This window comes from Diplotaxodon limnothrissa, linkage group LG9 (genome assembly GCF_057381915.1).
Source record: "Diplotaxodon limnothrissa isolate DT_005_m linkage group LG9, D_limnothrissa_male_GT1.1, whole genome shotgun sequence".
Lineage (NCBI taxonomy): Eukaryota > Metazoa > Chordata > Actinopteri > Cichliformes > Cichlidae > Diplotaxodon > Diplotaxodon limnothrissa.
The window spans coordinates 7,377,001-7,503,838 of NC_140604.1; the positions used below are offsets into that span (position 1 = coordinate 7,377,001).

Sequence of the window (126,838 nt, forward strand, 5' to 3'; positions counted from 1 at the left end):
ATAGCGTAGCCGAGTCTAAGACACAAGTTAACTATTGTGAAAAAGAAAGTAAGAAACTCAGCAATTTCTTTGCTTCCAGTTTTGACTCCTTCTCCTCCTGTACCAGTGCTGGTGTGGAGGTTCTGTCTGAGTGGGGACACCCATCATTCAGGAGAATATTGCAGGGGCTATCCAAGGCCTAGACACTGGCAGAAATGGTCCGGAGCAAAAATGACCAATGTGGGGTCCTAACCAGAGTCCCAATCACTGTAGTATGGAATTCTGACTCATGAGCATTATGTGTGATGTGGTACATGTTTCATGCTGGATGCCCTTCATCAAGCAATCCTCCTTGTTTTAATTTTTTAAATTTATTTTTTGGAGGGGGGGCTTGGGGCCAGCACTAGGAAAGAGGAAAGATAGCTCCTCATATTTTGTGACTTACACCAAAATCTAGATTAAGAAGTCACTAAATGTGCATAGTATCTCTTAGGCAATGCACCAAACTGAAAATGGAAGTAAGCAAGTGAAACTTTACCAGTCACCTCCAAAGCACTGCTCATACCAGTGCAGTTTGTTTTATTTTAACACACGATGAAAGTGGTCTGGTTAATAATGCTAACAGTCTTTCAGCACCAGAAAACCACTGCTGCTGAACAGATGTGATGGGAAAAACTACATCATGTGTTTTCCCCTAGACATTCTCTACATTTGGGGTTGATAGTCAGGGGTTTTTCCACCTCTTGTATGTGTAAAACTAAGTAAGGCATTTACTGTGAGTCATTTTGGCCTTTTTGCCTTTCCTATCACGGTAAATATTGTTGTAGAGCAACATGAAGCCAAATGAGGCCCCTAGAAAGCAAAATACATGTTTAAAATTATGTCCAGAGAGAGTGAAGACATAAGATGATGACACTTAAACATATTAGCATTATCCCATCCAGTGAAATCATCCAAAATAAAGAAAATAACAACTTTTAAAATGACCAAATATGTTTATTCAACAATAATATTAAAACAAACCCAATACAAATACTGCTTTATTTACTGAATAGAGCAGTTGATAAAACTTCAAAACAGAAGAGCTTTGTTTCCATAAAAAGCTGTGTTAAATTTCTGTTTGTGCTATTGTGTCTACCTTGGGTATATGTAAGGAGAAAATGCAGCTGGGCACAGTCAGTACAGTTACTTGGTTATGGCATCAGTGGATATCAGATGTCAGAAATGTGTAGAGAGAGACATTGCGTGAGTATCATGTTCCGCCTGTCTCTGAATTAGGAGTCCTATTATAACCTCCTTAACCGTCAAAGGAGCTTGCAAAGAAAAGCGTCTGGACTTCTTTAAGTTGCTTGAAGACGTTTCACCTCTCATCCAAGAAGCTTCTTCAGTTCTAAGGTCAAATGGTGGGGTGAGCTCATTGTGAGCAGTCCATCTGCATCTAAAGGATAAAGGTCACTCTTTCGAGGATGCCAATGTTCACATTTTGGACAGAGAGGACAGATGGTTTGAAAGAGGAGTGAAAGAAGCCATCTACCGGTATGTCCACTGTGAGCGACCATCTTTGAACAGAGGCGGTGGTTTAAGACACCAACTCTCTGCCATCTATAATCCAGTTTTGAGATCCCTCCCCAGACGCCTTAACGGCCACTCACATCCTGGGCCATCTGACCTCAGGAAATCGCATGATAAAGTGGGGCCAGGTTTCACAATGAGCTCACCCGAAACCCTGGCTGATTGGGACCCACACCCGTTTTCACACCTTGGCTCGGGCAATTAGAAGATCATCAGGGGGTCCTTTTGTCCCTCTTTGGGGGGATATTCCCACTGGGTTTAAATCTGGGACTCTCCGCCATTTGACCTTAGAACTGAAGAAGCTTCTCGGATGAGAGGTGAAACGTCTTCAAGCAACTTAAAGAAGTCCAGACGCTTTTCTTTGCAAGCTCCTTTGACTACGATGACCTGGATGACTGAGAACCCTCACAGACAACCTCCTTAACCCCACCCCAGCCTAAATGACTACAGTCCTGTAAAACTCCAGGGATGAGACTGATGCAGTGCAAGCTTCAATCCTTCCAAACTCTCTCATGACATGGGCTGAGCTGTCTGCTGAAAAAAGGAACTGAGATAGCAAAAAACTTGAGTCAACTTCTGTTTTTGCTGATCTTACTCATTGCCCCAAGACAGGTTTTTTTTCTTTCTTCTTTTTTTTTTGGTTATGTTTTCTGTTCTTATTATGTTATGTTGGGGTGGCTGTAGCTCAGGTGGCAGAGCAGGTCAGCTACTAACCAGAAGATTGGTGGTTTGGCTGCTCCAGTCTGCATGCAAAATATCCTTGGGCAAGATACTAACCCCATATTGCTCTCCGATGCACCCATCGAAGTGTGAATGTGTATGAATTTTAGATAGAGCGCTTAGAATAAGTGCTTGTGTGAATGGGTGTGATTGGTTGAATTAGATATATAAAGTACTTTAAGTGCTCAGACAGAGTAGAAAAGCGCTATATAAAAACCTGTCCATGTTGTTTGAATTTTTGTCAGACTCACAAATGCAGACACATACAATCTGATTATTAACACACTTGTATGGAGATGCTTTTGTTGTAAACATGTAAAGTACAGAATTGGATAAAATTAAGCAAAATTTCTCAAAATAAAAACAGTTTTCAGATCACACAGTTACAAAGTCCTTCACAGTTTGAAACGATACATACACATACAATACATAACCAGGGCTGCACATAAGCACATAAGCATTCGCTGTCAAAATAAAAGACGCGCACGGGATAAGAAGTTGGAACACGCGTTTGCGTACATAAGATGTTCCCGGAAATTCTGAGAATACGCACTTCTTTTGCGCGTAATTGCTTACGAAGCTTGCTTCTTGCTTCTTCGACATCTTTAAGAGTTTTGAACAAATGTCTGTACTCCTCCAGAACACTTATGTGCAGCCCTGAATATAATAGTATCCCTTGAGTTAATAAGTTCATTCAAAACTTTTACAAGTGTACAGGGAGTGCAGAATTATTAGGCAAGTTGTATTTTTGAGGAATAATTTTATTATTGAACAACAACCATGTTCTCAATGAACCCAAAAAACTCATTAATATCAAAGCTGAATGTTTTTGGAAGTAGTTTTTAGTTTGTTTTTAGTTTTAGCTATATATCTGTGTGTGCAGGTGACTATTACTGTGCATAATTATTAGGCAACTTAACAAAAAACAATATATACCCATTTCAATTATTTATTTTTACCAGTGAAACCAATATAACATCTCCACATTCACAAATATACATTTCTGACATTCAAAAACAAAACAAAAACAAATCAGTGACCAATATAGCCACCTTTCTTTGCAAGGACACTCAAAAGCCTGCCATCCATGGATTCTGTCAGTGTTTTGATCTGTTCACCATCAACATTGCGTGCAGCAGCAACCACAGCCTCCCAGACACTGTTCAGAGAGGTGTACTGTTTTCCCTCCTTGTAAATCTCACATTTGATGATGGACCACAGGTTCTCAATGGGGTTCAGATCAGGTGAACAAGGTGGCCATGTCATTAGTTTTTCTTCTTTTATACCCTTTCTTGCCAGCCACGCTGTGGAGTACTTGGACGCGTGTGATGGAGCATTGTCCTGCATGAAAATCATGTTTTTCTTGAAGGATGCAGACTTCTTCCTGTACCACTGCTTGAAGAAGGTGTCTTCCAGAAACTGGCAGTAGGACTGGGAGTTGAGCTTGACTCCATCCTCAACCCGAAAAGGCCCCACAAGCTCATCTTTGATGATACCAGCCCAAACCAGTACTCCACCTCCACCTTGCTGGCGTCTGAGTCGGACTGGCGCTCTCTGCCCTTTACCAATCCAGCCACGGGCCCATCCATCTGGCCCATCAAGACTCACTCTCATTTCATCAGTCCATAAAACCTTAGAAAAACCAGTCTTGAGATATTTCTTGGCCCAGTCTTGACGTTTCAACTTGTGTGTCTTGTTCAGTGGTGGTCGTCTTTCAGCCTTTCTTACCTTGGCCATGTCTCTGAGTATTGCACACCTTGTGCTTTTGGGCACTCCAGTGATGTTGCAGCTCTGAAATATGGCCAAACTGGTGGCAAGTGGCATCTTGGCAGCTGCACGCTTGACTTTTCTCAGTTCATGGGCAGTTATTTTGCGCCTTGGTTTTTCCACACGCTTCTTGCGACCCTGTTGACTATTTTGAATGAAAGGCTTGATTGTTCGATGATCACGCTTCAGAAGCTTTGCAATTTTGAGACTGCTGCATCCCTCTGCAAGATATCTCACTATTTCTGACTTTTCTGAGCCTGTCAAGTCCTTCTTTTGACCCATTTTGCCAAAGGAAAGGACGCTGCCTAATAATTATGCACACCTGATATAGGGTGTTGATGTCATTAGACCACACCCCTTCTCATTACAGAGATGCACATCACCTAATATGCTTAATTGGTAGTAGGCTTTCGAGCCTATACAGCTTGGAGTAAGACAACATGCATGAAGAGGATGATGTGGACAAAATACTCATTTGCCTAATAATTCTGCACTCCCTGTAAATTGTTTGCTATTCTGTCCCTTGAAATAAGATTTAAACACTTTTAGTCTGGAGCTGCTGGGAAAAACAGCTTTTTTCCCCTGCACCTGTTGGAGTGAGGTTAGGCTTTTTATTAAAAGGCTGCACTACAGTGTGTTTATGAGAAAGTGTGGATCATTATATATCTGGGATGTCTTGATTGAGTATTCATTTTGAGGTCATGACACCATTTCAGTTGCAGTCCTGTCCAGCGTTAGTGTTGACGATCATTCCCCAAAGCAGTCAAATGAGTGGACTGTTATTGAATTGGGTGAAGGCCAGATACTAACTGCTGCACTGTCATTCTCCTAGCTGCAGTTTTAAATTCAGTGTTTTCTCAACTATTGTAAGGCATTCCTATCCTGAAGTAGCAAAGCAGCCCCGAACCACGATGCTCCCTCCACTGTGCTTCACAATTGGGATGAGATTTTGACTCTTTCAAGTGTAATGTACATTTAGATATTCACTGACTGCAATTTTCTTGTGCAATATTTGGCCCATACAAGCACATACAAACAAATATCAACTGTTTTTTAAAAATGCTAAATATTAGTTTAATAATTAAAATAAATTATTAATTTCCCCCAAATTTGAAGTACATTTCAGGATTTATTTGCAATTTCTTTTTCAATTCAAGTGTTCATTGTGTTATAATATCACCAGATAACAGGATCTTAATCATTTTCATTTTTTTTTTATTTTTACCCGTTTCCATAATCTTCCTTGTAACTGCTTTGATCATTTTTGCTGTTCCAAATCTCATACTGATGATGCTGACTTATGGTTACTATTAGCTTTAGCCATGTTCTTTTTGTTAGCTTCTTTCAAATCTCATATGTTCAGCTGGATGAAGATGAACATTAGCTTTGTTGCGTGGTGGTCCCTCCATGCTTTATTTTGGGGAACTTTGTGTCTTCAATAACAGTGAGAAATTTCACACTAATGACATGTTTGCATGTGGCTATGAGTGTGCGAGTCAGTATTTGCCTGCATCTCTGTGCGTATGTTGTGTGCACATGAAACAGACCGGCCTGTAATCAGATATTTGGGAGAATGACCAGTCACTGGTCCTGGCTGAAAACACTGGAAATTGGCTGTTCTGTTCCCTGGTTACTGGATCAGTTCATGTCTACTAGTAGAGATGTGGAGGACACTGTCATTTAGAGGAAAGGTCTGATTCCCAACACATGCTTTAGTGTCATTTAAGTGGAACTCTTGACCCCAAGTAACTTTTGGAGAGGCCTACAGGTTCACATCCTGTACAGCCTGGACTTTGAGTGATTGCTCAAGGTTCAATAAAGACAGTAAAACAAAACGACTGATTGTGTGTTCTCAGTTCATTCAGATTGTGTTTGTCTGTAATTGTAACTTGAATTAAAATGTTGTTGATATTTAATGCAGAAATTTACTCCTGCAACTGTAAGATTATAGCATTTTTGTACTATTGTTTACAAATGAATTGTATTCAATGTTATATAATTAATTAATGGATTTTTTTTCTCGTAACGATTTAGATAGCGATTTTAATAGTACTCTCTGGACGCACATAACAAAATCCACCTACCAGCACTCCTAAAGATCACTGATTTTCACAGTTTTTCAGAACATTTCCTGGGCTTGGAAGTTTGCCCTTTGGCCAAAATAAATACTTAAAAACTGGAAAGACTAGAATTGGTACCATAACCTTCAACAGTTTATGATGAAGTTAAATAATGCAAAGTGGTCTTTTATTTTTCCTGTAAGGCAGATATTTTGTGTCTTTAACTTCTTGTATTATCATTTTATGCAAGTAGACTGAAGTGAAGTAGATTTTTCAGTATTGTTTCCTTGCCACAGATGTAAGTTCACATACAGTACCAGACAAATGTCACTAAAATGTTTCAGAAGGGAACCCAAGTGGTACACTCGCACTTTCATAATTACATTTAGGAACGTAAGACTTTGTATGTTTGGAATTCTCACATTTCTTTTCTCCACTTGCCAGTGTGGACCTGATTGTGCAACTAATACTGCTTCTTGGGTTTTTGGACATGAACACATATTCTTTTCCTTTTTTGTGTCTGTTGGAGGCGATGTTTTCATCAGTAATCATCTGGGGAAACTAGTGAAAATGAACTAGTGAAAACAGAAGGAACTAAAAAACTGGTTTTCCGCTTAACTGGAGGATAAAAAGTAAATTCCATTTGGCTCTCTGCCATTTTGTTAGGATTTTGTTTTATTAGTATGAATTTACGTACATTAGCAGGTTTTGTCTGTAACCTCTGGACTCTGTAGGTCAAAAGTGATGCACGTTTGAGAGAAGGAAGTAATGGAAAGGGAGATGATGTGTGAAAAAGCATGTGATCTGAACTCACATGATATGATAAAGAGATTCCATCTGAGCCTGCAAGACACCACAGTTTCCTTTATTGACTTTATTGAATATCCCTGTATCCGTACACTACAAAGTTTTTGCATCTCTGTGTATGGAGAGAAGCTGTTGAACAGATTAAGTGAAGAACTGCAGCAATATCTATGCATCACTTGGTTTAAAAAGAGGTACAAAAATATGTACAGGGAGGAGGTAGGGCTTTGACCGGGTCTTGTCACACACTATTTTCACACCAGGGATGTGTATATGTGTTTGGGTGCACAAGTTTGTTTATGTTTATATATCTGTAAATTTGTATGTCTTTTGACGTGTTACAGTACTAGGGTTATTAAAGCAAATACATGTAACAAATTTCTGAAGTGATAGGGCATAAACAGGAAGAAAAAGTGTTGACTGTTAGTTACCAAATAGTGTAAGAGGTGGGATTATGTATATAGCTTATGCTTCTTCCTACTCTTTTTTTCAACATGTAAGTTAATTATGATTTTTATTATTGTTTTGTTTTCCTGTTGTTTTGATTTGTTTGTTCGTGTCTCTTTATTCTCGGTTGTTGTTCTTATACTATACACTTATACATGTTCAAAATAAAGATACAATACACAAATACACAGTTTTACACTGAGTTCACTTTTCTCCTTTGCCCACCAGAGGGCAGTGTAATATATTGGTTGGGCAGACAGGCTATGTGGTAAACGTGAGATAATGTGAGGTGTGTTAGTGTTATTTTTCATTGTAGTTGAAATAATAACATTTATTCATTTCAAAATACTCTATTTGAATTTAATCGCAGTAAAATTAAATGCAATTTTAATGAAATCGCAGAACCTGAGCTTAACCAAGTTTTAGCAAAGTAAATAATAGTTCGGATTTGTTCTTTGTTGCTTTTGTATCAAATCTATTAAATACATTTCTCGGTATTTTCCTTTATATAATGATTTTACAACTTCAGGCTACCAAACATCTCTAGATTCTTATATAAAACAGAGGCTTAAAACTTGACAAAGAAAGAGTGAACTGTTAGATATGATAGCCATGAAAAAGATAAAAACCAGGGAGTCTCAAGGCTGCACAACAGCAGGAATGATCTACACTGCTGAGAAGTATGTCCTTGTGTCATTGGCCTGCACTTGGTGTATGTGTTGCAAATCCAGCGTTTTCCCATCTTCCCCTGCAGGTTCAATCAATACATCTATTTTGGGAGTGGAAATGCGAGCCGCCAGAGAGAGTTCTGAACTCAGTTTAAGTGCTGTTGTTCTTGGGGCAGAAAAATTCCCCACTGTCTGCAAAACCAGGAGCCTAGGCTCATGTAAAATGTGGATTACCACACTTTTCAATGTAACAGTAAATCGTAAATGGTTTCTCCTGTCATGTTTGGGTTTTGTTTTGGGGTTTTTTGTTTGTTTTTTGTTTTTTGGGTCAGGTGGTTCAGGGGGCCTCACCACTGTACCCTCTGAGCCACAGAAGCAATAAAATCTGACATCACACAGACTTTGTACTGGGGTGCTGACAGGGTAGAGACCAGTTAGTGTACCATCTGACTGCATTTGTGTTGTCAGGGACACCTTTACTAGGCGATGTTTAAAGTTCAGGGCTTGTACAAAAACAGCTGGAGAAGTGACTGAATAGGCAAACCCACATGTTGGCCTGGGAAGGCCACACCCAATTAAAAAGTTAATAATCAAGATATAACACGTGGAATTTAATACGTTGATCGTTTAAATAATGCCACTGGGATTAGGGGTGTTTATTTCTCAAACGTCTGTGTAACTGTTTAGCCACTAGCCTCCTCCTCAGAAACTTACATACTCAAACCAGTCATGTGTGACAGGTATCTGACTTTGCACACACCCACAACCTCGTCTTGTTTTAAAACACGTTGTGAAGTTGGTCTGTATTTCCACTAAAAATCAAACCTTTCAAAAAAACATGTTCAAAACATTAAAATCAACCCGATTTTACACACACACACAACCCTTGGTTTCGAGTATTTTGTGCAGTTGAGTATAAAAGGCACTTAAAAAAGGAGTTAATGCATATAAATGGGTAGATTAAATCCAGTTATTTTGTACACACTGAAGTGACTATCCTCATACTACTTTATTAGTATATTGTGGAGGTCAAATTTAGGTTCAGACTCCCAGTTTCTTATCAACACATTCCAGTAAGGTGATAGATATTCGTGCCTTTGTATGTGTTAATTGAGGGAATGAATCATGAGTTTGTGGCACTCACTGTATACCTATGCGGGAATTACAGTAAAACAAATTCAGTAATAATTCCTGTAAGTGTAAGACAAATAAGTACTGGAAAGTTGTGAGGACCAGTAAACAGCTAATGTCTGCTCTTGTTTTGTTTTTTTACCACAATTGATCATTTCCCTCCTATGGGAATTTTTTTAGCCCTTTTGCTGGAGAAGTTATGTAAGGCATTTCCTCCTTCATATTGTGTGTCAAATCAACCGTGAGACAGCCTGAGAACTGCTTATGTCACAGCATTTTAGCCTACTTTCCAACCTCCCTTATTTATTGGTGTAAATGCTCTCACAAAAAGGGACATTGTCCCCCAGGCCTGGATGCATGGACTGTCCCTGAGAAAGCAGTCTGAGTGTCTGGCCACTTAATCAGCAGATGCCGGTTACATCATTGCTCATCCACTGAGCAGCAAGTAAGAGCTGCCTTTGTTACCTTAGAAGCACTGTAATACTTACTGCGCATTTAGGAATATTGATCCAAGCTTTCCTTTCTTGATGCAGGGAAACAGTAGTAGGAATGCTGGCTGCTTTAGTTTAGGCTGTAGCTGCAGCTCGGAGTGATTTGCATGTAGCATGGGTCCAGCATCATATTTGCAACCACACCCCCTGACAGGAGTTATTTAATTGAAAGAGGTCTAGTTTTTTTATGTGACTAACAAATATTTCACTGAAGATGTTTGAGGAGTGAAGGTTTCCCAAGCTTTAAGAATGCTGTAGAAAGTCCTAGATGGTGCTACGTCCTTCCTCTGGTTCAGTATTGAGAAATGAGCTGTGAGCGAGTCGCATTGCTAACTGGGCATCTCTCTTTCTCTTTGATTCTCTCGCACCGTGCACGCTCTGCCTCCCCCTTCCTGCTTTTGCACACCACACCCTTCCCTTGACTCTATTGATCTCATGTGTCGGCACACTGGGGAAGTTACCGGAGGGGGCGGGATCTCATTCTGGTTTCCATGTGTTCACAGTCACACTCAGCTAGTGTTATAAAAACTCTGGCCATCTGCACTCAATTCTGTGGACTTCACTGTTTCTATCACATTTCCAATCACATAAGGTGTTTGAGACCTGATAGCTAGTGTCATTTTCAGTGTAGTATATATTCAGAGGAAATGAATCATTAGAATTAAGGTCAAATGGATTTGAACATGAGGCACCTAAAGCCATTTTCTCCTCCCTTTTACTATTTTTCAGAAACGCTACGATACTTTATTAGTCTTAGAGTACCAGTCGAAAGTTTTAGATCCTATCCATCTTTTATATTCTCGTCAACCCAATAGCACAAATGGAACAGATTAGGGGAAGAATTAAGAGAACAATGGTATTTTAAATGGGTAGCACCACTGAACGACACAGGAAATCATTCCTGCCTGTGGCCATCTCCCTGTACAACGCATCCACTTAACACACTGTTTGCTGCTACAACTACACATGTTTCTTTTCCAAATATTTATTTATAAGTGACTTATGTATGTATGTATGTATATATATGTATATATTGTACTATTCTTAGTTAGCGTATTGTCTGTCTTGTCTTAATGTTGGTTTAAAATGGAGCACTGTAACAAAAAATAATTTCCCCCAGGGATCAATAAAGTATTCTGATTCTGATTCTGATTCTGATTATTAGCGCTGGTGCTTGACAGCAAGATGTCTGTTGCTTCACACCTGCTGGTTTAACAGGTTCGACAGTTTTTTGTACCTCCAAAAATCTTTGATTGCCACAATCACATCTACAATTACTGTCTGTAATTGTGATGTGAGCATGTCTTTCCTGCCCCTTGACTTGTGTTAGCTTGGATAGAGTCTAGCTGCTGTGACTCAATACAAATGAAGCAATGTGCAGAAACTTTAACTCTCCAATCCTGTACAAGTGCACACAAATGCACTGCTTTGTTTTTCCATTCACTCGTCTGACCACTTGATCCCAAACCAGCTGGATGGGGTTTTACATATAGAGACTTCTGTGCTGATTCTTTTCTTAAAAAAGGCCTGTAGTATGAACCTATGACCAAGATGACGGTCTGTGTAAAGATAGTTTTAAAGTACTCAGCAAAAGTTGGACAGGTTAGGATTAACTGTGGAGACTGCACAAAGGCTCGATGTTCTCCTGTTTCTTAATCCCTGAAAGAAGTTTCTCTATTATGTCTCAATGACCATTCAGTTTTGGTTAAACCTTGGATGATGTACAGCTCACTCTATACAGATATGAGCATCTTTCAGAAATCTGTGTGTTTCCACACATAAGCATATGTGCTAACGCTCTTTAGGGTTATATGTTCACACAGTCTATATACATCTTCAGAACAGCATTGCTGCACACTTGCTGCACATGGGGTTTAAATTATTGCATAGCAAGTGAGGAAATACATGTGTGTCCGTGTGTGTGTGTGTGTGGCAGCTTTGCACTTCCTCTTTGAACAAAGGTGATTGTTTCTGGTGGTTGTTGTGCCTGTGTGTGAGAAAAAGGCTGCATTCCTGGTCAGGGGATCTGCCCTCAGGCATAGAAAGAGCTGCTATATGTGCTCTCACTCACAGATGAGCACTAATGCATGTAGTTTTTCAACCTCAGTGTGTGTGTGTGTGTGTGTTCATGTGCACTGCCCCCCATTGGGCGGGGCAGCAGCGCTCTTCCTTATTTGGGTAGTTGGTGCGGTGGGGGTCGGGGTCACATGGGTGGACAGCAGAATCCTAGCGATAGGAACAAAAACTCAGAAGCAAGACACAGCGTCCTGCCCATGAGGGTAAAGTACACCGGGGAAGTTGGTCTGAACAACAGAAAGCAAACAACGGAGAACAGTAGGAAGAAAGAGAAGAAGAGTGACAGTTGCTGGACAGAGAAAGGAAAAGATTCAGCAGAACAGAGGGGGCGGAGGAGGGCTGCGGGAGATAAGAGTGTGACAAACAGGAGACACTGAGAGGAAGCACAGGGTATAAAAATGCCCACCAACTTCACCGTGGTGCCGGTGAAGGACGGCACCAGAAAGGCAGAAGAGGGGAACGACCAAAATGATGTGCTGAAAGAGGAGGAGGAGGACGCCGCCACAGGTGAGATCACATGTTTTATTTCTCTGTGCCAGGTGGGCAACTGGTGCAAATGAGATCAAATTTACGAGCGAGGCTCAGGCGTCGGAATACATCTTTATCCTTCTGTCGAGACGGTACAGAGGAAGCAGCTCTGGAAAATTCCAGACTTTGTTTACAGTGTCCAGTGGAAGCTGATAATTTTGCTTTATTGCAAGGTTTTTTTTCTGAAAACCTGTTTACAGCTGTGTGTGGGCAGATAATGTGAAGGGATGATTGGGTTTGGGCAAAGGCTTGCTTGTAGCTGTGTGAGATGCCAACTTGCCTCACACGATACTGCCACTCATGGGAGTTTGACATGAATGTGGTTTTTCCTTCTGTCAAAGTCCCTCCTTTTTTCTTTGTTTTTTCATTTTGTTTCACTCCTCAGCTGATGGCTTTTAAGCAGAAGCCCTAAACACAATGAGTTAAATGTTCTTTGATTTAGTTTAACTTTAATTTTTCTGCGTTATGCCATGTAATCCTAGTGTTGGTAACAAATGCAGGGATAGCAGAGCTTCAGTGACTTCAGCATCTGCTGACTTCTCTGTTGGTTACCATTGATGTGCAAACTCCTGCATGAGTCATGACTGAAGACCTCACAGTGAATTCCTTGGTGTTAGAAACAACAGGATAAAAGAACTTTTACACAATGTCCTGACGCCCAGGCATGACACACATTTCCTTGTGGGGCCTGCAGGACCAAGACAGAATAGTCATGAACTTAAATAACACTTTATAATAAATATTTAGTGAAAGCCAACAAATATGTGCCATTTACAGTTGCACATAAACAAAACAGGAACATACTGTAATATTATAGATCTGGTGTCAGAACAACACAACCTGCCTGTGTGTAACACCTCAGAACAATATGTAGAGGTCATGAAGTGCATATTTAACAAACTCCTCTCTGACACTCCATGGTTTTGTTTTTGGGAGTTTTTTTTTTCCAGGCTCTCATTGCCAGTTAAGTTGTTGCTTTTACAGCGCTTCACATGGTGCTGAGCAAATCTGTTCCCGGTGTTTAATTTCTGTTGTGGAGCTACAATTACGGCTGCATGCCGGGTGAGATTTTACAGACTGTGGGAGAGAGAATGGTGTTTCATTGTGATGCTTATACAGGCTCTTGTATCACTTTAGTTTCTCCTGTGCTGGTCTATGTGTATGCAGATCAGCTGTTACTGACAATGGCTGCAGAGTGACAGAGTCGCTCGGTGAGCAGGGCATAGCATGTCAGAGAGATCTCACGCTTGATCTAAAACCACAAAATTATAACTTGACTCGTGGAAGCATCGAGGCCACGCATGTTCCTTTGTTTGCATTGTTTTGAAGTCCAGCCTGCTCAAAGCCACAGGTCCTTTTAAAATAGGCTGAATCATTCCATGAGTCGAACTTTAGACACATTCTTAGCTGTGAGATTTGTTGAGAACATGATGGTGACGGTATGGTTAAATAACAGCAGCAGGCTCCAGACTTTAAAAGCGAGACATATTGGGGGTGTTTCCTTTCCGTGATTTGTTAGGGATGGGTCTCAATAGTGTAGCTCATGTCAGCTCATAAACATATAGTGTGTAAGGAGGACAGAGTGAAATAGCAGTCACTGTTATTGATTATGTTGCTGGCCCGCTTTCCGTTGACTTAGTCAGGGGAGATGAGACCCCACCCCCATGCTGCAATGTCCTGGGCTCAAGTTTTTCTCATTCACTCTGAATTCTCTCTTTGTTCTACTCTCCCTCTCTGTTTCTTGATGTTCGAATCTCCTGTTCCCTCCTGGAATTAAAGCTTTACTCATAAACAAGGTGTGCTTCTTATACACGCACTGGGCACTGAAAACGTAAAGGAAATATGTGTCAAAAATGTGTCAAGAGTGAAATGGAAACGTTTCATTCCTCCCAGGTAAAGCTAACTAGTGTAGCCAAAGTGAACCAGCTCAGCCCCTTAGGCCTTAGTAAGGTGGTACATCCTTTCCATCTTGTATTTGCAATTAAGCTTTCCTTAGAAGACACAAGATTTATTTATTTTTAAAATCGCTTTAGTAGGTCTGGTGTTGATGTGGAGTAAAACTGTCTTGTTGTCTTTTTTTTCCAGAACAATGTTATTTAAAAAAAGTAATGACACGACTTGACGTAGCTGTACTACAATAATATTCTGACCTATTCCGTATTAACCGAGTCTCTCATGTGCTTCCACGTGTTGAAGCACAATTGTTATAAGGGCAATTGAGTCTTGCCCTTATAACATTCTTCCGTTCATTTAATTGTTTTTGCGCAGGAGATGTCAGCATGTGTGATTGGGTTTAACTAAAGTCTGTGTTTGGCCCAAGCACCAACCCCTGGACCTGAATAATGAAGCCACTGTGGAGGTGCCAAAAAGTGCATTCACCCTTGTGGCCAGTTAGCCTCCCCAGATTCCCGTATTAAAATGTCTGTGGGGGAAAGTTTGCCCCTCGACAACAGCTGTATGGGGGATGAACTTTTTTTGTAAGTTGTGCTTTTGGATACAGGTAATGATTAAAGTTGAGGGCTTGGCTGCTTCAGCTCCAGAATCAAACCATGAAATTCTCCTTGCTGCTGCCCTCTCACGAGAGTATGATAAACCTGAAGTCCATCAGATAAACCTAAGGTCTGTTTGAAGACGATTTTTCGCAAAAATGTAGCATGTTCGGTGTGTATATACAAGTTAAATGACTGAATTTTCCAATTGTTTTTTGTTTGGTGTGTAAATACCTTTACAGGGAGTGCAGAATTATTAGGCAAGTTGTATTTTTGAGGAATAATTTTATTATTGAACAACAACCATGTTCTCAATGAACCCAAAAAACTCATTAATATCAAAGCTGAATGTTTTTGGAAGTAGTTTTTAGTTTGTTTTTAGTTTTAGCTATTTTAGGGGGATATCTGTGTGTGCAGGTGACTATTACTGTGCATAATTATTAGGCAACTTAACAAAAGACAAATATATACCCATTTCAATTATTTATTTTTACCAGTGAAACCAATATAACATCTCCACATTCACAAATATACATTTCTGACATTCAAAAACAAAACAAAAACAAATCAGCGACCAATATAGCCACCTTTCTTTGCAAGGACACTCAAAAGCCTGCCATCCATGGATTCTGTCAGTGTTTTGATCTGTTCACCATCAACATTGCGTGCAGCAGCAACCACAGCCTCCCAGACACTGTTCAGAGAGGTGTACTGTTTTCCCTCCTTGTAAATCTCACATTTGATGATGGACCACAGGTTCTCAATGGGGTCCAGATCAGGTGAACAAGGTGGCCATGTCATTAGTTTTTCTTCTTTTATACCCTTTCTTGCCAGCCACGCTGTGGAGTACTTGGACGCGTGTGATGGAGCATTGTCCTGCATGAAAATCATGTTTTTCTTGAAGGATGCAGACTTCTTCCTGTACCACTGCTTGAAGAAGGTGTCTTCCAGAAACTGGCAGTAGGACTGGGAGTTGAGCTTGACTCCATCCTCAACCTGAAAAGGCCCCACAAGCTCATCTTTGATGATACCAGCCCAAACCAGTACTCCACCTCCACCTTGCTGGCGTCTGAGTCGGACTGGAGCTCTCTGCCCTTTACCAATCCAGCCATGGGCCCATCCATCTGGCCCATCAAGACTCACTCTCATTTCATCAGTCCATAAAACCTTAGAAAAACCAGTCTTGAGATATTTCTTGGCCCAGTCTTGACGTTTCAGCTTGTGTGTCTTGTTCAGTGGTGGTCGGCTTTCAGCCTTTCTTACCTTGGCCATGTCTCTGAGTATTGCACACCTTGTGCTTTTGGGCACTCCAGTGATGTTGCAGCTCTGAAATATGGCCAAACTGGTGGCAAGTGGCATCTTGGCAGCTGCCCGCTTGACTTTTCTCAGTTCATGGGCAGTTATTTTGCGCCTTGGTTTTTCCACACGCTTCTTGCGACCCTGTTGACTATTTTGAATGAAACGCTTGATTGTTCGATGATCACGCTTCAGAAGCTTTGCAATTTTGAGACTGCTGCATCCCTCTGCAAGATATCTCACTATTTTTGAATTTTCTGAGCCTGTCAAGTCCTTCTTTTGACCCATTTTGCCAAAGGAAAGGACGTTGCCTAATAATTATGCACACCTGATATAGGGTGTTGATGTCATTAGACCACACCCCTTCTCATTACAGAGATGCACATCACCTAATATGCTTAATTGGTAGTAGGCTTTCGAGCCTATACAGCTTGGAGTAAGACAACATGCATGAAGAGGATGATGTGGACAAAATACTCATTTGCCTAATAATTCTGCACTCCCTGTATTCAGATCGCAGACTCCAAAAATAATTGGTGATGTGATTGTGGCTATATACTGAGTCCTGTAGCCAGTTTGTCATAGTTTTCGAAAACATCTGTCTTACTGTAGACTTTATTTTTCAGTGACGATATTTTTTTTAAATTAAAATGTCATCTGGAACAAGCAAATTAGGTAGATTTTAGGATCTGTTATGAGCTTCAGGTTACCTTGTATCATGCTGAAAAGGTCTTAACTTAGATGAATAAATCACAGGTACATGTATGTAACTTTCCCTGCTGAACAGGTTATACAGTATTGAACAGAACACAGCATTCCAGAAGGGAATGAGCTCAGGCTCTGTGGGAGTGGGTGGAGTGGGACTCTGAGTGAGCGTATGTAGTCAAGTATTCTGTGGGAGTTGAGCGGTGTGGCTTTGTAGTGAAATGCAAACCTCAGTTTTCGTTATGCTAAGTTGGGTTATCAGATTTGGGACAAAGCCCCACCTTGTAATTAAGTAACAGGGTGGATGTGGGATGTAGCTCATGGCTCCAGTAGTAATAGTAGTAGAAGTGCAAGTGGTGGGTGTTTGGACCCAGTCTTAAATCACTTGCTTTCAAAGCTGCTATGGTAAAATCCAGCCTTACTTCTGTTTTGTTCAAGCTAAACAGGTGATTATACCAAATGCCTGGGGTTACTGCCTCTGTCCGTTGGTCTGCTTGCCCATCTGTCCCAGACATGTGTTTCCTGTTTATTTCCAAGCAGGTCTGGTTCTTTTTAAAGCTGTACGTGGCAGTCTGTATTTTTGTCTCTAATTATATTGTTAACTCTTTAATTTGCCATACTTGCATACTACCTGCTAGCCGCACTGGAAGCAGCACATATAATATGCTTTAAAGAGACTCTCAAACAAGTACATTGTAATGACTGAGTGATGCGGTTGGAATAGTTGTATCTTAAGCTGCTAAGACATGCACCATAGCTGTAAAATCTTTTAGATATTATGTGTCATGGTCCTGGGCCATGTGGGCCCAGTATTCTTAGTTCCTTGTATTTTTGTATTTCGTTCCTTATTTAGGCCATGTTTTCTGAGTTGCCCTGTTGTGTTGTTCCCTAAGTGTTTTCCCTTCATGGCTTTTACCCCCTGTGTGCCCCTCTGTGTATCTGTGAGCCCTCGTCTCTCCTTATGTTTTATTCCATGTTTCCCCTGCCCTTTATGTCTAAGTTCTCCCCGTGCTCTCTCTCCCCCCTGTGTGCCCTCTATGTATTTATGAGCCCTCGTCTCCCTTTGTGGTTGTTTCATGTTTCCCCAGCCCGTTATGTCTGTGTTTTCCCCGTGCTCTCTCTCCTCCTGTCTGAACCTCTGTGCCTGTACATGTCATGTTCAGTTCACCCCGCCCTGTCTCGTTATGATTATCAGTATCACCTGTGTTCCCCGTGTGTGCCCACTTTCCTCGTTTACCCTCTGTGTATTTCTGTCTGAGTCTCCCTCTGTTCGGCGTCGCGTTCTCCCTCATGTTGTGTGTTATTCTCCCCGTGGTTCGGTTCCTTGTACATCTCATGCTTTAGTTTTCCCAGTTTTAGTTTATTTTGTATTGCTTCTCGTGGCCAGCAATAAAGCTGTGTTTTTGAGTTTATCCCCGTGTCTGTGAATCTGCATCTTGGGTCCTTCTCCTGCCTGCCACACAACGTATCATGACATTATGTGACACAATATATGAGGACAAAATGTCCAGTGCATGTAATGTCCATTTGCAGTGATTTTGGCACAGCACAAGCAAAATAGTCAGATTTTACTAACAGTCTAATCTGTTGATGTGTTCTGAATTTTTCATCACAGCCTGTTAAATGCAGAGTTGATCTCTGAATATTACAGGGCTGTAGTAAAATCTGCTTCTTGTCAAGTTGTTCTAGATTTATACAAGTTTGATAAATCAAGAATATGATTGAGGTATGTTTAAAGATGTCTGTTGTCGTATTGCCAGCCTTTAGAGTTTTCATAAATTAATTTGAGAATAATTGAGATAAATGATTGAGAATGGGAATTTTATTTTGGTCATAGAAATCCTAAATAATGAATTGGATAAGCGGTGCACGTACTGTATAAAGATGGTAAGATTTTTTCATTTTATTGGCTATGGGGCAAGTTAGCGTGATGCTGCAATCACAGTGTGATAAGTGCTCTAATTTATACAGCAGGATGCAACCAGTTCATTTCAACAATAATCTGCATTCTACCAGGAGCAGCACAGATTAGCGGCTCAAAACCAGCAAACACGATAAAGGAGCACTAAACAAAATATTACAGAGTAAGCACATGTCTTAAGTATGTTTAAGGCCTAGATTGTACTCTAATGGATGGGGAAATCTATGTTACTTGGACCTGAGCAAACTCTAGCAGACTTGCGAATGCGTAAAGTATAATCCCGATTTAGAAGTAAGGCAGTTCTGGTTAAACTCGACTTCCATTGAGGCTGAAGGACAATCAGGGGAACTTTTGTTTTAATCATTGCTAGAGGCAATTTGAGATCTACAGGACTGGGACTCCGAATTATTTCACACCTGTAGTTTTTAGTCCGTTTAAGTCAAACTTCTTCCTGCGTGGTGTGGTTCATTTGTGCAGATGTGAACACAGTAATTGGACTCTGGTACACACCAAAACATCCACACTGAGATGCTTTGGAAGAGGCGGTCTTGGTGTGGTTCCAAATTCAATTCAGTTTTATTTATATAGCGCGAAATCACAACAACAGTCGCCTCAAGGTGCTTTATATAGATCCTACAATAATGGTTCCAAATGAATTCCACTGCGATTCGCTTGTAGTGTCATGTGATCTGACCTCGATCCGAACCAACTACCATGTGTATGTTGTAAGTTTGAGCTAAAAAACTTCCCTGTAGCCTTGTATGCTTTGTATTCTGGGATGCTGCAAGGTACTATGGATGTATGAAGGTCTAAATGGGCTAACAGCTAGCCATTAAATGAACATAAATTCTCCCGTGTTCTCCAATCCAATGATCGGACTCAGTGTTCTCACGTGGTTTGTGGTAACATGTTTTGGGTTTGTTGGAGCTGGAATTGTTCTCTTTGTGAAAACAAACCAAACAACAGGGGAAAGTTAAAAGTTTACAAACTCATCAACTGATTTGAACCAGAGTAAATGAACTATAGGCTATACTGCTGCAAATACCTGACTCCATCGTGGCCTATTGCTGCTCATCCACACGCCTGGTTCTCTTGGATGTTTTTTCCTAATAAAAGGGACTTTTGTCTTCCCACTTTTGCCACATGCTTGCTGATTGTTGGGGTTTTTTTTCTGTTATTGTAGGGTCTTTACTAGAGGTGGGAATCACCATACACCCCACGATACGATATTATCACAATACTTAACTCACGATACGATATTATTGCGATTTTTTTTATATATTTTTGCAATATTCTGGGTATTGCAATACGATATTTTGTGATTTATCACATATTTTTTCTACTGCAGATTTTGTCCATAAAGGTAAACTTTATCAATATTCATTGTATCTAATAATAAAGTCTCACACTCAGTCTTTCTCTCATGTCAGTCAGTTTTATTGCTGACAAAGTGAACGGTTTGTATAACAGTCTAGTAACCAACTTAACTGAACGTAACTATCTGGTACAATTATAGCTTAAAACAAAATATAATTTTACATTAAATAAAAAAGTTTTAAATTTAAATAAAATAAAACATTTCTTAAATTAAAATAAGTAAACTGTCCTGTTTGTTGCTGCCCTAAAAAGTTAAACACATTTGGACAGTGAAGCAATGTCAGCATTCTTGCTCAGAAAAAGGAGCTGATCAACATGCTCTGAAGTGAGAGTGCTCCGTTTTGCTGTGACGATGTCTCCAGCGGTTGAGAAGACTCTTTCAGCCGAGACACTAGTACCTGGGATACAAAGGTATCTCTTTGCCAGCGTGGCCAGGATTTCCACCAGCTTAGTGGGTCTTCTGTGAGTGCCAGTGATGTGACCTCCTGGTATCTTTTCACCTCCTCCTCAGCTGTGGCAGATAATGATTTTGGTGGGGCTCCAACATCACCATAAGTCTGACCAAGCAAGTCTGTTAACCCACAAGACTTCCTCATCTTGGCTGGTATGAGAGGGGGTCTGGGATTTTGTTCAGTCTCGTCAGGTTTCTCATGATGTTCATGGGCTTCTGGCTCACAGATGGGCTGCTGCCTCTTTTCTTCCTGTAGAAAACCCACACACATACAGAGAGAGAGAGAAAATAAATATTTCATATCTTTTAGTATGCAGTAATATGTTAGCAAATTATAATTAATGTATTTAATTGCTAAATAGAATATTACCAATATGACAAAAAAATCACAGATCTACTAATATTGTAAGTAAGTTATTTAAATTATAACACCAGAATGTTTGCTTACCTGAAGGGTTATAGCCTCAGCAACCACTCTGGCATAGGTTTCCTGTCTTTCCTCCAGTGACAGGAACGGCAGGGTTTTAAAGCGTGGGTCGAGAGCTGATGCTGTGTAGAGGGTGTTCCTCTCGACTGTGCTGGCATATCTCTTCTTAAGATCTTGACTGATACTTTGCTTGATGTTTCTGACCAGTGCTGTGTCACCAATGTTGTCTTGGGTGTCGTGCAACAGCTGTGCTAGCAGCGGTGCTACGAGAGACAGAGTAGGATTCTTTTCCTCAGACATCACAGTAGTCACGACTTGCATTGACTTCAAGGCCCGGACAATTTCTTCAGTGTTCCCAATATCCGTCTCGTTTAGAGTAAAGATATCTGTGCTACTCTTTCTGACTTCGGGAGACAGCAGCGCTGCACAAATCGCAGGTTGTTGTTCAAGGAAACGCTGGAGCATGTCATAAGCACTGTTCCATCTCGTGCAGACGTCGGTCTTGAGCTTGTGAGTCGGGAGCTGTAACATTTTCTGTTTTTGCTCCAGAGCGTGGTTTGCCACTGTGCTTCTATTGAAAAACCCAGTTATGCGCCGCACTCTCCCCAAGACCCTGGCTACTGCAGGCAGGTTTAAGGCTCGTTGTGATGCCAGATTGAGTGTATGGGCGAAACACTTCACATGCAGGTATCCCGCTAGCTGAGTGGCAATTGTCATATTAGAAGCATTGTCGGTGACAACCACCAGATTTTTGTCGGCAATCCCCCATTCCTGTGGTGTATTTTGCAGGAGATTTGCAATGTTCGCTCCGGTGTGACTTTCATGTAATGTTCGAGTTTGGAGAACGTAAGACAGCAGTTGCCAGTCCGCTGTGAGATAATGAGCTGTTATAGTCACATATGAATCCACAGCCCGCGAGGTCCATGCATCGCAAGTTAATGCAACCCTTTCTGCTGTGCTCAAACTTTCCTCAACTTTATGCTTCACATGTAGAGATTGGGTACGGCTGTGTCTGCGAAAAAACGTCGTAATGGTATCACATACCTGGGTTCCAGCGTCTTGATCATGTAAGAAAAGCCCTCGTTTTCCACAATGTTGTAAGGACGCAGGTCTTTGCAGATGAAGTACGTGATAGATTGTGTTATTTTCTTAGCTCGCTCTGAATTGGGAGATAGCTTTGCTAAGCTAAGAGTGTCCAGCGTTGGTTGATTTTTCAGTGGAGCTGATTTAGAGCTAGCTTTCCCATCCGCGGTTAATGCTATTTTTGGATGGTGCCGTGTAAGATGGGCCCTCATGTTCGTAGTATTCCCAGAGTACTTTATTTTCATACGACACACCTTGCAAATCCCGTGTGTCATATCCATCTCATTTGTTCCATCCTTGTTAAAAAATCCAAAGTACGTCCAGACGTTTGATTTAAACGCAGATGGCGCTTTCCTGATCTCTTTTTCTTCCTCCATCTTTGTTTGATCAATTTTCCCATGTGCTGACCTAACCTCTGCTGACCTCACTAGAGAAAAAGCTCAACCGCACCATCTGGTGGACTGGAAGTTTTTGGAACAAAATATCGATGTCTGCTGTCCCTGTATCGATACATTATTAGCAAACAAAATATCGCAATACTACGCAGTATTGATTTTTTCCCCCACCCCTAGTCTTTACAGTATAAAGCATCTTGAGGCGACTGTTGCAGTAAGTTTGTGCTATATAAACTGAATTGAACCGAAAAGTTCCGGTACGTTCTGCTTCCTTTCATCAAAAATGACAGTGTTAATAACAGAGTTAATTCAGGCTTTGCTCTAAACACTGTTGTTGAGCACTGACTCAATATGTTCCTTTTTCTCCTAAAAACTTGACTTTGAGGTATGTTTCCCCAGTTGTTCTTGTTTGCATGACCTGCATGAAACAACACGGTAAGAGGACGCCGGTGTGACGTAAGAAGCTCGATGTGTAGTCTGTCTTCTGTAAATTGTAGTTTAAACATGGAAAACAACCAGCATGATGTTTTAAGGAGTCTAGTGTAAGTGTGGTCAGATTGTGAGCACACTGCATTTTACTTTCCCTAAGGCCTTTTCAGTTCTGCTTCACACCTTTCTTTGACCTCATGATATTTTAGGAGGAAAAGTGGTTAGAAAAAAGACAGAGGAGGTGATTTTTCTTTTCTTCTTTCTTCTCTTATGTGGCATGAACACACCTGGTTCTGCTCTCATTTTTGGAAACTGTACATTACTATAGTGCAAAGTATGTGTACAGCTAAACTACACAATGTTTGTCTTAGCCCCATGACTTTGTCCTGATGTTCCCATCAAAACAACCAGTCACTGTTTACACACTGTATGCATTTCCACCCTAAATTTGGATGATGAAAAAAAATAAATAGTAAAAACAAATCTCTTGACAATAGAAACTCTTATGATTGTTTTCTTGGAATTATCTCCACCTTAAAGGTGGTTTGGGAATACTTTCTGGAGCATCCATAGACGATCACCCACGAGCAGCTGTTTAATATAAATGTAAAAACTATATAAAGTTTACTGATTTTGTACAAATGTGTGGAAGTGAAGGTAACAATAGCATGTTTTCTGTGCGTATACTAAAGACAATGTTGAGATTATCAAACATAACAACTTAAAAGAATCCATTTGGGCCATATATATATGAAGAAAAATATCCTACATAAAACACACATGCAACATTATGACCAGAGGATCACATTGTCTGTAATAGGACAGCTTCCATAGCTCTTTTGAGTGTATGAAAGAGTGAACCACTAATATATGTTCATTCTTTTATGTATGTTGAGCACTCGAGCCAAATGGAAAATTTCATTCTGCTGATTATCCAGACAGTCCTACTCTCCGACTACTGCCCTCCATTTCCGTCTCAGATATCTTGTCCTCACCAGTTCTCTACTCTAAATATGGTACCTCAGATAAGTCCTAATAAGCACGCACAAGTTAAATGCCCATTTTCTCCTCTATCTACTGTTGCTATCAGCTATAGTAGCTTTTATTTGCATAAGCCTGGGTAGGGGAACTCCAGGCCACAAGGGCCAGTGTCCTCCAGTTTTTAGATATCACCCTGGATCAATACACCTGATTCAAACGATTAGTTCATTACCAGGCTTCTGGAGAACTTCAAGATATGTTGAGGACGTAATTTAGCCTTATAAATAAGCTGTGTTGGATCAAGGACACATCTAAAATCTTCAGGACACCGGCCCTTGATGCCTTGAGTTCACCATCCCTGGCATAAGCGCTTAGCCTTCACAAACATGGTACATTTTAGAGAATGGAATCACCAGACACCCTACAATAGGATATTTTCACAGTACTTAACTCATAATAAATTATGTCCTCAAAGTTGAACTTAATCAGTATCTGTTTTATCCAGAAAGATAAAGCTATCTCACTTCAGTTATGTCATTTATGAGATTGTCAAGCACACCAATACTGTCACTAAAGCCTGTCATCAATGTTGCCATAAGACAGAGTCAGTCTCCTGTCAGGTTGGGATTGAATAGGGTCAGGTTGGCAATTGCATGCAATCCGTTTCTGATAATACAGCAATTAACTGTAAGAAAAGCACATAGCTGTTGTTGTCTACATAAACAGTTTTGCTGGAATATAACCAGAGTACAGCCAGTTGAGTTGTGCTCATTAACAATGTCATCACACCGCATGAGTGTATCTGTCTGCATTTATAACATTTATTTGCAAATCTTTAATGTCTTTGAGAGTGACGGCAGTTGGTGCAAGTCGGACTGCAACTGTTTGCAGAACGGTTGCACAAATTTTTTTCCAGCTTGTTTTCAGTTAGGAGGTAGATTTATCAAGCATAGTGTTGGGTTTTATTTATTTTTGGTTGAGATGATTTAATGTAAGTTTATTCAGCTACTATGACCTCTACTGTTCATATTCCCATGGTATTTTAATTTATTTAATGAAATAAATAAACACCCTTAATGAATTCCTCCAGCTACGTATCTAGGGCTGCACGATTAATCGTTAGAAAATCGCGATCTCGATTCATACTTATGTGCGATCTCATTTCCAAATGACAACGATTTAAAAAAAAAAAGAAAAAAAAAAAAAAGACGATGACGACGATTGTACCGCATTTTGATCTGGGACGTAATACAGAAGCTGTGCCGTGTGATGCTAAAATTAGCAGGGAAAAAACAACGGAGAGCACGTCAGGGATGACGAGAAAGTGACAGGAGAAAATCCGTTCCGGTCAACCACCCAAACATCAATAACGGGAACCTTATACAGCGCCTCCCTATACCCGTCGAACTCCCGCAGGCACAAAGAAATTACGGAGGCTATTACTTATCACCTGACCAAAGATATGGCTCCCATCAACACTGTGCAAAACGAGGGATTTAGGAAAATGATCAACACCCTAGACAAACGCTACACAGTGCGTTTCTATTGTTGCACTACCTGCTCTATACATGCTGTGTCGAGCAACGGTGGAGACGGAATTTCAAGCAGTACAACATTTTGCGCCAACGACAAAACGTGAGACATTTGTTGTTTTTATGTTTATTTATTGTTTTTATATTTATTGTTTTTATGTTCAGTCTCAACTGTTACGAAGTTGATGTGCAGTTAATAAGTGCAATAAATATTTATACTGGAAAAGAAAATCGTGAGAGAATCGTGATCTCAATTCTAAGCCAAAAAAATCGTGATTCTCATTTTATGCAAAATCGTGCAGCCCTATACGTATCAGTGTGTCATGTTTACAACCGTTACACTGCTCTTACAGTGACATCCAACCAAAAAGTCAACTTTACATGATGTTTAAATCCAGTATTTACCGACTTTTTTTTATTTTTCCAACCAATCTTGTGAGCTTTGGCACATTTTTACTGGCAAACCATTTTTCATGTGCTTACATTCTGCAGATTATGGGTGTGCACCACTATGACTTTCATGTTCCTAGCTCAAACAGACCAATAAACATGAAAGAAATGCTTTGGTAAAGGTCTGGTTAGAGTCCAGCCACATTTGAACAGCTCCCAGAGTGCTCCCTCTTGGGCGTGTGGGTTTCTCACAATAACTATTAAGTAATTTTGGGTCGCTATTGATTTGACATTGTTTCCATTATCAAATGCGTTAGGCAGCTGCAAACTGCCTGCTTTTCTGTTACTATCAGTGTGGAGTAAATCTCTGCTGACTAATTGTTTCATTACTAACTGTTTACCAGATACATGGTGGAAACAAACCAAGAATTATCTGAAGTGGCAAATTGAAGTCATAAAAGTGGGCTTCCATTTTTTATTAAAAATATTGCAAAGCCTAAAAACATTTGGTAACCTCATAAAAGATGTGTATGTGTGTTTGACATTACGTGAAAGGTGCCTATTTGTGTACCTTTAAAGATACCGTTTCTCTGTGTTGGTGATGTAGCATCACCTTCCTTGCAAGTAATGGATGCTCACCAAACACATTTTGACATAGTACATAAAATATCCTTTCATATTAACAGCCTTTTGTTGTTTAAATGTCTACCATTATCCCCCATATTGAACATTCTCATATTCTAGGAACCAGATGCTGGCAGTAGAACAACCATTTAATATTCTTGTAAATCACCTTGGTTACATTTAAAGTGGCCTTAGGAGGATATTAGAGAGGATTTTGTGGCTCTAGATGAAATCCCAGAATGTCTTACCAATTGCATTTACAGTTTCTCATGTACACGTCCACCTTCAAGCACATGCTGTTTGCTTCATATTGTGAGACAGTGACACCATCTGGAGAAGAGTGGACTTGATCATTTGTACCTTTCATCAGGAGAGGATGGTTGGCACGGACTATGTGACTGACTGTGACAGTAGCATCTGATTTTTCTAACTGCTGTATTTAATCACCACAAAGTCAGTGTCTGTAAGCTATGTGTGAAATACAGTGTGCATGTAAACCAGCCAACACGTGAACAGTTATCTATTCCAGTAACTGTTTGAAGTGACAGGTTGTGTCTAAGTGCTTCTAACGCTAAAACAGAATACCTGTATTTGGGGAATATGTGATTGAAACATCTTTTAAGCTTGCCCATTATGGTCAGTGTTGACTTTTAAGTCTACTGTTTATTCCAACTGTTTTTATCCGTAGTGTGATTTTGTTATTTAATGGCTTCTAAGGTGTCCTTCAGTGTTTTGAAAAGTGACTAAAAAAAGGTATTACTACTACATACTGGGGAGAGTATTAACAGAAATTAAAAATTAAAAAAAATAACCAACATGGACAAGATTACGTCAGCCCTCCTACAGTAGTACTATCATTTGATTTTGTTCTTGTCCATAAAAGAACAATAGTTATGAAAAATTTTGCAGATCAAGGATGAAAACAAATGTAAATGCTTGGGTTTTAGAAACATGCAGCTACACGGTTGAAGTCTTTAGCGTTAAGGAGAGCCCTCACAGAAAGGTTTGCACATCATTTGTGTAGCTGTTGGTTGGTTACTAATTGATGTTCCCAGCTCTGTTTGCTTTTGTAACCCTGTGAAGTATTTAACACCCTGTCATTTGTCAACAGGATCGTCTGCTGTCATTGGTCATTGCTTGACAGTTGAGAAAAGTTTAATTCGGGATCTGCTGACTTCACATCACAGATGGTCATTTAGGCTTTTTTAGCTTAAAGCTTTAAGTTTGGACAGCGCTCTATAGTCTTCTCTGTGTATAATGCGACACGTTCACACATTCTGTCCTTCGTGTCCATCCTTTGTGTTGCCCAGCAGAGCAGTTTGTTTACCTGACAGGTTTAGAGGCTTAGAATATAACACGGAGACACTTAAACGCACGCACGCACGCACGCACGCACGCACACACACACACACACACACACACACACACACACACACACACACAAAGTAACAGCATCCATCTGATATCAAACCAAGTGGAGCTTGATACGACCAAAATCTTCTTACTGTGTGATTTGATAGCCTCTCTTTAAGCTCTGCTTTGCCAGTTTAATGATGCTGACAGCAGATGTTCAGTTTTGTCTGCTGAAAGATGACTGAACTCTGCTTGTAACAGCGAGGAAGTCTACGTGTTTTTTTTCTGTCCTTTTAAGTTGTTATTCACAAACTGCTCCTTAAACTGGTGTATTGTAGTTGTCCCTGGCTGATGACTCTACATTGATCCTCTGCAGGTAATCTGACCAGCAGTTAACGTATACGAGGCTGGCAAGCAACACTGATCTGATTCTTACTGATTCATCTGAATGTGGCTAGACAGCACAAGTAGACCTTCACTTTGCCTGCTGACTTTAAAGCCATATCTTCCTCAACTCTGGGGCCTCAACTGACTTCTGTTTTATAAAAAGTTCAGGATTAGCCTAATCTGGTTAAGTGATTAGTGCCCATTTCACATGCTCTTGTACAAAGAGATTAATGGGCAGTCAGTACAAAGGAAGACAGCAGGGTTCTAGGTTGACCGGGCTTCAAGGTAATAGCTGGGGCAGAGCTGTTTCTGCCATTGTCTGTCCGGTTTGTGGGGCTGTAGCACACCTTTGACTCTTTCCAGCTGATGTCTAGCTTAACCTGATCTTAGATTAAGTATGCATCAGGGTTTTAATAGTTTTGCAATTTTCATTAGTTTTTATTTTTATTTAGTTTTGACTTCAGATTTTTAATTTTATATCAGTTTTAATTAGTTTTTACCAATTGTTTGCTAGTTTAGTTTAGTTTTTATTTTTTTGAAAATCCTTAGTTTCAGTTTAGTTTTGATTAGTTTCAGTTATAGTTTTAGTTGTGTTTGCAATAATTAAGTGTAACAAAATCCCAGTTTCATCATATCAGTCATTCTCTTCTGCTTATCCTTGGGTATGTTGCTATTCCAGCTACCATACCCTGCACCCTGCACAGGTCGCCTGTCTGTCGCAGGGCTAACACGCAGAGACAGACAACTCACATTCCCACCTATGGGTTCTTTAAATAAATAAATAAATAAATTAGGGCAGATGAACAACCATTGATACCAGGCAACTATAAAATGTATATCTTGGCCCCAATGAGACTATTAACTCTTCAGTGTTCGTAACTTTGGTTCAAGTGAATTGATAAACTTTTTGAAGGCAATTGACTCACACAGTTGTGTAGATATCCCAGTCCTGTTGTCTTGGGATGCATCACGCTGCCTTGCCTGGGGTTAGCTTCTATTTTCTGGGGATGAGGGTTGAGTGTGCTCCCTTACCTTCTCAAGGTAAGCTAGGTTAGCCTTCTTGTGTGAGCTTTTCAAGTGCACTTTAAGGTTTGTGGGATTTTTTTCCCTTGAGAAATGTCCCTCATAATTTGTCTCTTTCCACTACAAGACACTTGCTTCATCCAAAACACAGTCATATTCAAAGTAATCCCAAATTGGACTCTGGCGCTTTCTCCCCACTTTTCCTGACATGATTCTGCGCGTGGACGGAGCAGCAACACAGACGACTCGACTAACATACTGCCACCTGCTGGCATAATGAGACAGCAAGAAATAAATCTGGAAACTAAACTTCATTTTCACCCTTGACTATTGTATGACACACACACATCAACGAAAACTAAACACATTTTTGCTATAAATTCAGTTAATTTTAGTTAGTTTTGTGAACACTCATTACGGTTTTAGTTAGTTTTCCTTTTTTTGTTTTTATTTTTATTTCCGTTAACGAAAATGTTTTTTCACTTCTTGTTTTCGTTATTTCGTTAGTTTTCGTTAACGATAATAACCTTGGTATGCATGACACTAAAGCGTGGTGCTTTGAAAGCACTCACCTCTGGTTGGCCGATGTTAAAAAGAGATATTTATATATGTATGTATTAGGGGTGCAACGATACACAAAATTCACGGTTTGGTTCGATACTTTGGTGTCACGGTTAGATATTTTTTCGATACAAAAAATGTTCATGCCTTTTTAATTTGTCATTTATTAAAATTATAAATATATATTTTAACTCAAAAGTAGTTTTTAAATTTAATGTTGCTGAAACAACAAAGGGATAAAATAATAAATCTATCTGATCGAGAAATCACTCATCTTTGGAAAAGAGAGTTTATTACAGAGAAATGGCTCTTTCCAAAATAAAAGCTATACTATACGCGTCTTCTGGGCTATATTCTCAGCAGCACATTGAACATATCAGGTCCCCATAAGGAGAATCATGTGCTAACGGCTGTCTAAATGACTCGGGTCAAGTTTGTAGCATGCATCCTTGTTGTTTTTGTCTGCTTCCACTTGTCTTTGCACTAGGATGATGTCGGAGTAAATGTGCAGTCATATTCGTTGTGTTCCCACTAGTGCTGTCAGCGTTAATCTCGTTAAAATGACGTTAACGCCACAACACGGCAAATCTCCGTTAACGAGCTAACTGCGCTAACGCACTAGTTCCCACCAATGTAATTGAGCATTGCGTGGCACATCCAACATACTGTTTAACTTTTGTCCATGACGCGCTTACCTTCAAGGTCATACATCACATGAAAACCAAAATAGTTTCAAACGCCACATCTGAATGAGGGTGGAGGAGGTTCAGTTCGCCATGTTGCAAGGAGAGCTTAACTTCTGTCTTGCTAGCTTGCCCTGTGCTCAGTGAATCTGCGTTCGACTACTCCGCCTAGGCTGCACTGTCGAGCGCAGATCCACTGAGTGCTCAACACAGACAGCCTCGTCAGAAGGAAAGTTGATAAAATAAATTAAAAATTTTGTATTTTTCGATACATATCCGTACTGAACCGAAAGCACTGTATCGAACGGTTCAATAGCGATACGAGTATTGTTGCACCCCTAGTATGTTACATATATTCATTGATGCATGATCATTTTCAGATCATTTTTCTTTCTGAAAAACTGAACAAGTTATTTGCTAATTCAGAAATTAAATACAGGGGGGAATAAAAATTTTAATGGCATCTGTTTTTATGGTAAAAAATTTCTTAGTGTGTGTGTGTGTGTGTGTGTGTGTGTGTTACGTCATAGTCTAGGGGTACAGGAGCACAACATAAGGGTTAAAAGGAAGGTGACCCCACCCAGGTCCCCAAAGCCAATTTACAGATTAAGGTGATTTTATTGCTACATGTTTAGACATCTTTGTGAGGACAGAAAATTATATACCTGTGGGGTACAACAGACACTTATGGGGACAAAGTGCCTGTCCCCATGAGTTCGAAGGTATTTTAGAGGCTCAAAATATGGTTTTAGTGTCACGGTTACAATTAGGTCATGGTTATGTTTAGACTAAGGGTTAGGTATGAACCTTTTCATGGTTAGGGTAAGTGGCTAGGGAAAGCATTACATCAATTAGATGTCCTGAATAAGATATGAAAATGTGTCTCATACTGTGCTGATCAATGCAATGTTTGTGACACCCTGAAGGTCAGGCAGGAGGTCAGCCCTGTACCTGTAGTTTAAATCGGTAAACACGAATCGATTCGGAACGATGTACTGCACAGCTCTCATTTCAGAGGGCATGTGGTAATTCTGCTCTGTCAGCACCACAAATGTGCTTTTTATTAACGGGGGAAAAGGATTTTTGTATCTTTCCTCTTTGCTGTGTGTGTGCGAGAGAGGGAGGCTGAGAGCACATTGACTCATCCTTCCTTCTTCCTCCAGCTCCACTAACCTAAACCAATCTCTCTGTTTTACTCCAGACTGTAAGCTTCTGCATACTCTGCTTGCTTTCTTTGCTCCTCCCCATTTTGTGTGTGTGTTCATACATGCACACACAGTGATCAGTAGCTTAGCAAGGTTGAGTGAGAGAACTTGGGTGTGTATGTGTGTGTGTGCACACACTTGGACATGTGTGCTTGCCGGTCTGTCAGCAGGAGGGTGAGGGTGCTTTGTGATGCATGGCTGATGTCGCTGATCGTCGTCGTCACAGGCCACTTTTCACACACACAAGCACCCACACACTGTCACAGAAATAGCTGATCCTCACGTTATCCACACAGCTCGGGGCAGCATTCCTGACTTCAGCACCTCACTGGCAATATCTTTCTACTTTGAGCCCTGTACTACTGGAGTTTCACAGGGACCACTGCTAGGAACCCAGCCCCCTTCCCACCCTTCTTTTTAGCCCCGCTCCTCAGGATGGAGCACAGGGGAGGGTCTCGACAGAAGGGTAAGTTTATCTTCACTCCTTCTTAAAAGCCGTTTTCTACCCCCGCGGTCGCTGCACTGATAAATTGTGATTATATTGTGAAGAATTGGTTCAGTGTGTAACGTGCATATATATCTTCAGAGGTATAAATTTGGGTTCAACAGAGGTCGTAGTGTCTCGCTTTCTCTGTATTCAGTGTGAATTTAAGGGATCAAGATGCTTTACTCCTTTATTGTTGTTGGGTTTTTTTTGTTTTGAGACTCACAAAATCAAAAATCTCTATTTTTTGTAAAGTGTGGGAATCGATGGGCGGAGCATGGCACAAACTTTCCCAAGCAGAGTTTAGAAATTTGCCCTAAAAATAAATGCACTGACATCCAGCAAAGGGCAAAGTGCATAAAAATATAAATTCCTTCTTGTTTCTGCCCTTTCCTAATCTTGGGGTCAGTAATGGAATCTTTTTTATGCATTAACCACAGGCTAAAAAAATAGATTTTTGACTTGTAATTTTTGAATATCTGATATTCTCTCGGTATTGACTTTTTTAAAACCTTTGTGTCTTTTTCTGCCCACCATAGTACATTGAGCCACGGGCTAACACCGACAGTGTTAGGCAGCTTACAGCGTCATCACAGCGGACGGCTTAGTGGTTATAAATAGGATGCGTGGTCATTTATTACCACAGTGAATATAGAGGCTGAGCCTAGCCATTAGCACATCCTCAATGTACCTGCACATATATTTGGAGTAAGTAGCAGAGTGCTGATGGAGTCTAACTTTAGCCGTGGCTTCTGAACAGAGGCGAGCTGAAAGACGACTGACTGTTTGAGAGAAACATCGAGCTGCCTCTAACCATCTTCAACTGTGCAGAGCACGGTGGCACAATCAGGGAATCCCACTCTGTTATGTAACAACGCTGACTGTGATGTAAAACAATGAGTTTGGAATTGCAGATGTTGGGGGCAGTCTAGCATGTAACCATCTGGACTCTGTTTATCCTGCTCTTAACCTCCTGTGTCCTGCAGCTTTCATGAGTATCATCCAAAAAGTAATGGTGGCCACAAGGTTTGCTCTTGCATGCGTAGGTGTGTGCCACTTCAAATTAATTTATGAGCTCTAATGCACTCAAATGTATTTCTCACTAAGTGTTAATGTCTTAAATACAATTTTATCTCACTGCTGAAACACAAAACAAAGCCAAACATAATTTTTTCCTGAGCTGATTCAAATTTTTCTTGGCAGTTAGTGTGTGTTGTTAGCAAGCTTTAGCTCATGCCAAAGGTTTCTGTCCACCTTGAAAGCATTGGAGATAAGGGGCATGATGGTTTTTGCTACTTAGGCGGTTAATTTAACCTTTCTATATTTCCATTTAGTTAGCCCCAATTATATATGCCCTTCAGCAATGTCGCATTTGTTGAGGTCACGTAATGCGCTATAGCACCAGCAGTCTGTCCTCGGCACCTGCAAAAGTGGATCATGTACACAAACACACACAGCTTTAACCGTCAAACCCACCTGCATTCATTCATCACACATTACACAAGAGGCTTCAGCCTGCTCGTTCCTTATGTTTTTTTATTGCTCAAATCCCAAACTCTTTCTTACATTTGAATCATTTTGCCATCAGTGTATGAGGGAAAACTGCACTAATCATCACAAATAATTCTGCTACTTAAAGCTCACTTTTTAAAGTGTGCTGCTCAATACTGCAAATTGAACATTTGCAGTATTTGTAGCTTTAGTGTTTTGCTGTAACATGAGCTAATGCAGGGTTAGGGACACGTTCTTGTACCTGGTTGCTCTTGCTTAGTCTGTACCAGCTGTGATTGAATATGCGGCTCTTTAACTGCAAGCCGGTCTGCTCCATTCACCGGGACGTACCTTACATGTTCTGTCTGCTGTATCTGCTTTTTTTTGCTGCCTCGTAGTATGTTTGGTTCAGACACTGCCTGTTTGGATGAAAACATCTGCTTGTTCTGGATGGAAATGAGGGGGGATTAATGAGTGTGTGAGAGTAAACATTACAGAAGATTTGGAAATGATGACCTGTGTGATGAAGGCAGGGTTACACAGTGAAAAGATCAGGCAGGAGCAGTTTTTAGGCTATGGTTGGCAGGAGACTTGCTTTCTTTGTTGTGATTATTTAAATATAGTGAAGGTTGGACACTAATGTTGGTTTTGTTTGGTTTAATCCTCTAATGCTGGGCGAGATGAGTGGTTAGGGGCTACTATGGTTACATAAATAGTAGGGGTGCAACGATATTCGTATCGATATTGAACCGTTCGATACAGTGCTTTCGGTTCGGTACGCATATGTATCGAACAATACAACATTTGTAATTTATTTTATCAACTTTCCTTCTGACGATGCTGTCTGTGTTGAGCGCTCAGTGAATCTGCGTTCGACTACTCCGCCTAGGCTGCACTGTCGAGCGCAGATCCACTGAGTGCTCAACACAGACAGCATAGTCAGAAGGAAGAGCGCAGGGCAAGCTAGCAAGACAGAAGTTAAGCTCTCCAGATCTGGCGTTTGGAATTATTTTGGTTTTCATGTGACGTATGACCCTGAAGGTAAGCGAGTCATGGACTAAAGTAAAACAGTATGTTGGATGTGCCGTGCAATGCTCAATTACATGGGTGGGAGCTAGTGTGTTAGCGCAGTTAGCTCGTTAACGTGTTGGCTGTCTAGCCCCATGCACGGGGCGATCGGCGGTAGCTCGTTAACGGAGATTTGCCGTGTTGTGGCGTTAAGGTCATTTCAACGAGATTAACCTGAAATCACTAGTGGGAACACAACGAATATGACTGCACATTTACGCCGACATCATCCTAGTGCAAAGACAAAAACAACAAGCATGCTACTAACTTTAGCCGAGTCATTTAGACAGCTGTTAGCACATGATTCTCCTTATGCTGCTGAGAATATAGCCCGGAAGAAGCGGATAGTATAGCTTTTATTTTGGAAAGAGACATTTCTCTGTAATAAACTCTCTTTTCCAAAGATGAGTGATTCCTCAATCAGATACAGGGCTTGCAATATCGCTAGCCCGACGTCCTGGGGCTAGCGATTTTTTTCAGTCAGGCTACCAAAATCTATCTCTTCCCTGCCCGTCGGGCTATTGTAGGAAGAAAAATATATGTCAATGCTTTTGCATTCTTTCAGAAATGTAGCTGGGTAATTATGTCATTGGCATCGGTGAGCCACTGTCAATATGTGACATATTGAAATCGCGTTTGAATTTGCGCTTGTTTTTTTGCTTTCACTTTGCAATTGCGCGAACTGTGTATAGAGAGCGACAGCACTGATCTGTGAGTGATGAAAATTTGTGCACCAATTCCTCTGACATCGTCTTATTAATCGTTAGCTCACTATGCAAACATGACAAGTGAAATCTCCCGCAGCAAGCTTAAACATGTGAGAGGTTGATCGCACAGAGAATCGCTGAGCTTATGTGAGTGCGTGTGTAAAAGCAGGAGGATATATATTTCATTTCTTCTGAGCCAAATAAGACAGGTCAGGGTGAAGAAGTGACAGCCAAAGAAAAGCTTACCACAAAACGGAGAAGTTATGACAAATCAGACTATAAGGCAAAAAGAAAGTGCAGCTTCATGGTTTCATGGACAAAAGAATTTCTGTGGCTGCAATATGACAAGCTAAATAACCAGGGCTGCACATAAGTGGTCCGCAGGTGCGCATTCGCTGTCAAAATAAAAAACGCGCACAAGGGTTAGGGTTAAATTTAAAAACTGTACTTTTGAGTTAAAATATATATTTATAATTTTAATAAATGACAAATTAAAAAGGCATGAACATTTTTTTTGTATCGAAAAAATATCGAACCGTGACACCAAAGTATCGAACCGAACCGAACCGTGAATTTTGTGTATCGTTGCACCCCTAATAAATAGATAATCATAAGAGGAGCATCCAGACGGGGAATATCAGCTGAGCATAACCGTGTGTGTCCTTTGTTTGACATGCTATAACCTTTGCTTTGACACTTCACTATAAACTGCTGATCTGGTTATTCATGTGTCCACATTCCTTCTTCTTTTTTTCTTTTTTTTTACATGTAGCACTGGCTGGCTTTTTCCTCACAGGTGCATATTTGCAAACATTTACATCCTTTGCTCCTTTTGAACTAGATTGCAGTGCACCATCAGCAATCTTGAGCTGACTTGAGAACAGATGATGTAAGGACTTTGCATCAGCAAAGCAGGATGGGTAATAATCTTGGTGGAATGATTACCCAAACAAAGGGGTAGTTTGGGGCAAGGCAGGTTTATTTATAAAGCTCATTTGAAACACTACAGTCATCATGATGCTTTAGTTTCAGGCAAAAATAAAGAGGAAAGAACCAGAACAAGACTTTTGCTTATTTGTTTCTTTATGATATGGTTGATGATATGATTCACACGAAATTTAGGATTAGACTGCAATCAAATATATTTAAACAAAAACATAAGATCACTGAAAGCAGGGTGAATTAGTCCAAGGTAGATGGCAACTTCTGCAATGTGAACAGAGGCCAACATCTGTTCACACCATGGCGATATGTGAATCTCGACCATGTGCCTGTGGACCCCTCCATGCAAGCACACTCACACACATACAGTGACATTTGCGCTAAACCATTCCAGATTATACTTAAGACAGAGGGACATGTGCAGATAATCTTCATCTTCTGTTGAATCCCCCGTATTTGTCCCTGTGATCCGCCCCTTCCTCCACTAAATAATCCACTGCAACAATCACTGCAGCAATTGCAGTATGGGGGGATTGTGGCACCTGGCACTTTTTCTTCGTTTAGGATGTTGAAGTGCGTCTTAAGGTCACCGGAGGATTCGATCACCTCAGGGTGAGACAAATTTGTCGCCCCACACAGACTAGTTGAGATATTTTTAGAACAAAGGAGCATGAGATTGCAGATTTAATTAACAGATGACATCAGTATTCATGTCGGACACAACAATGTGATCCAGATAAAGAAGCAAAGAAAAATGGATGCATAAATGAACAAAAGTTTTTATAATAATGCAGAAAGTCTCTCTGGTTTCTGTTGGCTTGTAGTAAAGAAGGGGTAAAGCCCCTTGATAGTTTTTATTTATATTGTTTTTATTAAATAACCTTAAAGACATCACTTCACACGCTGCAGATAACATCGTTCGGAAAGCTACAACCATGCAGTTAAACTGATAAATCAACTCACCGTCTTTATTGTGTATTCAAACATTCATAGCTATTTTACACTTTTCAGATCACAAAAAATCCTGAACATTCTTGACGTTGAAAGTACTTCATAAAACAATCATGGCTTGATACCTGTATATTAGAGAAATTAGATGCCTTTGAAAAGTCCATTAGGGTGTCTTAAGTGCAGCGTGGGATTGTATTACCAAAGATCCTTCCTTCACTTGAGGACAGGTGAACGGTTCTCTTCACTTCCTGACTGACGTCTTAACCAATTTACATATGGACTTAAAACAGAAACCTCACCTGATTTGGAAACATTGACAGTTTTAGCCTGCTGCCTGGTCTCAAAGAGGATTTAGCCAGAGTCATTTAAGACAATGATTACCGGTGGCGTGTAGCACTGAAAAGAATAGCTAAGTGATGACTGGCTAAGGCTGACTCACCTTTACCTGCACTTGCTTCATGCTTTGCCTTAAATTCACTCATTCCACACTCTGTGAAATATTGTGTCCCTCCCTGATGTTCTCTACGTGCTGTCCCACATAGAACGCTCTTTTACAGAGTGTCACAGTACAAGGACGTAATGACTTTCTCTGTGATTACCAACGGGCTAAGCCACTCTACAAGCCTCTTATTCCCCCAGCAGCTGGATCAAGCAGCAAAAGTTACTCGTGAAATCCCCTCTGCAGTAGGCAGCTCCGGCTGCTGATGAATGGAAAAGGCCCAGCACTGACTGGTTGCGAACTATCAATCTAAACAGGTGGAGAGATGCAGTGCACGTATTTTTGGGCCAGTGTTTAAACTTCAGCTGTTTTGCTCTGGATAGGCTCATCACAGACAGTTGTGTTATTTTTAAGTAGAATAGACTCATTTTATACTGTGGAGCTTCAAACAGCAACTTTATTTACACATATTTACATTTGAACCACTCAGTATTAATACTGACCTTTGCATGTTTCAGTTAAAAAATGCCAAATATAAGCAGATCTTCTGCTTTCCTGCATAATTTAATAACATCAATTCATCTTTTACCTCTGTATTAAAATATAAGCATCTTCTTTTTTAAAAGTGATCAATTTGTGACCCTTTAACTTCTTTGAAGTTAAAACTAACGAGCTGGAGTGCTTAAAAAGACTCCAGTTGTCACTTGCATAGTCTTCGCCCAGATAGAATTGACCTCAGTTTATGTGTGCATGCATGAAAGCAGCATTTGAAGTGGTGTGGCTTTTTGTGAAAAACATAGTTTGCTGCCTTTTTTGTGTCGGGATATAAAGGAGTTGTCCACTTATTTTTTCTGTTTTCTGTCGTGGGTTTGTTCTGCGTGGGTGCGTTGGTATGAACTCTACACACGCCACCTCTGTTTATTTTTCTTGAGTTCCATTTGAAGCTCATATTTATTGCTTCATTTTTTGCCTCATTGGACTTTATTTATAGCGTTTTATTGGTCATAAACACACAACCTATTTTTGACTGTTTTAGTCTCTGCACAGCAGGCTTCAACTGCTTAAACGTCTGTTCACTCCTCCTCACTTTAATATTTCTGACACTATAATGTAATTACCTGCAAATGAAACTAATGGAATGGCACGCACACACACTCACACAATCTCTCTCTCTGAGATGATCTTTATTTATCACATTTATCTGGATTTCACACACCATCACACCCTGCGCTCTAAGGTGTCCGTTCATTCAAAAAGTTTGGTTTGCATTGCTGTGTAGTTTGCCAGCCCAAGCAGCAAAGACGTGGTTCTCAGCTTGGTGCTAGAATGTCCCTTCTGAAGACGGCTGGGTCGCTGTGGGTAATACAGAACAACTACAAGATTCATCATGCAGTTGACAAAGTAGACACAGAGGAAAGACAGCGTGTTTCAAAAACCTCTGCTACAGACCATAAAATAACCAGTGTTATTAATCTTGATGAGGAAAAACATGGGAACCAATACTTGTGTTGTATTTTCAGTGAGAAAATATCCAACACAACTCTTGGTTGCACTGTTATGTATTTTTAAGAATACGAAATATGTTTTGTGTGATCTGTAGTAATGTCTTTGATATTAGTCTTTCCATCTATATTCCCACTGTCCTTTGCTAACTTGCACTTACAGAGTAAGACTTAATTTCTAGTTTAGGTATAAATTATTTATGGATATCTCATCACCATGATGTGGGTTATTAAAAATGCAATGATGTGAGAGTCAGATGCATGACGCCAAAGTGGGTTTAGTGTATGTCCAAAAAAGAAATAAGACTGATTACATCAGATAACAATTGTTAGCAGGAGTCACTGAATATAGCAAGTAATGTATTAATTTTAGATGGAATCACGTCCACCTGTTGGATTGTTTTTTTTCAGTAGGATGAAAATACAAACCTTGCCCCGTCCTCAGGATGGATGGTTACAGGTGTGTTCTAATAGACTGTACTGTCAAACAAAATTCGAGTCTTATTTTTGAACCTGTTCCAAAAAAAAAAAAAACCTCCCTGAGACATCTTCAGGGATCACCTCAGCAAATAATGAACTTTTTGAATAATGAACTGAATAATGACCTCCGTTTAACAACTTTAGATGTTACATGGACGAGATGTCTTGGAATTAGAGCAGGGCGATATGACCAAAAATATTTGTCACGATATACATTTGAAAATTTGAGATAATGATATAACTGATGATATAATTGACACTAGAAAAAATACTTTACAACTCCACAACTTTATTAGTGCAAAAAAACCCACATCAATGTATTTTCACTTAAACAAGCAGCTTTTTTATGTGCATTAAAGTTATATAAAAAATTAACACTGCAAATGCAAATTCCTCGCTGACAGTTTAACCAAAAGGCATTTCCAGTGGAAATTGGCCGACATATCCTCAGCATAACCATGTATAATATCCACAAAACTTAAAAAGAGGTTATACACACACAATACAGTAATATTATGTTGAAGCACAGTACGTATCACTCTGCGAGGCTCCTGCCTACGATAGCCGCAATGCTCCAACAATCCATCAAGCTGTGCGGGTTTCGTAGCTTAGCAAAGTTGTACTGAAACATTTGACAGATTTTCCAGCGCCGTGTACGACATAAAATAGTTTTGAGGTCAGTAAACACGATCAGAGTTCATACATAAGGCACATGGGATTATAAGGGGCACTGTCGACTTTCAGAAATATCAAAGGATCGATTTTAAGTGCGCCGTATTTTCCAAAACACTCGCTAATAACGATGCCCCACTAGCATGCTCTACCAAAAATAGTGCTTTGTTGTGTATCTGATGGACGAAAGCTAAACCAGTTCCACACCACTGAAGCTGCAGCATTTTTACAACCCAATTCTGGTTCATCTGTTTCATTCAACGATCCGCTTTTGCCCTTCTCATTCTCTCTCGCCGCCGTGCTTTTTCCGCCATGTGCGTATGAAAACAAAGGCACTGCGCATGCGTGTTTTACCCATATTCTATCCTGATATTTCATTTTCTTATCATTGCCCAACATTATACCGGTATTACCGTGAACGGTATGATATGGCCCAGCCTTACTTGGTATAAGTACTTGTCCAAGGTAATTTATCATATTTTTTCAGAGATAACACCATCTGCAATAGCTTTACTAGTGGAGAATAGTTTCATTGTCTTCTTAAAAGATCTTTCTGGCTTCTCCCATTCAATGTTTTTCTGCTACCAGCGTGGTGACATGACATTTGTGGCAGTCCCTGCACTGAGTCAACCAAACTGTCAGGAAGTTCTTGGATATAAGAAGAGGAACGCCTTACAAATGGAAACATGTGATAATGATTTGCATAAGCAACCATCTGAAGTTTTCTTTACTTCCACCGAACATTGTCAGGATGAAGATCCATGAACAGCATTATTATGTACTGTGGTTCTTACAGCAATTGTTTTCCAGTCACTGGTTATATTGAGTTTTGGTTACACGATGTGTTAAATCTCCTCTGCATTTCACATAACGAGAAAACTGTGTTTCTACAGGTGATGGAGTCCCAAAGGAAAACAGTCCTTTTATCAACAACACAGACGACAAAGGCAACAGCTACGATGGCACCAACATGGCACTTTTTGAGGTAACTGCCCAACATCATCATGTGGATGTCGCTATCATTTCACAAGCCAAGGAGTGTGTTCCACTACACAAGGAAATGTGACTGTGCTTAGGCTGGGAAAGAGAAAGCCCAAACTCCACAGTAAAAACTATAAATTCACCAGAACCCTGGCTGAACCTTATCTGCAGCCTAAGTTGGAGCTAGTCTGTGAAGCTCAAACCATTCATTAATGCCAAGTATGCTGGAACAACAGTCTAAGTTGTGGTGAACTAAATAAATAGAAACTCGCAGAGGTAAAAGCACCAATTTACCCTTAGCTCAACAATGTGTCAGTCAAGAAGTTTATTTGCCATAAAAACTGGTACATTCATTTAACTCCATTCAGCTGAACCTTTGCCTGCTGCTTGCCTCTGCCATTTGGCGGACCTTGTTGCTCTGTGGTCACTGGCGCTTGTGTAGAATCAATAAGACAGCCGCGGCTTTTGGTTCTGAAGTTGATCCAGGAATGCTTTTCAAATATGCTTTGAATGGATGAAAATACAAAATTTTGCACAGTTTGTTTTGCAAATGGAAGACTTCATGCGATAACTGCCCATCAAAAGGCCAAATTAAACTTTGAAGTTTTTCCTTGATGTGATATATATGAACATATAATTCCTGCAAGCCCAAAGTTCAAGCATCAGGCTGCTCTGAACCATACTTTCTGTTTCTACTCTTGGCTCTGTATGAACTTAATGAGAGCAGATTTCCTGAATATGCTTCTCAGGTACACGGCTCTGTCTGTGAGCATGAAAGCCCCACCAGCCTATTCTTTTCTTTTAGTATTCAGCCAGTCAGAAGGTAGATGGCTTAAAATGAAGACAGTAGATGCACTGGCTGCACTAAAGCCCAGTATAAGATCTAAAGGAATGATTTTGAAAAACAAATCATACAAGGCTGCTAGTAAAGTTCAGCTATAACAGTTTTGAGCCTGAAATGAGCATAAAAGCTCCCACTGAATGTCATTTTGAAAAGGTCATTTGTACAAGACTGCTGCTGTTTAGCTGTTAAAGATGAGTTTCTTTATTGCAGGAGGAAATGGACAGCAACCCCATGGTGTCATCCTTCCTCAGTAAACTCGCAAACTACACCAATCTCTCACAGGGTGCACAAGAGCACGAGGAGGCTGATGACGATGAGGGGCCAAAGAAGAAGGCTGTTAAGGTAAAGAAGCACACACTGTAGTGGAGCTTTTAGTTTGTGTTTGCATGCATTACATACATGGTAATGTACAGTTGCATATTAACAGTTGTTCTTTTAAATCTGCTGACCAGGTCTTTGACCGATGAAGCCACCGCTGTTTGTTTTTGTTCTCTCTGTGCTTTTCCATCTTTAATACATCTCTTAAAACGTTTTTGTTCCTCAGAAAAAAATGTTATTATTATTAATATGCGTGTGTGTATTACTGCTTAGAGGAAGTCTGTTTAGTCACTGAGTCAACATTTCGTTTTGTGAAACGGCTACAGTGAAAAACTGATTTTGCCAAGTAAACAAGAAGAAGAGGCAGGGTCAGGCTCATTTCAAAGATAAAATTCTGATAAACACCATCACCAGTCCAGCACAAGCCTTTCCTTCAGCCTCTCCTTCGATGCTTTTGTTTTGTCATTCTTTGAAAAGAGTAGTTTCCACAGTGCTGCCATGCTTTTGTAACCACAGCCTGGGTCACATCCCAGTTGCCCCATCACGTCCCAATGTGTAGAAATGGGCCTTGAGCACCTCCCACTGGCTTTTAGGAGCATCTTACTAAAGAAAGAAGTGGATGCCATTCTTGGCATTCTTGCACCTCTTTGCCTGAAAAAGTGGGACGAGTATCTTACATTTGGAGTTAGATGGTGGGTAGGCCTGTCATTCTCCTTGCGGTCTTTCTGCTTGTTGTTGTGAAAATACCGTTCCTTGCAAGGAATAAGATGGAAGTCAGTTGTACTTTTGGGGTAGTGGTTTTGACTTATACAGTGTTTAATAATGTGTACTTTCTTTTACACTCTGTCTTTATTTCCCTCTTTGCTTCTGCTTCTTTGTCTCTGGTGATGTTTTTTAATTGTTTTATTTATGGCTGTAAGGGTTTCAGCAGTTTTCAGTTTGCACAGCAGTTTTCACTTCTTTCCTCTGTTGTCATATCCTTAATCACTCCTTCCATCAAACACAAATATTTTTAATGTTTTCTCATCTTCTGCTTTGTCGCTTCTCTCCCAAATCCTCCCCCTGCCCTTCCTGCCTTACAGAGCCCTCAGATGGGGACGTTCATGGGTGTCTACCTCCCATGCCTCCAGAATATTCTGGGGGTCATCCTGTTTCTGCGCCTTACCTGGATTGTTGGCACTGCCGGCATCTTGGAGTCCTTGGCTATTGTCGGCTTATGCTGCTCATGTGTGAGTACTTCATCATCACAGTCTATGTGTTTGTTTCTGAGTCTCTCTCTTTTTGCTTTTTCCCCCTAAAATGTGGCATTAATGCTTGTCTCAAGGCCTAAAGAGTTTGTGAATTAGAAGATTATAAAAATGCAAGTTTTAAACAGCCACAGCTGCATGGCTGATGTGATCTGTGACAATCCAAAGTAGAAAACAACTGTGGAAACTTTAGGCTCACATGGACTACTTACACATATGCTCAGTATGCTGACCTTATTATTTGAAATTAGGCCATGTTACCATGATCATTGTGCTAAACATACTCTAGGTCCATGTTGCATTACAGTAAAGGAAGTATGACTGGTTATGTGCAGAGTAAACGTTGATGGGTGTTTTGTGTTCCCTTCTACATCTCACACCAAACCTTTGTCCTTGAATTTACTTCCTGATTATTTTTTATGATGGAAACCATTTCAATGTATTGATAAATGATAGAATAAGAGGAACTGGAAGGAGCTGAATATTATTTGTTCTTTATCAAGGGCTTTAGCTTTTAACTCATTAGAACAGGATTATGTAAGAGTGTGTGCATGTGTGCGCACGGCTGAGTGTTTTTGCTGATTTTGGGTCCAGAAGCTGCTTCGGTTGGTTGACAGCCATAATGAATGGCCAGCAAGATGAATTAGTGGCCACTGATCCCTCCTATATTTAGCCACTGTGACTCTCCATTTCTCCTGCTCGTCCAGCTTCTAATGGTACCTGACTTGACGTGTAATCTGTCCATCTGCAAACTGTCAGAAACATGACGCCGTCCACACCCACACAGTAGCTATATTCACCAATCCCATGGCAGGCAATGGATTATTTCAGCTTAATCAGGCAAAGTAGAAAGGAGGAAAACCCCAGACCCTAAATGCTTTTTGTCTCATAATTAAATCTTCTAATGGCATACCATCGTCTGTTTGAAGAGTAACACTGCCTAAACAAAGAATCAACCGTGAAGTGCATTTCCATTAATAAACCCATTCTTATCAAAACTTTACATTTTTAATATCCACAAATTATCAAATTTGAAGCATGTTATTAATGATCTTATTAGGTGTTTTATATTAGATATTTTGGACCCTGCAATTCATAATATTATACTGAGACCCCCAACAGTGAGATCACCCACTGTGAGTAAGCAATTGGCAACATCGGGAAGGGAAAAACTCCTGCTCTCTCTTTTTAGTCCCTGTCAGCATTTTGGATCAACTGGAGGCTTTTCCCACCTGTGCGGCCCTACTTGCTTTATATGTGCAAGTAGGGCCGCACATGATTTTGGCTTCCCACAGTTAAATAAACACGATTATTTAAAATCCAACACACACACCTGATAATCAAAGCTTCTGTTTGCTAAGCACAGCCAGCAAAAGAAAGTTGGATTAGAAAGATGTCCATGTGAAGTTCAAGTATGAGATAAATAAGAATAAAGAATAATAAAGTATCCTTTTAGGTGACAACACATATGTTCAGTAGGGGTGCAACGATACACAAAATTCACGGTTCGGTTCGGCTCGATACTTTGGTGTCACGGTTCGATATTTTTTTCGATACAAAAAAAAATGTTCATGCCTTTTTAATTTGTCATTTATTAAAATTATAAATATATATTTTAACTCAAAAGTACAGTTTTTAAATTTAATGTTGCTGAAACAAAAAAGTAATAAAAAAAATATATATATATATCTCAGGGCTCGCAAAATTTCAAAATCCCTGGTAGCCCTTCGGGCAGGGACTCCAGTTTTTGGTAGCCCAAAATAAATTGAAGTAGCCTGAATAAAAAAGAGAGCAATTTTTGATTGATGTTTTATTTCCTGTTTTGTTTCCTTTACAATATTATACATTAATAATATAATATTGTAAAGGAAACAAAACATTAATCAAAAAATTGTTAAAAAACAAATTACAACATTGTATAAAAATTACAATCATCAACTCAAATACTTGGTTCTAATCGAACAGAAATTTCTATGAACTTGTAAGAACTGTGTAGGACATGAATCAGTCTGTGTCAGATCAGAATTTGAAATTTCCACTGAAGTCACGGTAAGAGGCAAGTGGAACCAAGATCTAGGCCATTTGCTTTTTGAAGTTTTCAAAGACTGCTAAATTTTGCCAGTGGTAGTTCACTCTTTGCAACATAGTACGCTGTTCTAAACAGATTTTTCAGGTTTATTTTTAGTATGTTATTTGCAATTGGTGTTTGTTCTGGGAAAGATATTGCAGACTGAGCAATAATGCATTTCTTGCATTTCTCATGGGTTCTAATGGGGGCCTTTTCTTAAAATGACATTTCGAAAGAATGCAAAAGCATTGACATATATTTTTCCTTCCTACGATAGCCCAACGGGCAGGGCAGAGATAGATTTTGGTAGCCCGACTGGAAAAATCGCTAGCCTGACGTCCCGGGCTAGCGATTTTGCGAGCCCTGTATCTGATTGAGGAATCACTCATCTTTGGAAAAGAGAGTTTATTACAGAGAAATGGATCTTTCCAAAATAAAAGCTATACTATACGCTTCTTCTGGGCTATATTCTCAGCAGCGTATTAAACATATCAGGCCCCCATAAGGAGAATCCTGTGCTAACGGCTGTCTAAATGACTCGGGTCAAGTTTGTAGCATGCATGCTTGTTTTTGTCTGCTTCCACTTGTCTTTGCACTAGGATGATGTCGGAGTAAATGTGCAGTCATATTCACTGTGTTCCCACTAGTGCTGTCAGCGTTAATCTCGTTGAAATGACGTTAACGCCACAACACGGCAAATCTCCGTTAACGAGCTACCGCGGATCGCCCCGTGCGTGGGGCTGGACGGCCAACACGTTAACGAGCTAACTGCGCTAACACACTAGTTCCCACCCATGTAATTGAGCATTACGTGGCACATCCAACATACTGTTTTACTTTATTCCATGACGCGCTTACCTTCAGGGTCATACATCACATGAAAACCAAAATAGTTCCAAACGCCAGATCTGAATGAGGGTGGGGGAGGTTCAATTTGCCATGTTGCAAGGAGAGCTTAACTTCTGTCTCGCTAGCTTGCCCTGCGCTCAGTGAATCTGCGTTCGACTACTCCGCCTAGGCTGCACTGTCGAGCGCAGATCCACTGAGTGCTCAACACAGACAGCATTGTCAGAAGGAAAGTTGATAAAATAAATTTTGTATTGTTCGATACATATGCGTACCGAACCGAAAGCACTGTATCGAACGGTTCAATATCGATACGAGTATCGTTGCACCCCTAATGTTCAGTTAACCTCCTAAGACCCAAACTCTTCCACGGCATGCATTTTTAATTTCTCTTTGATATTTGGGCTGATTGGGACCTGATGAATGCAAAAACAAAGAATTATCAGATTTTTTTTTAACCTAATTTTTGTTTCTAAGAAAAATGAGAGCCACATATGAGGATATTTGTTTAAAATTTCGATAGAACAGTAGCAGTATAATGTCCTTGTAAGTGGATATCAGGCCCTTGTAGAGCAAAATTGAGTATTTTGGTCTAATAACCCAAAATGTGGACACCAGGTCCTAGGAGGTTAAAACTGTGATACCTCAAAGAGCTCAATGTTCAGATTAGGGCTGAACGATTATGGAAAATAATCTAATTGCGATTTTTTGCCCCAATATTGCGATTGCGATGCGATATGCGATTATTTTTTAAGGTCTTTGTCTTCTGTATTATTAAACAAAGACAAGCAATACATCATATAGTATGGCCAATACTATATTACATTAATTTTAAACTGTTCTTTCCTGGAAGACAGACCTCTGTTATGATGACATGAGGTGATGCATGAATTGATGACTGACATTTTTATTTAACTTCTTCAATCACAACAGTATATTTGAACATACACAATAGTTTATTTTTAGCTTACAAACATCTGAGCATAAAGTGCTGGCAAGGAACCCTGGTGTAAACATTAAAATGAAAGTCAGTACAATGTGCAGATTGCAGAAATATACATAAAAAAAATCAGTGGCTTTACCACACTCAGTTTTTCGACATCTGTGAACTACTAGACAGTCATTCAATTAAAAAATAATATTAAATAAATAAAACTAATAAATAAAAAATACACACATCTTACTGATCTCTGCAGTCAGTAACATTACACATAAAGTGCAAACATAATAGCAATTGTATAAACACACACACAAACACGCCTTTAAAATTTAAAGGCGTGAAATTGGACGGTCTAGTTCTGATTAGCGTCACCGCTGTCTCGGTGGAGTTTAATAAACTCGGCCGTCTGCTTCTTGCTATCTAAAATATAACCAGACACTGGTGTAAATTCTCGACTGTCTCATACTTCTGTTTAATAAGTTTTCTGTTTGACGTTTAGTCAGCTGTGTGAAAACCAAGGAGGAACCCACCCGGGGGATTAATAAAGTTTTATTTTATCTAATCTAATAACTTTAATCTCAGCCAAACCGATTTACTCACGAACAAACAAAACACTGAAAAAAGCCCAACAATAACATTTTTAGGTTGTCTAAGTGACTTATATATTACGTTTAACCCGAGCAGCGAAACTCCGCGGTGATCTGAAAATGATGTGCCGGGAGTTGTGCCGCTCTCGGCCGCATCAGTAACCCTCGAGCTCCCGGCTAGCTGTCGAGCTGGTGGGTAGCAGACGCCTCTGAAAACGTCGAAGCACTTTTACAAATATGGGATATCTTGATAAACCGAGCAGATATTTGATGTTTACACAACTACTTTCTCGCCTGAAAATATGTTAAAAGTTTATTTTGTGACCCAGAAAGATTAGTATGAGTAATTTTAAAACTTAGTAGCGGCCGCCATTGCTGGAAACTGGAGTTTGGCTGGGCCGCGCTATGAATTCTGGGATATGGTAGTAATTTGGACAGCCTTCGGCACGTCGCTGTGACGTAATCGGTCTACAAATGCGGCCTCAGGAGGATGCAGCCCATGAATTTGGACATGTCCAGAGTATAATCGCAGCCTTTGCGGTTAGAAAATTGCACTTGATCATGTCGCGATATTATCGCAAATGCGATATATCGTTCAGCCCTAGTTCAGATGTAGTTGAGAGTATTTTATAAATCCAAGTACGGCTGCTGATAAATTCCCGACATGTGGCAGGTAGCTTTAGAGTTACAAATTGGTCCATGTGACGCAGGAACAGTGGGAATGATGTCATCAGTAAACAAATGCCTTCCAGTTCTGTACTTCAAGTTCTCGCATCATTCGTTGTCAAGTCCAACTTTGTGTATAGCTTCTTAGTGCTTCAGTGGAAGCAGGAGGTAAAACTGTCAGCTAATTGGCTTTACTCCAGCCTGTCTGACACCTTAAATAGGACGCCAACAAAGAGCACGGGGTGTATTTTGGTCATGCCCTTGCCCTTTCTCTACACCTCCTCTTGCTTTCCTCTCATTCATTTGCCTGCTTTTGTGTCACCTTCACGCTGTCCTCCTTCAGTCTTTACTTCACCCTTTTAAGTTTTAACTCTATTTTCTTTTTTCTTTGTGCATCTTATCTGCCCTTCTCTCCGCTCTGTCCTTTCTGTCATCCGGAAGGTCTGTTAGGTAACAGGCTGATGTAAATATCCTCTTCCACAATGACTGATTTCATGGAAAAGCTTGTATCTGTTACCAATCCAAAAGATTTAGAGCATAAGCCCATAAGAAGTATTTTAACAGACTCAATATTAATTTAATCCACAGAGGGTACCATTGTTTGAAAAATCTACAAAATTCAGGGAAATAAAGAACTAGAGGGTGGGCAAGGACGGTGTTTTGTTTTGGGGGGCTTTTACATGACACCATTGCACCATCTTTGTAAGGTCTTCAACATGAAGCATTTTAATTCAGTTCAGCTTTTGTTCATTAATCTCGTCTCTCCACAGACCATGCTGACAGCCATATCCATGAGCGCAATTGCTACTAATGGTGTTGTTCCAGGTAGGATCCTTTTTCTTGGGGTTATTTGAATAACAGTACACACTTGTCTTCTTCAGGCTTATGGGTTGTATAGCAGTATATAGCTGAAATGATGACCTAAAAGATATTAATATCCTCCTCCCTCATTCCCTTTTTTCCAGCTGGAGGCTCGTACTACATGATTTCCAGGTCTTTGGGTCCAGAGTTTGGTGGAGCTGTGGGTCTCTGTTTTTACCTGGGGACCACATTTGCTGGCTCCATGTACATCCTGGGTACCATTGAGATTCTACTGGTAAGTAGATTATTTTAGATTTGCAGCTGGTAGATCGAGTGATCCCAATATCCATCAGTTTATGGATTCTCTGATACCTTCTACAAATCCAGTTGGTCATCTCATATAGGGTGCACCTTTTAAGCTGCTTCAGCCAGCAGCACCACATTTGCTGCTCCGTCTCCAGGCCAGCTTCTGCTAGTGATGTGATTATTTATGCATACTCTGTTCTGCTGTCTTTTGTCTTGTCTTCCTTCTCTCACCCCAACCGGTCGCGGCAGATGGCCGCCCCTCCCTGAGCCTGGTTCTGTCGGAGGTTTCTTCCTGTTAAAAGGGAGTTTTTCCTTCCCACTGTCGCCAAAGTGCTTCCTCATAAGGGGTCATATGATTGTTGGGTTTTTCTCTCTACCTTACAATACAAAGTGCCTATAGGCGACTGTTGTTGTGATTTGGTGCTGTATAAATAAAACTGAATTGAATTGAATTGCTGTGGTCTTGCTGCTGCTTTCCCCATTTTATGACCTTGAAAGCAGAACGCAGTTGGGCCATAACCACAGTTTATTTAACACACAAACTGCCACAATATAAAAGTTTTCTTCACATCTTATTAGTACAATGAAACGAGAAGTCGTTTAATGTGACACTTTGTATTTCTTCCTGCATTGTCTTTGTCCATCCAGACCTACATGGTGCCTAAAGCAGCCATCTTTGTGGCAGATAAAAAGGAGGATGAATTGGATGCCCTGCTGAACAACATGCGTGTTTATGGCACTTGTTGCCTAGCAATAATGTCAGTAGTCGTGTTCGTTGGGGTCAAATATGTCAACAAGCTGGCACTGGTCTTCCTGGCTTGTGTTATTCTCTCCATCCTGGCCATCTATGCGGGAGTCATCAAGACCATCTTTGATCCGCCATACTTTCCGTGAGTCAGTGCTAACATTTATTAAGATTTATTTCAGTTTAATTAGTGCTTCATGTTAAAATTTCTCTCTTCCTTCACACAGTGTCTGCATGTTGGGGAATCGTACCCTAAAGAACCACCAGTTTGACAAGTGTAATAAGATTGAGGTTATAGACAACATAACGGTCACTACCCAGCTGTGGAACCTCTTCTGCGATGGATCTCAGCTCAATGCCACATGCAACGAGTATTTTGTCAACAACAATGTGACCGAGTTGCAGGGCATCCCTGGACTGATCAGCGGAGTCATTTCAGGTGGGAGCAGACCGTTTTTGTTTGTTTTTTTTCTCTGGAGCCGTGTGCACATGTGGAAGAATTTTTTAAAAAGTTACCAAGATATGTGTATACTTGTTTGAATCATACAGATTTTAATAGCTGTTCACCTATCCTCATCGATCAGGCAACAACAACCACAACAATCTTTATTTATAGAGCACATTTAAAAACCAGCGGTATACCAAAGTGCTTAACATAAGAGACAGAGAAGTAACACGAGTATTATAAGGCCTTAGCAAAGTGTCAAATATACTCACAGGTCAATGCCACTAATACACAGGGGGTAACATGAAATGCATATCAAATAAAAACATAATAAAAGCACAAGCCATAAAAAATATGTATAAGGAAAAATAGAGTAAGTCTAAGAGTCAGGTGCGAGCATTAACAAGCAGGAAAGGCGAGATTAAACAAATAGGTTTTTTCAGGCACACTGAATACTTCCTACAAACTATAAATGAAAATGATTGAAGAATGCTTAATCTCAGCAGGAATGTACACGGTCAGTAGTTTTTTGAATGCATTGCAAAATTTGAGCATACCTCATGTTATGTAACTGCTGGCAGGGACACACTGCTTTTCCTCCCAACATCCAGTGCAGATGCATTCTTGTCATATTTCTGCAACTGGGACAAGCCTGTGCAGGTGCTGAGTGATTCCATGCACAACTGTTTTACTGTCTCCTTAAAAACAGACAGTTATTTTACTGACCTCTCATCCTTTCATCATTTCTGTGAAATATATTTAATTTTCTCTTGATTAATGATTCATTTCTGCTTTGGTGCTGGTACTTATATAGCACTTTTCTACTCTAATTGAACATTCAAAGTGTTTTTAAATTAAGAATTTAACTTTGCCATCCTCACTATCTAACCGCACTAATAATATTATTTCATTAAATGATTTATCAGTTTCATCGGTGTACCAATGAAACCATTTTATTGTCTATTAATATTTAGATTCCCTTCACCCTGCACTAATGGATGTAACGGATGTTGTAAACAAGCTACGTGGAAAGTCAGAAATCTAAAAAGGTTCGCTTTGTCCAGTACTATTTTGAGCTAGAAAAGGAACAATTATATATTTGAGTAAAGTGACATATATGCACATTAGTATAGGCATGTAGACATGCTGAGGCTAGCACTGCTAACGTTAGCCACACTAACGTTAGCAGTGCTTTATTTAAATTAATTTAATTGCCTACCTAAATTGAAATTTTCATTTCATTCACACCTTGCCTTCTATCACAAACTTTTGCTGGAGGACTAACTGCTGATTAGTTGTTTGAATAGTGATCTAGTGCCAAGAATAGCCACACATTTCTACAAGCAGTCTGCACATCTTCACTCGTGCTGTCCCAATTTTATCAGCAACACTAAATAAATGCCACACAATTGACTCATTACCCTGTTTAGTACTTGCTGCAATATGTTGCACAGTTCACTGAGCTCAAACAAATGTTCCACCTGCAGAGACTGCCCTCTGGTTGCATTTGTGTGCAGTAAACTACAATCTAATTTTTTCCCAGCACTAATGTAATTTAAACAGATAAATAAAGTCATTTTATCTGCTTCGTGTTGGTGGATTTCTCAGGGTAGCAGGCAAAGGATTTTCCCACAACTTGAAAAGACATACTCCTCGCTCGCTGCTCATCATCTCTTCTCGATAACTTAAGATAAGATAAGATAAGATAAGATAAGATAAAACTTTATTAATCCCTCGGGTGGGTTCCTCTGGGAAATTCGGTTTCCAAAAGCACAGCACCGACAGAAGTTACAGTTACAGAATATTATATATATATATATACACACACACACACACACACACACACACACACACACACACACACACACACACACACACACACATATATAAATACAGAGACATATATAAATAAAATATACGAAGGGGATCAATAGAATAAATAGGAATACAAATAAAAATACAAGTGAATTGCACATTTCAAGTATGGAGTCTATTGCACTGTTGACTATTAACAAAAGTATTGCACGAAAGGTATTGCACAGTGAGGTGAAGAGGCACTACAGCTTAGTTGTTCCCCCCTCCTTTGTCCACCTGTTTCCCCTCCCTCTCCCCTCCAGAGAGGAGTTAAACAGTTAAACTTGTGTCCTGGGAGTACATGCGTTTCACAACACATTATGCTGTTTGCAGTATGAATTAGAATATTTCTGTCTCTCTTGTAGAAAATATGTGGTCGACATACGGCCCTCTGGGTATGTTGGTGGAAAAGAGCAACTTGCCATCGGTTGAGGGTGGCGACCCAACCCAGGACATCTACATGCCCTATGTAGTCAACGACATCACCACCTTCTTCACACTGCTGGTCGGCATCTACTTTCCCTCTGTCACCGGTAAGCTGGCGCCATAAGCAACAGACTCATTCTTTGTACACGTGCATGACAGTTTTTAACATCCGTTATGGCTGAGAGACAGCCATAGGAGTCTCTGAAGATGACCTGTTTGACTTTTGACTGTGACCCTGTCACCTCTCAGGTATCATGGCTGGTTCAAACCGCTCAGGTGACTTGAGAGATGCCCAGAAGTCCATTCCCATTGGGACCATCCTCGCTATCACTACCACTTCCATCATCTGTATCCTTCAACCTCGCACTGTTACCAGATATGATAACAAGTCACACAGAACACTGATAAATTAAAAAAAATCTTATTACACCTCTGATCCAGAAAAGTGAAAAACTGATTCGACCACAGTTTATTATTAAACTTGCCAGTGGAAGATTATCTAACAGTCACCAGATTTTTTCATCTTTGAGGAACTTAAAATCAAGAATTAAAGACTAATATTAACCACCAGCCAGGATGTGGTTGATTTCAGTGTGTACAGCTTTGCAGTTCGTTCTCCTTAGCTCTGCTTCCCAGATATCACCTCCGTGGTTCTGTTTGGCGCCTGTATTGAAGGAGTTTTGCTTCGAGATAAGTAAGAGCTTAACATATTCAACGTTACTATGGACAGTGTGCTGAATGAATGTGTTTTAATAATGGAAATGGAGAGAAAATATGCCTCAAACATGCACGTCTACTTCATTTATAGCATCCAATGGTTTAAACAGGAATAAAAACATCACCACACTGTCCTGTCAGTTTTTGTTAAATCTTCCAATATTTGTGAATAACAGCGTTTGTCATTCACATAATTGTTTTTGCGTTGCAGATTTGGCGATTCTGTAAAGGGGAACCTTGTTATCGGCACCCTGTCATGGCCCTCTCCCTGGGTTATTGTGATTGGCTCGTTCTTCTCCTGCTGTGGGGCTGGTTTGCAGAGTTTGACCGGTGCCCCTCGCCTGCTGCAGGCTATTGCACGAGATGGCATTGTACCCTTTCTACAGGTTTGACGGTTTGACTCAAACAGCACTAACAGCAGACACTAATACTTTCAGTTTCTAGTCTTACGTGCCTCAACGTTCACACTTGGCTGCATCTGCTCGTAGGTGTTTGGTCACGGGAAAGCCAATGGGGAACCAACCTGGGCTCTCCTGCTGACTGCTGGGATCTGTGAGATCGGCATCCTCATCGCTTCCCTGGACGCTGTGGCGCCCATCCTGTCAATGTCAGTATCTGAAAGAAATATTATGCAATCTCATTCCATAAAAGTAGCTCAGCAGATCAAGTCTGTGATCCCCCAAGTATACAGCTGCTTACAGTAGATCATAAAGTGGAGATTTATTATTTGAAAAGTGACCAGAACTTTTGGATTGCTGTTTTCCCTCCTCAACAGGTTTTTCCTCATGTGCTACCTTTTTGTGAATCTTGCCTGTGCTGTTCAGACCCTGCTGCGAACGCCTAACTGGAGACCACGCTTTAAGTACTACCACTGGTGGGTGATGTGGTAAACATCCTTGCATGTTTACATCATATATCTTGTATTATATGTCGAACTGGTGTCCACAGACTGTTAAAGGTCCTCGTTAATTTGAAGCCATCAAATTAGATTTTTGATTTTTGGACGTGTGGCAGGAATCCCTCATACACAGACACCTTCACAGCCACAGGCACATCCATTTAGCCTTTACTGAAGATTAATTCCACAACACAGGTTAAGGACAATGGCAAACGGCACTATTGTTAGCTGTGGATTTTGATTACTCTATTGAATCCTAAGCCTCTCATCTCTCTAGCTTGAGCTGTTTTCACTTTATAAAGACATTTCCATGAATGCACAGAAAACTAAATGAGCATGTAAATTGTTTTTTAATCTTTTCTTTTCTTGTTTTCAGGGCTTTGTCCTTCCTTGGAATGAGCTTATGTCTTGCTATTATGTTCATCTCCTCCTGGTATTACGCTATTGTTGCTATGGTCATCGCTGGCTGCATCTACAAATACATTGAATACCGAGGGTAAGATTGCGAGATAATGGATGTGACCGAGAAACTCAGTACACTGTAAAGAGAGGAAATAATTTATCTGGAGAGAAGCTCTTGAGGTTCTTGTTTTATTTTTGCTTGCACCGTGTTAAAAGTAGCTCATGTTGCCGCAATAAACTGCATATGATCCCTAAAGGAGTTCTTACTGCCCTAAATGGATTGCTACTTTTCTCTTATCACTGAGTGCTTTTCATTCATTTGTTTGCTTTAACAGGGCAGAGAAGGAATGGGGTGACGGTATCAGAGGCCTCTCTCTTAATGCTGCCCGCTATGCCCTCAATCGACTTGAGGATGCTCCACCTCACACCAAGAACTGGAGGTATGGGTGTTTGAGGGTGTGTGTGTTTACAGTTGATATTGTGTTGGGATGGACAATAACAAGACAAGAATAGACACAGAGGATGAATTTCATTAATCTTTTGGTTCCCTTCCTAATCTGTCATGAGCAGCTGATAAGCCTTCATACTGTGAGGCTCACACTGACCTTGAAGTCCTTCTTTCCAAACCAGTGGGTACTCTTCTTAAGGGTCTGCTGTTTCCAGTTACCAGCTGTTCTTTTTCACTGTCTACCTTCAACATATGTCCCTGCAAAGCTGAGTGAGAACCAATAGTGCGACAATAATACTGCCGCACCAACATTTCAACAGTATTTTCTTTACAAACAGCTGTTATGTCACATGATTACAGGCCTTGCACTGTAATTTGAATTTGTGCACCTGATAATTGTGCAAAAAATTTAAATCCAAAATATTTGTTGGTGTTGTTTTTATTCCTGAAGTTTAAAAGAATGAAGTAAAATTAAGCCAGACTGTTTTCCCCTCTCGATCTGCATAGGCCTCAGCTTTTGGTGCTTCTGAACGTGGACTCAGATCAAGCAGTCAAACACCCTCGCCTGGTCTCCTTCACCACCCAGCTGAAGGCAGGGAAAGGCCTGACAATAGTGGGGAATGTTTTGCAGGGAACCTACCTCACTAAGGAGTCGGAGTCTAAGAAGGCTGAGCAGGTATGGTGGGGAAGCACGCGCACAAGTGTGCAAATAAAAGGCAGGTGGCGATACTGTCATTAATATTGATCTGCAGTTGCTAATAATTTAATATCAGTTGTAATGCTTGCTATCTTATCTGTGCTTCAAGGGCTTCAGATTCATCACTGGACCCAAAGGCAAATCTGTACTATCAAGCTGCATTTAGAGCATTTTATAGACTCTAACTGCAGATAAACTCTGCCACCTACTGGCCATAATAAGCAATTCATGTGATTCTTTCAGGCTGGTTTTAACTTTTATCCTCCTTAAAAACAGTTTCTGTTGAAGCAGTCATGCCCAGAAGCAACTTTACAGATGTACAAAATTATTTATTGTTCAGATCCATCAGTACAAGTTATCCTGAATGGATGTGAGTAACTAACAAATAGGTTATTTGAAGTGTTAGCTTAGCTAAGCAGGGAAACTTTGCTGTAGTGTAGCCATATCTTCTCTGGAAAAAACACATTTTGTTTTGTCAGTTGGTGCAACTTTAATAGTGAATCAGTTTTAGTCTCTTTTATGATTAACGATGAAATCCCTGTCCTCTTTTTCTCTCTCTCTCTCTCTACAGAACATTAAGGCTGCAATGTCTGCAGAGCGTACCAAAGGATTCTGTCATGTTGTAGTGTCTTCCAACCTTAGAGATGGTGTCTCACACCTCATCCAGTCTGCAGGCTTGGGAGGCATGAAGCACAACACAGTCCTGATGGCCTGGCCTGGAGCCTGGAAACAGTCCAATGACCCACAGTCATGGAGGAATTTCATAGGTACCGTGCAGTAGAATTGCAAAAATAGGGACACAATAACAGAATATATGTCGTAATTTATTTTAAAATACAGTGTAGATAAAGAGAAGACATCGTATGTGACATTTGCTGTCTGTCATTACTCTGTCAAGATGGCAGTGACTTAATGCAGCACAGTGATTTATCTCTCATAGACCCTCTGTCTGTCCTTCTGTTCATCCAGAGACAATCCGGGAAACCACAGCAGCCCATCAGGCCTTACTTGTGGCTAAGAATGTGGACAGTTTCCCCACCAACCAGGACCGCCTAGGAGAGGGCACTATTGATGTGTGGTGGGTGGTTCACGATGGGGGCTTGCTGATGCTGCTGCCCTTCCTGCTTCGACAGCACAAGGTTGGTTGGACTAGTTTGGATTGTGTTTATTCCTGAAACCATCTTAAGCTCAGCAGCATTTTCTTCTATTTCTTATTCCACCCAGAGCCTTTCTTTCACACCCATCTGTCCCGCCTGACATTCTTCTGTCCCTTATCCATCCTGTTTACCGTGCTGTTACTCCATATCTTCCATAATAATGGTGCCTTTCTCCCCTCCAGGTGTGGAGGAAGTGTAAGATGCGCATCTTTACTGTAGCTCAGATGGACGACAACAGCATCCAAATGAAGAAAGATCTCCAGATGTTCCTTTATCACCTGCGACTGGATGCAGAGGTGGAAGTTGTAGAGATGGTGAGCATCAGCCAAGGATAGCCCTGAATGGTATTCATGTCTAAGTGCAATGGGAAGCAGGATGGTTATTGAAGTTTTTCAACAATTCAGTGCCTACTTTTGTCTTAATATGATGAATGTTGTGAGGAGTTTGTCAGAGGACCCACATTGGCATCGTCCCTGAAAAATAATGTGGCTGCTGTAACGCCCGTGTTTATCCCCTTTGCAGCATGACAATGACATCTCAGCCTTCACCTATGAAAAGACTCTTGTGATGGAGCAGAGGTCGCAGATGCTGAAACAGATGCACCTTTCCAGGACTGAGAGGGAGAGAGAGGTAAAGAAGCGCTAAAAACAAACCTTCACTTGGTCTGTTTGCTGCTGTTCAACAAATGTGGATGCATTTTTTTATACTCAGTTAAATGCATTTATTCCTACTGTATGCATTTTTAATACATTGCATGTATATGTGTACATGCAAAATGATTAATAGCACACACAGCACAGCAATCAATTTACTCACTCATCCAGATAGTATTTAAAAAACAACTAAGAGGTCATTCACATGAATAACAGTCTATGACACTGAAGTCACTCATGGCCCAACATCAAGCTAAATGCCTGCTGGCCCCTTTTCCTGTTCATCTGCCACTGCCTTTCTGGGCCTCGCCGCACCATTCAGATTCAGAGTATCACTGACGAATCGCGTAGCTCAATCCGGAGGAAGAACCAGGGCCCTGCCGAGAACGCGAGCCTCAGCCGGCAGTCCTCAACGACGGAGGATGCTCAGGAGGATGAGGTAGCTGATCTTGTCAACCCATTGTTCCCTTACTGGTAACGACACAGGCCCGTCTTCACAAAGCTCCATCTTTGGCTACAGGTGTTGCTCATCATTTGGCTGCATTATCATCATCACGTTTTAAAATCACATTTTCTGTTTCACATTTGCCAGAAAAATATGCGCAAGTGATCAGCGTTGCATTATTACTGAGTTACTGGAATAGTGTGGACAATGGACGTAATGCATACTGTAATAAATAAAGATAGAAAGAGGGAAGTTTGGAGAAAATGTAGTAAGGAAGGAAATCAGATCCCACAATTTCCATCTTTATGATGAAGACATAGTTCCAAGTTGAGCATTTAACACTCTAATGTTGACTTCTTGTTGGAAATGCAGTTTTGTTCTACTTAACAAGCTTGCCTTAACGCAGATGTCTAATACACATCTTTAGTGTCATGATCAAAGCTCTACACAAAATTGGTGAGCAGGGTTCTCTGGGTAACCCTTTGTTATTTTAACCTTCTAGTTTATCCTTAGTATCACCACATGGCTGGTGTACTGGTCTTATTCTAGGGTAGTAGAGTGATAAATAACCATGATATATCATGTCTTTGCTGCCAGTTCACCAGTTCTGTCTGGCCAAAGCCAGCAGTAAGACGCACAAATGCAATCTTCTGCTTTGCCCACAACTACAAACTTACTGTTACTGGTAATAAGCCAATTCATGTTTGAGTGGCTTCTTTCAGTGCCCCCCCTCTTTTATCCACAAGGGGTAACCATGGCAACACTGTATACTTAACCTGGCAGATTTTTATTTATCATTTTCTTTTTTCCTTTAAATGCCGGATAACCTCTGTGATGCAACCCCCATGGGATTTGTGTCTCCTCCCAATTGGATCTTTTGTGTGTTTGATGTTGTTCAGGCTAAAAATTGCTTATAACCTTTGTTTAAATTTACGACTGTCCAGCAAAAGTAGATGCTTTATTATACCAGAACATCTGATCATTAAAGCCACCGGTCCAGATTAGCCCAACAGTAGTGCTACCTGCTACTGTGTAGTCAGCAAGAGCTGCTTTGTGAATACCAGCCCATTGCATCCTGAAACTGCTGCCTGGCCCATTACCTCCATCACCCCACCTATTCCTCACCCCCTGGCAAGAGTGGGCAGTATTGTCTAAGAAAACTGAAGAGTGTAAATAACATTTCACGTTACTAATACCATCAGACTCATGTGTTTACAGCTGAACAGTTTGATTCTCACATTTAGGGGAGGGAGGGGAGGGTGCTGTTTATCTACTATCTTTGAAAATGACAATACTGTCCTCTTTCTGCTCCATTCTAACCATAGTCAGAACCTACACATCATCCCTCCCTCCACCCTCCTACCATTCATTCTTCCCACTGTATCTGTCTGGTTTTACCACAGTGGGTAGTTAAGGTTAAAAATACTATACTACAGAAAACAAAAATATTTGTATTACACTGATTTATTTGCAGCACCTTCAGTGAATAAAACAAATCTACCTTTAATAAATCTTCTGTGTTATTAGCCTGCTGGAGTATCAGAGAACACTGTTTTGTTTTTGTTTTTTAAGATAAACTAAGCGTCAGTCAAATGTAAACACGGTACTAGTGAAGAAAGACAGCTCTGTTCACAGCTTTACAGCAGATAATGTATTCTTCTTCTCTGTCAGTGGCATTAGTTCAGATGTAACTGCTGATATTGAACAGTAGTGACCACTATTGTTGTCAAATCCAACAAAACTCAATGGTATTTAATGTATTAATCACATATGATGTGCTCCACTCCGTGGGACATATCGTGCTGTGCACTATTTCTGTGCTATCCACACACCAAAAGTTTACAAAGCATGTGTTAACATTTAAACACCTTTTATCACCTTTGAGTTTGCACAATACTTTACTATAACCGCTACCTGCACACATAAATGTTTCAGTTGTTGGGACCATCACATCCACCACGTGTGGTGTTGTAAAGGTTTGTATTTCTGTCGCTATTCACTCTTCTTTCTTAAATGTCATCATTCCCTTCAGTCCTGTCATACCATTGATATTATATCAGCAATTCCCAAGTTCCAAAAGGGATACTTGTGCACAAGCAGAAGGTTCAGCATCCTGAAAGATTAGTCCAACTCGTATGAAAAAAACTGAAATTGCAAATTACTGTATTTGAAAACTTAAGCACACCTGAACAACAGGGAAAATTAACAGTAAAAGAAATGTACAGTGGGGCAAAAAAGTATTTAGTCAGCCACCGATTGTGCAAGTTCCCCCACTTAAAATGATGACAGAGGTCAGTAATTTGCACCAGAGGTACACTTCAACTGTGAGAGACAGAATGTGAAAAAAAAAATCCATGAATTCACATGGTAGGATTTGTAAAGAATTTATTCGTAAATTAGGGTGGAAAATAAGTATTTGGTCACCTCAAACAAGGAAAATCTCTGGCTCTCACAGACCTGTAACGTCTTCTGTAAGAAGCTTTTCTGTCCCCCACTCGTTACCTGTATGAATGGCACCTGTTTGAACTCATCATCTGTATAAAAGACACCTGTCCACAGCCTCAAACAGTCAGACTCCAAACTCCGCCATGGCCAAGACCAAAGAGCTTTTGAAGGACACCAGGAAAAGTATGGTAGACCTGCACCAGACTGGGAAGAGTGAATCTACAATAGGCAAGCAGCTTGGTGTGAAAAAATCAACTGTGGGAGCAATCATCAGAAAATGGAAGACATACAAGACCACTGATAATCTCCCTCGATCTGGGGCTCCACGCAAGATCTCATCCCGTGGGGTCAAAATGATCATGAGAACGGTGAGCAAAGATCCCAGAACCACACGGGGGGACCTGGTGAATGACCTGCAGAGAGCTGGGACCAAAGTAACAAAGGTCACCATCAGTAACACACTACAACGGCAGGGAATCAAATCCCGCAGTGCCAGACGTGTTCCGCTGCTGAAGCCAGTGCATGTCCAGGCCCGTCTGAAGTTTGCCAGAGAGCACATGGATGATACAGCAGAGGATTGGGAGAATGTCATGTGGTCAGATGAAACCAAAGTAGAACTTTTTGGTATAAACTCAACTCGTCGTGTTTGGAGGAAGAAGAATACTGAGTTGCATCCCAAGAACACCATACCTACTGTGAAGCATGGGGGTGGAAACATCATGCTATGGGGCTGTTTTTCTGCCAAGGGGACAGGACGACTGATCCGTGTTAAGGACAGAATGAATGGGGCCATGTATCGTGAGATTTTGAGCCAAAACCTCCTTCCATCAGTGAGAACTTTGAAGATGAAACGAGGCTGGGTCTTCCAACATGACAATGATCCAAAACACACCGCCCGGACAACAAAGGAGTGGCTCCGTAAGAAGCATTTGAAAGTCCTGGAGTGGCCTAGCCAGTCTCCAGACCTCAACCCCATAGAAAATCTGTGGCGGGAGTTGAAAGTCCGTGTTGCTCGGCGACAGCCCCAAAACATCACTGCTCTCGAGAAGATCTGCATGGAGGAATGGGCCAAAATACCAGCTACTGTGTGTGCAAACCTGGTAAAGACCTATAGTAAACGTTTGACCTCTGTTATTGCCAACAAAGGTTATGTTACAAAGTATTGAGTTGTATTTTTGTTATTGACCAAATACTTATTTTCCACCCTGATTTACCAATAAATTCTTTACAAATCCTACCATGTGGATTCATGGATTTTTTTTTCACATTCTGTCTCTCACAGTTGAAGTGTACCTCTGGTGCAAATTACTGACCTCTGTCATCATTTTAGGTGGGGGAACTTGCACAATCGGTGGCTGACTAAATACTTTTTTGCCCCACTGTATCATTGATTGAACTAAATGGCAAAAGAAAACTGTTGAAATAGCTAGGTGTAAAATGATTGCTGAGAGTATAAAATCTTAGGTTAATTGTTAAATTGTTAGGCGTGTGGAAAAAGTAATAAACTGTTAGCTTAATATTTTGGATAAATGGCTAGCCAGCTACAAAAAAAAACATTTTTCCTCTTTATTTAAAGAATTTTTACATGTAGTATCAAGCCCAGTAAAACAAGTGATTAGATGTTTTATCAACTGATTAGTTCATTAGCACCCCTGTGGAGGACTCCAATACATGTTGGGGAAGTAATTTAGCCATTTAAATCAGCTGTGTTGACACAGGATGATATCTAAAACTTGCATTGTGGCCTGGAGTTCCCCCACACCGTCGTATGGTTACACCACAACTGTTTGCTAAGTACAATTATCTAAAACTGGTCACTGAATATATAATGGAAAAAGTAGCTGTGACTGTAAGCGCTGAAAGTAGTTCAGATCTATTATAAAGTGAGTTCACATGAGAGGTGTTGTTGATGAGAAAAGTCTATCTGACAGGCCTTAGGGGGTATGTTGGATGAGTTCCCATTTCCTTTTCTCTTTTGTTTTCTTTCTCCTGTGCCCTGAAACTTCTCTTGGTAATAATCATATCCACTAATCTTCTGCTCTTGTCCTCATCCTACTCTCTGCATCGCCTCCAGGCCCAGCTCATCCACGACAGAAACACGGCATCTCACGCCACAATAAACGATAAGGTTGATGCTGAACCCGAGCAGGTTCACATGACCTGGACCAAGGACAAGCTCCTCACAGAGCGTAACCGTAACCGCGAGTGCAATGCCAACGTTGCTGTACGTGACCTGTTTAACATGAAGCCGTAAGTACTCGCTTGCCTGAACAATATTTAATTAAGAAATAACAAAACTTTTGTGTATTTGTTGCTAGATTAAAAAAAAAACGTGTTGATCTGTAGGTTTGAAATTTTAAGATAAAAAGAGTTTATATTAGTAAAATACACTAAAGTGACATGGTGTTACTGCATGTGCCTTGTGAGGGACGTTTGCACCATTTTGAATCATTTTTCTCAAACGTAATATCTCATAAAAGTTCATTTCAGAGGGACCAGAAGCTCACCCAGTACTGATATTAGTTCAGGATGGTGCCAAACCTCAGAGAAGGAGCATGAGTAGGAGTAGTGTTAGTACTGACCCCAAGAGGGTGAAATGGGACAACTGTGCATGGCGTGTGCATTCAGGCTGCATTTGGTGTGCGTGCGCGTGTGTGCACTTTCAGCCATTTCAGCTTTAATGTATGGCCAATCTGTGTGCACACTTAATAGACTAACACCTTCTCTTCCCATACTTTCCACACTGTCAGTGGACTCCATCAGAAATGCCCCAGTTCACTTCCATTGGCTCATTAAGTTAAAACCCCAAAATCCCAAGTCTTGCCGGACCGGAAGAACTTTTCAGATTCCCTCACCCTACACATCAAAGAGCTCCATGTCACTTTCTGGGGTTTACTCGAGTCACCTTCGGGTGTCACTGCGAGTCATTTGGGACATTTGGAAGCATGCAGTGTGGTGGGGAGAGCTGCCGAGCAGATGTAGAAGCATCTAAGCTGGTTTCTGTTGTTTTGTCCCATTTTTCCTCCTTCTAGAGAGTGGGAGAGTCTGTAAGTCGCATTCTCTTTGCCCTAGGCCCTGTGTGTTCTGCTACTGTGGTGACTATGTGCTCCAGCTCGTGTGCTCGTACCTCCATGTATCTGTGTTGTCCTTGTTTGCATGCCCTAATGTGCACCGACTTCATCTTCCTGCTTCAAACAGCATGTTGGTGGCTAAAGCCTCTGCTGGGTTATGTTGCATTTACAGCTTATAACATGAGAATTTGTGCTTTCCATTGACTGTTTTCAAAAAATAGTCAAACAGAAAAAACATTCATTCAGAACGGCATTAAACTAAAAGTGTGTATTTATAGGTTGATCTGATATCCTCGTGTTGGTGTTGTTCCCAGATCATCATACTAAATGTTGTTCCAGGATCAACATTGCAAGTGACCAATCAGAATGTTGTGACGTCCCTGACCCTAACCCTAACCGTAACCCTTTAATAAACAGTAAGCAGAATTGATATTGTCCTTGCAACATTGGAATTTCATAAATGCACGAATGGCTTGGCGCGCAAAGGAATAACATCACAACAATGTGATTGGTCACTTGCAATGTTGAACCTGGAACAACATTTTCATGATGGTCTGGGAACAACACCAACACGAGGATATCAGATCATCCGTATTTATAGTTGAATGGAAAGCATGGATTGGAAATCCTGTGACATCGCCTTGTAATTTGGCTTTTGGCAGTTGACATTGCGTGCTGTATATCATCTCACAAAGGTGAAGATGAAGAGGCAGCATTTAAGGAGACAGCTGATTCTTTACACAATAAAGACGTTATATTTCGGCCTAATCTTAAATAAAGTGTTGACATGATTCAGATTCATCTGTCTTTCTCAAAATGCTGCCTCTACACGTTATGTGAAATTCTTAATGCTTGTGCCGAGCATCATTTCTCATGTGTGTTTGAAGCTGATGTCAAATGTGCATGAGTTACTACGTAAAACGTTGCTGACGTGACATCGTGGTCATTAATGTTTTCTTCATTGTGGCTTCTCTCACTGTGGATGCTCTTGTCAAACTAGGAACCAGACGAATGTCCGTCGCATGCACACTGCTGTCAAGCTGAATGAGGTGGTGGTCAACAAGTCACAGGGAGCTCATCTGGTTCTGCTTAACATGCCTGGACCACCGAGAAACAGAGGCGGAGATGAAAACTGTATCCTTCAAATGGTTGTTTTTATGTTACGACTGTATTAGGAAAAGGTTGTGATCGCAAGGAAGTGTTTCTGTTATTTAATCCATCTGCTGATTGTACTTTAGAAAGAAGTGGTTCTCTCTTTTTTAAATTACTGCAGAGTATTTGTACGTTGCAGAATAGTTTGGTCTAAACACAACAGTAGCATGTTTGTAGCCACAATGTTGGGTTTTTTGAACCAGAAATGGCTATATATGGACCCACGTAAGTGCTAATTAGTGTTATGTGATATACGGAGTTGCCGCCTGCCACACACCCTGCTGTGGAGCGAACAGCTGACAGACACAGGCAGAGAACACAAACTGCTGAGGAGGTGGATATTTAAGCTAACATATATTTTATTTATGCCAAAGCAGGGCAATTCATTTGTTATAACAGTTAAAAATTAAATTAAACACAACACACATGCAAATAGCTCAAAACAGTTGAATCGTATGCAACTCAATATCCTAATAGAGTCAAAGTAGAATAACGTAAATATACATTAGTCACTGCAGCGCAATAAAGTGGCTTAGTGTGTGCCAAGGTTTGTGTCAGTGCAGGGTCCAAACAGCTGGGCATAAAACGTGCCATGTCTATGCTAATAATCCCGACCCACCCTCCTCTCACGTGGCTAAAAGCATCACACTGGCCAATGATCACGCATTCATTGCACATTCATTGGGAGGTGGGGTGTGACACCTGGTGTGCCTGTGTGTGTGCTTTACCTTGACTGCTGTTTTCTCAGACATGGAGTTCCTGGAGGTTCTCCTCGAGGGTCTGAATCGGGTCCTCCTGGTTCGAGGTGGTGGCCGTGAAGTCATCACCATCTACTCCTAAAAATCCCCCCAAAACTTTCATGGCCTACCCTGCACCCAACACTGGCACATCGCCATGGAAACCGCGCAGTGAGGAAGAAGCCTAATTTTGGTTTTTAATGAAGGGCAGGGGTTGTTGGCAGGCGGGACCACCTTATGACTGACAGTTGACCTAAAATACGTCAGGATGAAGGAAATCGTTGGCGCCGAATAAGCCGAGCACAGCGTGCGTCCAGCTGGACCAGAGAACCCTTGCGCACAGAAGATAGAGCATAGAGACACTTTATATCTTTCATTTACATCTGTTACATTTTCACACTCTGTCCTCTTTGTGTCGATGTTGGTAAATGGTAAATGGCCTGTATTTATATAGCGCTTTACTAGTCCCTAAGGACCCCAAAGCGCTTTACATATCCAGTCATCCACCCATTCAAGCACACATTCACACACTGTGACAAGTTTATGGCACTCACTGTGTAAAGACGAGCGGAGAAGAAGTGAATGTGTTGATATGAGCTTTATAGTCTTTGTTTTGTTGGACCTGAGAAAAACATGCACTTAATGGATTTAAGTTAAGATGCACAAAGTGCAAAAATGACCCTTTTGCTGTTTTCAAAGCTCCATGTGGGGTGATGTTTTCATTGAAATGTTGTCAGTCTGTTGAGAAGCTGCTGAAATGTTCTGTTTTAGACTGGAGAGCTTTGATGTTGTTGAAGGGTGGAGTCATGTCTGCAGCTGAATGAGTTGATGGAAGGACCAGTTGGGAGGATGCTGAACAAGCATCTTATCCCAGTTTAGTGAGTGGAAGCCTTTCAGATCTCGGGTTCCGCATTTTTGATTTCCCACCCTCAAACTGTAGCTTTTATCTTAATAGGGAAAAAGCCATAGCTAGAAGCATGAATGGTGTCTAGAGAAACAACTGGTTGGGAACAAGAAATATATTCTTTTTTTAAGAGCTGTATGACGATAGCTTAGTAAATAATTCGATTGGTTTGTAGGTTTTTGCACAGTTAATCTATATTTTAGCCTCTCAATTGTTTGATTTTAGCAATGTATACATTTAAGATGTAAAAGCACAAATTGACACATTTAAATTAGTGTAATTGTACCCCCGTACTGACAGTTCCAGCACTGCTGACTTTGCACTACCAGTTTTCAGTCTTCATTCATTGTGTACTTTCCATTTGGTAGCTCTAATATGTTCCTAACAGGAGATACAAGGATGCAGACTGCTTCATACTGTTTAATACCCATGTTTCAATGTTGGTCGTAGAACATTTTACCGATTTAAAATTTTAACGGCTTTGAGTTTCAGATTGAGTAGATTTGGGGGGGGGGGCCTGTAAAAAGTGCCAAAATGACTTTAAAAGAAACTGTGGAAGTATTTTGACTGCAGCTGACACATGGCCTACTGTAGCTGATGTTTCTGGCCATCTTTAATCTTTAGAAACAAGCATGAAGGTTTGTTTTTTTTATAATGCAGGTCCCTCATTTCTGCCAGGAATAAAGAAATTAATATGATGAAACTAATGGTGCGCTATCAAGGGCATTTCAAGAGGAAGAAGGAAAAAAGGATCCCGCTCCTTCCTCATGTGTACCTCCACAGTTTCTTTTCAAAATTAGCCGCCGCAGTATTCTGTAAAGCAGAAAGTTCCCTTTTCCTCACACTGCCCTGCAGAGAAAAACTGGAACTTTTGATTGTTGCTTATGCTACCTGTGTGTTTTTGTTGTGTTCTGTTCAGTTGTTAATGCCTGTGTTACTCTATAAATACAGTCAAATATGGTCTTTGTGGTGTTTGTTACATTATCGCTGATCTTCTGTTGCTTTTAACTGTTAATTCGAGACGAGTTTTATGACACGAGGCAGAGGGGAGGAAGTTATTTGTTTTAGTTTTTTTTTTCTTATTGTTTGCATTTTGTTTTAACCCACCAGAAACACTTTATGCTCATCACACAGGGCAGTGTGTGTGGTAGCACCCTGGACGGAAAGCGTTAAGAAGAAGGGGTGAAGCCACGGGGGTGACAGGAGCAAATGACTTCTGCTGCATGCTACATGAAGTAATGTCACTGTTTCACTTTAGTTTTCAGTTTTAGGAACCAAGGATGAATGACAAGACGAGTGAGCGCCAACTGTAAAGTTTTAGGAAGTCTGACTGGCTGAAAATTGTAAAAATAAATTATTGAAGACATTCTTTTTTTTTTTGTTCTTGTTTAATCTGGTTACTGAGCTGAGTAGCAGTAACTTAGCATAAAGAAAACAGTCAACCCTTAAACAAAAGATGCTATATAATACAAAGAAAGTTTCCATCAGCGGTGTGTGTGTGTGTGTGTGTGCGTGTTACACAGCTCTGTTTTGAGGTGACTGCAGAATGTTATCTACCTCAAGCTGTCGCTGAGGCTCGGCTGACTAAAGGAAGTCCAGTCCAAACGAAACTGTTTGAGAAATATTAGGCGAAAATTTGAGAAAGAGTAAAAGACCTCTGGCTGTGTGAGAGGATGAGCAGAATAGGCACGTGTGAGCGTGTTTGTACTGTACAGCTGTGTTTCTGTGAACCGGTCATTAGACTTACCAGAGTGAGAACAAATGTTTAACCCCTCTTTAAAGGGCTGTTTGAAGGTTAAGACTTGGGATTAGGCACAGAGCAGTGATATTTATTATGTAGGACCAGGGAGTGACACATTTAACTTATTGTCCTCGCAAAACTAGTAATGTGTGTATTTTCCTGTGTGTGTTTCTGCTGTTTTCCGGCTCCGCTGGCAGGCCTCACAGACTGGAACAGGAAGTTGCATGTGGGTGCACGTATAGAGGAAGGTAGCCCTATAAATTGTATTTGTGCCTCTCTAAATAATAATTAAAAGTGCTGAAACAAACCAGAACTAAAGTTGCCTGGTTATTTATTCTGATCCTCTTATTCAACAAGCATGTTCATTTTCCCTACAATTAAAGGTGTAGGAGGTATAAATTGTGTTCCAACCTTTGCTTTTTTCCTTTTCACCAGATGAAAATTAGAAAATACACTAAAAATGTTGAAATCACAGCCTCTGGTTTCACACAGGATTCAAACCCCACACTCATCTGAAAGTGTTCTGCTTATGCTATCACACTGCTGTGGTGTGTACTGCCCATTTTCAGGGGTTGAAGTGGGAGCTGGCAGATCAGGGAACCCTAAACAGTAAAAATAAGTAACCTCCCACATCGATCTGACATTGAGCTCCAGTCGAGTTTCTGTGTGGACAGGCTGTGATCCAGCCTTCTCAAGCATATGAGCAAAATGCATACTGCATGAGATACCTTTCCACCCCCCACCTAGTATAAAAGTTCGATTTGGTGCATGGAGTAAGTTATCATAAATGAACCTTTTACTTGCAGGCACTAGTAAGGAATAGCTGTTGAGCTGTTTTAACAACTCTGAATTTACCTGACATTAAAAAAATGATAGGCTAAGGTCTCAGTAGCAGTGAACTCACTTGTGGTGGGTGGTAAACTTATTGTTTGACTCAGAAATGTTGACACTGTGTGCAGCTTGTTAGGAGCAGTAAGCAAGAGTTGGTTGATTTGCAAACCTAAACATGGTTCAGCAAACTGTGCAGTTAATGTGCTCACAATCCTCCACAAGAGTGCAGCCTTGCCTTCTCTTCAAACTGGCTCCATGCGACAGATGCTGTGTATGAGTGATATCAGAACCAAATTCAAAACCCCAGAGAGTGGGAGCATCTTTACACGATGCCAACAGCCAGAGCTCTAAGCACAAGTCAACATTGTGATTTGTTTTTACTAGCCTGTTCCTGTCCATCCACATCATCTCCAGCAGCAGCAGGCGCGACTGTGATGTTTGCAACATTTACATTTTTCCCTAAGTCAGAACAGTTACTACCATGTTTTCAATAAAGGCACATGGATGACAGGTTTCTGATGTTATAACTTCAGGAGGAAGTTTCTGTGTGTGCTACAAAAACCTTAAACCTTTTTTCTTTATATGGTGTTTCTGAGCAGGCACACGCTGTGTCAGAAACAGTAAAGAACTCTCAGCTTTGACCTTTGACAGCCAGCAGCTGCTTTCTGTGTGCAGTCTGCACCTAGCAAGTTCAGAGTCTATCTCTCTCTCCTGTTTGCTCTGTACATCCTTGAGCAAATGATCTGGAGAGGGAGATGTTTCCATCCATCTGCACAAATGTGTTATTGGCAGACACAAAGAAGTCTCACTGGTGTTTCAGACCCCCAATGAACCAAAATAACAGTCCAGTAATGCAATATTGTGCGCTCATGTCTGTATTGATTTGTGACATTCAGCTTTTTCCATTCATTGAACGAGGTCCTGCTGGGTCATTAGGATGTTTTCTTTCAATGATTTACACACACACACAAATATATGTAAATAAAACAGGGCAAAAGATTAACTTAAGCTTATTATTTGTTCAGTCTGTGTGATTAGGAAGTTAACCCTGTCATGCATGACTTGTGACAACCTCAATCAGGATTTTTTTTAACATATTTTTATTCATATTTAGGCTTGAAAAGATGAATAAAAATACTCATGAAACCCTGATTGGGGTTGTCATAAGTCATGCATGACAGAGTTAAATAACAATAATTACAATGAAACAGGTCGTACATCTATAGTAACATTAAACAACCAGTGGGTGGCAGGGTATGGAGTGGCACATCAATGTCCAATGTAGTGGTTTATGTGCAAGTATACCATCAACACTGACACAAATACAAGAAAACGGCCTTTGAATAGCGGTCCGCTGTAGCGACCACTATGCGTGAAAGGGTTAATGAATCATAGACGATGATGGCCAAAAGATTTATAGTCTTGTAGGAGTGAAAAAAGGGCCCTCAGCTTCATTGATCTATACCAATGGCAAAAACATACAGCTTGTGACTGACTGATGCATGAGGACGCAGGCCTACATCTTTCTATACAGTCTTTGGTTAAAATACCATTTTCATATTGTTGGCTAGCAATCACACCTGATGCACTTAGGTGAAGTGAACTGGTGTGACTGGTGATGACACCTTTTGCAGGTATCTGGTCATAGAATGAACAATGACAGTATAGGGATCAACACAATTTCATATATGACACTTTATGGGTCCAATTACTCTGATGCACAGGTCAACATTCAGGTTGCTAAAACATGAAACGGTACAGAATGACCAGAGGGAACATCTTCTGGGAAGCATTTACTACCGTGAAAATCTTGTAATATTTCTGCCTTAGCACTGCAAAAAACTGAAATTATTATTAGTTAATAATAAGACAGTAAATCAAAAAGACATAACAGTAAGCAGACACAATTTAGTCATGGTTGTGATGTGGTCCTCTGCAGCTTCTGTAGCTGCAGTGAATGTAGCTACAGTGTTGTTGGTGTGTGTGGTTTCTACGCTATTAACATCAGAAAAAGCAGATATGTGGAGGAACCACGCAGCCAGAGCTGTCTATTTTTTATCACTTTCATCAAATTTAGGAGTATATATACACTACGTTTATTGTATCTTTAATTAATAAGAAAACTCCAGACATTCCATTCTGAGCTCAAGAAGCTTCTGATAGGTTAGTAGAGTCCATTTGAGTAAATTGGTGGCACAGCTGTGGATGCATATAAGGCACCCCCAAAATACAGAGCCTGTTTCTTTGACATGGGAAGACATATCAACCAAAACACCAGGAAAAGAATTGTAGACCTCCATAAGTGTGGCTCAATTTTGAATACAATTTGGGTGCCATTTGTAATTAAGAAATACATACAATTTCTCTCTTTACTCTTAAATTTAACAAATATGTTTTTTATATTTATCTAAAAAGAATAAACATTTAGTCTGATTTAATGTTTTACAATTAAAAAAGTGATTGTGTTTTTATTGGAAGAGTATGTAAATATCTGGTTTCAACTGTATATTTGATGATGTTGGTGTTTGGCTTGATTGTTAGCACAAAGAGTCTCATGTTACCACAATAAAGAGGTGTTGTTAGTGTAGTGCAGGTTTTGTTTATTTTCTGCTCTGAATGTGCACTTTTTCTACTAGTTTCTATGAAAAGTGCTGCAGAATTAAAGTTTTATTCGATTGGTTGATTGTAACTCATATGAATCACACATACACACGAACAACCATGCAACGTGAAGCTTTTATTTTGAAATGGTGCTGCTAGTAGCGCTTCCTGTGTGTGTGTGTGTGTGTGTGTGTGTGTGTGTGTGTGTGTGCTGCACCATCAGTAACGTCTCCAGCACCGTAGCACTGGGATCCTACGGGGAGCGGGCACAGGGTGACGGCGGTGTTTCCGGCAACCTGCCGTCAGACCAAGCGCTTTCCCGGCTCACGTTTCTTCCAGCCCCGTTATCTTCAGGGAGGGTCCTGCAGGGGGAGGAGTAAGCAAACCGCGGAGGAGGGGACACGCTCTCCGCCTGCTTGGCGCAGTCAGTGCGGTGATAGCTGTCAGACGCGGACGAGGTGAAGAGCGGAATGGTTCATTTATAGACTTCTTTGCTCAAGCGCAGAAGCCCGGGTCGGATTTCCGCCTTTCTCGGGTTATTTTTCGGCGGGTGATAACGACAGTACGTGTCCGTTCGCAGAGAGGAAATGCCGCACAGACATTGTGTGAGTGCAGGTGGATGGCCAACCTGACGGTCCCCGCCGCCGCTTCCCTTCACAGCTCTGCTGTCGTCCGGAGCTGCGAACACCAAGCGAATCCACACAGAACCAAATCCAACTAATAACCTGGAGCTATGCTTCCTGGGGTCGGCGTGTTCGGCACCAGCCTCACCGCACGGGTGATCATCCCGCTGCTGAAGAACGAGGGCTTCGCCGTTAAAGCGCTGTGGGGCCGGACACAGGAGGAGGCGGAGGAGCTGGCCAAGGAGATGAACGTGCCCTTTTACACCAACAGGATCGACGACGTGCTGCTGCATCAGGATGTGGATCTGGTCTGCATCAACCTGCCGCCGCCTCTGACGCGGCAGATCGCAGTCAAGACACTGGGTGAGTCTGGCTGCTCCTCCTCCTGCTGCTGTTAGGATGGATGTTGCGGGCCTAGCGTGCAGGCTGCACCGGGCCACTCTTTAACACCACATACCGCCTTAGTATGCTCACAGTGCTGCAGTGGATAAGACCTAGAAGTGGGAGCTTAGTTAGCAGGTGTGGTTGTTAATGATAGATGCCCCGAGCTTTATCTCACCCGCGGTGAGCGTTGAAAGTGTCCTCTTGGATGACTTACAGCAAGCTGTTTGTGTCCTTAACAGGGAGCTCTGCAGCTGCTGTGCTCCTGAGCAAAACACTGCTTTTCCTCCCCCTTTGCAAAATCTGTGCACAAACGTTTGCAAGTTGCAAACGTCTCTGACAGGATGTTATAATGTTTTGCATTCATAAAATGATGCATTAGTGAAGACGTGCAGTTTAGATGTGAGTATATGGGGACTCCCTGCGAGGCAAGGTCTTCAGTCAAACAGCAGATTTAACCCATATTAGTGAAACTGTCACACACAGAAAACTAGAAACCCCCAGAGACCAGGCCTGCATGCAGGACAAGACACACACACAGAGGTTGTTCTAGTTTGAATGTGGAGCAGTGCAGCTTATTTTGGAGATCACATCCAGGAGCGGTGACCCTGCTGTGAGAGAATGGTGGTAAGAACTGCCGAGCTCTACATCACACAGGCTTTATTTGCCCCACAGCCTGGCAGCAGAGCTCAGCTGGCAGTGAGCTTTAATAGGTCAGGTCTGCTGAACACCGAAAACAAACGGGTTCAAAGACACAAAAGCATCCGGGGAAGTATTAGGTTATATCTGGGAAAACATGTTCCTGCTTAGCTACCAAGCTGCAGGAAACAGGAGAGTGTGTAGGACGGTAACAAGGTGAGAGGTAACATCTTCAGCTGCATTGTTTTGTTTCATTAGCAACCTCAAAGATATTCCAGTCATGATGACATAAGTTAAGATGCTGAAACAAGTGACCTGCTCTATATAGCTGTGGTGTCACTAGTTGTAGTCATTTCCCTACAGTTATAAATATCCCCAGTATTAACCATGATTAATATAAAATTAAGATGATTATATTTATCATGGTTAATTAATCCCTGGCTGTCAGGGAGTCTGTTTAAACTCATTTAGAGAGGGAGCCCGTGATCTCAGACAGCGATAAGTCATTACGAACATTAAAGGAAGTGCTAATGACAGACCATAAGAGTAAACATTACCTTAACTACGTCGACTTGAGGTGCAAACAGTTGCATAACTAGTTTAGCAGATGCTGCTTTACTAAAGCAGTAAAACTCGCTACACTGCTTATTTAAAAAGCCCTTCATTGTCTTTCATTTTGCCACATTTTCATTAAAATAAGGTGAGCCAATGCTTTGGAATGCGTTGGCACAGAATGTAAATACGCTACATCACATTCATGCGCATTTTATGGACACTTCAGGTCCGACCAGTGTGGTAGCAGAACCAGTTTAACCCACCCCAGCTTACTACTACATTTGTTGCACTTTTGCGTCATCACTTTAATAATGACAGGAAGGACAGAAGGTGGGTCAGAAGTGAACATTTTGCAGTCCAGGGTCCAGACCAGGTCTCCTAAGGTTAAATATTAGACTTAAATAAAATATTAGCATTGTTCAGGATGTCATCTAAAGAAGTAAGTGATGAGTTGAAGAATGGATCACTACCTTGGTAAAAATGGTTAAAACCCCAGCAACACCCAGTAACTGAATGAATAAATAAAGGCTGTAGTTGGCGCCATAAGAGCCAAGGAGGCCTAAACAATTTCTTTCTTGTTTTTAGTGGCTGGAGTGAAGCTTTTCATAAATTCACGTGATCCTCATTGGCACAAAAAACACTTGAACATCTACAGTTCCATGACAACGTGGCATTCTCTGTGCAGGTCACGTGATCTGATGTCAAGAGCTCCTATAAGCTATTTAGTAAATGGCCTGTATTTGTATAGCGCTTTACTAGTCCCTAAGGACCCCAAAGCGCTTTACATCCAGTCATCCACCCATTCACACACACGTTCACACACTGGTGATGGCAAGCTACATTGTAGCCACAGCCACCCTGGGGTGCACTGACAGAGGCGAGGGTGCCGGACACTGGCGTCACCGGGCCCTCTGACCACCACCAGTAGGCAACGGGTGAAGTGTCTTGCCCAAGGACATAACGACCTGTCCGATCCACGGCTCAAACCGGCAACCTTCCGATTACAAGGCGAACTCCCAACTCTTGAGCCACGATCGGCCTAGTAGGCCTATTAGGGGGGTGCTCACATCGCAGCAGAACCACGCGTAGCACTCAGAGTGGGTTCTTGGTTTGTTCTCAGATGGTTTATAACACAAAAAAGAAAAAAAAAGCTGTAGCAAATTCTAAAGAAAAGATATGCATGAACAAGCTTCCCCCTTATCAGTAACTGTCACTTTCACTTAACACACTCGACCTGCTCCTTCCCACTTGTCCTGTCTTATGTTATCGTACTACAGTAACTCAAAGTCAACTTTGAGTTATTGTAGTACGATAACTCCACATGTCAGCCACCTCCACATCGGTTGTCATGCTCCTGTGGAACACAGTTACCCTGACCTATAGGAGAGGCTGTTTCAAAACTCTTCCAGAAGCAAGTCTTGCTGCTTGCTAGCCAGCTTGACAATGACCCTGGGCACCTCTTTGGGTCTGAGAGCCCTTATTTAAACGAGCTTGAATTGGCATGCTTTATTCCCAATGTGTTATACTCATGTTATACAGCTTATTTCCAAAGTGCTGACACAATCATTGTCTCTGTCCCTGCTAGCAAAGAGCAGAAGAGACGACACGCTAAATCACATCATCATAAGTCAAGAAAACAACAAGTACATGTACCTTCATATTTACATGATAATGAGACATGCTGTATTTTTGCCACTGCGCCGCTGAACCTCTGCTGAGCCCGTGCACTGCTGCTGTTTGACTGTAACAAGCTCGTTGGGTGCAGTGGTGGAACAGCTGCCATTTTTACCATTATGGGATTCTTCCATATCATGCCGCACAGCAAGAAGGTCCTGAGTTCAATTCCACCATCAGGCCGGGGTCTTTCTGTGTGGAGTTTGCATGTTCTCCCCGTGTTTGCGTGGGTTCCCTCCGGGTACTCCGGCTTCCTCCCACCGTCCAAAGACATGCAGCTTGTGGGGATAGGTTAATTGGATAATCCAAATTGCCACTAGGTGTGAATGTGTTAGTGAGTGTGAATGGTTGTCTGTCCCTGTGTGTTAGCCCTGCGACAGACTGGCGACCTGTCCAGGGTGTACCCCGCCTTTCGCCCTATGACAGCTGGGATAGGCTCCAGCGCCCCCCGCGACCCTGAAAAGGATAAGCGGAAGCAAATGGATGGATGGATGGATTCTTCCATAGTGTCAGGTCTCTGTTGAACATTGTGTCAAGGTGTCTGTTAGGGCCAAGTGTAGTGCGACTGCCATGGAGCAGGCCTCCTCAGGGGACTGCAGCTGAAGGTTAGAAATGTTTGCTCATGAGCAGGATGCCAGACAGGCTGTATAACCCCATGTACAGTCGGTCTTCCTCATACTGGAACCGCTGCTGATTCTTAGTGTAATAGTTGTGTAATAGTCAGTCTCCTGTATGGAGATAAGGCCTCTGCGGCTCCATTCATTCCCACACTGCTGCCTTGTTTGCTCCCTGGCTTCACCTGATTCTGTAACATGAGCTAACAAAAGGGATGGGACTGATGTACAGTGGATATTTGCTCATGCCATGACTGCAGTCTTCTCAGTATGTACTTATGCATACCCTAAATCAGAAGTCACACCAGCACAGGCACGTGACAACAAGGGAGCAAAAACTATCTTTTCAGTGTTAAAGGTTGCTCAAACGAAGTGAGTCTGTCCCAGTGAACTCAACTGGACCCGCATGCCAACTACATCAGCTCTGTCACTAGCCCTTCTTCCTCCTCTCTTTCCTCCCAGCTCATTTCCTCTTAGCTTCACTGCATGTGCGCCGCCTGTTCCTTTCCACCCACCTCTCTTCAGCCGGTCTGCGTCTGGGCCCGATCCTGTTGGCGTTCTGTTGGGCAAACATGAAACAGTGTTTGCAAATTCTGTTGAACTCCACCTCCATAATCACACCAAGTCAGAATATTATAAACATGATACTGTACATTTTTTAGGTTCCTTTACTGCTTTATAGACACACAAAACTTTGCTACTGCAGCTGTTAATTATTTTCCATATAGATAAACCTTTTATTTCTTTATCTATTTTTAAATCAATCAGTCCTTGTTCTTCAAAAGAGATCAGATGAGTTTGCCTGGAGTTGAAGCTGGCACCGGAAAGTTGAGGCCCTTTCAATTAAGGGTGGGAATCAGCAGACAACCCATGAACCCGCGATTCATTCATGATACAATGTTATCACAATTTCTTAACATTGTGATATTGCAATAAAATATAATTTAACTGCAAAGTCTGTCCTTAAAGGAAAACTTTACTAAAGCAAAACTACAAAATAAGATTGCACAACAATGCCATCACTAAAAGCCGCCATAAATATTGCCCTAAGACGGAGCAGTCAGATATTGGTTATCAGTCTGATATCAGACTGTGATTGTGATTATACGCCGGTTAACTGCAGTAATTAAATATTTGTCTAAATAAACAGAAATTCACTCATGTGACTGAGCCATTAGCTCGCTCTGAGTTAGGAGCTAGCTTTGTCACGCTAACATGACTGGAGCAGTTTTAATTTAAAGGTTAGAAATTCAGATTTTTCAAGAATATAAATGTTTATTGGTAGATATAATGAACACACACACACACACACACACAAAATAATAATACATGTAGCTTGATGCTAATTCTTAGTGTTTTATCAGCAGCCACATGGTAATGTGTTAAGAAGTGTGGGAAATTACTGGTCCAGATATTTTTCTCTCCTTTCAGTTGCATCATATTTATGGAACACTGATTCACAACAGCTCAGTTAATTCCTCTCAAAGGTAGATGACCTATTGCTAGGTAACAATGTCACCATTAGGTTCACATGGGAATTTCTCACTTTGAAAAGAGCCAAACGTGTGCAATCATTCCACCTTTAGTTGGAAAATTCGGACTGCCGCTCGATTGTTTCTTATCAGACAAAGTGTTCGAGTTCTTCCAGTATTCATTAAACCCCATCAAATGACAAAGACATGGGACTGTCAACACGAATAAGAAATTGCATCTGTCTGACCTTTTTATCTGTGCTGGCAACTGTTGCGAAATTCAGAATTTTTTTTTTTTTTTTTTTTTTCAAAGTCAAAGTCAACTTTATTGTCAATTCTGCCACATGTACAGGACATACAGAGAATAGAAACTTCGTTACTCTCAATCCCTAGATAAAATAGAAAATGAACATTTAAATATAAGAGTGATTAAAAATGCAAGTAAAATATTTTAAAGTAAAAAAATTAAATAATATAATACAATTTTACATATAACAAGAAAGCTATACAATATACAATATAAGGGTAAATGACATTGAGTGCAAACCAGGCAGAGTAGTGCAAATAGGCAAATAGTATTTGATCACACTAATGCAGGACTGTCCTTTCCAAGAGAATCACCCCCTTTGCGCGAGCTTTAATTATCAGCTCAGTGTCTTCCAGCAGCCGTGTTAGCACGCATGCTTGTGTCCTCACCTTCGCATGGTGCAGAACTTGGACGCCTAGCAGCCAAGAACAAGCGTCTCTCTAACATGTGCTAATATTGTGGAGTACTGCCATCTTTTGCCAGTGAAAACAATAGTGAGCAGCAAGTGAAAGTGAAACTTTAAAGTGGTTTCAGATGAGAGGTGAACTCCAGTGTGTTTGGTCAAAGCTTTGAATTAAAACAGCATTTTTGCTTGTTAGTGTAGAAAGTTTAGTTTGTAACACAAGAAAAGAAACCAAAATAGAAAGCTAAGATCAAGATAGAGAGACAACTATCTCAGGTGTCACACATGCACACTGAGCAGATGTAACAGCCACATTCTGGGATCACTTTTTGTGGTTAATAATTGTTATAAAATTGTGTAATGTTTATCAGATATACGCACTCACACCGTGACTGGACTTGAACTCCAAGTAGATGCTCGTAGAAAGCAGTGGTAAATTTTACAGATGGCAGACTTGGTGGTAAAGTTGAAAATAAAATTACAGTGAATCGCAATATCAGCTGACCACTGAAATTTCATCAGCAGACACGGCCCACACGCCTGCCCTTTCTTGCATCACCGTTTTCACGACAGCTCTGTGAAAGTCTTACGCAGTCACTGATTGGCTGACCCGAGGGACTGAAGCACTAAAACTTCCTCTTTTATCAGGGCGTGTGAGCTGATAGTAATCTGCCTGTGGCCTGCTTATTGCTCATTCCTCATTGCTTATTGCTTACCTCATGAGCTGAAATGTGATCAGGCTTCTTCAACAGAAGAATGTGAACTTTGCCTTTGACCACATTGACCGGTTTGTTTTTACCCTCTCTTCATTTGACTTTTGTGATGCATGAACACAACGTCTAATACTGATTGTACTTTGCAAACATTTAATTCAACAATTGAATTCAACATACATTGAATGCAAAATTAGACATAAATCTAAAAATGTTTGGTTTATGTGTTTGTCGTCTTATAATCCGTCCATAATAGTTGAATATTTGGGGTAACAAAAGCTTACAGTCATATATTATTTCATATTAGGATGTTCTATGCTGAAGGTGAGAATAAGTCATTCATCATATAATAATATTATATAATTTTTAGTATTTAGCAGTACACTAAGTGTTGCAGTAAAATATACTGCAATTTATCATCTTTTGTCAAATCAAATGACAGTTAAACTTTGTCTATATATCTGTTTTATTCATTAAATAAAGTTATCTCACTATATTTATTTTTATTTAAATAGGTGTAGAATAAGATCACTGTTGCCCTCAGATAAAGTCAGTCTGCTTTGTGTCTGATATCAGTCTGAGACTGACTGGAGTTTAGTTGGCAATTACATGCAATCTTATTTGATAATACATAACATAATAATAATACATAATATAACAAATTTCCCACGTGTGGGACTAATAAAGGTTATCTTATCTTATCTTATCAAATAACTGTGATAAATCATTGAAAATCACATATCAGCTGCTGTCTACATAAACTGAATTTCCAACAGACAAAACAATGATTGTTTTAATTGATCTCACCAAATCAAATTGAAAGAAATATTCAATATTTACTTGTTTTTAAATCCAAGTTGGGTTTACTCAGTGAAATTAAAGTCTGACTGTTAATATTAACAGTTACATCATCCAGCCAGCCGTCTCTGTATTGTGTGTCCTCCCTTTACCCCTGCTTGAATGACTGAGTACAGAATTAAGAACTAATAATAACCACGAGGATTTTGGGAAAATGGAAAATCACCGGTGGAAGCGAACAGCACCACACATGTTCTTCAGGTTTTACATGAGCAGATAAGCATACTTGGTCTACATTACAGTGAACCTGTCGGTCTTGTTGAGCAGCTTCTTGGCTTCCATTGGGATTTCTTTTGCAGTTCTTCCTCTGGTTTCTCTTTCTTATTAATCTAGCACTCCTGTGGTGTGAAGCTTGTATTAGCATTTCCAGTTTGCTGCATCCAGAGTAATGCCCTCAGGTTGTTGAGACATATGTACAATACATTTCAGTCCCGTTGGTTTTAGGTGTCCTGTATAGCTTTGCAGTAGAATCATTTCTGTTCTTTAACTTCCTCCTGGGTAGATGCTTTGTGAAAATGCAAGAAAAAGAAGAAGGACGATGCCCCAGTTTGTCATCCTGTAAGTGCCCGGTCCTGTTTTGGGGATCATTCAGAAGGCTGTGCAAAGGTTCTCAGGTGTCCCTGCATGAACAAAAATACTTCAGACTGTTGACGGTCCAGTAAGTGCCTGAGAGTTGGACTATAGTCTCACACTACTTAAAGTGTTGAGGTTTTTCTTTGTCTTCTGTCACATATATAATGTTAAAGTGGTGGACACTGATATTCAAACGTGTATCTGAAATGTGTATTACACAAAACTACTTTAGTGGAGGCCAAGGATAAAAGTATATAGGTGAAAATGAGCATACTGGGTCACTAATCACCTTGTTAAGATTGTGCTTTTATTCTGATAAATGTTCTCGTTTTCGCAGAAGCTTGAATGGCTGTGGGTCACACGCTAATGGGGAATCTGAGAGTTGAACTGAAATGTAAGACGAGCATGAGTTTCAGGTGCGCTTTCTGTCCCCTCGTGTGGTTCCGTTTTGTTGAAGGCGAAGGAAGTGCAGCTCTACAGCTCAGCTCTGCGGTGCACTTTTACAGTGATGAGCAACAGGCACAGCACAGCATGCTGTGTCTTTTTAAAGCGACTGTTGGCACCTTGTGACGTTTGTGTAAAATCCCTTTCAATTATTCACTTCATCACTTGTGTCATTGTGAAATTCCAAAATCGATTTCTGTTGTAATTCTGAGAAAAATGCAACATAGATCACAAGGAAGTTGAAAAGGTCAAGCAGCCGCACAGCATGACTGCTGAGCATGAAACTGACAGCACTGGGGTGTGTTTTCTGCATCAGTCATTATTCAGGTTGATTAGTAATACGTACGTGATAATGACAAATCAACAGAAAAACTTGAACCCTTGAGCAAGAATTGACCTGATAAGGACTCTAATTTGGACCACAAGATGGATTTGAATGGATTTGATGGATCCCTACCTTTGAGAGAATTCCCTCTAAATAAATGCAGAGTTGTACTGGGTGATCACTTTAGTCCTTTAACAATTCTGTCCTGTCAAGAGTGGTCTAATGCTCCTTCCATGGGGCAGGTGACATCTCTGAATGGCTACATGAGTATGAAGGTGATAAAGTCCTACTTGGACACACTGAAATCAGAACACCTGTTGAAAAGCTTCCTCAGTCCTTTTTAAAGTGTATTTGTCCTGTCTCCCTCCCTGCGTGCTGTTCTGCTGATGGTTTCTTCCTGTTAAAAGGGAGTTTTTCCTTCCCAGTGTCACCAAATGTTTGCTCATAGGGAGTCATCTGATTGTTGGGTTTTTCTCTATGTTATTGTAACATCTTTTACCTTAGAATATAAGGCCCCTTGAAGTGACTGCCCTTTGAAATTAAAAAAACTGTAATTGAATTATCAAATGTGAATCTGGTTTCTCTCGTCTCACTGATAGAAGATATCTAAGCTGCACAGCCAGACGCTCGTTCATGCTGCTGACTGGACCAGACTGTACCTGCTAATTATAGCATGTAAAGCTCAGTAGATGGACAGTTTGGGCAATCGCTCGTCTCCATAATGTGACTGTGTGTAATGTGAAGGATGTTGGCTATAATGAAAGCCCGCAGAAAAATATAACTGTAGCATCTTTAGCATCTTTCAGTTCACTGTTTAGGTTTTACCGCATTCAACTTTTCTGTCTTGGTCCAGTCCAGCACATAAACAAATCCAAACATTTTCTTTAGGTATCCCCGTGTTTGTGTTGTTCCTGCATGATCAATATGAACAGTGTGTAGATAACAGGTAACTATGAAGCATTATGCAGACTAAAAGCCAGCAGTAATCAGGTCAAGGGGGTTTGAGTGACGCTAAACATGCAGTGTGTTATTGAGCTGTCATCATAATAGAGGACTGCTACAGTTAACAGTAGATGATATCTGCAGTAGTTTGAAATCTAAATCATGCCCATGGTTCATCAGCACTACACAAGCTCTCAGACACCTGCTCTGCAGGGCCACCCAAAGGCACGGGTTTATTTATAACTTGAATACTAAGGATGTCATCATAAATACATGTTTCCACCTCTGATACGCTTACCTAACAGCACTTTTGACTGGTGATGAGCTCTCTGGCAGCCCACTGAACATGTTTAAAGTGCAAACGATGCCCAAATGTACAAATTACAAGAGAATAGTCAGGCAAATTTGTCATCACTGAAGAAAAAAAGAAAATGTAAAATGAGTGTCATTAAATTAGTTTAACATTCATATTGTTAACAAGCTTAAAAGAAATGTTAATTGTACATGTGTTATTAAAAATACATCTTAGCTTAGCTTGCATTTCCTTTGTTAGCAATAGCCTGAAAACCATGAAGTTGTTTTTCCTATGTTTACCCGCTTCAGTGTGTTTGCCAGATGTGGAAATTAAAAAAAAAAAAAAAACTATTTCTTTATCATAATGCATAAGAGCATGTGTGAAAATGCTTTGTGTGTGGAGTTTGTTCTCTATTGTTAAAGTGACAGCTACGCTAACACTAGCTAGCTGCTACTAGGCCAGTCATAGCTACAAATGTGTGAATGCATTAGGAAGGCCACACCACCAAATGTATGCCTGTATGTCAGGACAATTGATGCATAATTTTCCAAATTTCCAACTATTACCACATCATGGCATGTTGTTTTAGATAAACATTACAGAGTATGATATAAAAAAAAATCAAGCTGTTTGGAACAGCTAAATATTGGCTGCAGAAAAGCAACTTAGGGGTTAATAAAGTGCATATTAACTAGCTAACATTTCTAATTAATCTTGTCATCTGATGACTTATTTCCAGCTACCACACACACCATTGTGGTTAAACCACATTGTATAAATGAGGGAGTCCAACCAGTGTTAGTGTTTTCTGTTTGAGTTGCTATAACCAGAGCAGGTCACTCATTATGGAAAAATAACCTTTTTCTGTATTTATCACATTCTTAAATGATAAAAAGGTACACGAGAAGAGAGCACCTCTGATGTAGTCTACAGAAGGGCTCCGTTTTCTTCAGGGTGACTTTGCTTGCATTCATCAGCCTGATGGATGAAGGGCCCTTTGGCTGAGCGGTGCTGCTGAGTGGTTTAGCTCCAGACAAATTAACCACCCTCGCAGACGGAGTCAGCCAGGAGATAGAGTGGTATGCCGACATTCCCAGGCCTTCTTTTTTTGCTTTCTCCGCTTGTGTTTTTCACCACAAGTTTCCCACTGGTTTGCGTTCATGTTCTACTGGATGTCCATTAACATGTTAATGACAGCCTGGGAGCGCAAGTGTGAAAAAGTGTGTTTTAGAGACAGAGGAATGAACTGATAGACGATGAGGAGCAGTGAGGAAGAAAAGCAGAGAGAAAGCTTGTCATCCTGTGAAATTGCCTTTGTGTGTTGGATGAATGGCCGGACGGGGGAAGCTCTTTCAGCTCACCGCCACGCTGTGCGGACAAGTGAGCATTCCTGGAGAAAAGGAAAGTAGAAACCTCCCCGTCCCTGCCCCTTCGACATGCCCGCTTTCTTCTGCATGGACCCATTAGGGACTGTTGTGTGGCATGAACTTGGGGTCCAGGCTTTGGAACAGGAATCACATTGTGTGTGTATGTGTGTGTGTGTTTGTGTGTGTGTGTTTTTAAATCCAAGGGCATTAGGGAGGCCAGATTTTTATATAGAATGGGATTTGAGGCAGGCTTTTAGCGTTGAATAATTCTGCATTATTAGACTAGAGTCTTAATGAGGATATTTTCCTCTATTATTATATTTGAACAGGAATGGAAGAGAAGCTTTCAGAGATTTCTCGTTTAGTGTCAGTCAGTAAATCTGCCGTGTGTGGAAAAGGTTTCTGTCTTTATTTTTATTATCCACATGAGGAGAAATGAGAAGCCGGCATTACTTCTCATTCCATCCATCCATCCTTAGCTTCTGAATTATATAAGAAAATCCTCTCTAACGCACTGGGGTGGATTGGCAACAGTTATTACTGGTAAATAATGGTTGAAATCATTACAGCTGTATCACCAGTTCACATGGGTGACATGTTAAATGAATAAGGTGTTGGTGACACTCAAGCCATCTTCATACATACACTGATGCCTTGAACATTTACATGTTGCCTGACTGAGCAATGTGAGAATAACACATAGTCACAGTCGTAGGAATACGTAAAACACTTGTCATAGTTTTTTTAGTCGAAAGACTAAATTAGACATATTTAGAGGGGCAATCGAGTTTTAAAAAAATAACAATAAATAAAGCTGTACTGTTTTCCACATGATTCAGTGAAAAACAAGAGCCAGACGATGTGGCTAAACGCTAACTCATATCTTATCCTGTTATGACCCGTCGCTACTTAATTCCTTCCCGGCCTGAAAACACCTCGCTGATCAGCCTGTTAAAACACTCCCACTTACTGAGTGTCTGTGTGTAGCTAACTGCAGCATGTCAAAACAAAGATACCTGTGCAATCAGCTGCGGTGTTGGGAAACTACTTGAGTAATATTTTCAACTTGCACAAACTTAACCAGTGGCCCCGTCATCATCTTCTCTAGCATGCTGCCGGCTGATGCACTGTCATCAGCTTATGTGGCTCTTTATTCCCCGTCTTGTCCTCTGTTGTTCCGCTCAGATGTCCTTTTATGCGCTGTGTTCAGGAATAGGTCTGTCTGTGTGTCTTAATTGGCCATCAGGGAACAGGGACAAGAGGCATGTGCGGATATGAGTTAAAGCCCCCAAGTTTTTGGTCCGGTTTTTCCGCTAAGACTATTGTAACCACACCAGGTCCTGCACTTTTTTCCTTTTTAACCTTGTTGGGCCTATTTTTAGATCACGCTTGAGCAATAAAAAGCATAAACTGACACTGCGGAGTAACGTGCGACGCAGCAACGCGGTCAACAGGAAGTGATACTTGGGTACTCTGTAGTAAAGTGTGTCTCACTTCCTGTTGTGTGTGGGAAGTGTGCGCTTGGGTGATATTGAGGATTTCTTTCAGCGTTTTCCTGCTAACGACCGGTGACCCTTTGTGTTCTTTTCTTTCTCTGTGCATGTGTGTAACATATGAAATATATCCAGCTGCCCAATAAACAAACGGAGAGATGGAACGATTCAGAAAAATAGAAAACAGATCAGGTTTTTCTCTTCTTCTTTCCATATCAATAATATCTTTGTTGGTCATGTATCTCTCTGACTAATGTCTCTTTCCATCCTTCTTATTTTTCTGACAAATTCTTTCCAGCTTGCCCTCATGCATGACTCAGTCATACCACGGGTGTAACTGTGTCGCTGCAGTCTCCCACTGACTTGCTATTATCACACAATCCCAGTCAGCCAGGTGCATGAAAGGAAGTCAGATACCACTATGGAGCGATTTCATGCAACCAGCTTCATTTAAATCTCCACCATTTAAAGGAATTGTCTAAAATCATCAGTTTTTAAAGGTGCTATGGGTCCCATGTTATCAGTGTCCCATTTTTTTTTTTACTATATATAGCAGAAATAGTTGAGCATTCTCAGCATTGTTTGAAGTCATGATTCTAGCCATACGTTATATATTCAGCCTCCTCCTTGAGGGAATTATCTGATTTTTAAGCCCCTAACAGCTCTGTTTGTGCGGTCCAGATAATTGCTAACTTTGTCTGTCTGATTTTCAGTGCTCCCCAGGTATGTCGCATTAGGTTTATAAGATTAGGTGGTCTGTTTGACGTCACTGGACATAGGAAATTCATGTAAACCTTTTAGTATATTGTAATTTAAGTCATCTGAGCAGGAGCCAAATTGCTGCACTTCCTCTGGGCTCTGACTTGAAATTCTAGCCCCTGACGGAAGACCTCGGCCAGTCACACATCTTTTCAAACCAAATCAGGTCGGTAGTATGAAGACTAGAAAAAGCCTGCTTGGAAATTAAGAAGTGGTGTTATGTGTTAAGCAGAGGCCTTTCTCCTGGGAGAGAGGGTTTAAGTCTTATTATTATGCCAGAAATGAGTGTTGATTGTAGGCTGCAGTTAAAATAAAAACTGTCCCTGGTTCTGAATGTGAAGCCAACATGAAAGTTCCTTAAACCTGCATTTCCCCAGCAGGGGGCGACTACTCGGTTGCAAAAAGACGTCGGTTTGCATAGAAGTCTGTGAGAATTTATCCTGAGCCTTACTTGCTGTGCTTTTTGGAAGTCGAATTTCCCAGAGGAACCCACCCGAGGGATTAATAAAGTTCTATCTTATCTTATCTTATCTCTTATCTCTTATTTTTTGACCTCAGTAAATACTTCTCTAATGAGTATATGGACCCAGTTACTGTATCATATTCAATACAATGTGTTATTTACTTACTGTTTGGATCATTTGTATGAAAATAAATGCCAAGTCAGTACTGTATGGGCATGCAGTGTTATGTGTTGCATAATCAGATCCATCCCTTTCATCAAAACTCATTATGTACGTGACTAAAACACTTGAGATCAAAATGGATGCGGCGGTGGTGGCTGAATGCATCTTTTTTATACAATATATGGCATTTTGATAATGTATGTATTCATGTGCATATGGTGGAAGGCACCTCAAACAGAGGTGTGGCTTCAGGTTTGCTGCTGAAGGTGCTTCAATGATATGTTCACACATTACCCCAGTATAGTGAGAAGCCTAGAAGCTGAGAGCCACTGTTCTCTGTCACAGTATGCAAATGATCCATGTGATCAGACTGAAAGATGCAAATACTGGAGGTGATTTTGCGTACAGTAGAGCACTGTTATTTAAATTACACTGACCGCTACAACCCTTTTGGATTTCTTAGAATCACAGATGTGTCATTGTGCAGTTGCATACCACTGCACATCTGGATCTCTGGGGAGAATTTGATGAGTTCACGATGTTTCACAATCTCGCTCAATCATTCTTTCAGCCAGTCCCACAGACCTGCCTATTGACCATTGATGTTCTTCTGCGGCGCATTGCGATGTCTGTTCTCTGCACAGTCATCGTAGAAGCGCTTTGCATTTTTTGACCTCGTTTATCTCACGACTCCAGAAGGCGCATGAATGAAGCATTGTGTCGGTGCCCTGTCTGCTGTTAACCCAGCCATAGTGAGTTATGACTTCCAAAGCAGCCAGGAGACTGCCAGCCAAATTCAACTGGGTCAAAAAAAAAAGAGATCTTTCAAAAGGCAGTGTGTCTGTCTCAGCTGATGGAGGTCATCTCTGTTTATTTATGTAACGTCATTGTCGATTTAGAGTCTTTGACTGCAGGTTCTAAGACCGTTATGTGTCACGTCTCAGCAGTTACTTTGTAATTGGGCTATGTTTCAAGCAATTGTTGTTTATGGAGACGGGAAACACGACTTCCCCTTGATATTAGTGACCCACAAATAATAATAATGTTTGAGACTTAAAGTGACATGTTTGGCAGAATTATGTGTGGGGAAGTTGTCACATTGATCAGGGGCCTCTTCAGACAGCACTTTGTTCACATGTTCATATGTTACTAGTTAAATTGAGCCCTTACTGAGTAGAAATTAACACAAGCTGCATCAGAAGGACTGTTATCGCTGCAAGACGATGCACTACTTAAGTATTATTTTAGCTGTTTTAAGTATTCCAGCATCCAATTAATCAAGTGAAGTGAGATAATACACAGTTGCTTGCCAATAGCAAAAAAAAAAAAAAACTAGCTCTGTTACTTTAGTCAGGAAATGTAACATATTTTTATTTACTCCTTTTAACAGGGACATATGTAGCTACTGCTCTATACAGCTTTTGATACAGTGTTACCTGTGCAGTAATTTGATGTGTGTAACAAAGTTCCACAGTAATCGTTGTCATGTTTGTGCTGTGTTTTCTAATTCTGGTTTGGATTCAGTCTCCAGCATGCTTGGCTGGATTTGAGAGATTGCCACAGTCACTGTTTTTTAGTAGTTTTACAACACTGTGCCAACACTTTGGCAAAAGAACGAGGCAGCGCCTGCTCCTTGGCAGGCTTCCACAAATCAGCCAATCAGAAGAAAGTGCCCTTTAGGAGACGGGTACCTGAAAGAGACAGGAACTAATAGAGCCTTATTTTTACAGATGACAGGCAGATACGAGGGGTGCATTATCACCATGACGACAGTCCTGCTTGGCCCAAGTGTTTTCCCTCCTCCATCCCTCTCCAGTGATAATGGTTATAGTGGAACGTCTTTCTTGTGAACGCAATCGCATCAAAACGTGTCAATTAATTAGCGTGCGCCTTAAGTCACTTGCCCGCCCATGCATCTCAGGACATTAATGATTACTAATGATTGCTCACTGCCCTTTACTCACGTGTCAGTTTATGGTACAGCTGTCTGCCTCCTTATGTAGCGTTAGCTGTGGGTCTTCAGCGACGTGTAAGTTCACTATGGAATGACTTTATCCTTCCCCGCTCCCTTTTTTTCCCACAATATAGAAGTAATAAGCTTAGAAGTCATCTCATTAACAATCACATGCTGTCATGTGCTCCATACAGGGTCCCTTACGATAACTGTTAGCTCACTGCTGCTCATTACAATTCTGACCTTCCTCCTGTCGCCTCCTCCTTTCACTTCACAGCAGCTCAGTCTGGCACAAAGACGCCCTTCATGGCTCTGAATGAAGCCAACTGAAAGGAGGGCTGGAGCTCACCTCTTGTTTTGACAAAGCCTGACTTCTTCCAAACGGCCACTCTAGCATGCTCACCTGTTAGTGCGATCCCTTTGGAAGATGCAGTTTGTTTTTTATTATTGTGAACTGAAAAGCTCAAACTTGGCAATATTTTCTCAGACACTGTACACAGTAACAGCAGAGTTACATGTGTCTTTTACCTCATGCATGGCATCTGTCCTTTACCCTAACATATAGCACGTTTACATTTTTAGTGCATTATTCTGTCACATTGTCCCAGGCTGCTTTAAATGCCAGTTACTTTGGCCACCTAAGAGCAGCTTCTCTGGGACAAAGAGTCAGTTACGTATTTATTATTGATGACAGCAGGTTTGCTCACTGCGGTCCTTGTAGTCCTCTATTTGCTTTTTTCTAAATCAAGTCGTCTGACTTTACTTCTTTCTGTACCTAATGAGCTGACACGTACGCATGACTAAGCATTTAAAGTGATATTTGCCTGACCGCAAGCAGTTGTTTATATGTAAATGAGCCCAACCAGCTTAAAGTGGCAATTACATGAGGAAAAACATGTGCGTCTGGGTAGTCTTCTGCCTGACCTACATAGTAAATTAAGGCAGCTCTGAAAGCAAAATGTAACAGAGAGGTGCTTCTTTGGGAGACAGCTCTATCACTGTCAGGCTTGTTTTATCTGTCTCAGCTGTGCATGTTACCATGAGCCATGATGGGAAGTGTGCTGATTAGGATGCTGTGTTTGTGTGTCAGTGGTGAGAGAGGAAAAGTAGCCGTTCAGCTCAGCAGTTAATTAGACCCTGGAGGAACTTGGGGGGGGGGGCTCTTCAACTACAGACACGTGCAAACTCTTTGTGATCCGAGGTAAACATAAAGGCTAATTTTGCCATTACTTTTTTTTTGTTTGTGCTAAATACATTTTTATCACTGCACAGTAGGAATATTTAGCTAACTGTGACATATTGTATGGATGGCCATTTCTGTTTGCATATACCTGCATTATCAATGGGCAGCAGCAACCTTAATGCATGCCCATAGTGCTTGTGGTTTTAGTGGAAGCCACTCCTTTGATTACGAGTCAAAGGAGTGCCAGTTGCCAGAGGGCCACGCTGGTGCTGGGGTTAATAGCTGCACTTAAGCACATTTAGGGATGCTAAACTCCTTGAGATTCAAGGGCATTAGCTGAGGCCAAAGCTGGTTGAATGAGGCTAATGCTTCCTATCATTCATAGCTGTACTGTGTCCTAATGGACTTAGTGTTGCAATACCTAGTGTTTTATCATTCCTATCCATCTGCTGGCTGTACTCTCCCCAGGTGTGCTTTTTCCATGACTCGTAACACTATGAACACCACCAAATTCTTACTCCTGTTTGGCATAAATATTATCTTAAATAAGGCAGTTTAGTGTTTGGGGCTTCTCCAGGATTTGTTAAAGAAGTTATATGGCATCCACACATGCCCCCTGCCTTTGCATTAGCTGGAAAGTTCCAAGCAAAAGCAGTTGACAAGAAGGTGACACCAAACTTAATGCCTATTACTGTAAAAAAAATGCATTAAATAACATTATATACTTTATAATACACAAGAAATGAACATTTTGGCATCAGTTGACATCAGCGGTAAAATGCATGAATGTCACTTGACATCTTTGGCATACAGAAAATAGATTTAAAAACCATAACCGATAATTTGTTGCAATAAACGTCCACTTGGAGAATACAAAGCTCTCAGTAAATAGCAGCTTGTGTACACATGTTAACAAAAAACTGCACCAAACATCAACTCATTAACACTTATCTTGTATAACAGTTGACATTGTTTGCACACACCCTTTTAAGGAAGTTTTCCTACTGAAATGTCATTCAGATTATCCACTAGCTGTTTAAGGAGGAAGGTGATAACGCTGGTCAGTAGACAGGTAGTGGTTCTTTTGTGTAGTGGTGTACGGGAGGGAACACACAGACTCTGGGGTTAGTATAAAAATATGCTAAATCAAACATGTGCATCTCTTAATCGGTTAGGAAACAAAATTGATCTTTTAAACATTTTTGAACCAGACACCAAATATTACCAAATTTTGTTTCCATTAAACAGTGACTGCGCTCCTCTGGACTCGAAGCAGATTGATTTGAAATCCAAAGCAGTAGAGCAAACAGTGCTGCGTTCATCCATCACTGCTATCAAGGTCACTATTGACATGCTAATTTCACAGTGTGAATACACAAAAAACAGCAAATTAGTGAGCAGACAGCTGGCTTTTGTTTGCTTTATGTCCAGCCAGAAGCATACAGTGTACACTGATAAGAATGTCTAATTCTCCATTTGTTTCTGGGCTCTGTTGCCACCCCCTCTCTGCTGTGTAATTGCTTTAACTTAAATTTAATTTGGAATATTGAGCAGAAAGATGAGCCTGGCCTGCCTTGCCTAGTGTCTGCTCCTGTTTGGTGCTGAAGAACCATTCAGTGAGGCACAAACTGCTTCAAAGATGCTGAGAATAGTAATACTGGCTTTAGAGAATCTGTGTTGTTTACTCAAACACATCATGATACCAGCTAATGCTGCGTGTGAACTCTGCTTTACTACATATCGATTTCATCAGTGGATAGGAATGTAGAAAGCTCCTCCCTGACACGTCTCATTGTGACCCTCGCCCTGCAGGAGCACGTGCGTGCCACAGCGTGGCAGATGGCTATTTCTCCTGACTGGTTCCCCTACATTTCCTATTTCTGGCTTCCTCGGGCGGAGGGCCTATTGTGTTGGCTGTTGCAATGATGCCTTCAGCATCCTTCTCGAGCCACCTGGTTTTCCTTTCCAGCTGTATCCACAGGGCCGCATTAGAGGCGGATTTAAATGTGAACTCTGGTCTTGTAGTCTGGTTTTGTCCCCATTTCTTCAGCTGGTGAGTCAAGATAAGATAAGATAAGATAAGATAAGATAACCTTTATTAGTCCCACACGTGGGAAATTTGTTTTGTCACAGCAGGAAGTGGACAGTGCAAAAGTTATGACGCAAAAATTAGAATACAATAAGAATAAATACAGTACACAGCTGTACAGAATAGAATAAAATAATATACTATATACAGTAGAATAAAATAGAATAAAAATATACAATAAGATAAAAATAGAATACGAATGCTATATACAACTGAGTAAAAATACAACGATGCCAGAAAAGATTATTGCACTTAGTGTTATTGCACATGTGTGGATGTGTGTGTTTGTTCAGTTAAAGTCTTTGTTTATTGTATCAGTGTTGCTGATCAGTATTTGCTCTGCCATCAAAAGCAAGTCAGTGAGCCTCGCCCTCACTTAAACCCAGCCTGACCTTCCTGCACAGCCAACACTTCCAGCCTTTCCTTCCTCAGCAGTGCCACTCCTGTACAGTGGAGGTGTGAGATCTCATGCAATGAAAGCATTCCCTCTACCACACACAGCCTCATACCCTCCCTCTCGTGTTTCAAGGCTGTGCCCTGTGTTTGTGTGTCTGCTGAAGTGAATATTTGGTGCCCTGTAGGATACGCCACGAGTCGTGCAGAGAGGCCCAGATGATGTGTGTGGCAGTGAGCAGAGAGGAGCACTGGACTGGAGAAAGTTGGCCTTCATTTGTAATGATGCAGCTGCTCTCTCTTTCTCTATCCTGGCATTCCTCTGTCAGTGTCTCTGTCCAGCCAGTGTTGACTTAGCAAAATGGAAGAATATCAAAAATAATCATATTTACAGGACCTGAAGCAATCACAGCCTTCAAGACTTAGAATTTCGCTTGTTCGTTGCGGTAATTTGGCTGAATTAAAGACTGTCACTGTAATTTTTGATATTTTGATGTGTAAATGTCATAGAACAAGTAACATGAACAGTTAGCAGTGAACAGTTTCCATATAAGCCATATATGAACTCAGGGGCCAGATCAAGTGGGACCCTCTTGGGGCTGAAAAATGAAGCCAACACTGATAAACATGGCCTAGTTTGACTAAATAAACACTTAATTGGATCTCCACCTAATGCACTTTGTTTGTTTTGGCACCAGTAAAGTTTTCTAATAACAGCTGGCACTTGATCAATACTGCGTGGACAGTAAAGCGTAAACATGCAGGTATATGGATTTTTACAGGAGTTTGTAAAATTGTCATGTCACCATCTTTATTGCACATCCTGTTTTTAATAAATAGAACTTGCAGGAAGTCACGCATGCTTTGTGTGTATGCAGAGGACAGTGGGTTTTAAATTCAGCAACTTTTATGTGTATGACTAGGGATGGGTATTGATAAGATTTTCATGATTCCGATTCCATTTTCGATTCTTTATCGATTCTTATTTTTAAAAAAGGAGAACACTAAGGTCGATTAGCTTAGAACTTTGTTTTATATGTGTGAATGTGTGTGTGAATGGGTGGATGACTGGATATGTAAAGCGCTTTGGGGTCCTTAGGGACTAGTAAAGCGCTATATAAATACAGGCCATTTACCATTTTACCATTTATATCTTCTCTTTGAACAAGATAGAAATTTAGGAGTAACATGGCCTTACAAACCCAACAGTGAGATCTTAAGAGAGCCACAGCCTACGGCTCTTCAATGGGGTGTCACAGGGTCCCCCGGAAAAAAATTGTAAATGTAAAATAATAAAATAAATATTCTTCTGTAGCAATAACAAAGTGTAACATAAATTATTCTGTAGCAATTACACAAGAATATCCAGAAATGTCCCTGCCTACAATTAAACACATTCACTTACCGAAAATCATCTGCTGTGGCAAATGGGTTCAAGCCTTTTACCACAAACTTAGTCACTGCTCGGTGACATTCGTCTATCCTGGCCTGAAAGGAGACGCTACCGGTAGACTGCAGCGAGAACTGCCAGCATCTGAGCCAGACTCTGTCTGTCTCTCTCATCATGGTGGCCTAAATGCACAGTAATGGCAGGTTTTGTAATAAGGCAGATCGCGCTAACATAATATGCACTGTTAGTTGATTATTTACCTGCCGCATTAACGGGAGAGGACGTGCAAACGTTACCGCTGCTGCTGGGTTGAGATTCACGAGTCCGGAGCAGAATTAAAAACACGATCGCGTGTTTTGTGAGCAAATGCTTTTGCATATTCGTGGTGTTTCCTCCCTTAAATGAAGTATCTACTTTGCAAGTATTGCAAGTTGCCCTGTTGTCATCCGTTCTCGTAAAGTATAACCAAACTTTTGAGCGTTTGAGCCGCCATGTTTCCTGCCAGGTAAATGACGCTCCGCAACGTGGTGACGTCAGTCAGGGCGACTGGAATCGATAAGGGAATCGTTTGCAAAAATGGCAAACAATTTCAAGGAACTGAAACAGTGGTTTTCGATACCCATCCCTATGTATGACTGACAAGAACTACATGTTTTGAATGCTTTTTCTTTTTCTCTGCATATGTTAACTTAGTAGAAATTGCTGCTAACTGCTGCAGTGGTTGCACTGTTAAAATTGATTGTACACGATCTCATACTTATTGCTGTAACGATGTTAACATGCTGCACATGGCTCATCCATTCAAGATTCAGTGACTCATCTGTTCCGTCCAATTAATTACAAAGCCCCTGTCTGCCTCATTCTCCTCTCCCTGCAATGAGATTAAGGAATTAACTTTTGTTTTTCACTAGAGGGTCATGATCAGAATATGTGCGAGCAAATAAATTAAAACTAGTCACCTGCTGGGTGGTGTTTCTGCCTTTCCAGCTTGTAGCAGGAACACGTTTCTGCAATTTACTTCTTTTTTGGACGTCAGGTCTGTGAGGCGATGGGGTGTGTTTTCAGTCTGTGAGGTCGGCTGATTTGTTAGGCAAGTTGTCAGGAGCGTGTACCTGAAGGCACCTGGAGGGAAGCGTGCTACCACTGTTCACTGAAGGAAGCTTCTAATCCTAGAAAGCTAAAAAATGGCAGTCTTGTACAACCTGCTTTGCAAAATGTCAGTGACTCTTATGCAATGCTGCTGCTCCTGCTGCATACCTGCTTCCATGGTACATTGTCTGGATTTACACAGTAAAGAATGATGCATCCCCATTACTGGCCTCTTTATAATCTATTAATACTCTTGTCATATCTATAGGAGTGTGATTGTCCTTTTCCCCTCTAATGCAGGGCCTTCCTCTCTCTTTGCCTTTAAATCTGTTGGTTAGATAAGTCTTATATGTGAATTATTGATGCTAAGGGACTGAGCCTCTGTGCTCAAGGGTTTTTTCTGCTCCATTACTGCTCTCCCACTGGGTCAGGAACTTTACCTGCGATTTGAGCTTCAATTTACCCCACCAATCCTGAGGAAGTGTAGCTATTCGACCAACCCTAACCCCCAGCGTCAGGCCTTTACACTAAACCTACCGTATATCTAAGGATATTTTCCACTGTTGATCTCACATGTGGCACACATTAAGAAAAAGAAGAAGCTTACTAGCTGTACATCCAGTAGATTATCAACCACCACTGTTAACACACTGAAGGCTCAAAGACCAGCTAAATTGCAATATACAGTATTTCAATAAAGCGAGGTTGGCCAGGAGAGAAGCAGCCTTAACAGAATGGCATCAGGAACAGAGGCAGGTTATAGGCTGATTCCTACCAGCCCTGTGGCAACCAAGCAGGTCAGAATTTGCACTTATCCCAGTTGTTACATCCTAGGTAGGGCTCCAATAATCCAGAACACCTTAATTTAATGACCACTTAAATCTGATAGGCAGGTCAGTGCGTATTACTGTCGAATGAGTTCATTTTTCATGTCTGGCATCCTGGTGTCGCTTCCATTGAAGGTACATCTGTGATGTGTTCATGGTGCAGGTGTAAAGTGGGTTACAGTGCTTGAACATCTAATTAGTAGCACAGAAGAGGAGCAAGCATAAACGGAGTAAGGGTTTTTTAAGTGACAGTTTATTTCAAATGAATTTTTTGAGCACCTCAACATAACACTCCGCTGTTTGTGTCTGCTAGCTATAAGGTGCAGATGCCGATCAGGACTACTTGGTATGTACTAATAGATAAACTGGAAATAAAAACTTACATGTAATGTCCTCAATCAACTTAGCAATTTAAAATCATATATTGAATTTATACATGAGCTGTTTGTTAAACAAATTGAGAGCAAAGCAGGCTGTTAACAGTCAATGTTAGGTTACATCAAGCGTCTTGATAAATTCAGTTGGAAGTCTAAGTCTGTCTGACAAAAAAGTTATTATGTTTCTTATTTCTAATTAATTCCTCATTAATTCCTTCCCATATGCTGCACCAGTACACCTAATCTCAGGGTTTCCCCTTAGACTAGGTATTACTTGGTGCTGTTGTTTCTGTAACTAACAAAAATTTCAGATGCAGAAAGGAAGCACGTCTGTCTAGAGATGATATGTCTAGAGATTAACATCAACTCAACGTTTCTCACTTCCCAATGCTCACAACTGAGTGTTGGAGCATAGATCGCCCACTAAATTGAGCTCTTCAGGTCCCTTACGGGGAGCTGTATATGGCCCACAATACTGCTGTAAGTACACAAAGTATTGTATTTTACCCTCAATCCTTATCCATTCGAGTGCCATTTGTTTACTCTTGGAAGTCCTGCCTAGTTGTACTGATGACACTGTATCTTTCTTTGGCATCCCATCTTTCAAGGGATTCCCATGTGATTTCTTAAATTTACAATTGCTTTCGCTCCATTTCCCATCGTCCTCCTCTTCTTTTTTTTTGTACTCTTTGCTCTGTGCTCTGCACTCGTATTTCTTCTCACGCTCCTCTATTCACTTTTAATTCTGGTCTACCAAATACAGCATTAGCGCTGTATCATTTCATCTCCCAGCTGTTGGTTTACTGCAGTGGTTGCTATGATAGCACCTTGTGCTCAGGTGCATCCATAATCTGTTGCGCAAACACACGATGTGTCCTCTCACTGTCTGAGTCACACTTCAGCAGAGTAGCTCCCCTGACTCATCAGTCTGACCTGCCTAAGCCAGGCTCGACCTTTCAGAGCTTTGTAGACAAGGAACGAAAGGTCGTTGCTGATCTGAAGAGAAGCCGCTTTTCATCTCCATAAAGGTCACACTTTAGTTTGGCATGACAGCACAACCATAAGAATAACAGTATAAAAAGTTCCAGTATTCTTTGTCATTTTTGTATTGTTTGTATTCTATTGTTCTGTATTGTGTTGTAACTAGGCAAGCTAGTGCTTCATATGAAAACCAAAATACCCCATCAAGAACATTTAGCATTTAGCCTGAAGAGTCTCACCCGAGGCAGTGTGTCTTTTCCTGTATCTGTTTCTGTGTGTTGCTGCCAAGACGAAGGGGACGTGGGTAAATATTTTTTGCTTTGTGTGTGTGTGCACAGTGGCTGGGTAATGGGTGGGGGGGGAGGGGCTCCCTTAGCGATCCTCAGAACTGGGTCAGAGGGATTAATATCCTGACCTGGCTAATTGGAGCTGAAGTTCACTTCCAAAACTGCTAGTTCACCCACAGGCAGCCTCAGCCGGGACTCCACTATGAAGCTTTTCACACTCTGAGGGCTCAAGGAATGTGTACAGTATGTGAAGCAATGCTTTTAGATTGTGTGTACATATCCTTTATTATTTGACTCCCTGTTGACAGTGTGAATCTAGAGCATTTACAGTGCATTAAGCTAACAGTGGCAGAAGTGGCCACAAGAACAGCTCAGTGTCAGCGTATCAGTCAAAATAAATCCTTAGCAACAGCCCGACACTAGTGGGAGGCTTAGACCCCCCCAGTCAGTCAAAGGTTTTAAGACATAAGCATGATTGTGCAGAGAAAATACCACATTCTTTCACTTACAAATACAAATGGATTTAAAAATGCACCTTTATTCAGTACAGTGGTCTGTAGTTATCCTCTTTGAGTTCTTTATTCTTATCAAACTAAAACAGTACAACAGGTACCACGTGTGGTCAGTCAGAGTTTTTCTAATATGGAACAGGCCAGCCGTTGTTTTGTATTTACCGGTCTTACAAGAGAAAAGGTTCCAACTGCGCGGTTTAGAGGAAGCAGCGTTTCTGCTCCTGTGCCTGTCAGTGGTTGTATGCATCTTTTGTGAAAACCTAGAACATTTAAGCTAGTTAATGTAGATTACTATTCACATTACCTGTCTTTACACATGAAAAAAACATACACATAAAAAATTGAAATTTAATGTAACACATTATCTTCATTGACAAAAAGATATAAGTTAACTGGCTTTTTTTTACAAGAACCTTGTGGTACTGGCCACACCGCAAACAAAGATGGGCTTCTGTTGAAGTTTATATAGATTTCTGTATACTATGAACTATACTGTGTCACTATGTTGACTTTGTTCTACAGTATGTTTCATCATTGTCAGTGCGCCCCAGGGTGGCTGTGGCTACAATGTAGCTTGCCATCACCAGTGTGTGAATGTGAGTGTGAATGGGTGGATGACTGGATATGTAAAGCGCTTTGGGGTCCTTAGGGACTAGTAAAGCGCTATATAAATACAGGCCATTTACCATTTACCATTTACTATTGTGGCCACAGAGACTGTTTACTTCTGCTTTGCACTGGTTGTATGCATTCAAGGCGTCCTCATGATGGATATTTTTTATACTTTGTACAGTATTGAGTGTTATTGATTAACATTGATGTTCTTTGCAAAGATGTAGTAAGGAACAGCACAGCTGTTTCAATGTTTTTGTCATTCAGAGCCAGTTTGACAATCGATTGCAATTTGCAGACAGATTTCAGGGTTTTGCGGTGGGGGGGGGGTGTCTCTTTTCTGTCACTCAGAATTGATTTTGTTTGAACTGTTGGCTCGAGGCAAAATTGGTGCTTGGCCTGATTCTGTTTCGTCTGCCTAGAAACTGAACAACAAATCAATGAGTACGAAGCAACTTACTCCTCAACAGCATATTTTGCAGTACCATCACTATAACGGTGATGTGAGGACAGACATACAGCCTCACATCTTGGTTGTGTTCGGGTGTTTCTGCCACCAGTGGGCCTTTTGATGTGCTGGAAGTGATTTTTATTGGGTTTCGTACACGGTCTTTCTCCTCTCTTCTACCATAAGGCATCCAGTAATGCAAATGAACCCTGTCTAAACCTCTGTGAGCTGTGTGGTCTTACTGTACACCATGGTTATGTCTGCAATATCACGCATGCCTGCCAACAATTATTCAACGTATCAAATTAATTGACTTTTTATTTAATAAATCACAACAACAGTTGCTTCATGGCACTTTATATTCTAAGGTAAAGCCAATAATACAGAGAAAACCCACTGGGAGGGGCGGTTAGGTGGATAAAGACAGGACAAAAACACACTTTGGAAGAGATCTAGAGATTAATAATAACTAATAATTAAATGTAAAGAGGTGTATTAACACATAGTGAGTGAAAAAGGTGACTGAAGAAGATGCACTCGATGTGGGCGATCATGGCTCAAGAGTTGGGCGTTCGCCTTGTAATTGGCATGTTGTTGGTTCGAGCCCCGGCTCGGACAGTCGTTGTGTCCTTGGGCAAGACACTTCAACCGTTGCCTACTGGTGGTGGTCAGAGGGCCCGGTGGCACCATTGTTCGGCGGCCTTGCCGCTGTGGCTACAATGTAGCTGCCATCACCAGTGTGTGGATGACTGGATGTGTAAAGCGCTTTGGGGTCCTTAGGGACTAGTAAAAGCGCTATACAAATACAGGCCATTTACCACTCAATACATCATGGGAATACCCCAGCAGCCCATCTAAATGGCTTTTAGTGACTTTAGAAGATCTTCATTAGGTTTGGCTGGTGGAGCCAATAATATAGACTGCAAAACTGCCTTTTTGCATGGATTCACCATTGGTGCGCAGTTTACACTAACAGTTCTCACGACCCAGATAGGAACTACTTGAAAGTTCATGACATCTTGAGCCAGTTGTTGTGGGAGTTACCACATTTAGCAGCTTTGCATTGTTTCTTCAGGGGAAGGGATGTTTTTATGCTCAAGAGGATATTATGACTCTCTCACTCTCTCTCTTTCCGTCTCTTCTCTTCCACCTTCTTCCTTCATCTGAACATTTCAAGTAAGCTGTCAGGCTTTTTTAGTACAATAAGTTGCAAGGTTGCATGTCTGATTCCCCGTTGTCTCTCCTTTATTTTATAAGGTATTGGCAAAAATGTAATCTGCGACAGGACCGCCACGCCTCTGGATGCCTTCCGAATGATGTCAGCTGCCCAGTACTACCCCAAGCTGCTGAGCATTATGGGAAATGTTCTGCGTTTCTTGCCAGCTTTTGTTCGAATGAAGGAGCTGCTGGAGGCAGGTTACGTCGGAGAACTTCTGGTCTGTGAGGCCCAGGTATGACCAGAACTACTTCTGTTTATTGCTGTGTGAAGACATTTTATACAAATTGTTTCTTATGCTTTTATCTCGATGTTAGATTGAGTTATAGCAGCACCGGCATAGCAAAGAATCAATGTTGCTACAAGACACTGGTGGTACCCTGGTGATTTGATCCCAGATGCTACCCAACTATCTCCTTTTCATTCTTGCTTTTCCTGATCACAGTCAAGTGAGCCATAATAAAATCTAAAAAACTTGTGCTCCCTCCCCTGTTATCCTCTTTGTCTTAAAGGTCCACAGTGGTAGCCTCCTTGGGAAAAAATACAACTGGAGCTGCGATGATCTGATGGGAGGCGGTGGCCTGCATTCGGTTGGCAGCTACATTATTGACCTGCTTACGTTTCTGACAGGCCAGCGTGCGGCCAAAGTCCACGGCTTCCTCAAGACTTTCGTTAAACAGACCGACCACATTCGGGGCATCCGCCAGATCACCAGTGACGACTTCTGCACGTTCCAGATGGTACTGGAGGGAGGTGCCTGCTGCACCGTCACGCTCAACTTCAATGTCCCCGGAGAGTTCAGGCAGGAGGTGATAGTTGTAGGGACTGACGGGAGGCTAACGGTCACAGGGACAGACTTGTATGGACAGAAGAACAGTGGCGGTGGAGAAAGTGGTGGCGGCCCTGAGCTCCTGCTCAAAGACACCACGCCTCTCGAGAAGGCCTCCCTGCCGGAGAAGGCCTTCAGTGACATTCCGTCCCCTTACCTCACCGGGACGATCCGCATGATCCAGGCTGTGCGGCAGGCCTTCCAGGACCAAGATGACCGGCGGACGTGGGACGGGAGGCCCCTGACAATGGCTGCCACTTTTGAGGATTGCCTATATGCTCTGTGTGTGGTGGATACAATTAAGAAGTCCAACCAGTGCGGAGAGTGGCAGAACATTGTGGTCATGACAGAAGAACCAGAGGTCAGCCCAGCTTATCTGATCAGCGAGGCCATGCGGCGGAGTAGGATGTCCCTCTACTGTTAGCATTTTTAAAACTCATGGTGGCGCTCAAGCAGCATTGTTGGAAGTTTTTTCACAGAGCTGCCGGATTCCAGTTTTGTGTTGAAATTTGTGTTGTCACTGTTACAGAGGCTTTACACGACGACGTGCAGAGAGTTGTGGTTTCCCGTCCTCAGCGGTAGGAAAAGCAATGTGATAAATAATCAGAACTTTATTTATAAAGAAGCTTTTTTTTTTCATTTTGGCAGCAGGTTTAAGCCCTGCGGGGAGATGCACTTTTAAATCAAGCTAATTCATGCAACAGAAGGACCTACAGTGGCGGCATATCAGGGAGTGAAACTACCTGCTGGTTAGTTGGTCGATCAGTAGGAGGCGTCCTTGTGGGGATCGCCTTCTAATGTTCCCATTTCACCAACAGATACTTGCAATTTCATATGCTTTTCATCACCCCTGCTGGCTGCTTGATCAAACAGTTATTTGTGCCTCCTGTTTCTCCTTCTCTTCTATATAACTGGTCTAGAAAGACACACGCCCTACACTGTGGGTCTGAACAAGGACTGCCAAGGAAGAACGATAGTCTTTTTTTAAAATTGTGCCAGTCTGTTGTTGCTGTAATCTGAAGTACTTTTAGTACTAGTTTTACCAAGTGAATGTTAAAAAAAACAAGTCAGTGTGCTTCTTAGTCATGCTCTGTCTGCTCCGTATGTTTCTCCTATGTGTGTGAAACAAGAGAAAAAAAGAATCAATCATTTGGCTGGTGTTTTTTTGAGGGGGGGTCCCAGAGGACTCTGGTTTTCATATGCAATATAAACAGGCAGAAGGGGCACTAGTTTCTCTCTGAGCCTGAAATAAAGGGTTAGATTAAACTATGGTATGCCTTTATGCAGTTCCAGTCGGCTGTGCATCACCTGCGTGGTTGGTCAGTGTAGCGGTACTCTGACTCGTTTTATGCTATCATTGTAGCGACTTAATCTCATGTGGCACTGAAGTGCAGACAGTCTTGCATGTAAGTTTGCAAGCTATGTGCAAATTTCATTCGCACACTTCTGTGCAATCAGTGCTGCAAACTAATTGCAAGCCCGTGTGGTCTGCCCAGAGCTTAAGTAAGACTGAGAACTTGCAGTAAATCAAGCAGTGTAGCAAAGTGTGGGCGACTACATTTTTAAAAAAAAAAAAGAAAAAGTTTTTATTCAAAGTGTTAAGGTTGGTGTTATTTTGTGTGTTTTTTTTCTCATTGTTGGAAAAATTTCATATAGGCCTAAAGATCAAACCCAGTAGCATTAATCCATCTGTCAATAATTCCTAACTACAGTACAGTGTCTGTGGCCCTTGGCCCCACACCCACTGATCCCTGCTTTCAATTATTACATCAAATTTTTACATTAACTGTTTTTAAAAAGAACAGTTCAGATATGCGTCCAGCGTTTTGGCCTCTTTTAGCTCATGTTCCAGTGTTTTGGTTTTGCGTCACTCTCACCGCTCTCACTGACCTTATTTCCAGCAGCAGCAAACACACTGTATGCTGCCATACATATTTTTAAAGGAACTACAAGGTTCCTTCAGTCCACTGATATCTATGTCACCAGTGTGCTCTAAAGACTAAAGAGTATTACGGAAATTGGTCCATTGACATGGAAACTCAAAGGCTGTTTTAATATGCAACTTTAAGAAAAGGGTTATGGTACTGTAGAAGACTACAACAATAAAGCCATACCAAACAGTACACAATTAAAGCAATTAAAGCTTAACTTGCAGTCCTGCTTTGAACCCCTATAGAGCCAGTGCCGTAGTAGGTGACAGCGCTGTCTGCACTGGTCTGCTGCCAAGATTGAATCTAACTTATTTATTTAGTTTATGCGCGGATTGTCAAGAGGAATGAAAACATGAAAACGGCATCCGCCTACATTGGAAGATTAATATCTCTTGCATTAGAATAGTGAGGAAGCTAATCAGTAAACTATGCTTACACAGACCATCAACACCAAACAGACCAACCACAGTTGTTTTCTCTGAAGGGTGCACATCAGACTATGCTCTAGCTACACTGTAGTTTTAAAACAGTTGTAAGCGTGGCAGGAACCACTGCAGCGACGTTGTCAGCTGCGCTTCAAAGCTGTCCATGTCGGTTTGCTGCTTTGTAAATAGCAACAATGCTGGAAAAGAGATGAGCAGTGGCAGTGAAGCAGTTTCAAAATGCCCGAAAGCAATCACATTTTTGATCTTTTGCAGTTCAGAACAATCGATATTACTACAAGCCCCCACACTGGTTAATATTTTAACTGGAACTTAATTCAAACCCCAGTCCTCCATACAGCTTTCTATTATCTGGACAAAGGCAAATGCAGCTTTGGACTTGTTATGTAAGCAGAAATGTATGCTGTAAGTTTCATCAGCTTTCGACTAATGCACGTAACAGTTTAACCCACCAATCAGAAAACATAACAAGCAGGTGTGTGACTCACAGCCCAGCTTCCCCGGAAACAGAAACAAACCATCAGAAAGTGATGAAAGCAAATACAGCTGAACTTAAAGTTTAACGTCAGTCGACGCAGGTGAAGGAATAACACCAACCCACAAGCCAAAAGATTGATTTTTTTTTAATATGCATTCTCTATCCATAAGCTGTGCTGAAATACTAAATATGTAACGACTACTGAAAATGTACATAAAAATAATATGAAGCAACAATACGCTTTTGTCTAAAGAATTAAATCAGTACTGTATGGGGTTTTTTGTTTTTGTTTTTTCGTACAAACCAAGGAACTGGAACATGTCTGGATGAATGTTAGGGTATTTATTCTATGTTGAAGTTTCCACTGACTGACCTGCAGTGCTATTGTGGGAGCTTAACAGCAGACTGAGGCCTTCGGAGCATTCAGCTTCTTATTTCCATTTATCGGATATTGACCAAAAGAGTCTCTTGTGAAAAGCTTTATGTTTTCTCTTTAAATGCACTATATCAGAAAGCAGCACAACTACACCGTCACCCATGAACTCATAGATCATAGAGTGTCAGTGCACGCTCTTTTATTGTTTACTGTTTAGTGCTTTGCTGAGGCCAGGCCCTCTTTAAAACCCCTCATGTCACAGAACAGAAATTGAAGAACCAGAAAACACTTTTGCCTAAATAGTTTGCATGAAAAGCGCAGAGTCCGACACTGATAAGCTGCCTCTCAGTACTTCAGGGAAAATATTGCCCCGTGTTTAAACGCCTTATCAAATCTGCATATAGACTTTCCCCCCTTTGTCAGTTAAGCTCACAAGATATAGCTATGTAAAGAAAAAACAGAACATGCACAGAAGTTAGACTTGTTTCTTCAGAGTTGAATTTGTCTGTTTATTACCATCAACACAGATTTGGGGAAATGAACCTAAGGGTTGGTCGACTGTGAAGAAGACACTAGATAAGCAGGCACTTAATAGGAAAAAGGAGAGGTCTTTAGGACCCCACTGATATGGCCTTTAACTCATTATACTGCTGTTTGATTTATAGCTCTCTGCTGGAGTAGAACTGGTTGTTTATTTGTCCCTGTTGAGTTCAGCTGGAGGTGAATGATTTGCCTTTCTCGCTGGTTAAATATAGATAGACGCACACAGGGAGGGAAAGGTTGGAGGCTAAATATAACACCTACAGCATATTAAAGGCAGCTTATGACTTAGGTTAACTTTTATTGCAGTAAAATCTGACGTTTTTGCTTTAATTGGTAGCATTTTATTTGCAGGTCTGTTTGGCCCTTATGCACTCTCGTAAAGTCCTGTGTGACTGTGCACTTTGGTGCAGTCAAAGATCTGAGAGTGTGATTTCTGGTTAATTTCCAGTTGGATTCTCTTGTGAGTCCTCCCTGTTTCTGCACAAGTAAATACTTTATGTGCTTATCTCTTCCGATGGAAAATGCATTTTTCAGATCAGTTCAGACTTTCTTGAGGACACATCTCAAAGGAGGCAACACCTTAAGACATAGGATTTGGAATTTGCATAAAGGCAGAGCTATGAGCCTTCGTATTCTACACGAGGGCCTGACTACGACTGATTAAAGCCAAAACTACGTAGATGTTAGCAGTTGGCTGTGCTGATCAATTTGCTGATAATTAGTATTGTGACTCTTTCCAGTAAACCTCCCAAGCATTATTAGAACATCTCTAAAGTGCTAATTAATTATTAAGAATTTGTGACACGTATCTATTATTTTTACCAATGCTGCCACCATGCCCCCAGGGTGGGGCCCTGATGAATGGATTAGTGGTAGCAGTTTTGGGGTTGGGTTCAGTTCTTGGGATCACGCTCCAGGCAGGATTTGTGATAGTTGTAAGGAAGTCGATGTCTTTTGGAACAACCATGGAAGGGAGCTTGATCTGCATCATAGACTGTAAAGGATAGATGTGGCTTCCAGGTCCTAAACCTGAAGCCAGTTGAAAAGTGCCTTAAAGCTGTCGAGTCTTACTGAATACAAATATTACGATCCTTAGTAGAGTTTAAAAAACAAAACGAGAACGCAGGGAATCCTTTAGGGCGGGGCTACCTAGTGATTGACAAGTCATTAATATTTAAGTTTGCGGTGTCATAAAAATATTGACAACGCTCAGCTCGAGGCTTCGCAAATCAGTGGATGACATCTGCCATATCCATCTTTTATACTCTATGCTAGGTAACAGTGTTGATGGTGATGTCAAAGGTACACGTGCCATGAGCCAAAGTCTCCTAGAGGTGTTACACTAAAATACTCATCGTGTTTTACTGCACCTATTTTAATGTTGTGGCTGATTAGTGTATGTTGCCTGCTCACACAAGCTCACATTGTTTCAGCAGGTTTTAGTGCCTCTGCACAAATAGATTCAGTGTGCTTTTAGATCAGCCTGGGCCTCATCTAGAAATAAATCAGCTATATTTAGTGTTCCGTGGTCAGAAGACCCATAAACTTAAGTAGACCTTCTTGAGCTCTTCATGTGTTTGAAGCTTATCTGTGTAGGGGTGAGTGCAGGTTTCATTCATGTCCACACAGAGCCATGGCCCTTCACAGAGACTCAGTTAGTGGATGCAGCAAAAACTTTTCATTTCAGCCAGTCTAGATGCTGGATAGGGGAAAAAAACAGTGAATCAGAGAAGAAGTCATTATGAGTGTTGTTACATCACAAGGCTTTAGTGGTCATTAGCAAAGCGTCTCCACCAGCTTTCATCTGTGAACGGAGAGGCAGTGAGCAGCAGTCTGAAACACACGAGGCAATACGTGGCTTCTGAAGCGCTGAATATTTAATGAGGAATGTGAATGAGCCGATACGGCACAGTGTGAGGATGTCATGCATTTTATCTGTTGACTGATTTTATCTTTTTTTTTTCTAAGTTGAACCACTGAGTGTTTTTGCTTTTCATTCTGATGACAAATTTTGTTGGTTTTTCCTCCGCCTGTCAGGATGGCCCGATTGTGCGTTGAGAAAGACGCTGCAGAAAACCTAAACACAAAACAAGAGGTGCTCCGGTTCCAGCACTTTGCCTCGTTTGCTGACAGTCTGACTATGAACCGCTCTGTCTCTGCGTCGACAGCGTTCACTGACTCATTGCTCAGGAAAGGCCTTCGCTCGCTGAGAGGGAGAAAGAGCGAGAAAGGAGGTGGAGGTGAAGGTGAAAACCTCAAAGAGATGCTTCTCATACACTCGGAGACTGTTAATTCGCAGCCGGATCCCACATTGCCAAAACTAAGTCTTGATTTGACCCCTCTCATCTCATTCTTTCACACTCGCTCCTCTGTAGGTCTCCCCTCCCTCTGAGGTTCCTTTTTTCAGCCACTGCTGAGAAAGTTGATTTGCTTTACTTTGCATCAATCTCTCCTTTCACTTGTCCCCTTTTCCTCCCTTTCCCCTTTCTATCGTGAGCCAGGTTGAAGCCTGGAGGAAAAGCTCACTGGTGCTTCTGCAGACCTCCCGCTCATCTTATTTGTTGTTTTCACAGCCGCACAAAGGCCGCTCCGTACACTCACAGGTTGTGAATGCCTTTCCACAGCTGACTCTGGCCGTGTCTTGCTTGCTTCCCGCTCCACAGATATCCATTTTGATGCTGTATTGTGACTATATCTGATATTTATTGTTCTGTATGTATATCGTGGATGCATGGACCTCTGTAGATACTGTAATTTGAACTCTCAAACGCATATTTATGGGTCTTACTAGAGAGAATGTACTTGCTGTAGGAATAATTTATATTTTCTATCCGTTAAGGAGGTCAGTTGGTGTCACAAATAAACGCCCTGCTGTAATGTTTTGTTTTTTTGTTTAGTTTTTTTTGTTCTGAGTGACTGTGTAACTTCTGTTTCAGTGTTTACTGGCAAATCTCCCTGCACCAGTGCTCGGCATTGATCGAATGTGTGTGGCTAAGGGAATGCGTGAAAGTGGGGGAAAATAAAGTGTGATCTTGTGTTTGCGACATGGTTTACAGCTTCAGCACTTGTCTAATGCTGCAGTTTCTATGGAATAAACAATATATACATACACGATGGCTCTCATTTCATTTTTCCTCAGTTAGATACTGGGCCACCACATGCTGGCAGGACTGCTTCAGCACACTGATTCTCCAAGTCTCTGATACTCTACTGGAACCAGGCACCCATTTCTTCTGTTATTTAGTGTTTTTATGACAGTCGTGGAATGCACCATCTTACATATTGCTCTTTAACATTTCACTGATAGGTACGTGTTCCATTGGTTTTAACATATGAAAGACCACAGAAATTCTGTATTACTTTGCAATAACCTTTCCACTGACAATTAGACTCAAACTATACCTGCAATTAACCCCATAGCATAAGATGGCCAGCAGATCCCACACTGTACATGTAAGGAGTTCCTGTTTTTGCTTTCATTTGTCACTCTTATGTGTTTAATATGAAGAAAGGTTAGAAAATGTGTATTATGATAAATCCAGCTTGTGTTACTGAGCATTTTTTGAAAGTCTTTGCTGACCTCTGCTGGCTATAGTGGATGCTGCACATGGTGTTGCTCAGACACAGGAACCCAAGACCTTCTTGCTCAAAGGAAACAATACCAACTACTTTGCTGCCAAAACCCAAGATTAAACTTGTATATAATCACGTTTCTAAAATAGGTTCTTTTACAAGTTTTCCAATACCACTCTTCCTGCTTTAAACCAATATTGCATTCTTCCATTTCCTGCTTTTTTTTTTAATAACAGAAGACTCATTACTAACTGCGTGCGTATTAGAAAACAGCTGTCTTAAATGAAGGAAATATCAAATCAAAACTGTGTGTCGTGTTATTTTAATTTTGTCTGTATGAAAGATGATCAGCTAAACTAAATCTTAACACTGAAAAGTCTCGGCTGGAGCTGCCACATGATTCAAGAAAAATAGAGAACGAGTCCTGAAAAGTGCTTCAACACATGATAAGAAAGCAGACCGAGAGAGTTCAGGCTGTGTTGAATAAAGGTGGTCGTACCAAATACTGACTTTTACCTTTTATACTGTATTACTGTGTATGTTTACATCACTCCTATTTCTACCAGCTAAATGTAAAGAAATGAAGGGTTGCTCAAAACCTTCACAGTTTCATATCAGTAAGACTCATATGAATATCATATGAGTCTTACTGTAACCTTGTATCATTTCCATAATAAAATGCAATAACAGCCTAGTGTGACAGAGCAGGTAGGAGAAAGCTGCAGCTTTACCTAATGTCATGAACAGTTTACATCTATAAGGGAAGTGTATTTGAAGTTTCTAATTTCTCTGATTGGGCATTCTGCGATTCCTTTCCTAGCTTCCTCTCCTCACAACTTAGTCCCTCCACCAGCAATGTGAATAGAGGTGAGAGGCATGATTAGGAAGGAGTCAGGGTAACAAGGACCCAACCTGAGACATGTTTGCTTCACAGCAAGTAAGGAACAACTTCATCATTATCTCAGATCATAAATGTGTTCAAGGTAACTCCAATATGATTGAGACATACTTAACATACCAAAAATAAAGTGAGAAACAAAAGAACAACCTTTGAGTTGTGTAGATGTGAAGATAAATGTGAGTGAGTACAGATTCTAAGGGCCTGTATCTGGAATGATCAAGCAGTATACAGGGAGTGCAGAATTATTAGGCAAATGAGTATTTTGTCCACATCATCCTCTTCATGCATGTTGTCTTACTCCAAGCTGTATAGGCTCGAAAGCCTACTACCAATTAAGCATATTAGGTGATGTGCATCTCTGTAATGAGAAGGGGTGTGGTCTAATGACATCAACACCCTATATCAGGTGTGCATAATTATTAGGCAACGTCCTTTCCTTTGGCAAAATGGGTCAAAAGAAGGACTTGACAGGCTCAGAAAAGTCAAAAATAGTGAGATATCTTGCAGAGGGATGCAGCAGTCTCAAAATTGCAAAGCTTCTGAAGCATGATCATCGAACAATCAAGCCTTTCATTCAAAATAGTCAACAGGGTCGCAAGAAGCGTGTGGAAAAACCAAGGCGCAAAATAACTGCCCATGAACTGAGAAAAGTCAAGCGTGCAGCTGCCAAGATGCCACTTGCCACCAGTTTGGCCATATTTCAGAGCTGCAACATCACTGGAGTGCCCAAAAGCACAAGGTGTGCAATACTCAGAGACATGGCCAAGGTAAGAAAGGCTGAAAGACGACCACCACTGAACAAGACACACAAGCTGAAACGTCAAGACTGGGCCAAGAAATATCTCAAGACTGGTTTTTCTAAGGTTTTATGGACCGATGAAATGAGAGGGAGTCTTGATGGGCCAGATGGATGGGCCCGTGGCTGGATTGGTAAAGGGCAGAGAGCTCCAGTCCGACTCAGACGCCAGCAAGGTGGAGGTGGAGTACTGGTTTGGGCTGGTATCATCAAAGATGAGCTTGTGGGGCCTTTTCGGGTTGAGGATGGAGTCAAGCTCAACTCCCAGTCCTACTGCCAGTTTCTGGAAGACACCTTCTTCAAGCAGTGGTACAGGAAGAAGTCTGCATCCTTCAAGAGAAACATGATTTTCATGCAGGACAATGCTCCATCACACGCGTCCAAGTACTCCACAGCGTGGCTGGCAAGAAAGGGTATAAAAGAAGACAAACTAATGACATGGCCTCCTTGTTCACCTGATCTGAACCCCATTGAGAACCTGTGGTCCATCATCAAATGTGAGATTTACAAGGAGGGAAAACAGTACACCTCTCTGAACAGTGTCTGGGAGGTTGTGGTTGCTGCTGCACGCAATGTTGATGGTGAACAGATCAAAACACTGACAGAATCCATGGATGGCAGGCTTTTGAGTGTCCTTGCAAAGAAAGGTGGCTATATTGGTCGCTGATTTGTTTTTGTTTTGTTTTTGAATGTCAGAAATGTATATTTGTGAATGTGGAGATGTTATATTGGTTTCACTGGTAAAAATAATTGAAATGGGTATATATTTGTTTTTTGTTAAGTTGCCTAATAATTATGCACAGTAATAGTCACCTGCACACACAGATATCCCCCTAAAATAGCTAAAACTAAAAACAAACTAAAAACTACTTCCAAAAACATTCAGCTTTGATATTAATGAGTTTGTTGGGTTCATTGAGAACATGGTTGTTGTTCAATAATAAAATTATTCCTCAAAAATACAACTTGCCTAATAATTCTGCACTCCCTGTAGTAACACCAAGGTTCCTGATAGACAGTTTGGCAAATGTAGCAAGTGGACCCAAGTTTTCCATAACACTAGGTACAAAATTTTTAGGAGCACAAACAAGGACTTCATGTCACGGCCGAGGCCACCTCAAAAGAGAAAGGACTCAAATGCTGGAAGTAGTTTTAGAGACAACGTTTATTTTCTCAGTTAGTGTTCATAAACAGGAAACTGGAATGTGCGTTTAACAAGTGCAAAATGCCACAACTAAACCAAAAGGGTTTTAAGCAGCCTGGGCTAAGTAAGCAATCTGGTGTTGGTCAGTGGAAACAGCAGTTCCTGTAAATAGAGTACAGACGTTCAGGTATGGTTCAGGAGGAATATCGGCAAGCTGTTCATTCTGAATTTTCCTTAGCACTGCGTACTTGCTGCGGGTGGTCTGTAGTGGCGTGGAGGGGTGGGTGGTCCGGGTGAGTGGTCCGAAATTCCTGGCATTGAGGCAGGAGGCAGGCAGGTGAGTCGGGTGAACAGCCCGTGGGACTGTCAGGTGGTCCAGCGTCCGGATTGGAGCTCTTCGGCGGAGATTTGTGTCTGGCAACTTGGTGCGTGGCTGTGAGAGAAACACACAATGAGACAAGGTAGTTTACAAAGCGTGTGCAAAATCACAGTGGTGGCCTGTACCAACTAAGGTTAGCTGAGAATCTGGCGAAGAGAGGTTGAGTGCGCTGGCCTTATGAGTCCCCGGCTTAATTACCCACAGGTGTGAGCAATCAGCAGAACACTGAGGCCCCTCCCAGGGGTGGAGATGCCAACTTGGAGGGAGACACCCTGGCACACACCCGGACCATGACACTTCAGTATTCTCCTCATTTAGTTGAAGAAAGTTTCCAGCCATCCAACCTCTAATGGAGTCTATGTACTTATGCAAAATCTGTAGCTTGGAAACATCATGCGGCTTAAAGGAGATGTATAACTGAATATCATCTGCATAGCAGTGATACGAAATGTCCTTAAAGGTGCTCAATAAGTGTTGAAGAGGAAGTAAATACAGCAAGAACAATAAAGGCCCCAAAACTGAACCTTGTGGCACACCATAGGCAAGAAAAGTAGAAGAGGAACTGTACTTAGAGGTAGCCACAGAAAAGGATCGTTCATGCAAAGAGGATTCAAACCAGTCCAAAGCAGCCCCTCATATACCCACCCAGTGTCTCAGCCTGTCTAGCAGAATATGATGGTCCACAGTATCAAAGGCGGAGGTCAGGTCCAACATCAACAGAACGGAGCATTCTCCTGCATCACATCTCATCAAAATGTCGTTGGAGACTATAAGAAGTGTAGTTTCAGTAGAGTGAGTTCTACGAAAGCCAGATTGGAATTTATCCAGAATGCTGTATTCATCTAGAACAGCTATAAGCTGCTTAGCCACAGCCTTTTGAAAATCTTAGCAATGAACGGTAATTTTGAAATCGGTCTGTAGCTACTAAGAAGAGAACCATCAAGCTTAGGTTTTTTTTAACAGTGGGTGAATAACAGCATTCTTACAATAAACAGGGACCTGACCAGAAACCAGTGAGGTATTGATAATTGTGAGCACACAGGGACCAATAGACTGAAAGACATTTTTAAACAAAGATCCAGGCAAAATATCAAGAGAGCCGGAGGACGCTTTCATCGAATTAACTAACTTGACCAGCTCAGGTAAGGACGCAGGTAAAAATCTTTCTAAAATTACAGGCCTAGCTTGAGTTGGAGCAGACAAGAGAGACACAGGAGAGATATTGTTCCTCACGTCACTGACTTTTTCAACGAAGAAAGAAAGAAATTTTTCACAATCTTCATTTGATGAAATTGGGACAGCAGGTGGAGCAGGAGCAACAATATCACTAATGGTGTTGATATTTTTCTATCACAAAAAATACAAGTCTTCATTGAAGTAAGCACACAGAGCAGTAGTGGATTTTTTTTAATATAATTTTTCTTTATTTTTGATTAGCAAATTACAAATAAAAAAAAAAACAACCCAGCTAACGAGCCCTGGTCAACCCCTCACTTGAATTTTTAATTTTCAGTTTAAGGCAATTAAATTCAAATCAAAAATTCAACCCCAACAATCAAGTGATTCCCTATGAGCAACCGTGGACAGGAAAAACTCCCTTTTAACAGGAAGAAACCTGTGACAGAACCAGGCTCAGGGACGGGCAGTCTTCTGTCATGACTGGTTGGGAGGTGAGGGCAAAATAAAATTTAACATAAATGAGAGCACAGTATAGTTATTGTGTTATAATAAGCCAATCAGGTAGGCCGTACAATTCCAAATATGTGAAGGTGGCCAGGTAAACTCCACCGAAAATAGCGCCCGCTATGGCAAGACCTATAGGGGGCGCTATAGGTCTGTCACACATGAAGCCCTACCTCGACAGCAAGGGCCGCGAGCTGCCGTCAGCTTTCGACTTTGTCGAATTCACTCGCTCGCTCTTTGATCCTTTCCCTTGTAACGTACAGGTGAGACTTGTACAGGTGTTAAATGTCATCATTTGGAAAGCATGTAACGTAGGTACGTTACATGCGAAGTTGGCAAAAGCACTCTGTGGTACTTCCTCTTGGATTTCACGCCTCATTTTCTCAGTCTCTTCCTTTAGTTCATTCAACTCCCTTTCAAAGTTGTCCATCCTAGTATTAAGCATTCTGTTTTGCTCTATGATAAACTCTAAACGCTGATCTATTGTCTCCATTGTGTGTCAAAAGAAAAAAAATGTTCCCTGAATTATTTAAATGTAAAGGTAGTGATGGCCCGCTTGAAGCTGACGCTCCGGAGCGTGTGTCGAAAAAAACAACACACTGGTTCAGAAGCACTGTGTCGAGGCTTGCTTCGTTTGGCAAAAGTCACGTGACCAGTGACGTCCGAAGCTTCATTACGCACGTAACTGCTTCGGTACCTGATTCAAACGGATATAAGGAAGTGAATCATCCACGGGATTCGTGGAGTGTGTTGATGGTGACAGATAGCGACGAGGTGATCATTCCACTGACAGATATGGAGCCAGCGAGGAAGAGAGGACGTTCTGGCGTGTGGGAATATTTTGAGTTGATTTTGCTCAATTCATTTTATCTGCCGAAGTGAAAAACTTGAAATGTCCAAAATCATGTTTTCATAATGTAAATATCATTACAGCATATGACTTTAGGAACACTTCCATGTGAATTAAAGCTAATGAAGACTACAAAAATGTATTTGACACTATACGTACATTACATTGCTACAGTTTAGAAAATCATTTTGTTTATTGTTTTTAGGTGATAGTCTGCAGGACCCAGGAATACCTGCATATCTACCAACTTGCAGTGTAGTTCCTGCACTCCACAGCCTCTTCTGTTCCATGCAAGTGGATTTTCTCCAGGGCAGGAGAAACTATTTCTAAGAAAAGAAACAGACTCAGCCAGCGCACAGTAACACTAATCCCCTTTTTAAATGTAAATAACAAAAGGGCTACCTGACATAGAGCATGTTTTTACTTTGCAAGTTCTTGATTAGGGGTGGGTTTTGATTATCGCTTTTCTGATTACAATCCATGCTAAATTGAATAAAGTGATATTGATTCATTAAAATCCCGTGTCGATTTGTAAATTAACGTTATTATGCCTGAAACGCCAGCATCTCAGGTTAAACCTCACAACATGTCTCAAACACCATGCAGCTAAAACAGTAACTGGGAGCAGGTTTACGGATTCTGCATACAAACGTAAACACAGAGCGCGGACCCGACGCGTCAGAGTCAGATTTTGATGTGTCGGCGGGTCCGCGCTGTGTTTGCCTCTTTTTTTTTTCGCTGGCTTCTGCAGCTGCAGGTTTCATAACTCTCTGTTTACATCTCTAATTAAGTCTCACATGTGTCAGCTTTCTTTTAATAGATACGAAATTATGGGTATATACTGATACATGACCAGAATTGTAATATTTCTGACTGAGGCAAAACTTTCCAGATTCCAATCAAATTGAATCGGATCCTGTATCGAATCAAAATGATTCTACAAATCAGTGACGATGCAGCCGTACTCAGCTTCCTAAGCATTTTCCCTTTCCAGTTCACAATCAATCCCACCCCTAAGTCAAAAATATGTATAGGAATTGGCCTAATCTAATATTTTGTATGAACCTGTCCAGCTGTCCAGTGATTAAACGACAAGTAGATGGAGGCAGGACTTCACAGCAGGGGCATACTCCATAATGTGCTGTGCATTCTCATATGTATATTATATATATTGCTCACTTATTGTATTTACCAACATCAAGGAGTTATGAGCAAAGAAAGGCCACACCATAGTGCATGTTTAAATAGGGAAAGTTTATTGATCAAAATGTATTACGCAAATACGCATTACATTTTTTTCAGCCCCCCAATCGAGAAAACAAAACCAATTACATGTTCAAAGCAACGGAACGGTGGCCCAATATCAGAGAGAACTCCACTCTTGAGTGAGCACTGATAATTGAGCAGTCCGTTTTATTTTGCAGATTCAAGCTGCTCTTCAAAATTTTCACCACCAGATGTCACCGGAGAGGACTGTGTTGAAAAGCTTCGAGTAATGAACCGCTTTTCAATACAAGCTTCAGTGCTTCGGAAAGCTTCATTTGGCCATCACTATGTAAAGGTATTACCTTTGTCAAAGATCCCTGCTTTGCAAAAACAACTCGCTGTTACTGAAGACGCAGTGCGTCTGACGCACCAAGGTAAACTGTGTTAAAGCACCTCTATTTAAGGACTCATGTGGTAGAGCTGGTGACGGTCGACCGTCACGGGAGACTGTCTCGTGACGGTCACAGTCTCCCCTTTGAGAAGATCAAAGGATCAAAGAATACCTCCGTGTCATTCCGCGCATGCTCAGATCATGCGTATTGATTCTATTCATTCTTTTAAATCACAGCTTAAAACATATCTTTTTAAACTTGCCTTCTCCACCTTTTAATTGCTGGTTTGTTTGTTTGTTTGTTTGTTTGTTTGGTTGCTGTGACCTATTGACCTCTTGTATTAATTCCCTCCTATCTTTCTATTGGTGTTTTTTATTATGGTGGTACAGCTTTTATCTTGCTATTACCCATGTGCTGTAGTCATTCTTATTGGTAGCTTTTATCTATGAACATAACTCCTTATTTTTATTTATCCGTTATCAATGTTTGAACCTTTTATTGTTTTATGTAAAGCACTTTGGTATGCCCAAGGCTTTTAAATGTGCTCTATAAATAAAGATTGTTGTTGTTGATGCGTATTGAAATGAACAGGATATTTATTTATTCATTTTAAATACCTTGCTATATAACAAAGGTGACTGCGCACTCAAAGGACGAGGAGAGTTCAAAATAGGGCACATATCGGATGACGATATGAAAAAGTATATCGCTTCATATTACGGCAATTCAAAGGCACAAGATAAATGACAGGTATCACGTCTCACTCCTCTTTGCCTCCGTCCACCGTTTGTGCGCAGGCTCACACAGCACTCGGCAGAGAACTCCCCCCGAAACATCCATGCAACGCATCTTGCTACCACCTTCAAGTTGTACTCAAGTTTATAAAGAACCCATGTCAAAGTATTGTGGTTAAGTTAAATCCAATTTATTAACCTACCTCTGAGATGAAGTACAGATCCAAAGAACGTACTGTCTCCCGTTTGGCTACAGGAGGCAATGAGGTGCGTTTAATGTCTCTCTGTTAATTTGTGTTTCTATGAAACCGCGATAAACTGGTGTTTATGTGGGGGTTTTTTTTCGTTATTACTATGCCAACCCGTTTTAGTTTTTTAACTCTTGGAATGTCCTGGAGCCATTTTTCATCCACTGTGTTTTTTAATTTCAAGCCATTTTCACTGTGTTGAATAGAATATAGCCAAATTTGCCAAACATTTTTTTTTTTAATTTTAGAATTGCGGTCTGAGTTCATTAAATTAGCTTAAAGTGGCTAAGCTACAAACCGCCATCCACCTTTTGCTCTAGGACAAAAGGTGGATGAAACCGCCATCCACTCAAGGTCCTAGAGCCAAAAAACGCCCCATTGAAACCCATTATAAACGCTATTTTTCATTGCAGGATCATTATAACCAAATGTAGTGCCATCCTCCAAGTCAGGGTGACACTTTGGAGTCCGGGCCTTAAAATTGTAATTTTTTTAGTTGTCCACCAGGTGGCGCCCTTTTTTAATATTTCAGCATTGAACGAACTCAAGCCAAAAATTCCGTTTTTGAGCGTGTCTTTCTGCTTTAAAAAGTGGAAAAAAAGAGTGGTGTTGTGTGTCACTATCAAAGGACGTCTTTATACCTAAAAAAGGAAAAAAAGATACAAACACTCCTTAATCAAGGGACTGGAACAGCTGTAACTAAGGTAACTTAGAAAACAAAAGGTTAATCATACATAACAGTGTAAACTAAAATGTGCGCACTTATTTTAGAATGCAGTGTTATGTGGATATGTGAATTAACTCTAAACCAAAACCAGTTATTTATTGTCCTGTAAATTAATTCCTATATTTAAAGAAAGACAAATGTGAATGCAATGTTACTTATATAAGCCTCTACACTAACATGTTGGGTATTACCACTGTGTGGCTGCAAGTGCAGCCATCACATTGTGAAACAAGAATCTAAATCTTTGTGAAACAATGATTTCTATAAAAGCATGTTGTTTATGGGGATAATGTGACAAATCCTTTGTGGGCCCTAATAATGATCAATGGTGATTGAAGAGGAAGCTTGAACCCTGGCTCTGGAGATTTTCATGACAAGTGACAGTGCAGACATCTGCTAATGAGAGAACATGTTTTGTCATCATAACGACTGAGAATTTAAACGTCGTTAAAGTGTCACTTCAGCAGTGCTGCCGGGAGAAAGAAGTGTTGACTCATGTTTTTTAATAGAAGACTTAAAACACTAAACTCTAATTTCAGGGGTTTATTTTAAGTTTACAGAATATAACATCTGGTATGACAATGAGTTTTACTTCTCACTGTCCGTGTTATGTGTATCGATTTATCATGTATGCTACTTTGCTCTGTGGACTAAAATGTTTCATTGTATTCATGAAATAAACCAGAATTTCAATGTCCGAATCTTTTACTGTTTTTCTGCTTTTGTTCGCTCCAAGTTTGACAAAACCCACAGCTCACTAACAATGTGGAGCAGTCTCAGTGTATTTAGCTGCTTTTTCCCTAAACACAATCAGTTAACTGAGAGAAATGCCTGTAGTCATCCACTTTGGTCATTGTGAATGTTGAAGGAGATTTGTTCCATAGACACCTTATACTAGTGTTTCCTACTCTTAATCCAACCAAGTTTATTGCTGGACAACACAGCTAGCAGTTGGAAGATGAATGATTGCGTTTTTATGATGCATAGTACCCCCTCTTCTTCTTCTCTGTGTTGTTGTTCTTGTGTATGTGTGTTTGTGTGTATGCTGTAGAAGTCAAAGTATGCATTAGCCACACTTACAAAAACATTTTGAATTTCATTTAGAACTGAGATTCTACGTTGTAAGCAGAAATTTTATGCTCAGCCTGAAGCACGTTGCCCCACTTTCACAATGCTAAGGTGTCAAATCCACAACCCCCACAGATGGTTTGTCACACGCTGGGTTCAAACACTCAAAAAGCAACACAACAGCAGGTTCAAGAAGGGCAAGTCACCCTTTATTTGCACAGCCTCACACAATGGTGTACAATGGTATAGCCACAGATGTGACTTCTACTTTTGATAAAGACCACTCCACCTGCATATTTCTTAAGAAATGAAGTGTCTTTATTAAGCTATTATTTATAAATGTCTTCACAATAAGAGACACCATGTGCTCTGTGACATTATAGTCTTAAACTCTTAAACTCCCAACCTTTCAGGTTGTTATGAATGGCTTATATTTCTAACATTTTGTGATGTAAAAGTGAACCACACGGCTATTTTATTTTCTGTATGATGGGATGACTTAAGACACGAGTTATTTAAACAATTCTAAATGACAGCGTGATGGCCATAGTACTTTATGCGGGTCAAATATGTTAACAATAATGTTTCTCAATGTAACATTGCAAAGGACTTTTGGATAGGATACATTTTGTAAACAGTTACCTCTGTTATGCTGAGTGAACGGACTCTATGGCAGAATACACAGAAGCGCAGGGAGTGCTCTTTATTTGCTGTGTCAAACTTATTTACATGGGATGAGATAATACTGATGAATAAACAGAAGGAAACCAGGGGAGGATGCTGACACGCATTCGGAGGGAAAGGGGTTACCCGCGCACGCAGGGTGGATCTATGAGAAAAAGAAAAACGAAACTTTAGGGGGAGATGCCAAACCACCGGTAAGAAACAGCAATAAACATAGGGAGAGTTGGAGAGCTCACTTGTCACACTGGCTGTACAGGCTCGGGCGAGGATTCTCGGGATGTGGGAGAAACGCTGTAATTGATCTCCGTAGTGATCCCGGAAATGCGGCTTCACAAACAGCTGACAGGTAAGCGGGTGATGGATCCGGCTGAGGATACAGGACAACAGGTAAGCAAACAAAATCCAAGACATAGGTTGGCCGTAATGCACACCGCGGAGAATTAACACGTTACCACTCGAGGAGGTAGCAATACTCCGACACCAGACGTCAGGGACGTGCAGAGAGGTTTAAAGGGGCGGGTGCTCAAAGTTAAAAAGGGGCACATTGAACCATGCTGAATAACAACAACACACATTCATCAAGAATTTAATATGGGAAGGGCAGGGCTGTGTTGATCTGAGACTGTAGACATTAAAAAGTCCACAGGAGAGATGGTAGCTGATTAAACAAGTGTCATGAGATAATAACAAAATGCAAAGATTGGTGACAGCGCTTGGAACCATAAGGCAACGAAAAACTGTGACATAAACTCGGCTCTGCCTGTGAATCACTCTTTGCTTCTCTTCTTCCTTCCTTCCCATCATTTCATATATCACTCTCCACTTGCTGTCTATCTGAGAACAAGGCACAACTTGCTATTGCAATAAACTATAATCTAATTATCCACACCTAACAACTCTTGCACTTAATCTATAATAAAATGATGACAGAAAAATGTTATAGCACTGCCTTTAGTAGCCTCATACAGCTCCTACTGTTTCCTCCTCATGTCCTTACCAGCCATGTCTGCACAATGTTATATCATGAGTAATATTTTTTTAAATCCAGCTAAATAAAACACACACATGCACACACAGTGACATTTTAGACCTTCTTCAGAATACTGTATATACTATGGGCATCATGGTGCTGATCCAGAATCCTTACATTATTATTTATTACTAGAGCTACAATAATAAAGCAATGAGGAGGGGGAAGTAATAAATATGAAATAATGTATTTATGATGATTCCATTTGTTTCACTATCCACTCTGTGCAGGGCAAAGCTTATTACATTTTTAAACTGTATTTTTACTGCTGTAAAATCCAACTTTTGTCTTATTTAAAATATAAATCTAATATAATCTGCTTCTTAATGTATGTTCTTTAAAATACAGCGTGTGTTTTTTAATATATTATAATTATAATTATTATTATGTGGACATGCATATTAGATCGTTTTTTAGTGAAATATAATCCCTCCAGAAAGGCAGGAAATGCCCAGAAACTTACTTTAAAACTAAATATGTTCCCTAAAACGGTGACAGAGCTACAGACCCATGACAGCCTTACACAGGTAGCCAGCAGCTATGACCAGCACTACTTGTGCAGTTAATAAAAGGACAGGTAATGTTTGTCGCGCTGTTGCACACACAGCACGCTCGTTTGTTTCAGTTCGTCAGTTGCAACAAGACAGCTTACCAACGTGTACGTAATAAGCTAATACTCCTGTGTGCTACACACTACAGTGTACGCTGTACACCTACTTACTGGTTTTGTCGCATCAGTCTGTGTCTCTGAGTTAACTTGTGTTTCTCCTACAGCTCCGGACCGCTAAAAATGCGCGTGCTCTTTGTGAGCTCGTTCCCGGCTCGTAACCAGCGCGTTCTGCCGTCGAGGGCGATCATTGGTTAAATGTGATCATGTGACTGATGCAAGCCAGATCCTTTTATTTAGCAAAACTATGATTAATAGTTAAATATTATTGTTGAGGGGCACAGACAGGACTCCGCACGCACACACACATAAAATAAATAAATAAATAAATAAAAACAATTTAAAAGTTGCCTCAACAAAAGGGCACTTTGGGCACTCATCAGGAAAGGGGCAGGTGCTCAAGCCCCTCTAGCGCCCCCCCCCCTCTGCACGTCCCTGCCAGACGTCAGTCGCGCTGCTCCTAAGTAACGCTCCATCAAATGACGTCTGATGCACCGCCGGTGTGTCAGCATCCCGTGACACACCACCCCGCTTACCTGTGCTGAAAACAGAAGCAGACCCCGTGACACCACACCAGAGAAACACCAACTCCTAACAACCTCAGAACCTGTACTGTCAGATCTATGTATGTAAGGTTAAACTTTCCACAGTACATCCACTTAAGTAACCAAACACATGAAGTCACCCTTACCAATAATCGACTGTTCCTTGAAAAAAGTAGCACAAACAGACAACTAACTCATCAATGATAAGTAGAGCTACCCGAGGCCAAGACTCAAGCAGAAGAAAATTAAAAGTTGTTTTGTTTTTTTATGGCTCGAAAGATTGAAGAAAAATATGTTTAATAATTCAACAAGAGCCACACCTTCAACACATGTACATTCAAATTTTGGAACAGGCTCAACATTGCTGTTGTTCAATAGTTTTTATCCACTCTCAAAAGTCAGTTTATGGCTTTAATATTTCCAGTTGATAAGGAGACTTATGGCATTTCAAATGCGCGTCCTTTAAACATCCGCTTTGTCTGTAACGACAGTATCAAACTGCAGAGCATTGTTTTTACTAAAATTCAGCATTTTCTGATGAAAATTTGACTGCTTTTTTTCACTGTAACACCCTCTCTCAGTGCCATTTTTTAGGATGATATTCTTGGAGATTCATTTTTTTTTAATATTTATGCTTTTGGAGTGAGGGTATCTAATACGCACGTTGTCACTGTGTTTTGTACTTACCAGCTAACTAACATAAGCAAATCAGGTAATTCCAAACTCATCTGGTCAGCTTTGATTTAAGTAATAGGTCTGTGTTCACCTAATTAAAGTGACCCCAAAAAATGCTTAAATTTGTTGATTAATGCAGACATGAAAATATGTCATTATACTGAATTAAGTTCTATTTACATAAGTAGGTTAACTGTATTTAGTAAATCCAATAAAAAAAATACTTTGCAGCTCCAACTTAACTGACTTAAATCAGTGTGTGTGGCAATACCTGGATTTTATTTCACTTAACTTGTTTTAACTGGTATAACCGTAGAGGTTTTAAGTTGATTTACTAAACCAGGATATGTCAACAATTTCCACACAGTGTACATAAGTAAATTCAAATTACAACACTTTAGTTTTGTGGAACAAATATTTCATAATAATAATAACAATAATATTTGTTGACCTCAAGAGAGCTGGTCACCCTCTTTTGAAATCATCAATGAATAGCTTGCTTCAATCACCTCACCAGCAATCTACTGATCTCTGCAATGTCTGATCATGTGATCTACATAGGTGACTTCGGAGTGCACAGACAATTTAAATATGTGCATGGATAAGCGTTTCTGCAGCAAAGGTGGCCATGGTTTAACCTGTAGTGCTTCAATAACTGAGATCTTGTGTGCCTCTTTACACTTCCATATTCATGTTACTTAACGTCATGGCCCGGTGGACCAGCATGAAGATGATCAACAGTGTCATTGTTTTTCTCTCTCTCGCCGGAGTGGAACTCATTGTGGGTTCCTGCCCTCGCCCAACACACCTGTGGAGAGTGAACACCTGCGCCTCATTATCCTTGCCACTACTTAAGCTGAGGAAAGGACGCTACTCATCGCTGGATCGTTGTATGACTCGCACCAGTGTAGCCCCATCTTTAAGATTAGTTCATAGCTCTTGTTGATTCTGTGCCTTCGTGTTAACTTGTATATATCCATATTAACTTGATCTCCCGGAGCCCTTACCCTGGCACTATTGTATATAGGAACTTTTCCTGCAATATTGAACATATACCTGGTGGAGTGTCAAATAAAACTGTGTTCTTTCCAACCATCGGAGTCCCGTGTTTGAGTCCTCAGTTCACCGTGGCACTGAAATGGAAACAAAAAGAAACCATATCATATATTACTTATTACTTTAAATATTCTCACGGAAAGTGTTAAGATACATTCTGTAAGTGAAACTAAACAGATCTCTGTTTCTTTCTCTTCCAACCCACAGTCTGCTTTTCACGGAGCACGTTATCACTTTGTCCGTTTTTACTTTTTATTTTTGTCGTAAGACAAGCCGAGACCATCGTGAGCACTCTGAACTAACAGTATGAGCAGTGGGGCCATCCCCGCATCGACCTCATTGATGAACTCTAGATTCAAAATGTGTTCAGCACAATCATAGGCATTGGTTGCTACTGACAACAAGAAATAAAGCCTGTCTGCAGGGCTGAACCATTTTTTAGCAGTGGGGAGGGAGGGTAACACTATGCAATATATCCAGTTTTAGAATTTATATTCAACATTAATTGTAGCTTGGCTCAAAGGGTTAATGCTAGCTTATCTTAATAAACAACATTGTCATATGCAAAAAGCAAGGGTGGCACTAGGGGTGGCAAGAGATTATTTTAGGGTGGCACATGCCACCCCATACCACCCCTGTAGATCCGCCCCTGAAGAGAAGATGAAGTCCCAATGTTGAAGTCTCCTTGTTCATATGGACCTTTTCACCAAGAGATGAATGTATGGTAGCCAGCCAGGGCAGTTGTGTTTCTTTCTTCTGAAGTCTTTTGCCTAGCAACATTAGCTGTTTACTTTTCGGGGTCTTTTTTTTTTCAGCTATTTTCCATCAGTGAGATCATTACAGTGATTTGTGTGACATTTATGTGACAAGCACCCTCCTTATAAGCTTTGTGGGTGGCTTTTGAAAGTGTGAGATCTTTGCACTCAGACATACGGTCACAGAGGAGTGAAGGGAGAGAATTTTAAAATTGATTTCTTTAGCTATAACAGCTGACAGCGTTTTTATTCAAACTTGATTTGGTTGTACAGTCTATGAGCACGGTAGCACGGTGGTTAGCATTGTTGCCTCACATCAGGCCAGGGTCTTTCTGTGTGGAGTTTGCATGTTCTCCCCGTGTTTGCTAGGGTTCTCTCCAGGGGCTCCGGCTTCCTCCCACACTTAGTTAATTAGTGGGGTTAGGTTAATTTGAAATACTAAATTGCCCATAGGTGTGAATGTGAATGCAGTTGGTTGTCTTTGTCTATGTGTTAGCCCTGCGGCAGACTGGCGACCTGTCTAGGGTGTACCCTGCCTCTCAACCTAAGACAGGCAACCCTGAACAGGATAAGCGGAAGGCAATGAATCAAGACGTTTTGCAGACATTATTCAATTTAATAAGATATTTCCCCCAGAATGGCATCGGGAAAGCCTGGAGTCCAGCAGAGGGAGCTACTGCATTTTTAAAAAACAAACAAACCCTCCACTACAGTCTTGGAAAAGATACGTGCTTTGAAAGTTGCTCTGAGCTGCAGGTGGATATAAATTTCATGTGTTTTAGACAACTCCACAGTTCTGTCTCATTCCCATCCGGTTTCTCAATATCATTTTCATAACTACAAATCCAAAACATCATGGGCAGAAATTACAATACAAAATGATATGTGTACAAAGGTAAAATGTATAAGGTACATTTTCATTATGTGACATCACTAGTCCGGTAAATCAAGCAGGTTTTTGTACACAAGTGATTCATCATCATTTAAAATGCACAACCACCTCAGGATACTGTACAGCCTCCTGACCTTTTTCCTACCACAGGGGTGCAGAATATGTTTTCTTATCCATTATTAACTCTGAGTGTGACAAGAAGAAGGTAAGCTCTGCAAGAAGACCTGTGTTTTTTTTCCATTCAAGTATGATTTTTGCAATAAAAGCAACCAAATCAACACTCTGCAAACCATCAAGGTTTTTCTTCAACTCTTGCAGAAGAAAAACCTTGATATGCAATACTTCCAAACTTCCAAAATGAAAATACTTCAATTTAAAAGATTTTAACATTATTTTTTTAATAAGTTGTGCAAAAATATTTAAGCACCTTAAGTTAGCAGTTGGTGATCCCTCAGGAAACAGTGAAGGCAGATTGAAGCTCAAAATTAATCAGAATGCTTGTGATTTGCTAGTTACTTCAGAGGAAAGCTGTTTTGCCAACATTCAGGCACCACAAGTAAAGCAGGGATGCTTTAAAAAAAATACCATGAAGAGTTTACATTTAATCAGACGACCTCATACACGAGGGAGCCGTGTTCTGTTTGCATGCAGTAAAGAGAACATATTCCCCTCTTCTCATTTTAAACCTGATGATTCATCTTTCTGCAACCTTGACTTTCTTGGTTTCTTCTTCTTGTGCCTTTGTATGTGTTTCAAATGCAGACTAGTCAATAGTGTTTTTAAAGTACAGGCTGTGATGTGTGCTGCTGCTGTTGCTCTGAGGTTTACTGTTCTTTGTGGATTTACACAACTGTATTGTGTAAGGAGATGTTTTGCAAGCTATCTTGGCTAATATCTGTCCTCTACACTGATAGTACACTGTGCTGTCTTTATAGATCATCTACTACAGGGGTGCCCAATCCCGGTCCTCGAGAGCTACCGTCCTGCAGCTTTTAGATGCATCCTTGTTCCCACACACCCGAATCAAATGAATGGCTTGTTATCAGGCCTTTGCCAAACATGATGGCATGCTGAAGAGGTAATCAAACCATTTGATTCAGCTGTGTTGGAGTAGGGATGCATCTAAAAGCTGCAGGATAGTAGCTCTTGAGGACTGGGATTGGGCAGCCCTGATCTACTAGATCATAATCATGGTCAACATTTTGACTTGTCTTGGGCCACACAGTGAACCTCACATTGTAACCAAAGTTTAGGGCAGTGTTGAGCATGAGAGGCAAAGAATAACGTTATAAAAGTAGCATCAGCATAAAGCTGCTGATTTTTTTAACCCTTCAAAGCCTGAACCATGAAATAACTGCCTGTTAAAATTCTGTGAACATTCTGACAATTTAAAAAAAAAAAAAGAGTTAATTTGCACATATGAGTTTCATTTTGTATCATATTTGGGACATTGCATTTTATTCCTTAAAAATATATTGTGCTATTAATTTAGTCTTTTTTGGATGGTCTCAAAAACTCATGTATCAAATATGATATACTTGCCTTTAA

At 40.9% G+C, this 126,838-nt stretch overlaps 3 protein-coding genes across 5 annotated transcripts; 2 read left to right on the forward strand and 1 right to left on the reverse strand.

The window, feature by feature from the left end:
- Window positions 1-11,884: 11,884 nt before the first annotated feature.
- slc12a7b (solute carrier family 12 member 7b) lies at window positions 11,885-68,450 on the forward strand. 3 transcript variants are annotated; one of them, XM_085362602.1, is made up of 26 exons: window positions 11,885-12,222; window positions 41,185-41,276; window positions 42,327-42,458; window positions 43,517-43,663; window positions 49,559-49,613; window positions 49,754-49,884; window positions 50,544-50,785; window positions 50,868-51,079; window positions 53,305-53,472; window positions 53,615-53,713; window positions 54,002-54,059; window positions 54,294-54,468; window positions 54,571-54,689; window positions 54,858-54,956; window positions 55,357-55,476; window positions 55,718-55,822; window positions 56,338-56,506; window positions 57,099-57,294; window positions 57,497-57,666; window positions 57,867-57,998; window positions 58,207-58,314; window positions 58,660-58,776; window positions 63,302-63,477; window positions 64,260-64,274; window positions 65,299-65,432; window positions 66,199-68,450. In XM_085362602.1, exons 1-26 carry the CDS (start codon window positions 12,114-12,116, stop codon window positions 66,288-66,290), a joined length of 3,372 nt encoding a protein of 1,123 aa, XP_085218728.1. In that variant the 5' UTR covers window positions 11,885-12,113; the 3' UTR covers window positions 66,291-68,450. The 3 variants fall into 3 exon arrangements, with proteins under 3 accessions (XP_085218728.1, XP_085218730.1, XP_085218729.1); XM_085362603.1 differs by lacking the exon at window positions 11,885-12,222 and adding an exon at window positions 31,610-32,021; XM_085362604.1 differs by lacking the exon at window positions 58,660-58,776.
- LOC146625054 (E3 SUMO-protein ligase ZBED1-like) lies at window positions 20,284-21,626 on the reverse strand. Its single transcript, XM_085363216.1, has 3 exons — window positions 20,931-21,626; window positions 20,611-20,732; window positions 20,284-20,491 (listed from the first exon to the last, which is right to left on the reverse strand). The coding sequence occupies exons 1-3, from the start codon at window positions 21,624-21,626 to the stop codon at window positions 20,284-20,286; spliced, it is 1,026 nt and encodes a 341-aa protein (XP_085219342.1).
- Window positions 68,451-72,706: 4,256 nt separating the features above from the next.
- On the forward strand, window positions 72,707-108,385 carry gfod1 (glucose-fructose oxidoreductase domain containing 1). Its single transcript, XM_085362605.1, has 3 exons — window positions 72,707-73,250; window positions 100,727-100,920; window positions 101,198-108,385. Exons 1-3 carry the CDS (start codon window positions 72,998-73,000, stop codon window positions 101,936-101,938), a joined length of 1,188 nt encoding a protein of 395 aa, XP_085218731.1. The 5' UTR covers window positions 72,707-72,997; the 3' UTR covers window positions 101,939-108,385.
- Window positions 108,386-126,838: the final 18,453 nt, after the last annotated feature.

Coding starts and splice junctions, on each gene's coding strand:
- slc12a7b (XM_085362602.1), top strand. CDS start 12,114: ATGCCCACCAACTTCACCGTGGTGCCGGTGAAGGACGGCACCAGAAAG. Junction 57,295..57,496: donor GTCATGGAGGAATTTCATAG/GTACCGTGCAGT, acceptor CTGTTCATCCAG/AGACAATCCGGGAAACCACA. Junction 58,315..58,659: donor GGACTGAGAGGGAGAGAGAG/GTAAAGAAGCGC, acceptor CGCACCATTCAG/ATTCAGAGTATCACTGACGA.
- LOC146625054 (XM_085363216.1), bottom strand. CDS start 21,626: ATGACAATTGCCACTCAGCTAGCGGGATACCTGCATGTGAAGTGTTTC. Junction 20,733..20,930: donor CTGAGGCTATAACCCTTCAG/GTAAGCAAACAT, acceptor GGTTTTCTACAG/GAAGAAAAGAGGCAGCAGCC. Junction 20,492..20,610: donor AAGATGAGGAAGTCTTGTGG/GTTAACAGACTT, acceptor TGGCACTCACAG/AAGACCCACTAAGCTGGTGG.
- gfod1 (XM_085362605.1), top strand. CDS start 72,998: ATGCTTCCTGGGGTCGGCGTGTTCGGCACCAGCCTCACCGCACGGGTG. Junction 73,251..100,726: donor GATCGCAGTCAAGACACTGG/GTGAGTCTGGCT, acceptor TTATTTTATAAG/GTATTGGCAAAAATGTAATC. Junction 100,921..101,197: donor TTCTGGTCTGTGAGGCCCAG/GTATGACCAGAA, acceptor TTTGTCTTAAAG/GTCCACAGTGGTAGCCTCCT.